The sequence below is a fragment of the Brienomyrus brachyistius genome, chromosome 8 (assembly GCF_023856365.1).
Source record: "Brienomyrus brachyistius isolate T26 chromosome 8, BBRACH_0.4, whole genome shotgun sequence".
NCBI classification, from domain to species: domain Eukaryota; kingdom Metazoa; phylum Chordata; class Actinopteri; order Osteoglossiformes; family Mormyridae; genus Brienomyrus; species Brienomyrus brachyistius.
Window position 1 is genome coordinate 15,983,108 of NC_064540.1, and position 144,179 is coordinate 16,127,286.

At 46.5% G+C, this 144,179-nt stretch overlaps 1 protein-coding gene across 3 annotated transcripts; it reads right to left on the reverse strand.

Moving 5' to 3' along the window:
• Positions 1-7,211: 7,211 nt before the first annotated feature.
• On the reverse strand, positions 7,212-82,068 carry pdzrn3b (PDZ domain containing RING finger 3b). 3 transcript variants are annotated; one of them, XM_049023059.1, is made up of 10 exons: positions 81,235-82,068; positions 77,788-77,877; positions 73,155-73,256; positions 16,128-16,378; positions 14,012-14,099; positions 12,682-12,780; positions 12,187-12,249; positions 11,995-12,096; positions 9,958-10,074; positions 7,212-9,450 (listed from the first exon to the last, which is right to left on the reverse strand). In XM_049023059.1, exons 1-10 carry the CDS (start codon positions 81,946-81,948, stop codon positions 7,972-7,974), a joined length of 3,105 nt encoding a protein of 1,034 aa, XP_048879016.1. In that variant the 5' UTR covers positions 81,949-82,068; the 3' UTR covers positions 7,212-7,971. The 3 variants fall into 3 exon arrangements, with proteins under 3 accessions (XP_048879016.1, XP_048879015.1, XP_048879018.1); XM_049023058.1 differs by having other exon boundaries at positions 7,212-9,453; XM_049023061.1 differs by lacking the exons at positions 73,155-73,256; positions 77,788-77,877; positions 81,235-82,068 and adding an exon at positions 27,125-27,482 and having other exon boundaries at positions 7,212-9,453.
• Positions 82,069-144,179: the final 62,111 nt, after the last annotated feature.

A 144,179-nucleotide genomic window follows, 5' to 3' on the forward strand; every position in this document is an offset into this window, starting at 1 on the left:
CTATTCAGCTGAAAATTTATCAGCAGTAAAGTGATGAGCAGAAATGCTCCTTCTGCCTGTAGAGTAACCTGACGCACATTGTACTCATCAGAATCATAATCGGAATAGAGTTTATTGCCAAGTACGTTGACACACACAAGGAATTTGCTTTGATGGTCGGTGCCAGACATTAAAAGATAAAGATGGGTTTTTATATAAATCCGTGCCTGGCTGTCAAGCAAATGGTGTCTATGTGTTACCAGAAATAACCACAGCCCAGCATCATCCCACCCAAATCCCAGTACGAAAGCCCAGCATCATTCCACCCCAATCCCACCCAAATCCCAGTATGAAAGCCCAGCCTCATCCAGGAAGCAATAAAAAGGCCAATAGGATGTTAGGGTTACATCTCTAGATGTGTGGAGTTGAAAGCAAGGGAGGTGATGCTACGATTATATAATTCCTTGGTAAGACCCCACCTAGAATATTGTGTGCAGGTTTGGTCACCATACCTTAAGAAGGACATTGCTGCCTTGGAAAAGGTGCAACGTAGGGCGACAAGAATGATTCCTGATCTTAGAGGAATGTCTATGAGGAGAGGAGAGCAAAGGAGACTAAGAGGGGACATGATCCAGGTATATAAGATTCTAACAGGTCTAGATGCTGTTCAGCCAAATGGTTACTTCAATATTAGTTTAAATACTAGAACTCGTGGCCATAAGTGGAAGTTAGTGGGAGAATTTGAGAAAACACTTCTTTACACAGCATGTAGTTGGAGTATGGAATAGTCTTCCTGTTAGTGTAGCACAAGCTAAAACCCTGGGTTCCTTTAAATCAGAGCTAGATAAAATTTTAACAGCTCTGAGCTATTAGTTAAATTCTCCCCAAACGAGCTTGATGGGCCGAATGCCCTCCTCTCGTTTGTAAATTTCTTAAAGGTACAAAACAAGGAACTATGTCAAAATACTCCCAATGCACAACAGGAACCAAACATGAGAAAACACAAACATGTTGAGGCTGGGCTCAAACCCATGACAAACACGTGAATTATGACAACACCAGAATACTTGTTAGTCGTGGCTGTCAGTGGTCCAATCAGCCTCCATAAATAATTGATATGAGTTTAAAATGTCTCTGTGATGCAGCCAGTTTAAACGCTTTGTGGCTACTATGTACCACATATCCACTCGATTTCATCAGGTTTGCTGTTACTCATGAAATAATAATGACTGACTCTACTGAGATTTAGATAAAGAAGAAGCAATGAACTTACTGACCTGGGGCTAAAGCCTGTGATTCTGGGCATTATATTAATTTCTCGCAAGAGAAGATCCATCAGTTTGGGGCAAATAACATGCAAGGAGAGGCTGAGAATAAATGTTTACGCTTCGCCATCTGAATATAAAATTCAGGGCAAAATAAATACAGAAACCTTATCAAAAGCAGATTTACATATCGTGGCACAGATATCTGATTGTCACACACTTGGTAATGAGACAAAGGATGATGTTCAGAAGCAGAAGCCTGTAGAGATGCAGGCAGCGCTGAATCTACAGCACATTGTGATTTGTACAAGATGGGGAATCAGACACTGTGTCTCTTTTTTCCATTTCCTGCCATATTTGTTGTCTTATCAGTTCAAATATATTGATCGATCGTATGTGTAATGAGACAGGATGAATAGAATGAATGATACCTTACTGATCCCAGTGGGGGAGTTTCTCTTTTCACCTTCCTCATCCTGCCCTCCTTTAAACAGCGACAGATGAGAGCAGGCTTGGAGAATCAGCAAAGGGCAGCCACCTATGGAAGGCATGAAGCTGAAGGCTAAGTGTTTTTCCCAAGGGCCCACAGACATGTGACTATTCTGCTGAGGCCAGACTCAGACTGGACCCCTTCTGATCACAGGCACAGAGGCTTAGCCTGTTGAGCCACTCAACACTCCTCTTTTTTTACTGTAAATGGGATGATATATCAGCTTTTTACTTTTTTAACAGCGCCACTTGGATCCCAGTTTGGGGCGGCCACCTGGGGAGGCATGTAGGGGTGTTTTGTCTCTGTTACAGGATGACCGTCTCCCTCTTCTGTTGGGGGAGCTTCGTTAATGCCGCTTTACGGTGGCGGCACTCTCTGAGTTGCGCAGACCGGGGATCTCTGTAAGTGGGTATACCTACTTTTGGTCTGGTCGCTCTGACGGCTGCCATACTCAGTGAGTAACTGTTGGAGCGGCAGATTGGCTTCTCCCGATGATGTCTGATGTCACTCGAGCATATTATGGCATTCAGGCTAAGGCACTTCTTGGGTGTCATCTGGTGGCAGGGAAGGCCGCACGGATCTGTGGTATCTGGGGTGAACTTCTCCAGGCTGGTGGTAAGGCTGTCCTCCTGACATTGCAACCAATCAGGCATCGGGCATCATCCTAACTGACTGGAAAATGGGACTTGTAGTCCTTGTCTAGAAAGGGAAGGCGGATCTCCTGTATTGTGGCAACTACAGGGGAATAACACTGCTCTCAGTGCTGGATAAGGTCCTTGCCAGGGTCATCTGTGATTATTACTCACCTACCAGCAACCAGAGCAGTCTGGTTTTACACCTAAGAAGTCTACCATCGACCAAATCCTTGCACTGGAGGTTCTCATCAACCAAAAGTATCGCAGTGGGCAGTGCTGTGCCCGCATGGCGTGTGTGGAGTTGGCATGTTCTTCCTGTGTCTGCGTGGCTTTTGGTGGGTTCGTGAATTTCCTTTCCTTCCCAATGATACTTATAATCAGCTGGTATTTATTATATTATATATAAATGATTACTGGATGAATCATCATCATCGGTTATAGAAAACAAAGATCAGAAAGGTTTGCAATTTTAATGATGTCTCTTTTCAACATTATTTAGTACATATACTGCAGGTCCAAAAACAGTCTAAAGTTTGCCACATTTGCTTGAGCTTCCCATGCGCTCATCATAATCATTGTTCTCCTCCTTCCTGTGCAATTCATAGACATTGCAGCACAATCGTGAAGAATTCAACAAAAACGAGCGAAAAAGAGGAAAGCGAACAGGAACTGATCACAAAAAGACATTCATCTGGCAATGAGAGGTTATTGATCAAAAGCAAATGATTTGTCGAACGTGCTTTGTGTCTGTTGGTACAGCCAACTGCAACACCACCAACTTATTAACAGGCTCTGTCAATAGATAAGTTCTATCTGCCTACATAGATGTAGTTGAACTGTAGTCATTCTGATGTCATTCTGATGTCATACTGATGTCATACTGATTTTTAAGTTCTACTTTGCAATACTGAAAGATGACTGCATTTTCATTCTTTTAATGTGAAGTGCTTCCACACAACTGGTTTCTCTCTTAATTTGAATCCTCATCCATTATGCGCCATCCTCCTTCCGCCGTATAATCCAGAAGGTCATTTTCAATCGATGCTTTTAAATGCCGTACCTTTTCCGTATCGTTTATCCTGTGTAACATTGGTTGGCACAAACTCAGACATTTGATATAAGGTGGGAGTATCTTTTTCTTTGTGCAACATGAATAAATAAAAATTGCTACATTGCATCCTGGGTAAATCTGAGTATCACAGTGCCCAAAACGACTTCAAATAAGACTCAAAATAAGAACATGGTTTGTGAATTCCATCCTGCTGTGTGAAAATGCTTTCCTTCCTATGCTTTTTTCAACACAAAAAGTTGCGCAGGGATGACGAAAACGTGATTGGGCCAGGATCGTTAAGTTGTTAAGACGACTGAAGTGTGAGTCCACCCTAAGATGTAGGTAATTGTTACACTACATAACAAAGTGCTGTATAAATGTTTCCAGCTGTGTCTGGTTTTACATCATTATCAGTGATTTTAAAATGTGAGCTATTTCCCCAAAACCATTCTGTGATTGATCAGATGTGTCCTTGTGGTAACATTAGTGTGATCCATTGCCAGTGAAAAGGGCCATTGCACGAGTGCACGGGGGAATTATGGCCACACTTAGACACTGCATCAGGAACCGTCAGACCTGCCTCATCTGCTTTCATTCGTCTGCCTGAGGAGCATGAAGTTTCCACGGGTGAGTTTGATACAGGGTGATCATCATTTTGATCACTGCTGTTCTATTACTTTGCCGAAATAAATGAAACCCAGCACCAAAAATGAACAAAAAAACGAAACATAAAAAGCACCCAAAGTTGCACAAAACAAATACACATTGTAGGGTCTTTCACAAAAACAGCTATATGTCCCGCAGACTTGTGCTTTATTCCTGGTTTGGGCAATGCTGTTGTTTCCCCGGTGTGAAAGGCTAATGAAGTGAAACCATGGCAACAGAATGCAGGTCTCCGTCGCCCTATGGGAGCCACTCATTTCCTCTGTGTGCTTGGCCATCTATCATGCTGAGAGACTCCTTTCTTTCATCACTTTGGGGACTTTTAAAGGTAGCCGCCTAGATAAAGCACCTCTGTCTCCGTGTTTAATCTCCGTTATTTAACCAGAGTGATTATGCTAATCGGACAAGCTGTGGAAGCAGGGTCGTACTGGGATGTAATTGATTGCTTTTTCAGAAGGCAGCTCGCACCCTCCGTATGAATTATGCTGGGAGAGGATACTGTGTACACACTTGTAAGTGGGAGATAACGACGCGGCACACAAGGGCAAACAAACCGCGAGGGCTTGGCAATCAATGCCTGGGGCTCCACCCTCCCCTTATAATTTTGAGAGATTAGTTTGATCTTTCCCTCTACTTTTGTGGCCCAGTTTTTTTTTTATGTCATCACATGCATCACATAAAGGTTCATTCCTTTAGATGATGGTGTGATGATCTAGTAACCAGTGGGATATGAATGCCTACCTGTAATCCTAAAGCCATCACCGAACCAAAACCTAAAATTAACCCTAAAGTCAATCCTCTCAAACCCTCACACCAATCCTAATAGTAGATTGAACACAAACATAATAATTTAACAGCTAAACCTATTCTTAACTTAAATCAACCCTAACCATAACCTAAAATGTATCGCTAATTCTACCATTAATCCTGATGCTAGCCTCGATTCTAATGCCACCCTGAGCCTTTCCCTAATGGCACCTCCAAACGCAGAATCCCTGGCCCAGTCTCTAATGCTACAATAAGACTTTGCCCTAACCCTGTCTATCAGCCATGCCAGAGATGGGTCAGCTCACTGTGAAAGCCAGGTCAAGGAGCATCCTATAAGAACCTTATAAACGAGAGGAGGCCATTCGGCCCTGCTTGTTTCCCAGCTATCTCTGCCCTACACACTGCTGATTACCTGGATCAGGTGTGTTCTGTCAATCAGAAGCTGAAAGACAGCTGGGACTTGTGTGTGGGGCAGGGATGGCAGGGAAACAATCAGGGCAGTGGGGCCCGAGGACCGAGTTTGAGAACCACTGCTCTAACAACACGCTGTGTAAAGAAGTATTTTCTCAAATCCATTTTAAAATGTTCTCCCGCTAATTTCCACCTATAGCCACAAGTTATGGCATTTAAACTAATATTGAAGTAATAAGAACATAAAATATAAGCAACTTCCATTCAAGCCACCTCCTATATAACACCCCCACTCTCAATCTCAAGTCAAGTGTCTCTCACAAGTTGCTTGTCTGTGGGATCATGGCGCGGATGTTAAGCAGCACTCAGATTTCTATTGGACTACTGACTTAATGCTTGGTGTTTAGGCAATCTATAATAAATTTGTCAATGTGTTTAGAAACGTGCATTTCATTTCTTTGTTCAAATTATTTTCTAAAATGTTCTACAATATGGCAACGTATTCATCATAAGATATACAGTATTATCCATAATATAATTAATGCATTCAGCAAATCAAGCAATTACTCTTGCTTCTTTGCCTCTCATTTATCACAAGCATATTACATGGAAATAAAACAAAGTTGCCCCTACCTCAAAAACCAGAAATAATTATTTGCTTTGTGGTATTTTCCTAGTTAAGCAAATGTGCTGATTTTTTTAATTTAACCAAGTGAACTTTCTGAAGCATGTAAGTGAGCGAATGGGAAACTGCCTGGGTATTATTACCAGATGGTAGGTCCCTGCAAAGACATTCAGAAATGTGTTTCGCTTTACAGTGAATAGCAAAGCCATATGTTCCTGCCTCCCCACCACCCAAATAAGTTTACTGTATGTGCATACTGTGTACATAAACACCCCCAGGATTCATGCTGACAGTATATAGAGGTGACAGTATCCTCACAAGTATATTAAGCAGTAAAATTAATTATGAATCTAGACTTGAGCAATATCTAAAATGCGAAACCGTAAAAATGGAGAAAACCTTTGTGTTGAAGCAAGATTAGCGTGTGTGTGCAGAGAGTGAAAGGACTAAGAAAACGCTTCCTTAACACAGGCAAGTTAGATACGGTGTCGTCACAGCACAAGTATGGCTTTGCTTCCTCCGTTTCGGGGATTTGCTATGCGGTGTGATTGAACGTTGGCTAAGTGTGACTGTCTTTGTACTGTGTATATGTTGTGTAAAATGGAGACAGCTGTGTGTCTTAGATTACGCGGCTTAACAAAGAGAGCAGAGCAGGTTGCTGGTCAGCAGAAACATGCAGGGGATCTCCGTAGATCCGTGTGTCAGGCATGACTGCACACACAGCAGCAGTATTCAGAGTGGGTGCAGACATCCTCAGGGCCACTGCTGAGCTTGCAGAATGACATCAGCTCTCTCATGGGAGGCGTAACAGGAACATGGTCCTCATGCAGCAATCCCACGAGTGCTGATCTTTATGATGGGAAGGGGACGAATTACAGCATATTCTTCAGAAGTAAGCGGAACTGTAATACAGCTGTGCTTTACAGTGTTGTAAATAACTTGGGTTTAGGTCAGATCACACTGGAACCGTGAGATGTGTAATGGGTAAGAACCTCTGTGTCGGATGTTCTACAATGTTGAGGTGCTGGATCATCCGTAACTGAGTGAATACTCACCAGAACTCATTAAAATATCTTAATATTTATACACCGGCCCAGACGAGGTTGCTGATGTCACTGGTGACCTTTCAGTTAAAAACCACTAAAGTTTTATTGCATCATGCAATATATGTTCGTCGGAGAATATTTGAGCTATATTATAGGGAGATAAAATTTCTCTAGCTAAATTAATAATATTCTCCGGATACTGGATGTTTTGCTCAGTACAATCAACCAGTTAGTCACCTTTAAATGCTGTCAATAGTGTTGAAAAAAAGCTAACGACATTTCGACAACATTAAATAATTTATTCTCATTTTACAGGACAACAGATTGTTTTCTAAGTGAAAAATGCTACATGATGTCTAACAGATGCATGGATAAACGTTTGGACTTTAACAGACAGGAGACAGATGTTAGGCCGCCCCTGTCCGTGCACAAATGGTTTATGTTATGTCAGTCGGAGCCGGCTGGAGCAAGCTGCAGAATGAAACAACTTCCTTTATTCTGGAATGTTTCATACAAACCAGAAAGGCTGTTTTATTTTGCAAAATTCAGAAATATTTTTCCAAAAAAGGACTCTGCTTTAACTCCGAAGCTAAATAGCGTTTCATATTCAATAAACAAAACATATGGATAAACAATAAAATACTGATTAATGATGCTTGTTTAAAAAAAAAAAAAAAACAAAAAAAAAAAACGATGTTTTGGTGCTTGTTACTCAGAGCAGATGGCCATTCCACAGTCGCGAAACCTTTCAAAGGCAATAGAAGTTGTAACAGCATTTTTTTGTCTTGTTTTTTTGCTTATACATATCTTTGAGAACAACCGGTACAAAGGTACAAAGATTACTGAAAGCCTGTGAAATCCTTTTGTTGTTGGCATTACCTTCAGCAATGAAAACGCCACATCGCAGCCCTTTCGAGTTCCTTCAGAATACGCTCCTCCTCCCATTTCATATTTACAAGGTTGCCACATTGAACGAGGCAGGAATTTCTACCCCAAGCGGTAGAGTCCTATTTACAGCACACCACTGGGGCTGCCCGCCTAAACGGTCGTGACAGACAGCAGGGAGTTGTAGACTCTTGTTCCGTCCGGAGACTTGGTGCCGTGAGTGAGCAGCTCCTGGATAGTCATCCAGTTATCGAAGATCTTCTTGCTCCTCTTCTTCATCATCTTGCGGTGGCTCAGCTCGATGATGCTCAACTCCTTCTTGTCCTCGGCGGCGCCCGGCTCCCCACCGCGTGGGACGTCCAGCCGGCTTTGCTTCATAAGCTCCCTCCGCTGCCGCTGCTCCTTGGCACGCACGGCATGCTGCTTGCGTTCCTCCTTGCTCCAATAGCGGCCCATCTTCATCTCGCTGGCGGCGTCGTCGTCCGTGGTCATGCCGCTTCGCTCCTCGCGGATGCGCAGGGCCCGTTCACGAAGTAGCCGGTCGCGCACGGGGCGCTTGGTGATGTAGCGCGTCCCATCACTGCGGATCTTCACCTTCCACTCGGCCTTGGGGTCGGACTCCCCAACACCTCCTCCTCCGCCTCCTGCCCCCGCCATGGCGTCCCTGCACGCGCTCAGCAGGCTCACCTGGCTCTGGGCGTACTCCACGGCCGACTTCTGCTGGATCAGTTGCATGTAGCTCTGGTAGTGCTGGGCATGGTCTGGAATGTGGGCGTGTTTGTACGGGGAGTGCGGTGCCACTGGACCCTTGGCCGGTCGGCGCTCTCTAGCCTCTGGTTGCGTGCTAGCCTCAGCTTCTTTAGGCGAGAGGGACTGGCGAACACGGGCTGGACCCGCCTCGCGGACGGGAGACAGCAGCGGCCTGGACGTGCGGCTGCCCGGCCCGCGTGGCTCGGCACCGCGGCGCAGCGAGTTGTCAGGTGACAGCTCTAGTGTGAGTGGTGTGCTGCGGCAACTCTCACCCGTGTTGTAGGCGCTGGAGCTGTCCTTGTCCGACTTCTCGGGCAGCTCGGTGATGTCTGACAGCTCGTGGCGCCGGGCGTCGATGCTGGTGTTGTAGTTGCGGAAGCCACTGTTGTGTAGCATCCAGGGCTCGCGTAACTGCTGCATGCGATGCGACCTGGCGATGCTCAGGCACTCCAGCTCAATGCTGCGCAACTCCTCATTGAGCAGCTCCAGCTCCTTGTCCACACCCTCTGGGTCGGCACCGGGCTGGTACGGACCGGGCTGCCTGCCGCTCCGTGCTCGGCACTTCAGCTCCAGAAGCTCCCGGAAGCGCTCACACTCGTCGGCAGGAATGCCCAGGAAATCAGTATCGGCATAGTCGGCGGAGATGAAGGACTCGTTGCTGAAGGGCGTGTCCCCGCTGCCCAGCGTGTCCTGACTGTAGGCGAGTTGCTTGCGGCTGCCCAGCGTGTTGGATGAGGTGGTCTGGTCGTCAGCCAGGTTCTCCTGCTCCGAGCTCTCATCGTTGCGCGTGCTCTCGTCCGTGCGGCCCAACCCGCTGTCCTTCTCATGCTGATTGGACAGGAGGGTCGCCGTATCTGTGGTCCCACCGTCTTCTTCACGCTTCTTCTGAAAGACAGGAACAAGGGTAGAGCCCATCACAAACTGGGCGAAAGCTCCTCTGGTTACATTGCAGCTGGGTTACAATGAGCCATTAAATTAAAAACTTTTTATTTGATTCCGTGTGGACATTGGGGACAATTTAAAGGAGCATATATGGCTGCATCAGTGGGTTAGGTCTGACCTGTCTGATGGAGCATGCTGGGAATGACATGTCCATGTTACTAAGTTGCTCTGTGATGGATTAGCTTACCTGATGGAGCATGCTGGGAGCAACATGTCCATGTTACTCAGTTGCTCTGTGATGGATTAGCTTACCTGATGGAGCATGCTGGGAGTGACATGTCCATGTTACTCAGTTGCACTGTGATGGATTAGCTTACCTGATGGAGCATACTAGGAGCACCATGTCCATGTTGCTCAGTTATCCTGTGATGGATTAGCTTACCTGGGGGAGCATGCTGGGAGCTACCTGTCCATGTCACTCACTTGCTCTGGGATGGATTAGCTTACCTGATGGAGCATGCTGGCTGTGAACTGCATTGCCTGATGGTGCTGCTGTTCCAACATGTCCATGTGTAAGTCATCCAGGAAATCGTTCCTGTCATCATCCATCCATCCTTCGTCCAGCTGGAAACGGGGTGGAGGGGTGGGTGGGGGGGGGGCAAAGCAGAGAAGATCATTTTCAGCCCACTGGCATCTCATTCCAGACTTTTCACCGTTCACTGATACTTTTCACCAGCCTGTAGAATATATACATTCTTTTTGGCCCTTTGGCGGGCACCACATCTGTCATGCAACACCTGGGTCAGCTATCCACATATGTGACACCCCAGGGCAGGAAACTGGGGGGGATCTTTGATGCTGATCTCAGATTTGACAAGCAGATAAGTCTCAACTGAAACAACAGAGTTTATGTTGAAAATTAAGAACCTCCTTTCTTTTTTCTGACTTATCTATTCCTTAATTTCCTCACGTTTGAAATATTTAACGCCATAACGCCATATATGTAGGCATCTTAAATCTTCACTAGCTCGTCTACAGTTGGTACACAATGCTGAGGCACTAAGAAGAGGGAACAAATTAAACCAGGTTTAGCATCTCTTCATTGGCACCCAGTTCATTTTACCATTACGTTTAAGAGTTTACTTTTTGTTTTTAAAGCACTTAATGGACAGGCCCCTTCATACATTGTAGAACTTCCCCAGTTCCAGTCTACTTCCAGACCCCCCGCGAACCCGGCTGAAATCAAATGGTAACAGGGCTCTGACAGCTATTGCACCCAGTCTGTGGAGCTGCTTGCTGGCGAATATTAGTTGTTCTCCATCTGTTCCGGGTTTTTAAAAAAGGCTTAAAACGCATTTTATTTTTTACTCAGACCTTTGAGTAAGTACAACTGATAAATGCAATTTACTTAGTTCCTCTGGAGTGTAAATCAATCAATCAAATCTATCAATCTATCAATCAATCAAATCAATCAAATCTATCAATCTATCAATCAAATCAATCTATCTATCTATCTATCTATCTATCTATCTATCTATCTATCTATCTATCTATCTATCTATCTATCTATCTATCTATCTATCTATCTATCTATCTATCTATCCTTTCTTTCTTTTTCCTCAGTTCCTGCCCCCTCACTTTCCCGTCTTATTTTTGAGGGTGTGATAATGGTAGAGGGGTGTGTCTAGGTGCGGGGAGTGACAGATTTAAGGGTCTGGAGCACAGATTAGCCATCAGCTTTGTTAGCAATGAATGACTGGGACTAAAGCTGCTATTATCCTTCTTGCTTCTCTACATGTTTCAACGCTCCAGTGTAAAAACTCAATATAGATATAAAAAAGCTCCTAAAACTCCCTATCCCACCTCGTATAGCTGATCGGTGTCTCATGGAGTCATTTAACTAAACTAATTAATGAGCTGAGTTGGTAGTGATATGTAAGACACACATGAAATAGCTGGCTGCCTCTGAGGAGAGGCTTGGGAACCAAAGCAGGGTTCTTCTAGCCCTCCAGCAAGACAACAGGAACTTGTAGAACAGAAGAATTTTTTCTCATGTCACTGTTAATTTGCACATGTTCTAATATTAAATTGAGATTCTTTCCCAGCAAATTTACACTTACTACCCAGATATAGAGTCTTGCGCATTCTCTTTGACTGCTTAAGGCTTTTGCATAGTACTGCACTTGGGATACAATTTAGATGAGGTTCAATCATCAAGGTCAGTAAGAATAATGAAAATTGCATCCAATCATTAAAATCATCTGCAGTCACTGAACTCTACTTCTTAACATCAATTGCAGTATGTTCTCTGATATCGGGTATCAATGACTAGAAATTCCTCCTGCATAATGACTTTCAGTTTATTGTTATACAGACTGGTACAGTGGGCCTCACTGAATATACTAACATAACCTGTGTTTGGTTAGTGATACACAGGCCCACCTCCTGCCTGGCAGACCTCTGTACGCTGCTGAGTGACGTCACTAACACAGAGTCGTGTCTGGCTGCTCTCGGATATCCCGTTACCTTATCCTGAATTCTCACCTGGATCTCTGGCCGGGCCACCAAAAGACACACGTTCTTGTTCTCCTCGCTGGTCAGCAGTGCCACGGCCTCCTCTCGGTTCTGGATCTCCACACCGTTGATCTGGGAGCAGGACAAAAGACCCTCAGTGCAGGTGTTCGAATAACGACACCCTGCCCCGCCACCAGGTGGGGAACCTTGAGCTGGGCATACCTGGATGATGCGGTCTCCTTCCTGGATCCTGCCATCTTTTGCAGCAATGCTGTTTGGATCAATCTAAAGCAAGAAAAAAAAAAAACACACCCACTTATACTCAAGACAATAAAATCACATCAAAGTGGATGATGTTTCCTATAGATGAGGAAATGCTGCAGGACAGATTATGTCGTCACCTAAACTTAGGAAAAAATACGCTATCGCTGTCTGAAAGGACAAACACCCATAGAGGCACTTTCTCATTTCTGGAAGCCGATGCGCGATGAATGACAAAACATGGACTGGATGGGAGGTAAACAAGCCGGATCTCAAAAACAGATTTTATCCCGTTCTTTTTACTTCCTGTCCTTGACCACAATATATCAAGCTTGTGCTGCAGATAATAGGTCAGTCTGTGTCTAACTCCCTTTAACTATATACACTTTAATGGTAAATACATTACTAAACATTTTTCTTTACACTCTGTGAGCTGCTAGCTTTCGGGATGCCTACCTCGCTCACATAGATCCCGGTTTCGTCTTCATCGTCAGTCCTGTAGCAAACGGTCAGTCCCAACTTGTCCTGGCTATTGATTCTGTACAAATCCACTTCCTGAAAGGAGACGGCAGAATAAAATACAAAATATCTCTGTATTATAGTATTTATTTTATGGGGCAAAAGAACTCAGCGATATCAGCAATCTTAGGGGTGAGATAGACAGATATACTTCACGCAGAACTGCCATAGTGTATTGTTGTAAACAATGAGAAGTATGTCCCACAGGACAACTGGAAACGGTGAACAATCGATAGCAGAGCCAACCGAGACAGAATGAAATATGAAAAATTTATTCCGATCTCGGTGAAACATCTGCCAAGCAGCCGTGTCTCACTTTTCACGCTCGACACCTGTAATCTATCAGATGGTGAAACAGATACGACGCTCCCTATGTCCTGGGGGAGGGGCTCATCACATGTTGTTTATCCTCACTCCAGCGCCGTCCGAAATCCTACATAAAAGGCTTGCATTTGGGGGAAATCACATGGCATTACGGTCATTTAGCGGGGCCCGTCTTCGAAAATAAGGCACTTTCTGGCAAAGCCTGCAGAAGGCACTCGAGAAGTTCCATGTAATCAGGAGGGCTGGGACACGCTTTGATGTGAATCCTTATTACCTACACAGCAAACATCTCAGAGAAAGCAACACCCTGCTCCAATTCAGGGCTTCCGCTACAGAAAGCGGACATCATAGGGGTAACACAGAATGTGTATCAAGCCCAACAAAGCATCCATGTGACTTTGAGGTCCTTTTGTTGATCGAACAATTGACCTTTGTCTCCAGAGATCTCTGTGGAGAGGCATCTTGGCCTACTGCCTAGCTGAGGGGAGCTAGTCTTGCATTCAGCTGCCTGGGTGACCTTTCACCTCGCTGCCCTCAGCCGTCTGCCTGTCAAAGCCTAAGCGATTAATATCGCAGACGAATCCCGTTGTAACGGGTGACCTCATCATTTTTTATTTTACTGCGATATTATGACCCAACGTAGGCAGCAGTAATATACATTATGAAAGGCATCAGTCTTCCATTATCCCAGCCGTACCATTATCTTCTTTGTATGATCCGTGTTGAGGAGCAGCCAGTGCAGAGAAAGACATATTAGTCTTTGCCAGTAATAAATAATGATGTTACCGTCTAGCATCTGCTCAGCGTGCAGAACAAACAAGCAATCTGATTGGACCGCAGATCGCAGCCTCCATACAGCGATGAAGGAGCCCGGAACGCTGGGCCTGCATGCCATGCTCTGGATGGTCATATCCGCATCCGCGGCGAGCCTGGGAAACGTTACCTCATACTCCAGCTCCTCTCGATCCATTTCCTGTCGCATGCCTTCCAGGAAGTCACCGGGGTCGAAGAATTCATGCCTCGGCGAGTGTCTGGAAAAACAATGGAACATCACAGGGCATAAATTAGAGACGATATTTAAAGGCTCGTTTAAGACAATGTTACAAGTCCTACATGTAAAGAGTCTTTTATTACCCATAAATCCAGCTGGATAGATGTGGACCTGCCCCTGGTTTACTGTCAGTAATTCCCTCTGCCGTGTGACTTTCAGTACTTAATATGCCAAAGGCCCCCTTCTCGGGGGCTTCGTATTCAAATGCACACAGTCAAAATTTATAATCGCACACATATTCCACGTTTGAAGCACTTTTCCGATATCCACATATCCAATGCTCACAATGCCAGGTTAAGCCTCTGAAACCATAATAGGAAGGTTGCCAGCGTGAGACCGGCTTTGCGAAACGGTCACATGCCCGTGAGCCCGTGAGCGAGACCCTGAACCCCCAGCTCCATGGGCACCGCTGCGGCTTCCTGATTTCGGAAAGAGAAGCCGGATCTGAAGACCGTGATTCATTCATGGCAAACATTGTAGTTTATTGTACCCACCAAAAAGAACAACGACAATAACGATTTAGTGGATATCCAACCAAAAATACCTTGAAGAGAAGAGTCTGTTGTATGTCCAGAAAAGCATGTCACATGGCTTATTTCTCACCTATGTGCTTGGGGATATTTAAAGGGGATATTTATACCCCTGCTGACCCCAAGCAGCCCACGGTGTGAAGCGTTATTCCTCAGTTGAGCTGTGCCATTCCTGCCTGACGGCCTCCTGCCTGTCTAGAGAAGACAGTGCCTGTGGCAGAGCTGGCCGACTGGCAGATGGGCATGGAGCAGCGCTCTCATTAGCACCCGATGGGATGCGACAGAACTGAGTACCGGCACCTCCAAGGCGGCAAGCTGCTAACTGGCACCCAGGAGGGACCCGGGCCAAGCAAGGAGATGGAAGATTCTTTACAATCTAATTCCTACTCATCTATTTCTTATAGTACCCAAGTCTTATTATTACCAACAACTCGATCATTAAGCTAACTATATAAACGTGTATTAGCATAAATTTCAAAATGTCACTCCCTATGCGGACATTTAGCAGTTCTAACATTTCTGGGGACACTCAACTTAAACAGCCACTGGCAAATGATTGCAGATATTCAAATCAGCTACTATGAAATACTATAAAAACTATACAAACTATCAACTACAACATTCACAGCATGCATGGTTCTTCTTCATTTACATATTCTCCCCTGTTTATAACAAGATAATTTTGTCCCTCACTTTCTTCTATTTTGGACATAACAGAGATTATGAATGATAAGCAGTTACTCCACCGCTTTAGTCATGAAGGGTCTGGCTCCCATCCCAGGCAGCACAGGGCAGGGGTACACCCTCAACATGAACACAGTCATACGCTACACAGGCAGCACAGGGAAGGGGTACACCCTCAACATGAACACAGTCATACGCTACACAGGCAGCACAGGGAAGGGGTACACCTTCACCCTGAACACAGTCATACGTTACACAGGCAGCACAGGGCAGGGGTACACCCTCAACATGAACACAGTCATACGCTACACAGGCAGCACAGGGAAGGGGTACACCTTCACCCTGAACACAGTCATACGTTACACAGGCAGCACAGGGAAGGGGTACACCCTCAACATGAACACAGTCATACGTTACACAGGCAGCACAGGCTAGGGGTACACCCTCAACATGAACACAGTCATACGTTACACAGGCAGCACAGGGAAGGGGCACACCCTCACCCTGAACACAGTCATACGCTACACAGGCAGCACAGGCTAGGGGTACACCCTCACCCTGAACACAGTCATACGTTACACAGGCAGCACAGGGCAGGGGTACACCCTCACCCTGAACACAGTCATATGCTACGGGCAGCTCTGAGACACAAATTAAGCTAAATGCATGTCTTTGAACTGCAGGAGAAAATCCTCCAAGAGAACATGCAAACACAGAGGAGATGGGATTTGAACTAACAACCAAAGAGCAGTGCTGTGACTAACTGGACTGTTAATTTGTGAGGAGTTACTCACTCCTCTGGCAGCAGATACTGTTCCAACACCCCCACCGGTGAGGCTGCCGGCTGCTTGCTGAGGGTCATGATGTGCTGGAAGGTGATATCTGTCTGCGTGCTGCTGTCTGCCACCTGGGCGTCCGGGGGCGAGACCATGGTCTTGGGACGTGGAGCGCGACGCAGCACCTGTACCACGATAGGCTCGCTGGCTGTGCGGAAGGCCTCTACTGCCTGCTCATGGGAGGCTTTAGACAGGTCCTTCCCATTGACCTGGAAGGGGAAGAGGAGAAGCAAGTGGTTAGCAGGTGACATGGGTGGGGCCAAGGAGGGGCGCTGGGACCAGGGAGGGACAGGACCAGGGAGGGGCGCTGGGACCAGGGAGGAGCGCTGGGACCAGGGAGGAGCGCTGGGACCAGGGAGGAGCGCTGGGACAAGAGAGGGGAGCTGGGACCAGGGAGGGGTGCTGGGACCAGGGAGGGGTGCTGGGACCAGGGAGGGGTGCTGGGACCAGGGAGGGGCGGGGTAGGTATGAAGAGTTTCCCACATTCAAATAAACCCCTTTGGGATGTGGCCCCACACACACACACATACACCATCAGGCCAGCCATGCTGACACGTTGCATTAAGAGTTTATTGTATGCAGGTTCCTCTGTGAACAAATTATAGTTATACTGTGACGCCTCAGCTGTAGTGTAAGCCCTCAAAAAAAGAAGGACAGGCTGGCAGAGGATTCCATAAAAAGCACATTCTGCTGCTCTGAGCGAGACGGCCATGTTGGAGACGGCCAGTGGAAGGTGTCCTCAAAGCACACAGCCCCCATGCTGACCTCTATAAAACTTTACACTGTTCTTTCCCCCGTTATCGCCGCCTCTGACACTCTACATTTCAAATGGCTGTTCATCACAGGAAGCACATTAATGAAAAGACGGGGGGCAGTGAGCTGCTCGCCACAAAACGCAGAGAAGATGACAGCCTCCCTGTAGCTTTCATTATTCAGGAGGCACGTGGAATTATTCATTAATCCCAGGTGAGACTGTGCATGTAGACGACTGGGTGCCTTTGGAGGACCTTGAGCTGTGACTCCCCTTCAGGATCCCAGATACGATTGAAACGCTGCCCCCGTAAAGCTCGCATAGGGAACAGCACCATGTATATGTATTAACCAAGCAACAAGGGTGAATGCTGTGAGTGGCTCAGCAGACTAAGCCCCTGTGCCTGTGATCAGAAGGGTGCCGGTTCAAACCCCGGCCTTAGCGGAATAATCAGATGTCTGTAGGCCCCTAAGCAAGGCCCATAACCCCCAGCTCCAGGGGCCCTGCATGCTGGCTGACCCTGCGCTGTTACCCCCAAGCATGATCTCACATGTATGTGTGTATATGCATCACAGAGAGCAAGATGGGGTAACCTTACCACAACTTCGAGGAGCCCAAACAGGCACTAAACACCTGTGTACTGTACTGTATTTGTATACAGGACTGCCGTAAAGGGGGGGGGCAGATATGACAATTCAATTCAATGGGCCACCTGGGGCCAAAAAAGTTGGAACTTAATATGAATGGTCTGGGTTGGGGGCCGATATATTATGTTTTCATGGAGTCGCAAATCCTTAACGACACTCCCGTGTGTAGCTATCATGATCCACAGCTCCAGGTGAGCTTCCCAGCTCGGATGAGAGAGGCTTGTAACTGGCTGTTCCACTCCGTAATGGTGCTGAACTAAAACCATCTTTAAACTGGCAAAAAAAGATAAAAATCACAAGACCTCTTGCAGCTGCACTATCCTATTAACTTCTAGCGGACAGGGATATTAAATTCTAGCGGTGATGTATGATAACCTGTAAATGCCTCTCCCTCGTTTACAGGGTCAAAGCAAGGCTAAGCAGAATGGGACGTTAATTAGACTGAGCCTGACTGTGATTAATAAAGGTCGTTAGACAAACCAAAATGAGATGCCCTCATTTAGCTAAGTAATTCGTCGCTGCTGAAATGTGGCTCCCCCTCGGAGATCGTCTGAGTTCTGCGTGTTAACCTGCAAAGATTAATCTGTGGAAGGCCAGACACTATGTTACAGGGAGGAATCTAATTAAGTCACTCGGCTCTTCCATGGGATTCTCTGAGATGCTCAGCACAAGACCAGCTGAACAAAGTGTCCTATTCCAACTTGCAAGCTGTTCAGAAATGCTCTGCTGTGACTCCTGAAGATTAAAATGTCAAGTGCCGTTGACTTTAGTGCAGGGATGCTCATACCTGTTCTACTCATTGAGAACAAGGGATCCCAGTTGATTTACACTTCCTAACCCTAACCCTAATCCTAATCCTAATCCTAACCCTAACCCTAACCTTCCACTTCTTGCTGTCCCGACACAATTTGTTGAATCGGTTCACACACACAGACGCACAACTACACACGCACACACACTCATGCACGCCACACACGGATGAAAGTCAGGAACCCGAAAACAGTGTTATTTCCTTGGACCGTCTCCTCTGGCTGTGTTCCCATCATTTCCGCTGTAGGACCCTCTGAGTGATAATTAAGTTACCCAGCAGGATTTTCAGTGCCACCAACTCAATCATTACATCTGCTGCAGAATTTAGAGTCTGATGCTTATAGTCATTTATATTCATTGCATTTTAAAAATACGGATACAGCTTCGTAAATTAGGGGCAGGACCGAGGGTCTTCTGACTTGGTCACTGGTGTGATTCAGTCTTTGCTGATACAGTATCAACATTAACAGAACATGCTGAAGGAGGAAAGGAAATTGCACTTTGCAGCTTGGAGCAGGTTATATGCTCACTAATAACCAAAAAAGGGATTACAGCTAATCCCAGCCTAAAGGATAATTGGATCATCAAAAATGGGTTCAACTTCAGAAACCTCAAAACTCAACGAATAGGAGAACCAACTTAACACTTGCAGCATAAATTCACATCGCAAAGTGCAAGTCAGCATGAGAACCTGGGGCCGGATGCATCCTCCTTAAGATTTCCTTAAAAATTTCTCTTAAGTATTTAAGTTTTTCTCCTTATCTTGGTCTTATACTTTTAACGGTTGCACAAAAGACCTTAACAACCAAACTAAGGAAAAAAAAAATAAGGTACCTCTAACCGTACCTTAACTGCAACATGGCCGAGTTTATGATAATAAATAACGAAAATGAACGGATCCCAAAAAGAGTGTTCCGCATCTGAGAGAACCCCTTAGATATGCTTAATGATGAACAATTGACTTTATAAATTTGTCCGACCGTCTGCAGTTGGATCGCCCCACAATCCGAACCTGTGCTCCCCAGCTGCGTTGCAGTTAATGTTTGCTCTGCGGGTTTGTGCTACGGCCTCCTTCCAGGCTGTAACAGGCGATGTATTTCATGTCCATAAGTCACTGGTGTGCCGTGTCGTTCATGTCCGCTACCATCGCTGCCTCATTAGAAAGAGGTTCTGGAGGTGGACTTCCACCTTGAAAATGACATTTTGTATAGAATAAAATTATTTATTTTCTAGCACATTAGGTTGCAGTCTAAACGCGAGTGTCATAGCCCATTTAGCCAGTTTCACGTTCAGCCGAGCTTGCTACTTTATATCTATATAAAGTATACTTTAATGAGTAATAATAACTTGTTGAAAGAAAATGAGCAACTTATATACAGAGGTCTATTTCACTGTCAGCAACACAGACTAATCTTAACAGTTCCCTCAAGTCATGTTAATCGTTTAACCTATCTGAAGTTGTAAGTTAATGTTAACTGGTAAGAGTTATCTGACGAGTTTTGTCGCATTCTCTCCTGTAATTAGTGATCTCTTTTTTGGCCAGAACAGATAAGCTGTAATTTTTTAGACCTCTTGGATGGACCTTTTCACCAGACTTTTTGAATTAATTTTCATTGCATTTTCCTTCTGTTTGCTGTTATTTCTGGATCAAATTTACTTTTTAGTATGTTCTTTCTTTTATTGTATTCCTCCAAAAGTATAATCTTTTCCTCCTCTGACCAATTTCGCTTTCTTGTCTTCTTTTCTCAAATTTTTTTTACTTGTGAGGCGATAACGGGAATCACAAGCAGGCGCGAGCGCAAGCGTATGAACGGTGTCCATGGAAACGGGACAGTTTTACTGCTGTAAACTCAACCTTTTAAGGGGTTCTGTGCAACACCCTTAAATAAATCCCTTAGCTAAGGAGAAATTAAACCTTAAGTGTCATACTTAAGGGGAGAACTTAAGGTGTTTTGTGCAACCGGCCCCTGGATCTCAAAATGACACAAGTGAATCCAAAATCCTGACAGCTGTACAAAGAAAGGGAAGGATCAGCTTCTACTGTATATTACACTACAGAGTCAGTCTTTTGCCGCAGCCCAATGGGAGCATTGTGTTAAACCACATTCTGATCTACAAACGGCCCACGGTGACCTGAAAGGACAGAGTCTCAGAGGTGTCGACCACAAAACAGAAGTGCCAGGCTCAAATGGCCACAACGGGGGTGATGCTGACCCTGAGGTTGATCTCCAACACCCCCATGCTGCTGATACAGGAATCACTCACCCCAGCTCCCCCCCCCCGGTCATTCCTGTCAGAATTCACCACACAGCTCACTCTAGTGGTGAAAATTGCAGCCATTGTGCTGGTGGTAATAAGCAGCTCTGAAGTGTTGGGTGTAATCCTGGCCACCCCCAGAATGCAAATGCTGCTGATTGCGGCTCCACCCTGCAGCAGCCCGCGTCCGACCGCTGACTGCCTCCCGAGGAAGGCCGACACGTCAGGCTGGGGAAAGTTCTTCTCACAGCTAAACCGTGAGCCCCTACAGGAGGCTTAACCGCTTATCACAGAGTGCAGAGAACAGCAATGGGATACATGAAACCTGCAAGGAGAAACAAGAGCTTCCAAGCTAAACATACTAAAAATTGCATTTACTTGGAAGTTTCTTTTGTCCAAAGTGATGTACAATTGAGAGAGTGGGGTCAGAAAGTCCCTGGAGTGATTAGGGTTAAAGCACCGGAATATGACATCAATCTGCCAACGGCAGAATGTCAACCTTCTGACCACGAGCACAGAGAGAGTCCTAACCCACCCACCCAGCCAGCTAGGCACAGGCATCTTCGTTTATCTGACACAGGACTATTGTAGAACTGACAGAGTGGCTCTTCTGGTGTGTATGATGGTACCTTCCCATTGTCTGCTCTGTGAGGTAACCTGAGCTTTGGAGCAGAAACTCTTCTCTGACCCACTCCAGAGGCGCCAAGGCTTTGGAAATTCGCTGAGCAGTGATCTCACCAACCGAGGGGGCTTACAAAACTGCCCTTGTGAGAGCGCTGTGGCTCTCGCAAGCCCTCTGTCAAGCGTCCTTTATGGTCCAATACACCACTTAAGCAAGAGCTTCAAAGTCTGCAAAGAGAGAAAGGGACATTGGGGACAGACGGGGAAGAACGCCGCTTGATATGAGGCGTGGAGGCCTGACAGCTTACTTCCCGACGCCTGGATGGCTGCCGTGATTGGTGGACTCTAAACGGCGGTCAGTTCTGCTCAGAACCAAATTTAATCCTTCTTTTATTTCACATTTAACCATTCAAACACAACTGAGCCCCATAAAGAGTGCTCTCCACATAAACGCTTCAGTTCATTCAGACTAAAAGGAAACAGTTTCCCAGCTCGCAAAGCCACTTTACAGAAGGATCCTCGTTCATTGAGAAGTGCTGTCTGAAGATAGGTGCTCCTGTTCTGTTGGGCTAACAAGCGCGGATGGCTGCGAAAAGGATTTCATTATTCGGCAGCTGCTAATCTTGTTCAAGCGTAGGGCACTGCTGTCAGGCACAGGAAATCGATACAAATGCCCCTATTACTTCCCACAGGCTTGCGTCTTCTCAGTAAGAAGTCCTTCAGGTGTTCACTGAAAGAACGCAAGTGTGATAGTCCTCTCAATATACACTGCATGAGCATTAACACCTCCCGCATACGGATCTGGCTAGAATAGAGCTTAAATGTGAGGTGATTAGCAATCACACAGCTACCTGAGTGAAAACGGCAGCTGTTAACAGTGCTCTGCTGCAACAAGGCTGGAATGAGCTTCCTGACCCAATAATCCGGCTCTCACCCTGCTGAACTGGTGAATTTAACAGCTCCAGTCAAAATTAGGGATTGGGCTGTTCCTGCTTGCTTTCGGCGGGTGAGGTACACTTTCTCTGGGGGGGTCGGAGTTTAGATGGACACCAAGACAGACGTTGGGTTGACAAGCTGTAGAGTCTGTAACCCTCCATTTGTGCTGTTACTGTGGTCTCCTGAACTGGGTTGTCTAATCTCCCTCCACCAGTCATAGAGGTACCTCCCCAGGAAAGAATGTCATAATTCAAAACCTTCAGAACCTGTTAACCTCTCTCAACCCCACCCATCCGGTCCTATCGATTGCTTTAAGCGTACCACAAACATAGGGTACTGATACTGTAATTACGTAGGACAAGCCTCAGGCACCACCCATGGGGCCTGTGAGCCCACCTTGGACTGGCACCTTGGGTCATAGTGACAGTATCTGCATGAGCGGCGGCTCCAGGAACAAACAGGTATGGAAGATGTTTTCAAGATGAAACTAAGCCTTTCATAAAAGATTTGCTCTACCATCACAAGCAGGATGCTTTGTGATTTCAGGATTTTTGGAAAAACTCTGGCTTCTTTGTGTTACTTTAGCCACGATCCACTGTTGGCGTCCACACTGGTTTCTAAACAGTGAATGCACAATGTGATTTGCGAACAGTTATGTAACAGTTACATCTGTCTTGCAAGAGTTCGAAATTCATGCTAAACTAGAGGAATTTGAACAGAATTCAGGGTTACTGTCAGATGTAAGCAACTGACTACAGTATACAAATACGGCATAAGAGGTTATGGAAGATGGATGGAGTGTCTGGGGAAGTTCAGGAGCTTCTCTAATTCGGGCTCTGCATGTTTGCCGAAGAAAATTCCAGGGTGGGGAGCAAAGCAGGTGTGAGGGAGGAGCCCCCATCAATGCAGGCTATCCCGTATCAGAGCTGGACTCTCCCCAGACGCTGCCCCTCCATCGGGCTAAAATGTGACGATCCCTCTCTGCCTGCCGATGGCTGCTTCCCGAGGTCAGAAAGCCGCCCATGCCCCACCCACCTGCCGCAGTGTTACGCAGATGTGTTGTCCCACAGGGCAGGGTCCTCGTCCCGCTTGCTGCCCTCCCCAGCACGAGACGCTTTGTCCTCACAGAATGCCTCTGTCAAGCCCCATTAGGTCCTGCCTGCTCCACAGTCAAGTGGGGGCTGCCGGTGCCCCAGTGCTGCCTGCCCTGTTCTGTCCTTTTCCTCATCGTTGCACTGGAGCCTCACACCTTTGGGGTTGTGGGTTTGATTTCCACCTCTGGCTCTGCACATGGGGAGTTTGTGTGGTTTGCTCTGGGTACTCCTGGTTACTCTCACAGTATAAAAACAATCCCTCAGTTGATCTGGTGTCTCTAAATCGCCTGTAGTCTGTGATTGTGTGTCCTCCCATTACAAAGCCCAAACTACCAAAGCATATTTAGCAATGACACTCCAGAAGAGCACACTTTGGTTGAAACTGCTTCTTCTTCTCAGAATGCACACTGACACGTTGTGGGGTGATTAGGAGCACCCCTTGATCTTTCTCTCTGGGGTCTCAAGAGGTTGCCTGTCCAGGGGTGGTTTGGTTAAGAGATGGTGGGGTTTTATCTCTGCATGTGGCCATACCGTCCAGCTGTCAATCTGGGGCACCAACGGAGCTGAACAGAGAGACACCAGGGTCGAGTCCTCCTAACAAAAATCTGAACAGCCTTGTCTTCTCTGGTATTGACAGAACAAATGCCTTCCTGTGATTCACTCTACCATCTGAAACGTATTAATTTAAGTGTAATTCATTCTACCGATCAAGATATAAGATGAAGCCTGTGTTCTGATAAGCCATCTTCTTACCGGAGGGGGAAACATGTTATTCCATGCTATCAGCAAGACTAAGTTGAATTTTTCTGGATGGAAAAAATGACGTAGGGCAGTGTTTCCCAATCCAGACCTCAAAGAGACACAGACATTCTTGCAAAAATGTGGACTGTCTGGCAGGGGGCTTGGAAGGAGAAAAAACCTGGAACGTCTGCAGGTCCTCGAGGACTGGACTGGGTCTCAATAAAAAGTAGGGACCAGGAAGTAGACCAGCTATTCTCCTGACAACAATGTTCAACAACATCTAGTTTTGAGCACGAGCAGGTAGTAAAATGATATGCAGAGGTGTGAGTAGGTCCCCACAGACCTTGCATAATGTAGAACTTTAAGTAAACAACGGCAGGTTACCCTCATGTTTAAAACATCTCTACGTAAATCAGCAGAGCAGTGTGTTTCTGGGACATTGAGCCTAAGCCCAAGAGATGGTCGCATCCCTGACCAGTCGGTGCCATTTTAGTGGTGCCTAGCACCAATGCTGGCAAAGCATTTTCACGGTGCTACCACGGCAAACAACAAAAAGCACAGAGACCTCGTTATCCTCATAACATTGTTATCATCCTAATTTCTAATGGGCAAAGATCAACATTTTGTTCTCGCAACAGATGAAACCCTGCCATACCGTGACCGCTCAAGCTACCTCGATGACCCTAAGGCTTTCAAACAGAGGGACCGATTTCTGCAGAGGGCACACAGAATCTAATCTCATAGTTTTTCAAGGCTACTTCAAATAAACTCATGTTTGCCATTTCAAGGAAAACTGGAATCAGTTTCAATGAAAAACAAATTAATGCTCAACTCTCATTTTGGTCAAAGTATGAAACTTATGATGAATCAAAATCAACCTTCAATTTAAGAAATAGGCAACATAATGACTTTAAGACCAAGAAACAATGACATTCTTGCTTTTGATTCATGATGACACAAGTCAAATCACCATTGTCGTGTCTGTGTCAATCCCATCTGCACCGGTCTGGTCTTAGCAGCAAACAAGAAAGTTTCTATTAACTGAAAGGGAGAGTCTCTCTCTACCCCGACTCCCCCTGCCTGGTCGGGTTAGTGATCCTGGCAGTAGAGCAGAGTCTCTCTACCCCGACTCCCCCTGCCTGGTCGGGTTAGTGATCCTGGCAGTAGAGCAGAGTCTCTCTACCCGACTCCCCCTGCCTGGTCGGGTTAGTGATTCTGGCAGTAGAGCAGAGTCTCTCTACCCCGACTCCTCCTGCCTGGTCGGGTTAGTGATCCTGGCAGTAAAGCAGAGTCTCTCTACCCCGACTCCCCCTGCCTGGTCGGGTTAGTGATTCTGGCAGTAGAGCAGAGTCTCTCTGCCCCGACTCCTCCTGCCTGGTTGGGTTAGCAGCAGGAGAGGGTGGCACAAAGTGGCCAGCGTGCTTCTGTCGGTTAACAGCCCGCCAATCAGCGGTAACTGACAGATAGCGGGAGAGGCAGCAGACAATGGGTCTCGCTCTCCCCTGGCTCCCGTCCAACACTTGTCAAGGAAAGAAAAATGAGAAGAGAGGATGGGATGGGAGCCCTTTGATGCTCTCTTGTCCCTAATCGTGAGTCGGGTGTGGAGAGATGCACAACCCATCTGGCGATACAAAACATGCCCCGGTCAAAAAACAGGGCAGAACTTTTATGTCATTTTGACAGAACACGTGTGATCAGAGCACGGTGCTTTGCCGTGGCAATAATGGACTCCCCACGCCACCGTGGCCATGTGTGAGGAAGGGGGAATGCGGGCTCCCTCTCTGCTGCGCTAATGACTGCACTGTATGCAGTGCCTGCTCATTAAGCCCCTTTAAATTGCCCAGCACAGTAGTGTGACGCCGGGCCCGTAAAGCACAGCAGCTGACATCCACCCTGCTGGAGAGACTCAGCCCTCTGACAGCAGCGGCGAATGAGATCCTGCTGCACACGTGTTACATTCCGTTTTTAGTCTTTAACCCAGAGATGAGGATTTTTTTGTTTCTAATACTAATCAAATGTTACATGCACAAGATAACACACAGATGTCACGCTTCATCTGAGGACACATGGCACATGGCTGTGGACTAGTATGAAGTGAAGTGTCAACTGAAGTATTTCATAATAAAAGTACTTCTCTTTTAATGCTGTCCCTTTAACAAGCAATGCGCACACACAAAGCCACACAGCCACAACCCTAACCCTAACCAAAGTGCACACCCCCAAATGTCATATACTGAAATGAAACTGGAAACCATTCATTTAGCCTAAAGTCCCTTTCATCTTTAACTGCAGTGGATTCTGATAGTCAGTCTGATAGCTGTGGACAATTATCCATGTGATCCCATACGAGATCAAAAAAAATGAAAGCCTGCTACACAAGTGGCCAGATGTGAAACAGAAACCTCAGGACACTGCAGGTACATCTGTATACTTGTCCATAGTACATCTGTATATTTGTCCTTCTGCTTAGCAATACAGAATATCTCTATATCTGTATATTACTAATGCTAATTTATCCCCATGATTTACACCACCCTCATCTGCTCACTTAAATTATTTGTACATAATCTGTACATAACTATTCCCACCTCTGTACATACTCTCTTACATGTATAAATTGTACATACTGCACTTATTGCACTTGCTACTCTCTGCACTTCTGATTAGATGCTAAACTGTACTTTGTTGCCCTGTATTAATACATGCGTAATGACAATAAAGTTGAACCTAATCTAAATACAGGACTGACCCCCTGACCAACTTCCCCATGTGAGGCCGAAGCTACCGCCTGTCTTCTTGTCCTCACAGCATGTGACTCCACTATGACGCCCCATCCAGAGGAACCGTCCTCACCTCACTACAGCTACATGCAAACTCTCACCAAACTGCACCAGGAAAGAAAAGCTTGAGCCCACCCAGCCTGGCAAACTACAGACCGCGGCCCTGCCGATTTTACACCCGTTACCAGAATTTAATTCCATGCAGAAAGTAAGAGGCAGAGCTTCGCGAAAGCCCCCATGCCAGATCTGTCGAAACTCTCTGGTCTGCTCTTCGGAGCGGCATGCGCCCCACTGCGGTCCACGTCCCACGGCCCGTTACCTGACAGACTTCGTAGAGCAGTTTGTACTGCTCATCCGGCTTGCGGAGGGTGCACAGGCTACATCCCATGTCTGAAGAGCGTCGCTGTGCTGTTGCGGTGTTGCCCTCTCCAGGCGTTGAACATGGGGGGAGGGGCACCCCAGAGCACTTGCTTGCTGGGGTTCCCTCGTAGCAGAAATGCACGCCTTTTTTTGGGGGCAGGCTCACATGGAAGCTTCTGGATGTAGCACCCCCAGACCCCACGGACGCGCACACTCAACTGGCCTCTCGCTTACTGCTTTCCCTCTCCCAGCCTCCCGCTCGCTCTCTCTCTTTCTCTCTCTCACTGAGCTCCCCTCTCCGCTTCATTCAAACTCCCGGTGTCACCCAGCCGCTTATATATTCTCGCTCATGCATATTAATGAGCATCTCCCCTCCCTCCCATTGAATATTCATGAAGGGCTGCTCCAAATTGTCCACTGCAGCCAGATGAAGTTTCAGTAATTAGAAATCATCACCTCGCTGGTGCCAGTGGGACATGGGCTTTCTGTGGTCAACACGCTCGCCGACTGTTTGCTGTCATCCTTTGTTCAGGAAAACTTTACATTTGTTGGTCATAAGACCCAGAACGAGAATGGTACTGACATCATAAACAGGCTGCGGATAGCGTTTCATTGAGGACCATGATGAATTAGAAATTAAAATATTACACAGAGAAATAAACATTTCACATGTATTCTCAAGTGTCCCAGCATTTCCTTGTTGGGCAGATCACAGGCTATGTGCACAGAGAGTTCGTAATAAGGAGTGATGTACCCATTTTGTAAGCTGTCCTTTGAGCTTTCCCGGCAATCAGAGGCAATATCCTCGCGCGGCCCAAACTCACAGAGACCAGTCAGCTAAGCTTGTTCTCGTGTGATATCTACTCAGCCCTGGTCTGTCTGGGGACCCCCCCAGCCCCTGCACACATTGGGCGGGAGGGGGGGATCGCTGACCTGATGTCACTCCACGTGTCAATTACGACAGGAGAGGAGATGTACCCTAAGATTATCAACTGACATTTGAGTCATATTGAATTTGACAGAAGCCACGCTTGGATGCTTGGATAACCTGCCTCGGACTCTATGACGTCACCCTGGATATTCACTGCTCACTGATCAGTGAGGTTTCTGCTGTTTCCCTCACAGCATGTCAAACGCATATTCAGTGTAGTCCCTCGCTTTATAGTATAGGGCAGTGATTCCCAACCGGGGGTACGCGTACCCCTAGTGGTACGCGAGCACATTACAGGGGGTACGTGGAAAAAAAATTTATATTTTATTTCCCTGATGATGGGTAAATATTATCAGCCATTCCATTAGCTGTGCCCTGGTATAGAAAGAAAATCTATCTGGGATGTGTTGCTTAATGAATTAAATGTTCAAGTTATGGAGATTTAATAAAATGTTTTAAATTTGATAATCAGTTGTACGTTCTACTTTTATTGAATCATCAACACATTTGACAAAGGGGGTACTTGTGGTATGAGAAAATCTCTCAGGGGGTACACAATTCAAAAAAGGTTGGGAAACACTGGTATAGGGAATCATTTCGTAAATATCATGCATCCTAGCTCAATAGTCACTGACAAGGAAAAACTCGTCTAACAAAAGACCACAAAACTGGAGAGCATGACATAAGTGGGCACCCTCCTGCGTATCCCAGCACCCACCCCCACCACTGCGAAACGGCGGAGAAGGCATCATGAAACCAGAGACAACAAACGAGCAGGACTGAGAATTCCCATTTTTTTTTAATTCATTTCTTGTTTCTGTGCCGACTGAGCATCCTGTCCCAGACAGGTCTGTGACCTCGGAACTTTCTGTAAACAGTCTGATCGGAGGTCCGGAAGAGACGGGCAGAACAGATATGACCAGACGGTGAGGAAGGATGTAAGGTGACCTGTCACAACGGTCCTGCCAGGTCCCACCCCCTATACCTAATGAGCCACAGTGTCAAGCTGCATGCACTGCAGGATCATTCATATTCATGAACCAGACTTCAGGACCCCCCTCCTCCCCACCCCATCCCCCAGCCCCCAGCCGCAGCTGGAGCCTAACAGCAACCAGTCTCAGCTTTTACTGGCTCGACTGGGCGTTCCACACGCCACTAGCACTGAACCGGCCTGCTCTCCCCAGCGCTAGACTCAGGTATACCTGACCTTAAAGGGACACAATGTCCCCACAAGGGGATGGATACTTGTTCTATTCCCTTATGGGGACCACTATGATTTTAATAAAAATCTGTGACTGCAATGAAAAAAATAAAAATGCAAAAACTTGGTTACTTATGGTTATGGTTAGGGCAGGGTGGGGGTTAAGGTTGTCATAGTTAGCGTTAGCATTTTTCCCATAGAAATGAATGAGCGGGCCCCATAAAGATATGTTCACCCAATATGTGTGTGTGTGTGTGTGTGTGTGTGTGTGTGTGTGTGTGTGTGTGTGTGTGTGTGTCTATGAGCGAGAGAAGCCGCCTGCTCAGCCACACAGGGGCTCAGACCCCGTTCTGTTTCTGTCCTTTAAAGACGCCAAATGAATTTCAGAAAGCAGACATACAGATTTAATGTTCTTTAGACGGACACCAACAGCGCAGTTTTATCTCACTGGCTTAGCTGGTATCAAAGAGCTGCCTTCATACAAGGAAGGAATTTAGCACCTCTGAATGGAGGCTGTGTTTCTGCCCCTTAAATCTCCCTGCCAGGCCGGCTGTCATAAGGTGTTAATGAATGGTGACCCCCCCCCCCCCCCCCCCCAGTGGAGAAAATGTCAGGGAGCCGAGTTTTATTATTGTACGGTTTGTAATGTAGGAATGTCTCAGGTTTCACACTCAATGGGGCGGAGCCAATCAAATGACTGCTTGGGGAACCGTGGCAGCAAACCTGAATGAGGCTGAACTGGGACCCCAAGTTCTCCACAAGCTGAGCGCCAGGTGAGTGAGTGATATGGGGTTAGGCTGTGTGATGTGAATCTCTGGCTGCCTCCCCCACCTTCCCTGGTGAGTCACTGTAATCATCCCTGGGTCTCAGATCCCTGCTGTGGGTCACCTTGATCTATGGAGAATGTGGACATGACTGTGTGGGAGATTCACAGGGGAAATCTGTGACGGGACAGAGGTGGAGACTCAGTCCATTCAAACACCATAATGGTCTGATGGGGTCACTGCTGCTACCTCTCTATAGGGAGCAGGCGGGTGGGGGTTCGGCGCTGGGTGGCGGCTGTGGGTCCCGCTTTGCTCATAGTGCACCAGGCAGCTGTCGTGTATGAGCCTTTATTTACACAGAGCGCAACAGACACGCAGGCCATGGGGATTAAGTAAGGGGAGAAAAACGACAACGGCTATAACGGTTTAATTGGGGGGAAGAGACTAATAATGCCGTATCTGTCACTTAAACACATTAACGGGCCCATCAGCAGAAGGGGGAGGGGGGCCCTCGGAGTCCTCGGGAGCTGTCAGGTCCGCATGGGACGGCAGAGCAGAACAGATGTGGGTGCCGGAGAGCGCGACCCAATAAACCCACGGCGGGGCTGCCGGTGTGCTTAGCGGGGAGCCCTCATGTGATTAGGGGAGGATGAAGAAGTGATGCGTGTGGCATGTTAAAGTTCTCACAGACAGACACACACACTCACGGAAGCACATACTGTACCACACACACACACGCATGCACGCATCACACTGCATACACACATACGACCATACACACTCATATGCACACGCATCACACTGCATAGACACAGATGCACACATACCCATGGAAGCATATACTGTACCACACGGGCATACACACACACACACATACACACACACACACACACACACACACACATTCACACATGCACGCATAACACTGCATACACACACATGCAGGAACACATTCACAAACACACGCATACACATGCACACTGAAGACAGATGCATGCACACACACATTTTTAGTTTTTTGATTGCAGCCACAGATCTTTATAAAACTGAGTTTCCCCTTGTGGGGACCAAAAAGGTAGTCCCCACAATATCAAAACAGCAGTCACATTTGGTCCCCACAATGTACCATATGCATCACACACACACGTTTTTACAAAGGACTCTCCTAGCATGGGTGGAGAACAGAAAAATGTGCTTATCTGATCTGTTGCACTGCCGCGGTGGCAGAATGCGATCGATTGCAGCTTAACGCCGTAAATCTGACAATATTACATTCCGGTGTACTGGGTACATCTGTGTTTGAGAAGTAAACTCGGCACTGTGTGCCGTGTGGGAAAACAACGCATTTCGTTCGGAGACTGATGGATAAACGTAACAGACGAATGACTTCCAGACAGACTGTGATGACAGAGGAAGCGAGATGTGACATAAAGCATAAAGATGGATTTAAATATGAATAAATTAGTGGCGACAGTGACCACTAATGAACGTGGCTGCATTAAACAGACGCCAGGGATCTCCTGACAGACTTATTATGTCTTTGGTGTTGGCTGACTGCCAGCCTGTTAATGGCTGAAAGTGGAATTAGGAGACATAATAGGGCAAAGCTAAAGCCCTCACCTAACCTTTGCTACAACACAAGGTAGATAGGTACACATCCAGAAAGCCACAAAAAAATATTTACGGTTCATTATCTAAATGCCACCACATTCCACCTGCAGGTAACTCAATGTCGCTTGTCAACAGAGTTAATAGGCTGGATATTACTGGGGTCAAGTTACATCTGTGCCCACACGTGCCGGCTTGAGGACTGGGCACCCCGCGGTGGCGTCTGCCCCCTAGATCTGTCCTCAGGGGCAGATTCACTCAGGGGCTACAGTCTGGGGTCCCAGCACACACCAGTTCCCCACTTCGGGAGAATTAGAAAAGTCGTTAAATCGGCAACACCTGCGTGTCCATGCTGACTGCAGCCCAGGGCCCCAAGATAAGTTAATCCACCCCTGCTTGTCTTGTCACGACACTCTCGGTACCGAAGATGAGCTCACGGCACTGACGGTGTGCTCACACCACCAGACATTTCGATCCGGAGCGGCTGATGTAATTCAATCACCAGGCTTAAGGCCGAGATTGTCTCAGCCTGAGTTACTGGGGCCCTCCCCATTTACCCAGAATGCACCTCATTACATAACAGCACCTTTGAAAATGAGAGCATTCAGTTGGGGTATTGGTGGCCATTGGTCTAACAGGTGAGTGATTAGGTAGGTGGGTGTGTAGATGGATGGATAGATGAGACTGTCACCTGAAAGGGAATCTAAAGATTGTCCTCTGAAAGTGAATTAGAGAAAATCAACTTTGGGTGGATATTTGGAGGACAATGAAAAATCTACAGCCTAATGCTGCTCATTTTCATTGCAACTGGAAACATGCAATTAGACAATAAAGAGAGAATCACAGGAAGCCAAACACACGATTAAAGATGTAAGCACTGTGCCTATAGTAACCATAGAGTAATAACCAGACCTTCCCTTGCCTTTTGATGTCTATTATACCTTTGACAATCTACAGAATACTCTACAGAGTACTCAAAATACTCTGGTAGAGTACTCAGAATACTCTGGTAGAGTACTCAGAATACTCTGGTAGAGTACTCAGAATACTCTGGCAGAATACTCCGGACTCTTCGACTATGATTACTCATTTATATAAGGTAGAAAATGACTAACAGGCTGTCTCTTGAGGTCTGAGATTCCCTCCGTTTTGCTGGCAATTGAACAGAACCCCTCAGAATTCGTCTTGGGCTCCTGGAGACACCGTGAGTAGAAAAACCCACCATAGAGGCCATGAAGTTCCCCCTGCTAGCCTGAGGGTCTGTCATTCAGGTACCATGACCTGCTTAGGCAAGACACGCCTGTGCCAGCAGAAAGTGGCAACGAGAAGCATTTTTGACTCCCAAGTGAGTGGGCTGTTCGTCTGTGTGTGTGGCAGGGTTCTGGTGACATGGTGGCAGACCCATCAGATCCATCAGACCCATCAGAACCATCCCAGTTGTCTGCTAGCCATCTGCTCCCTCACCTTCACTGAACTCCTACCCAGTACAGATCTGCCTAAGACAGTGCAAAGCTCATTATGGCGATAAGAAACTTCAATAACCATCCTCAGGAGCATCAAAGTCCAATTCATCATGACTTCCCTTCTGCTTGCCCCCGGACTACTGAGAATTGTGGGAAGGAGGCTAATCCGTTTAGCGCCGATGAAAAATAAATTTGTAACAGTCGGTATTATTCAGCTTTGAACGCTGAACTTCCCCATGCTTAAGCACACAAAAAGGGTTACGTGGATGAGGACCCTGACAAACCCCGAATTCACGTTTTCCGAATTTAAAAACACATTCACAGGCTTTGAAGACTGCAAAGACACACATTCAGCCGAGGTGCACATTTCTTACTTTGTATTATTTTTCACATCGATCTCAGAGAGCTATTCTCACAAAGTCCTGATCTCATTCATTTGTAGCATGTGTGTAAATGACAAAGGAACTTAACAGCTGTACTTTGTTAGGAGAACCAGGGTGTGTGTCTATTTTCATGTGATATCTCCGTGTGTGAATAGTTTTAAAAATGTCGGCCAGCTCCCAAAATGAGAAAATGGACACATAGTAAAGGCTTGATGATTAAGATGTGTACAGTACAACGTGAGCCGTATTATTAAGCAAAACACATTAGCCCTTAAGTGCTATTTTCTGCAGCACGGCATCAGCGGAAGACGGCATGTCTGTTTGAAGATAACAAGCCCCACACATCTCGCTCTCAGCCTTTGCAGGAGCTGGCATTTTGGGAGCGAGGGGGATGGAGGCCCTGTAATTTTCCTCCAATTGAAAGTTCATTTGCACGGGACTGTGCCACACATGCTGTCATTACAGAGGATAACGCCGGGCAGCGGATACGGGGGTGGGGTGAGTAATATCAGACAAAAGATGGCTGGGATAAGCGCACATCGACCGCCCCACCCAGACAGAAAGGACAGCCTCTGCCATTGAGGGACAGAGAGAGGAGTTGGCGATGTAGTGACAAGGCAAAGAAGCCAGGCAAGCAAGGACCTTTAAACGGGATGAGTTATGTGATCAAAGAAGGAAAAGGAAAAACAAATAAACTCACAGATGTGTTCCTTTCTCCTAATGGAAGCTGGTTGGGAGCGTGACCCAGATCGGTGTGCCAGTTCATATTGGACGAGTGGAATGCGACATTCAGATGAGAAAATACAGTAAAGTCGCTCAGAACGCACTCATTTTTACCAAGAACATCAGAATACTGAATATTGTGGGTTTTTTGGGTGATATTTTCTTGGGTAACAATTTAAAGTTTTATTGTCGTGCATGAAGGAGACTGATGTGTAGCAGAGTGAGAGAGGAATGTAAGAAAATCTTCACCGTTAAACACTGTCCAGAGTCCCGGAGATAGCTGAGGGCAGGTTACCTTCACGCAGCTGGACAGCGAAGGTCAACCTGAGGTCTTTCTAAATTAGCTTCTGCCCTTTTATCCAGACACATCTTTGACTCTGTTAATGACCCCAAACAGCAATTAGCAAATTAAAGCTGTAAGCCAATCAGACCCACACTCAGAAGGCCTTAAAAGAGTCAGGACCACTGGAAGGTTTTTGCTGTATAATTATATAGATGAATGCCGCTCTCGGCGGGGGCTGTGGGGGGGGGGCTCCTCCTTTATTTATGCTCCAAACAGCTTGAAATGGCCCCTTTGTATTATATTGGTCTCCATTAGCACCAGCGGGGGATGATATGACAACATGAAAGAGTGCGAATGAACGTGCCATGTTCCCTGCTCTACCGCACACAGCCCAGCAGCTCCTGATTAGTATAAGTATCTGGAAGATGGATGGATGGATGGTTGGATGGATGGATGGATGGATGAAAGCCTGTGACTTCACTAGAGATGATGTCTGGAGTTAGTCTAAAGCCAGCAGTCTTGGCTATAATCATCTAATAGTTGGGTTTAAGTCTCATATGAAAGACCACTTCAAACCACAAACTGCATTCTCCCGGTCTCCCTTCCTCCCGGTCTCCCTTCCTCCCGGTCTCCCTTCCTCCCGGTCTCCCTTCCTCAGGGTCATTTCAGTTGGTACTTTGATCGGTTGCTGGTGGTCACCTTACATTCCCCAGAGTGCATTGCTCTGCTTCCTGGCAACCCAAGCTCATTGTGACATGTTTTGAATGTCCCCACGAGGCGTGAAAGGACATCCTCCACTGTAATTCAATAAAGGGACAAAGCAGCAGCATGTTTTGGGTGCCCTCCATTGTCCCGTGGCAGAGGATGAGTGACAGCGGCGATCCTGAAGTGCCTCCTGGGGCCCTGGCGGCCGGGGAGCCGTTACCCTGTACCTGTCACTCAGAGCCGGGGCACAGCGACCTTCCGGCTTCTTCGGAGGCATCTCTGAGACGGACCGGGGTGAGGGGTCCTGCTGGTCACAGGGTCTACCCTTGGGGGCCGGTGTTAAACTCACACAGCAAATAGCACATGATTCTGGGCCAGAGCCTTGGTATGTCCTGCTATTCCAAGGAGGTTTTCCGTAAAGGATTCCACAGGTAGCTTGATAACTTAAACCAACAGGAAAACTGTGTAGTAGGAAAAGAAGTAAGCGACATTCCTATTGGACAACCCATACAAGGTACCTATGTAGTAGAGAAATCCTGTTTTCTGGATCACCCCCTGGACAATCTTTCCGTGAATGCTGAGTACACAAACAGCCCTCAGCTTTAACACAAACTCCGCTTGGAGACACGCATGTGAGCGAAAATACCGACAGGTCCACCACCGGCTGATGGCACACAGTCCCTGGCAAACCCGTGCACTGCGCACGTTTGCCCTCCACTCTCTGCTCACTCGATGTAAGTATTCCGCAATCTCGCTAATGAGAGAAATCCATGATTGTTCCCCACCACTGAAAAAAAATCCATTCTTATTGATCGATGACAAATGTGAGGGACCATTATGCGCCAATCAAGTCCTGCACGGTTTCAGTATCGGTGTGAAAGCTTAAGAACCTTATATCATCCTACAAAAATGTACTTAATTAGTACGTTTCTTCTTCCTGCAGAAAAGTTGCTTACCTAAAACCTCTTCAGAACTGGATCGTTCTTGCAAAAGAGAAGTAAAGGATTTCTATAAAATTGCTGAATACTATTTTATGATTATAATTTTATGATTATTTTTTTTAAATGTGCTTTGAAAGACATGGCAGGGAACTGCCAAGCCATTGACGTGATGCAGACCAACCATTTATTCCCAAACAGGTGAGCCTGACTTGACAGATAGCTTTTTCCACTTTCTGACTCATTTCCCTACTACACCCACTCTCAATGAAGGCTCAGATTAAATAACAGAGCGGCAATCTGCATTAAGCAAGCCGACTGGGGGGGGGGGGGGGGGGGGGGGGGGGGTGAGTCGGGAGGGGCTGCAATTAGCAGACTCTGTGAAGCATAATACCACTTCTGATGTGCAATGATTGTGCAGATCAGGTGCATTAACACTGCTGTTCTGCACATACTCTGATGATGAGATCATCGGGGTCTGTGGAGAGACACCAGCAACTGATGGAGCAGGGTCTGAGGGCCTGAGGGCATGAGGGCCTGAGGGCATGAGGGCATGAGGGCCTGAGGGCATGAGGGCCTGAGGGCATGAGGGCCTGAGGGCATGAGGGCATGAGGGCATGAGGGCCTGAGGGCCTGAGGGCATGAGGGCCTGAGGGCATGAGGGCATGAGGGCCTGAGGGCATGAGGGCCTGAGGGCCTGAGGGCATGAGGGCCTGAGGGCATGAGGGCCTGAGGGCATGAGGGTATAAGGGTCTGTGGGCATGAGAGCCTGGGGGTATGAGGGTCTGTGGGCATGAGAGCCTGAGGGTATGAGGTCCTTAGGGCACGAGGGCCTGGGGGCATGAGAGCCTGGGGGTATGAGGGTCTGTGGGCATGAGAGCCTGGGGGTATGAGGTCCTTAGGGCACGAGGGTCTGTGGGCATGAGAGCCTGGGGGTATGAGGGTCTGTGGGCATGAGAGCCTGGGGGTATGAGGTCCTTAGGGCACGAGGGTCTGTGGGCATGAGAGCCTGGGGGCATGAGCCCTGGCGACAGGAACGGCAGCCTCTCACACCCAAGTGGTGAGAACAAACTGGTGCCCAGTGACAAACTCGGCCTGAACCACAGAGAACATGTGTCACCCGCTGATGTTGCTCATGTGATCTTTGGTTCTTCTCTACAGATGATGAACCATGGTGTAGGAGCGCGGAACATCTCATTTGGGCCTTGGTCACTCCTGAGCTGATTCCCCCCACGGTACGAACGGGCAGATCTCTTCAAAAACGGTTCCGTTGAGAAATGGGGCCGCCGTAATCGGAGGCTTCATAAGCTCCTTGCTAATTGCCTTAGCGTCTGAAGCAGAAGCGTCGCGCGACACTGAGGCCGCAGATCGGCGTGACGGGGCCGCGGTGCGTCCCGTTCCCCCTGACTTCCATTCCGTACCGCTGCCGAAAACACGAGTGCCGCGCACTTTTACCGGAGCGGGAACGACAGCTCGGAGCCGTGGAAGACAGGGCCGGGAAATAAAACAAAAATGTCCCTCCTTCCAAAAAGTGTCTAGCTGTGACAACCTTAACTTAAGCTGGAACGTATGAATGAAAATCTATCCCTACACAAGTGGGCAGGTGTGAAAACAGCTAACTATGGACACATGAACAGGGAGCCTGGGATCAGAGTCTGCGACTTGTCAGAAGCTTCAGCTCATTAAGAACAGCACCGTAGCCTCTAACAATAAAGCTTTAATCTGGGGGAAAAAAAAACACATCCGGACTTTTCCACGTGAAAGTATCCACTGTATCAATTAATTCCATTAAATGTATGCAAAAACGCTCATAAATGAGGAAGCGGCACCGTTGTACAGTGCTGGACCTGAGCATGCAGCCTGGGAAACACCTCCAGCTGTGTGCCACTGGAGGTTATACGTCATCTGCATGTTTGCATTGGTGACTCTAAATCGGCCTCCGTGTGATGGACTGGCTTCCTCTCTAGAGTGGCCTCCTGCTCTGTGCTTCCAGAGACTACAGTGTGAGCCTGTGCTGGATAAATGCTTTAGGAAGATATGATTCAATCTATCAGTTTGCAGGTTAAGAAGCTGGTTAGCGTTTCTGGTATTATACTGCCACCCATTGGCAGATATTATTACCGCAGTTAACAGAATTGAGGCTTAGCAGAAATAACGGATTTCAAATAAGCAATAACAAGTGCGAAAATAATCGGATATAATTTACTTATATATTTAACGTGCTGCTAAATATTTAGTGTGCCATCCTATAATATCCTTCCCACACATCCATAATCATGTCACAAATACACTCTTCCTCAGTTTACACACTTTAATTAACCCATATTCTTTGGCAGCTAAACGTATACTGAGGAAGAGAATATCGATAGGGATGAGATAGGGATTGCTCCCAAAATTCTGACCAAACTGAGAATTCATACAAGTATCTTCAGGAGGTGATATCGCACGAGGTGTTGCTGAATATGCCTACTCGATCGTGTTCTCATGTGCCTGTTTTACCTCATCTTCCATTGCAGAAGACCAGTTCCAATACTCAAGAACAGCAGTACAGGGGATGGTACAGATCCCAGATGACGTTCTTGCCCAGACCCAAATATCAGTGATACTTCAGCTGCATCCTCACCAAAGGAGACCAATCCCATGATTCACTGCCCAAAGTTCCTTCCTGGGAGGCAAGTTAGCCTGACCGCTCTTGCCAAGGCGTTCCTAGTACTGAGAGACACCCATGAGCGCTGGAAAGAGCTGCTCCTCCACCGTTAGCCTCTCTGACTGCCCTACATCTCCCCAGTTGGAGTCACCCTTTCCCTCCTCTCCGTGTCCTGCGCCCGCCTCACTTTCCTCTCTCTCTCTGCCCCTCTTTACCCTCCACCCTGCTTCCCGGCCCCCTCTCTGCCGCCAAGGCTAGCAAATATAGTATAATACATATCAAATTATCTAACATGTAATTTTTATTGCTACGACAATTTCGTTTAGTTAGCGTTCGCCCAAAAGTGACATCTGTGTTGAGGAAAAGATGTTATTTAAAGATGGTGAGTAATAAAGACTGAAAGATGGTTAAGGCCGCGCAAGTGCGGTTATGGGACAGCATCCAGTGCAGCTCCATTGCCCAAACATAAATCACGGGGCCATGGAAGGCTGTGTGGTTTTCTCAGGGAGACCACGAATCTTACTGGGGGAGACAGCACCTTCGCGAGAGGTGGCAGGATCCTGTCCCGGACTCTGCACGCTGGAACTACACCCCCCCCTCATTATAAACAAATTTATAATACACATAAAGTCCACAGTCACAGGCTCCCCCCTCCCCCAGACAGACGGGCTTATGCTACCTGCAGCAATAAGCAGACAACGGCCGGCTTCTGGCGGACGGGATGCCTGTCTGGCACTTTCCAAAAAGCCTGCCAGCTGCCCCAATATGAGAATGTGGTCCAGGGAAGCGCAACCTCGCCCTGTAACCAAGGCAAGGGGGGTGGGGGATTGTCGGGAGAACAGCCCTGGTGTACACGCTTTATTTCCTTTTTTCGAAAAAGCAGTCAGCTGAAGCCAAGTCAACTTCATTTATGTGGCAGTTTAACAACAACCCTTGCCGACCAAAGTGCTTCGCATAGGTCATAAAATCACGGCATGGTATCAAGGCATAAGACCAACATAAAACACAGATACACAGCCTGCTCTGTAGTACATTTAAGTCCCCACAAATGCTGAAAACGGGAGACTTTTAAGTGCAGATTTAAAAGCTAAAACTGAAGAAGAATGTCTAATATGCAGTGATAAGCTACTCTAAACTGAGCACGGTGACGGACTGGCACACGATTATGTCAGCCAGCCCCCCGTCCCCTTCTGGTATTAACAATAAATACCAATGGGCTCCATTAAGTGCATGAAAAAACACTAAATACTAAAGGACAAGCAAAGCTCAAGAAAGGCGTGACATAACACCAAACTAACACGAAGCTAATATTCTTCACAAAATACTTATTTTCCAGCCATTTACGTTAATGTTTATCGAATCCAGGAAATCATTTATAAGGACTGTAAAACCAAGCTAAAACAAGCATTACAGCCCAAAAAAAGACAGCAATTAAATTTAGCCACTAGGAGGCTCCATGTCCCCAGATTGCAGTATTTTAAACACTAGATTTTCGGCTTTGATTGCACAGTATGCAGGCCATCCTGTGACTTTCCCTTAGATGAAGTTATACCCTCTAAACCTTCCAGTATTAAAACATCAAGGGGGGAATTTAAAGTGGAAATAGCTTCAGTGACACATAAAATGATTTTTTTTTTCAGAACCCATATAAATATTTGACGGTGTTGCCAGGGCGCGTGCCTTGCAGACCTCCCCCGGTACATATATACACAGGGTATGGAAACATAAAGCCTTCAGTCTTCTCTTTTTCGTTTCAAAAGGTGGCAGGATGTGATAACGGCTGGTCCCTCTGCTCTTTAGCAGGAGACACTGGGTATTTCTCAACATGCGTACTTGACTCTTCTTCTGCTCTCGCATGACCGAGTTGCGTCATCATCCAAAGCTGAAGACCATTTTCAATATTCAAGAACAGAAGTACAGAGGATGATAAACCCCCCCTGATCTCGTTCCTGCCCCAAATATCAAGGATACATTTACTGCATTTGGCAGACGCCTTCAGTCAGAGCGACTTACATAACTGCTTAGAACTTTCATCAGTGAATCCATTCTGATACTGGTTCAGTAAAACCAGGCTATGAATACCATCACTCTAAAAACTCTGTTGGCAAGTAATACAGTTTTTTTTTTATAATAAAGAGTATAATCCTGGAAGTGCTAATCCAAGTCAGTTGCAGTTCCTTCCTGGCCAAACGAGACCAATCCTATGATTCACTGTGCCCCACGTTCGTTCTTGGGAGGCAAGTTAGCAAGACCGCTCTTGCCAAGAACACAAGTAGGATCTTTGCGTTCTTGGTGTTGATAAACACCCCCTGTCTTATCCTGAAATGAGAAGCAGGGCCCATTACAGAGCCTAAACGACGTGCATCCGTTGTGTCGGGTTTGAGCTTCTTACCAGCATATTGGGCCACAATCTGCCTGCAGTGAAATAACAATTCAAACAAAGAAAGACAAACAAATTTATAATACACAGCTAAGCTAGTAACCAAGCAAATGAATGAGCAGAAGATTTCTTAGGCTTATGCAGAATGCTTGTGACCAATCTTTCGTTTACAGTCTGCGAATAAAAGAAAAAAAGAGAGCGATCGACTGAGGGAGAGAAAAGCAGGCCCTTCGCTATGCTCTCTGGGGAGACGGAACAGCAGCAGCATTTAACTTGCGGGTCAGTGAGTGTATCATGGAGGCAGCGAGGCCTTCCACAGCGACTGACAGGAAGCACCTGAGCCTGGGGGCCAGCAATGCAACGCCTAACCCCAACTGGAACAAATATCCACCTCCTTGTTGTCCAACATCCCAGCTTCCTGCCTGTAAACAAACACATCCCCCCCCTAGAAACCCCCCAAACCCCTCTGCCAAGTGGTAGTGGATTTCTGGAGTGGTTCAGCCATTCACTGATTTCCATTCAGCAAGGAGCCTTGACACACACAGATGGTTTGGCCATCAAACTGGGAGTTAAGGCTGCATTTTACTGGCTAGTGTGTTCAATAAAACATGGGTGTGTGTCAGCAGCAAAATAAATGGGTCGGTTTTTCTCTCCGACTCCCCCCAAGTGGTGAGTGGTGGTACAGCCCTGGGAGTGTGTGGGGGAGTGGCGGCCCCCAGGATTAAGCCCAGCAGAGCCTCATGACAGAGGCCAAATGCAGAGGGCCGAAAGCAAACAGCTCATGTCGGATGATGGCTATAAGGCTGCAGTCACGTGATCGCTCTGTCAGCTTGTGCAAGTCAAGAATCAACCACTCGAATAACCTCATCTGCAGCACATGCATGCATGCGGTTTCCTTTCAATCAAATGGTCTCGCAAAGTAAAATTAGACGTCGGCAAAATATTCCAAGTTGGTTGAGTCAGGTTTTTGCTTTGTGCTTCTACCAGCACGAGTAACTGAGATCTGGATCTCACACTCCATCAAATAATCAAGGAGACCACTGCAATCGCCTGGCAATCCCAACATATCCTGACACTGCATCAAATCCTCCATTTCTTAATGGAGGCTTATTCAACAAATGCAGCAGACAGACTACATAGATGCAGCGGATAGCCCATCCCACAGCTGACGTCCGGGAGAGCTTTCAGAGCAAGGCAAATTTGCCAGGCTATATGGGTAACGTAGATGCAAGGAACACACATCAGCCAAGAAGTCCTTCAACTGATTATCCCACTTCGGGACATATCTGCTGAAAAGATTTTAAAGCTTGATGATTGGTGACTCTCTACTTAAAACCGGCAAACAGCACCCAGATGCATCAGAGAAGACAGAGTGACCGACCCTAAATGAAATCTGAACGTAGTTGAAGGTTTATAAGGCTTTATACATAACTGTGATGTATTGTTGGTCTTCTGAACTGACGGTGTCCATCTTTCATGGTATTCTGCTTCACAAGCTAGGAATTTCAAGCCTCACAGCAAATTTACGGTCGTCTATAGACATCTGGCAGCGTTCGTTGACTGGGTATCACAGAGACAGTGTGTCCTTGACAAAGCAGAAACAGTCAAATTACAAGACAACATTTTGGTAACTGGAAGAGTATATTAATACATACCCAGCCCTGTTCTTCTGAAGGTCTCCCTTATGACAAATAATCTTACAAGGAGCAAAATACTACAGCAACTAAAACTGAGGAATTAAGTAATGAATGTGTAACCAATCTTCAGTGACCATCTTGGCACTCATAAGGTAAACTGTAATAACGTCCCACTTGGTAAAATTACCATACTTCACGACAAACGCAATGCAATTGACACACCCTTAAATTAGAAGCATTTAATCTGCCCTGGAAAGAGACTATTAAGGCGTATAAAGTGCTCAGGACTAAGTCCAAAGACTTATCCAATTTAGTTCAGAGTAATATGGATGACTCGTTAAAAAATTCTAACAGCTAAGCGCTAATTACACAGTAAATAATGATTAAACACTATATAAAAGTGATGACTTCATGGATTTCATTGACAGCAAGTTTGAATATCAGAGAGAAGGTCCAAGGTTTGTTGGCAGATTTACATCACAACTGGCAATTACTTCTACACACACTCACACATTTGCTCTTCACACACCACATCAGTAACATATTCTACATCATCTACTTATGTCCAGAACTAATATTGGGGTGAAACCCCTCCATTAGACATTATAAAGATATCATTATCGTTGGGATATATTACCACGTCTTTAAGGTCAACTACAAAGAAGCCTCACTGAAGAGTTCTAAGCCAAGCTGTGCTTGATGACGGATCCAGTTTCATGCTGATAGCTATGATGGGTTTTTGTCTGGTTCCAGAGAGAATCTTAAGACTGAAACAGCCTTTGTCAGAATCATGAATGACTTGCTTCTCCTGTCTGACTGTGGACCATGTCCATGACACACATGACACTACAAATGACTGGATTCTCTTTGGTAAGACTCAGACTTACGGTCTCTGCAGATACGCAGTCATTGGCTTTGCCACTGTGAGCCTGGTCTCGGTGTGTGCTGAGAGGAGCAGAGTGATCAGTCCATGAATCTTCCCCGTAAATAAGTTTTGGCTTCAGGATACCAGGGGCTTGTTTCCATGGCCACCCCAATGCAGGGACGGATTATGGGTTGTGTGGGCCCCTGGGCAAAACGTTTGCGAGGGCCCCCCCCACCACCACCACCACCACCACCACAACCACCACAATTCAAGGGCCCTTGGCAGCCAAACGCCCTTCCTATAGGGTCAGGGGCCCTTGTAGGCAGACGATCAAAGAATTTAGGCCCTCTAAAATAGACAAATGAAAATACACTGTTGATAAGCGATAAATTGTTTTGGGCTAGTGGCCCCATGGGCCCCCTGCACCCCAAGGGCCCCTGGGTCCGTAATCCATCCCTGCGCCAATGGCATCGCACATTTTGGATCTGTCAGGCTCAGAAGTAACGATGTAACCTTGAAAGTTGAATAAAAGACTTTCTCTAGCTGAACTCTGGTGTTATCCCGGTAACATTTTTGGCCGTATCGCCCCGGCTGTAGACCGTATTTTCCAAAAGTACCACTCCATCCCCATGTTTAACAGCCCCGGGAATAATTTCGTACCGTTAGAATAGTAGAGTTTCTTTGTTTGTTAATCAATCAATCAATCAATCAATCAATTAAACCCTTCTTTACAAAATTACTGTATATCACCACAGAGCACTTTTTGTAACGTATGTGTGACAATATCTATTCTATTCATCCATCTATCATCCAATCCTGGTCAGTCACAGTGGGACCAGAAGTTTACCCCAGGAAACACAGGGGCTCAAAACAAGGGCACAGTCTGTCAGAGGCCACTTAAGGCAATTTATAGAAGCCAGTCAGCTTAAGATTTTATGTTTTAATTGATATACTAAATTGAGTGTATAGTCTGATAAATTGAAATGCAAACATGTCCAGAAAGTATGGCAAGGACGTCCCAGCAAGAACATGTTTTTTCTTAAAAGAACTACTTCTGGAAAAACGTAACACTCACAGAAAGGTTATGTTTGCTATCAGCTTACCTCTGTTTCTGAGCTTGGGTGGCTTGGGGTTCAGGTTAGACAATTACATGAAAGGGGGATCAGTGGGACACCTCCACAAAGAGGGCAGTGCGCAAGTCACACGTGTCTGTGCAAGTTTGTGAATGTGACCTAAGAAGTAAGTGTGGACGCCCCCATAAAGAAGACTGTATGGAAGTTGCGAATGTCTGCATGTATCTGTGAGTGTCTGCAAATATCTACGGATGGCTGCACATATCTGGTCATGTCTGCATGTGTCTGCACATATCTGCGCGTGTGACCAGGAGAGGGGGTGGCAGTGTGTGTGTTGTGATGGCTCATAGTAGCTACTGCTGTAAATAATTGAGTGTTAGGAGCAACTGCCGCAGTGGGGTCTGTGCCCTGCCCCCATTGTTCAAGCTTCTCCAGAGCATGACCTCATCTGTCTGAAAGAACACAGGGATATACGGGGAATACCTGACTTTCCTAATATATGGGTTAGTCTGATACACAGGGAATACTTTACTCTCCTTATATAGAGGTCAGTCTGATACACAGGGAATACCTGACTCTCATTATATACGGGTCAGTCTGCTACACAGGGAATACCTGAGTCTGCTTATATACGGGTCAGTCTGATACACAGGGAATACCTGAGTCTGCTTATATACGGGTCAGTCTGCTACACAGGGAATACCTGACTCTCCTTATATACGGGTCAGTCTGCTACACAGGGAATACCTGAGTCTGCTTATATACGGGTCAGTCTGCTACACAGGAAATACCAGACTCTCCTTATATACGGGTCAGTCTGCTACACAGGGAATACCTGAGTCTGCTTATATACGGGTCAGTCTGCTACACAGGGAATACCAGACTCTCCTTATATACGGGTCAGTCTGCTACACAGGGAATACCTGAGTCTGCTTATATACGGGTCAGTCTGATACACAGGGAATACCAGACTCTCCTTATATACGGGTCAGTCTGCTACACAGGGAATACCTGAGTCTGCTTATATACGGGTCAGTCTGCTACACAGGGAATACCAGACTCTCCTTATATACGGGTCAGTCTGCTACACAGGGAATACCTGAGTCTGCTTATATACGGGTCAGTCTGATACACAGGGAATACCTGAGTCTGCTTATATACGGGTCAGTCTGCTACACAGGGAATACCTGAGTCTGCTTATATACGGGTCAGTCTGATACACAGGGAATACCTGAGTCTGCTTATATACGGGTCAGTCTGATACACAGGGAATACCTGAGTCTGCTTATATACAGTCTGATTTATCTGACACACAGACAGATATATACAGAATACAGAATGACAACTGTGATGATAACAGAAACAGGTACATCACTGGAGCCACCCGAAATAAATGTACACTTGGTGTTTTTATTTATTTGCCATAAAATCAGAGCCCCCCCCCCCCCCCCCCCCCGCCAACACTGAGCATGTCGCTGATTCATCTCCGAATTACTATCCTCTCAGGTACCCTCCTGATATTTGCTTCCCCGTCTTTCCAGAATGAAAGCCTGGGGGTGTGTCTCACGCGGCCGGGACCCTCCCAACGTGGGCTGGTGCCCACAGAGCGTCTTTAATCTCCTCCAATGGCAAACGGCTTCATCACGCAGAGGCCCCCTGTTTAGCAAGTCATGCCCCCCCACCCCCTGTCCCGCTTAGAGAATGACTCTAAGAAGCTGTGGATGCTCATGTGTGCCAAACCGGGGAGGGGTGGGGGGTAGAGCAAAGGCAGCCTGCATTTTAATCACTCCGTACTCTACGTGCTCTTCTGACAGACCTCAGGGAAGAACAGATGCGCAGGGAGACGTTCCAGGTACAAACACCACCTCAGACATTCACAGCATGTCGACCCCCTGCTTCCCGATATGCAGCTATCTACCTCTGATTACATGCACCTGCAGTAAGTTGGACAGCCATACTGCTTCTGCATGGTCACCTATTAATAAACTGCAGCAGCGATTACAGACAAGCAGCTCAAAAAAGGCAGCACAGTCAGAGATAAATCCTAGTTTCTTAAAACAGACCTTCAGCCAGTTTGCTACCTACTGGTCTCCGTGCCCTGCTGTTAGGCTGCTGGCGGATCTGTGACCATCTCCCTTTGGTTCTTTGTGCCCCCGTCTGAACGCTGCTCTAATTAACCAATTAAAAGGTCCGTGTAACACGTGAGGACTAAGAAATGCGTGAAAGCCAGCGCCCCCCCATGGTGAGGATTAGACTGACTTCATGCACTGATTACACAAAACATTCAGCTGTGGGGGGGTTGGGGGGTCAGGTGTTCCCTGGCAGATTAGGCCTGATCTCTTATTAATGGAAGGGAGAACAGCCCTCTTCCCCTTTCCTTTGAAGTGAGATGAGTCAACCTGACAGGGGCAGAATTCCCTCAAAGAACACCCAGGATAGATGGGGTCAGAGCCCAGTTACGGGCCGGGAATATGAGACGTTGGGAAGGACTGGCACCTCTGGGCCGATAAGCCAATCCACACCCTCTTCTGGCCCTAATTCAATTCAATGTATGAAGCCTTCCTGTGCGGGGGGGCAAGATGCCTGTAATTTTACTTAACCTGTTATTCTGGAAGCCATCCAGGTCCTTTGAAGGGTCAGGCCCCGTCAAGAGTGTGCACACTGGGCCAGCCAGAAGGGGGCAGCAGTGAGGGCCGGCTCACACAGAGCTGGCACGGGATGAAGGTCAGGTGTGTGACGGGATACGGGTTTTAATCAAACTGGCGCTGAAAGGACCCGGAGCGCATGGACAGGAAACCCAGAAGTGCAGAGAGACAGCTTCAAAGGCCGCAGAGCCGACGCCGAACCCCTAATAGGGGGCTTCAATTAACAGCGGAATACCGGCCTGGGAAACTCTGTAGGACTTGGAGATGTAAACAAGATGAAGAGTCAGCAGTAGAATCCCAAGGGAAGCGTTTTCCACAGGGGGGTGGCAGAGGGACTGAAGACTACACTTAACAGTCATGTTAGGGGGAGCCATTTTTGGCCCTTTTTTGATGAGGGGGCTCAATTTCCTCCCCCTAATTTTGGGGATGAAGCCTCAATGAGAAGCCGTCTGAGTTCTGCACGGAGTGCTGTGTTTCTTATGGAGACAGCGTGGATTTAATCCAAACCCCCCCTTCAATCCCCTGCCCCACCCCCAACTAAAACATATTTGTCTGTGAGTCATGAGTACTCTAGGGGTTAGAATGTTCCAGAATTTATTTATTTCTCTAACACTCTTCCCAGCTGTGTGGCAGCAGTTATTAAAGGAACAACAGAGGTAGAGAGAGAGAGAGAGAGAGAGAGAGAGAGATGGGGGGAGCAGGGTGGGAGAAAGCTACACAGGATATTATTCTTTTCCAAAGCTGCCTTTGTTTTATGTCCAGAAACTTTTTTTTTTCTTTTTATCCCAGTGAATGTTTACATCATTCATCTCAAACTAATTCCCCGCAAAACACCACTCTCTACACATGTGATTAGTAATAGAACAATTTAACAATAAACAATATAACACTCCTTTTTCACTTTTTACGGAGAATCGAGCTGCTTCCCGAATCACACTGAGCAATCACACCGCACTGGTCACACGCAGGAGAGCAACAAACGGCTCACCCTTCCACGAGGAGGCTATTCTTGCCTAAATCTGGGGCAGAGCCACACACGCTCAGCCCGAAATCCCTGTCTGAGAGCGGGCCTTTCCGGAATCCCACCCTGTATACAGGCGTACTTTTCTGTGTGAAGTTTCCATACAACAGAAACTCCACACTGGCGGGAGCAGGCTGGACGGCGTTATCCGCGAGAAGGCGGCCCCAGGACATGCTTCCTGTGCGGGATTCTGGGATTTGTCGAGGATAAAATCACGCCACCAGGGGCCACCGCTGGCTAATTACTGTCACTATCTGCGTGACTTGGCACTTCCAGACGAGCTGATAAGAGGCCGCCAACACCACTCAGGTCTTTAGTTACACTGCGGCTGCCTGATGTTGTGGCATTTCACAACCTCTCCTAGTGGGGAGAAAAGACAATTAAGGATTCAGCTGCTGCACAGAGCAATGCCAAAATGTTACTTATTGAATTGGGGGAAAAACCTGCTTCTGATCAATTTTAGAAGCCACAGACTGTAATTTTCTCCCAGAATTCCTAACAGAGCCGCTCTCCTCTCGGCTGACGTCCTTACCTCCTTCGTTCACCCCAAAACAGAAACAGGACTAACCATGTAGGAATCCTGTTTATCAGATTCTGTTTAAAAACTCAGCCCTGGTCCCTGGCTTTCAAGGAGCCCTGTGACCTGTACGCAGACCTTGGCAGGGGAAGAACAGAAAGCAGATCCATGAACTGAGCATGATGTTCTAGTAGGATGGGCGAGTGAGTGAACACTCACACACACACTCACACACACACACTCACAGGCCCAGGCCAGGCCCCCGGTTGCATCATCCTTTGTCTATACTAGGTGCCAAAGGATTCGGTATTAATGTGGGCACCGTACCCATAATCCTTTGCATCAACTTTGCAGCCAGCTCTGCATAAACAGAAATTATGTCAGCAGCCATTCAATAAATTTTATTTGTTCAACATGGCTGTTTATGTACACATTGCAGAAATCACTAATTTCTCAACATTCAGCTAAAACAAACATAGTTGGACATGTTTATAAATAGTGAAGGAATCTCAGTTGCATGCTGTTTTTTTTTAAAACAATAAATTTATGGAGTGACTGCTGAATAACCGTGTAGCTGATGTGTAATTAGCTGCCCATATATCTTGGGCTGTCTGTGCAAATCAATTAGGAAACAAAGGAAAAGAGCAGCACGATTTGCAGCTTGGGTCCACTGAAGAGCAGCCTGGGAAAGAGCATGGTGACCTTCAGAACACAAAAGCGTCTTCTGAAGGGCGGGAGGCCTCCGAGGGCTCATGTATAACCGCAGTGAGGTGTGTAATGTGTGAGCTTCAAACGAGATATCAGCACGCAGGGGATGGACCAGGCCTGAACTGGCTCAGTCCGGTTCCCGAGTCGAACAGCCGGTCGTGTCCGGCCGTGTTCCCGCTGCTCCAAGTGTCAGTCAAGATTCCCTGCTGCTCTTCAGAACCACGATGGTGAGAATCCCCCCCCCCCGACCCGCCCTCCCCCTTATGTGTCTGTTGTCTTGAAGGACAGCTCTGGACCTGCAGGGCTGGCTTTATCAGCTGCTGCCAATTACCGCCTGCACGTCTGGCCGTAATCCCCGGAAACGGCCCTGGCTGCGGGGGTGGGGGTGCGAGCGAGCCCTGGGAACTTTCCAGAAGTCGGACAGCGGCGTCTGCTTCCCACCTGGAGAACCTGAAAGGGCTGACCTCCCCCTGTAGGCCTTGTCGGGACACATTGCCACAGGACAGTCTTTCAGTGTGGCGCCCCCTATTGACAAAGGTGCCCCCGATATCCTTCCTCCGTGTAGGATTATGTAAATGAGCATTTAACCGAGCCTCCTTCACTGGGAAGGCAAACAGGCCGTATGCAGTGAGTGCCCCCTTTCTCCCCTTAGCAAAGCTGGCTAAAGAGAGCCATCGCTGTGTGCCGCTGACCGGACTAGCAAGGTGGATCAGGGTGTCATGCCGCTGCGGGGGCCATCCGCAAGATCACGCTTTCAGGGGACTGTCACAACACCTCCCCGGGGGATCTTGTTCAGCGCATACACAGAGCCAGCGGTGAACAAAGCCAGGTGGCAATTTAGGACTATCCACATGCTCCCGAAACAAAACAAACAAAAACACAAATGAACTCAGGTCTCTTTCACGGACCTGTCCCAACACAGGCCCCTACAGGGGAGATGTCATACACAGCATGTGAGAGGAGGGGCCTTGGGAATCATTCTGTACTTACACAGCAGCTCACACAGGCTTTAGAGGCGCGTTCAGAGTCTTACCTGGAAAGAAAGAAAGACAAAGTAAGCGTTAAAATCATGTGCGGGGCTCGCATCCACGGGGCGTACTACCAGGCTGTGTGTCTATGTGCTGCATGGACTCGGTTCCTAAGATAAAGCCCTACACCGGCACACCACCTGCTGGCTGCATAGGGAATTTTCTCCTCAATGGCTCAGAAGGTGGCGCTAAAGGCAAAGCCACAGCGGCGGCCTGAGTGGCGTTGACAAGGCCGCAGTGGCAGTGTGGAGGCCGCCAGCGAGGGAGACGCACACCCATCCGCGGCTGTAAGAGTGCGTCAGTGAACGGCGCGCAGGTGCGTGTAAACTAAGAGGCGGCATCCGAGCCAAAATTGCACTACCGAGAACGCCACAGGGCGCGGGGTGCCAGGTTACAGCAGCTCTCGTGGCCTTTGCTGCAACGTGTCTTACACAGGCTGAGTCATCTCGCAATCAATTTGGGACAAATGACAAATGATTTTAAGCCAGACGCATGTGTAGTTTATTTTAAGAACTCAGGCACGCACTCGGTAACACGGCCTCATAACAGCAGAAGCAAGGCATACAAATACAAATAATTAACTAGATTTTTACTTTTGTCCATAATGTTGCTATTTAACTTGCTGCTCTCAGAATTGGTTAAGATACAGTGCGTCTATTAATAAACTACGCCTGATTCTCATCCATCCATCCATCCATCCATCCATCCACCCATCCGTCAGTGAGCCTGGAAGTTCATCTAGGAAACCCAGGGGACAGGGCAGGGGACCCCGGAGGGATTACTAGGCCTTATTCGCCATCAGCTGATTTAGTGTCATCCCGGTGACATGATGGCAATGAGGCTGCATGAAATACATTGCTGCAGAACCCTGAGGTGTGACTGATCTCAGATCAACTACTAACAGCAGGCATTAGCAGCGAGAGATGGCTGCGAGGGTTAGCAGTGAGGGTTAGTGGAGAGGGTTAGCGGGAAAGGTTAGCTGCAAGGGTTAGCAGCAAAGGTTAGTGACAAGAAATAGTGGAGAGGGTTAGCGGAGAGGGTCAGCAGTGACTGATAGCTGAGAGAGTTAGCAGTGAGGGTTATTAGCAAGAGATAGTGGTGAGGAATCACGGAGAGAGTTAGCAACGAGAGTTAGCGGGAAAGATTAGTAGCGAGGGTTAGCAGTGTAGCATCTTCTAGGTGAATTTCGGACGCCATAACCTCATGAGGCCTACATTCTCCTTGCAGTCACACAGCTTCTGAAGGCCTCCCTCCATACAGAGCTCTGAACGTCCCTTTAAATATGTCATAAGTTACCACAGCCTACGTAACACATTTACAATTTACTGCGCCCACTTCTGTCCCACTGTGGTTTTACTGGCCTTTCATCACCAGTGGGGATCCTGGGGGACCAGGTTTAAAAAAAATAATTAATCTCCTCTGACAGCCTCTGATCACAAGGCAACAACTGGCCAGCTTTAAGGAAGACGTGAGACTCGCATGCTGGATTTGATTAAAGATAAAACTGGGGAAGCCATTGTGTGCTCAGCCAACTAATGGGGGCCGTCAGGCCGCAAGGCGAGCGAAGGCAGACCTGCAGGGGAAGCGTGCTTTGATCCACAGGGGCCTTCTCACAAGGCCCGTCTGTTCAGAAACAGGGGTAAGTACTCACGGACAGTAACAGCGCACTGCACACCTACAGAAATGAGAACCCTCAAGCAGCACCAACTTGGCATGGAGTCTCGGTGGAGCACCGCTGTAGGTAAGCAGCGAAAACAAACAGCTTCAGAGGGCCCAAAATGTCGACTCTGCGCGGTGAAGGTTTCCAAAATCAGTCGTCCAGATGCCTCTGGATCGCCGCTGAAATGTGCGGCCTGTGCCTCCTTCCCTCCGCGCCGTGGGACTCGTTCGGGGTTACGCATGATCTCAGTCCGCCTGCACGCCCATTTCCCTCCCCCACAGAGGCACACTGCGCATTTCACAGGGACGGCGCACGAGTACATTGAGCTCGTTTATTAAATGTATACGCTTCACTGCCAATTAACACCTGCATTCCTGGCTGATTCACACCACTGCAGCGTCTGCAAGTGCTTCAGACTGCGGGGATTTAGCCTATGCTACGGACGCGGCTCCTCTGACGATCACGGACACATTAGGAACAGCTGGGCTGCACACACAGCAGCTGATTCACTGAGTCACCCTGAGCAACAGCGATCCTTCCAGGGGGAACTGGGCTTGGGTTTAACAGCAACACTGCCTATTTTCACAGGTTCTGGATTATCACCAGGAGGCTGACTATGTGACTATCATCCACAGACGTCATCAGCACAGTGAGAACATTATCGAGTCCAACAGGACTGACTTTAGTCTGCAATCCAGAAAAACAGACTTACTACAAATTTTTTCCCCCAAATGTTCAGTGGACCATACAAAAAGAAGGGATACTTTGGAGGATGAAATTAAAAAGTAATGTGCTATTAGGAGAATATGGGTTAGAAAGGAAGGAATGAGTCCCTGGACTATCCTGTAAAGATTTCCTGTTGCTCTTTATTTAAAATGCATCTGCAGATGCCTCACTGACAGTAAAATATACGGCGAGGGAGACGGTGGCCTGAGATCAGTGCCAAGAGCAGCTGATGGATTAAGAATCCGTGAGTTTTCCTATGTGACACCAGTTTGCTAAGAGGCCATCGGCCAAACACCCCTCGAATGCTCGGTGAAGGACTCTTACCTTTTGGTACAACAGAAGGGCTGTTATGAGGCTCGGGAGGTGGGGGTCTATTCACAAGCGTATGAGAAGATGGAGGGAAACTGGGGGGTGGACAGGCACCTCTGTGAGCGTCTGTGCTCTACTGCTGCCAAGAACAACAGGGCCTAGTCAGCACCAGGGTCTGGTCTCTACAGTGGAGCAGCTAGGATATGGGGTTCCTCCCAGGGAGGGGAAGCGGGCAGGGACATGCAGGGGTGTGTAAGAGTTCTGGTGAGGGGGCGGGACCTTATGGGCATGGGTGGGGCCTCACAGGAAGGGCATGGTGAGGCTGGCACTCGAAGCACACAACTACACAGGCTCGACAACATAAACCGTAGTGGGCGGGACCTTACATAGAGGGGCGTGGCATATCTGAGGGTATGGCCCAAATATGACCAAATCCATTGAGCTGTAAATAGCTCATGTCATGTAATGCCAGTCTGCCAAAATGTGTAAGCCCAACACAGATGTGATGCCACAACCGTGAGCATCAGGTGACTCCCACAGGCAGCCAATGGGTGCCGAGGGCCTCGTCTGTGCGTCTCCTTGGGGCCGCATCAGCGGCATGCGTGTCCTGGGGCACGTTCAGAAATGTGCTCAGCAACTTTAGGGTGGTGGGAACATTCTTATGTGTGGGGAGAGGCGGGGGTGGGGGGTGACGTCCATAGCCCGATCATGGAATATGGAGCGTTTATATCGAGGACGGCCCCCGCAGCTCCCAGACCAACGGCCCCCTTCACATTTCCAGTCTCTCTGGAAAAAAGAAACTTCCCTAGCAGAAATGCCCTCCCCCCATGCCTGGGTATGATGAAAACCCGTGCTGTGCGCTGGAGGTTTGGGGCCGGGGGTGGGGGGGTGGCAGAATGTAGCCACGGAGTGTCCACAGGCACATGGCCCCAGGTGGCCTAAGTGCTCCCAGCCCCCCCTTTAGAAATTCTTCCTACTTAGAAAGTCTCAGCAGAAATGGCCTTTGGTAAAAAAACCTACTGCTAGTCTATACTGCAAATATCCACTAATATCCATGCATTCATATATAACCAGAGTAGGAATTCTCATTTTTTTACATTTCTGATATTCTCTTTTATAATACTGTTTGTGCAGAGCTACTTGACTGCCCAGTACAGACACTGCCAGCCCGGATTCAGAGGTGCTGTCTGTGTGTGTGACAGCGCTCAGTCCCATGTGGCCATTTTAATGACCCACGAAGACCGTAAGCTCTCATAGTATACCAAGGAGTAGGGGGGGGGAAGAGATTTAGGGCGGCAGGGAGGGGGGGGAGTTAGGCCTCACTGAAACATGAACAACGAGGTGAAAGAGCCATCAGTGTGAGCCGGTTACACAAGCGTCCAGTGACAACACTGCAGTAATAAGACACTGGAGTGGGAAAACTGGAGGTGCTATGTGGCAAAGGGCCCCGGATACCATGAAGGACGAAATCAGAAAGCAAAGGCTCCCAAACGGAGGCATGACAATGAGCAGGCGGGACGGCGAAGTGCCAATGAGAAGCCGGGATGTGGGCTTAGAGTGATGCTGCCTCGCTATTTTAAACACGCTAACGGTGGCTAATGCTAAGAGCCAGGAGGGCCCGTCGGTGTTCTCGGCATCGAGGACAAGAGCCGGCATGTTAAAACACAAACACACACACGCAAGCATGTAAACAGGGGGCTCAAGTGCGATTTCACGGATAACCTGGCAGAGAAAACAACGGTGGATCATTTCAGCGCCGACGCTAAGCTCACAGAGAGCCAAGATTTAAGGGCACATCCTCAAAACGGTGGAGGGTAAATCGAGCGTAGTCTAGACCCCCCCCCCCCCCCTCCCCCAACTGCGATGATGAGAACTCGCTGGAGGAATGCACATGCTCGCCTAAATCTAACGCGCGCCTGTGGACGGACCCCCATGGAGGGAGGCTGCTTTCCCCATTAGCCGAGAGGCGATCCAGCAAAGGACGGCGCAGTTCCAGCTGGGGGCAGGACAGCAGCCCGGACCATAAGTCACTCCTCCAGCAAGCCAAGCGCATCCATTTCTCATGAGGAGTCCAATCAGCAAATCGGTAAATCAGCCGGTCGGGACGTAAAATGAAGAAAAAACTAAAATCTATTTCGTACACCATAAATACATTCAAAACCATAATTACGACTATCAGAACTTGAGTAAAAGATGTGCCTCTTTTTCAAGTAATAAAACGGAAGGTTCCCTCTCTGTAGATGGGATGGCACAGCACGTACTGGCAAATCGCCGTGGCTGCGACTAACACGACAGATTTACGAATTCCGGGAGAAAATGGATGACCCTCTTTGAGGAGGGCGCCGCCTTCAGGGATCACCGTTATCTCCGCTCATGTATCCTGGAAGCACAGACCACTATCCCAGCTCGGAGACGCCTAGGCATTTATCTGAAGGAACTTACAAGGCTTACAGACTAAGGTCTGCTTTTAAATGGCCGATGGCCCTGCGGTTGTGGCAGGGTGAAACAAACCCCTGGGCCAAGCTGGGGAGGACAGTCTGACGCAAGACTCTGCTAAATGAAGACTGTCAGGGAGTCTGACGTCAGCAGACAGACAACCCCCCCAGACAGACAACATTTTTCCGTCGCCCAGAGTCCATAGAAAATAAATCTAGCCTGGACTGCAACAGCCAGCCGCTGGACGACCGGAGCAGATCAAGCATGGCGACGGAAGCTCGGTTTTGCGAGGTCACCTTACGGTAGGTAGGGCTTTTCAGAGGTGATCCTCCACCTCGCGGACCGCAGTGAGGAGCATGCAGACGCTCGCGGCTCGCAGGCAGTCGACTCGGATTAAGGCTGCCATTTGAGGCCCAGCTGTGCCGAGTGCAAAGGAGCACAGCCGAATATGGCTGGGGAGCGCGGGACCCCCTGACGACGACCGGGTCGGCTAATAGATACAGAGACACCACACGATGCTCCCTCATCACGCCACCCGCAGGCGGCTTACATATCAACACACATGCACCACGTTTGTCAATTTAAGTGACTTTAACAAAAGTTTGCTTGTTTGATTAAACACTAGAAATGTAACATGACACCGGACAGTAAAGCCTCCCATTAGCCGCCTGTTTCTCATTCTCAGGATAAGCAGGCAGATATGAGGCTGAACTACATACAAGCTTTAAACAAACCTGAATCTCAGAGAACTGAGAGCTGAATTTTACATGAATGCTTACGAAACGATTACTCACGGATTCTAAAACTGGCAAAAAGAAGGGTCTCCAGTTTGATCATTCCTGTCATCCAGGGGTCACATTACCATCACCATTACAGATATACTATGGTGACATTGCACGAGTGTGTGCGTGTGTGTATGTACGTGGATCATTGTGATATTCCATTGTGGGGACCAAATGTCCTCTCAGGGGGAAATTCAATTTTGTAAAAATCTGTGGCTGCAATCAGAAAAGTAAAAATGCATATAGTGCCGTATTTTGTTTGGATACTCATGGTGAAGGTTAGGGCTGGGTGGGGGTCAAGGCCGTCATGTTGGGATTAGGGTTATGACCATAGAAATGAACAGACAGTCCCCACAAAGATATGAATGCAGACGTGTGTGTGTGTGTGTGCTTAGTGATGGGATGGCGTGAAGTGGCTTCATGTAGACAGTCATGTGACCAGAGGAGGACCCCTCCGCCCCCGCTGCCTTGCACCTGACTCCCCCCATGAAGCCCCGCCCCTCCCCAGGTGATTCGCACGTAGCCCCGCCTTCCCGGCTCAGCCCACCATCTCCTATCTCCTACTGCCTTTCAGGCGACGTCGGCATGCTTTCAAAACAGTCCCCCCCCGGACCCAAGTGTGGCGCACTCCTGAACCCCCCCGCCCCCCCCGCCTTGGTTTCTCCCTCTCAGTCACTGATTAAGAGATAATATGTAAGACCATCAAAGGACGTGAAACTGCCAAAAAAGACTGGGGTGGGGGGCAGGAATGACACTTTCTCAAGACATTCAGATTACAGCGTTAAAATGAGTCACCGTGCCAGCGGAGCGTCTGACGTCTGCGGTTAAGCAGCTCGGAGACTGACGTACTTACAAGCCCCGCTAACAGCAGCTGGGATGTCCGTCTGCGTGCGGGACAGAACCGGGCCCTGCCGCCAATCGCGGCCCGTCCTGTCGCCCCCTCCTCCTTTATGTGGCAAATTATTGCAATTATAAACCAAGCATGCCGACAGGAAGCCAATTTGCAGGCCAGGTCTTTAAAGGGCCGCTTGCAAATCAAACAAGACCCGCATCTCGACTCATTTAAGTCAAAGAGGAAACAAACTTAAGGCTCCAGGCCCCCCCCCCCCCCCAAAAGGCACTCCCTGTGCAGTTTGCAGAATGAAGACTGTTCATTTATATACTCCATGTATAACAAACATGCGTACACGATCATACATAACAATCATGGCGCATTCAGAAATGCTGCTTTGATCTCCATCACAGCACAGAATAATTAACAGCCGGATGGAATCTGTCTGAAGTAAGACAGAGAGCGTCGCAATACGAACGCGCCGCAGCGTGGGAGGAGAGGACAGAATACAGTCTGTTCAACATGCGCTTAGCCATGCGAGCTGCGGCGGAGAAGGGAGACAAAAAAGAGCAGCGCAATCATACTGCGTTACGTGGGTGCAGCAAACAGCCAGACATACATAGAAATACAGAATAAACACAGCCTAGACAGGACAGTGACGGAATGCTGGGAAACAGAAATTCCACGCTTCAGTAAGGAGAGATAGAAAGGCCTTGTGTAGAGATAAAATAGAACAAGGGATGATTCAGAAGTACTGTGCAGAGGTAACTCACACAGTTGTGTATGGCAACCTACAGGGGAATATAGAAATCGCAAAAAGTATAGAGGATAGAGTGTATAGAAATACCAAAGTAAGGCAGATTAAATAGCGGTGTGATGGCGCTATATGGGCCTGACTCTGTATGGGAACTTGTCTGAAAAGGCAGAACTGGGAGCCAGCACAGAAGGCAGGGGCCCCATTGGGACCAGAACCTAGAACCATCTGTGTACAGCAGGCAGGAGGATGACGCAGACTGGAATCAAGGGGAATCCATGTGCAAAAGGTGGAGGGCGTCTGAGCCTGGAACCCAAAAACATCTGTGCAGAGAAGGCTTGGGGGTGACCAGGCTTGGAACCCAAAAACATCTGTGCAGAGAAGGCTGGGGGGTGACCAGGCTTGGAACCCAAAACAACTGTACAGAGAAGGTTGGGGGCTGACCAGGCCTAGAGCCCAAAAACATCTGTGCATTACCCAAGGCCATGGGACAGAAGAGCTTTGCACCCTGAATGTCACCCAAAGCTTTGCTGTGTTTATGATCATAACGCACCCAATACATCTAGATTACGGCGGATAAATCCTAAACACACACCACAGAAACGTATTCTGTGTAGTTTCACAATGATGTAACACAGCTATTCACTGTATGCAATTATGCACGAAATTACAGCATAATGACTGGACAGAAATGTGCATTGAGGTTTTTATGCAAAACTTTGATGCTACATGTTTAAGCACAACATCCAATCATTGTCCAAAGAGGGAGGCCACGTCCTTACTTCCCATCTGAGTCTCCGCTCTCGAAAACCTTTTCTTACAGTCACTATAAAGGGTCAATCTCAACATGTAATCAACATGAGCGCCATCCACGTGCTGATGCTACAGCTGGAGAGGACGAGGAAATGGTTAAATGTGGCTTCATCTTTCCTGCTTGCTGATTTGCAGGCTGACCATTTACCTTCTGGGTGGAACTTCAAAGTTAAGCTGGAGTCCTGAGAAAATATAAAGTGCTCCATAAATAAATATGGCAGCTTGGATCGCTGGCCGAATGCAGATGGAAATGAGGAGAGCAGACGCCAGGAGAGCAGAAGAGGATAGAGGAGGAAAGGAGAAGAGGAGGATAGAGCAGGAGAAGAGAGAAGAGTAGAGGAGAAGAGGCAGAAGGAAGCATAAGGAAGGATAGAAGATGAGAGGAATGATGATCACATGAGAGGATAGTGGAGGCAAGAGCAAGGAGGGCAGAGGAGAGGAGAGCAGACTTATGGAGAGGATTCCATATGTGAGGAGACTGGAGGAGAGGACAGCAGAGGGACAGAGTGCAGTGGGGAGGAGTGCAGGTCAGTGCTGTTGCCAGGAGAGGAGAAGAAAGAGGTTTAGCACTGATGCTCGGTACAAATGCCCCTGAAAGTGGCTCCCCGGGGCCAATCTCTGCTTCGTACTGGAAACATGCTGAGATGTGTTAATCTAGCGGCCTGTCGCCCTCGGTAACAGCAGCGGCCCCCATCACTGACTGGCTGCGGGTCTCTTGCCGGGTTTACAGCATGTGCCCAGACGTTAGCTCATGCCAGCCTAGCACCCGAACGCGGGGGTGTCCTCAGCGAAACACCTTTGACGTGATTCCCCACGGGGAGTATCGCCATCATGCCGAAGTCTAATCTCAGCGCTGTCCGGCTTCCAGCTGGGACGCCACTACACTGCCGCTAGAGCTAAATCTCAGGAATGCGCTGTTACAGGGAGGGGGCACTTTCGGAAGATATAAACAGCGGCCCCCAAACAAAAAGAGGCTAATTGAGTTAGAGAGTCACGTGGCTCCCTGCTCCCAGCTAAGCGTGGTGTGTGTGTGTGTGTGTGTGTGTGTGTGTGTGGGGGGGGGGGGTCAGCAAGGGGGTAGGATCAGTCAGCTGTGAAAGGTAAAGCAACCTGGCTTCTGAAAGAGGCCACGGAGGGCATGGGATCAGAGATGCCGGTGTGGCCGCTAATTCGAGAGCGCTCCTGTCCTGCAAGACAGAGCAGCCAATCAGGGGCCCCAGCAGGAGTCTGTTCCCGGCTCCCGGCTCCCAATGACCCCGTACAAGGCTGATTTATAATCACTAAGTAGAGTGCAGCCGTGGACATATGACCGAAGCCTGACGTGCTCCCCCCAGACACGTCACAGCGACGCAAACCGCAAGAAATATGATCGATCTACTTTTTTTTTTATTTGAGCGAAGAAAGTGCACATTCCACGTGTTTTTGTTGTATATCACTGTAGCACTATTAATACCTCACAGTAAATAATCCACCGAAACAACAGGCCTAAAAAACACAGAGCATCAAATTCACTTACCACTTAAGTTTATTCGTACATCATAAGACTAAAAAAAGGAGAAATCGTACAGATACTAACGTTAGAAGAGAAAATGGTTACAAAAGTGACTTTGTAGCTTGAGATTTTTCCAAATACGTTTACGGGATGTTTGGAGCAGCACAGATATAACAAGGACTTGATAAATGGATACTTTGTTAAATGTTTGTTTTTTTCCTGTTTCAGTTTCTCGATTCAACAGCTGAATATATCACAGGGTGGGAAGACAATAAATGCAACATTCTACACTATGTATCTCCTAGCATTTTGACTGAGTGATTGCTGAGCGACACAGACACACCAGCACACAAGTATAACTGTTCACAACAGCGCAGCGCACTAGTGATTTGGCGATTGGAAGAAGACTGGCTTGTCACCCTCCCTGCTCTCCAGTTATTTCTCAAATCTTATGATTGGGACAGTGTGACTTGGCACTTAACCATCTCTGGCACTTAACCATCTCTCCTATTTGACTCTCTCTGCCGGCCCCTGGAGGATGGGCTCCCCCTTTGAGTCTGGTCCCTCCCAAGGTTTCTTCCTTCTTGGGAGTTTTTCCTTGCCACTGTCGCCTTTGGCTTGCTCACTGGGGGCTTTGGGTGCAGATGCTGTAAAGCTCTTTGAGACGATGTAATGTTGTGATAATGCGCTATACAAAAATAAATTTGTTGTTGTTGTTGTAGTGTAGGTCAAATTGCAATACAGCCTTTAGCGCAACGCATCTCTGCCTTCATTAGTGGGCTAGAATCTGCGTCTGGGGAAAAATCTCAATGTTCGCACACCATCCTGCAGAAACATCTGCTCTCTGAGAAGAACCACATTCAGAAGCTCTGAAGAACACCTCACTGAAACCTTCAAAATGCGTTATCAGGGCAGTAATCTGCACCTAATTAAATATATTTAATGAAGTATGGTCTTTGTAACAGGTAGGGTAATACAGTTTCACGGTCTTTTCACAATCACGCAAACAAATCTCTGCATGACACCAACAATTCAGAGGAAAATAGGAAAGACTCTGAGAAACTTCTCTGTCAATACACACGTTGCAGTCCGGAAACACGGTTTTAGCAACACTGAACTCCCTAAACTCACAGCTGCAGAAGGAGATCAGGAATATGAGAGCTTAAGTGGAGCCGTTACGTAAAAAGTGAAGTGTCCTGTTTCAGAGCATTTCATTGTGAAATCTCAGGATCCGGAGGAGTCGGTCAGAATAGGAAAGCAGTAGGGCTTATTTCACAAATGAACACGGTAAACATGCTAATCCGCTATGGTAATGCCAGAGAATAAGGCTCATTCAGCTTATCTGCTGAGAGAGTTCACACTCAGTTACTGAAACACGCGCCACGTGAAATGTAGATCTGATAATCTGAGGAAACTCACGGACTTCGGAGAGTTTGATTCACCTCCCAGTATGCAAATGCTTAATACACAGCAAATGTTTTGTTATTTTTAAATTTATGTGTAAATGCAGAACTAAAAACGCAGCAGATCTGGTCTCCGAGCGTGCAGGGCCCCCACGCAAGGATTCACATCAACGCTAATAGGGAAATCAGCAAAAACACAGGTGACACTGACTCCCTACTCTCCACAGACTTCCAAAACAAAGCCTGACATCAGACGGTGACATTTTTCATGAAACAAAGAGCTGCTTCTCTTCTCTGTACTGTAATACGGTTTCCGTTGGGTGTGTACGAAACCCCCTGGTGATGAGAAAAAAAAAATCTAATAAAAAGATTTAGGGAGAGTTCCCTTATAAATCTGAGTTAAGCAATTACTGAAGTGTAGGCACACAGACCGCAGTCACGCCCCAAACCTCAGCAGGGGGGGGCAGGAGAGGAACAGCAGGGGGCGATGCTGTGCTCGACGGGGGACCTTATCAAAGCCCAGGTGCCGGGTGGCTTTCTGTTACTGACACTGCAGCCCCACTATCACATCCTGTTATTTTTCTGACGATATACACGTGGTTTGAAAGCGACCCTGGGATGAGATGGGTCACTCGGGAAAGATGGAAAGGATTCTTCAAAACTGGGACCCGGAAGACAGCCTTCACTTGGTGATGTGTTTGTATGTCACTCCCCCAGGCCAGCCTGGCCCCCACGCAGGCTGCAGAATTCTCGGTGGCACCTCTCAGGCTCGCTGTCTGCACGTACCACCTACTGTTCAGTCCAGCACGCTGGTTTTACAGGCGAGTGAATCTGCCTTCTGCGCTTTACATTTCATTCAGCTGCACATTACTGTTCATGCCAGTCTACTCTATGATTTCTTTCGGGTTTGGAAACTGCTGATTGTAAAAAAGAAACCATTTAAAAATTGATTATTAAAACAGACATTTATTTTAATTGTAGATAAACTTAATAAAAATCATTCCAAATTTTTTCAATCTCTTAGATGACATCACAAGAGAATGATTTCAAACCGGTTACCACAATGGGAGCATCGTAAGTGGGTGGAGCTAAACCGGCCTCAGGTATATGAACTTTTCAGCTTTTAAGCTCTTCTGTCCAGCATGGCACACTGTGGGTTTATTGGAGAAAGGGGGAGGGCGGACAGCAGATTCGAGGATGGCGCCCCCCGCTGTCAGCACCCGGTATCACATCCTTCTTCCAGCTCCTGACAGTGGGGTCAGAGAGGGGTCAGACCTAAGCAGCTCTTTGGACAGGAGGCCTGCTGGCCCTCAGAAGATATACAGGCTTGTATAAATATTGACTGAAGCCCACGGCTGCGTGACTGATAGTGCTTGGGAGCAAACGTCCCGAGGGGGGTCACGGGACGTGTGGACGCCATCAGTCAGCCGGCGATGGGTGTCCCTCTGAAGATATTCCAACAGAAAGAGCATTGGCTGGGTTTGCTTTGCGTTAAAGCACCACAGCCAGATAGCCGGCCGCTGCTTGACCTCTGAGACGCAGCCAAACATCGCAGAGGGGGCGGTGAAGTCAGGCTAACGAGGTCATGTGATCACGGGTCTGACATGCAAATGGATGACAGCTAGGGTCCCAGCAGGCCAATCCTCCATAGGTATATTGGGGAAGGCACCGTAACACAGGAAAACACTGGTTTCTAACAACAGTCGCTACGAACAGGTAACAACAAAGCCTTACAATTGCTTTGAGACAAATTCATGTCTGATGTCTGCGGTTATAGAGCAAATGAGAATTTAAATAAAGAAATACACAAAATCATAAGCCTGCTGCCGGTAAGGTCGAGGAAACCTCGCTGTTCTCTAGAAGTACCAGGGAATGAAAAAAAAAAAGAAAAGCTGAGAAAATTCCTGGAATGTGGAATTATCGGCCGCCCGGAACATTCCCTACGGATGGCATTGCCGACTGCAGCACGATCCGTTTTCCCCAGATGAAAGAGGCGTGTGTTTTTCGGAGGACGGGGGGTTTTGGCGTGTCGGCCTGGGAGGGGAGGGTGTGTCCGGGGGGCCGCGATCCCAGAGCATACGGGCGCCGAGGTGAAGCCGGGCGACAGGGGGCCCATCCCCCCCCCCGCATACCTCGCAGTCGCGGACGCAGGCGAACATGTGCTTCACATTTCCGTGGCTTCACACAAAGCAAGGAGCTCCGAAAATATTCCGCTGGGGCAAAAATATTCAGATTTATTGGAACTGAAAGTAATTTAACAGAATGAATTAGCATAATATACGTAAAAGGATTAATCCAACTATGGAAATATGCTGATAAAAAATACATTCGCCTCTTTGTAAAGCCTCCTCATCGCTCCTCTTTAAACCCGAGGAGGGCAGAATCGGGCCCCTCCGCCGACGCCTCAGACACTGCCTGGGTCCGGAGCAGGCCAGCCGTCTCCACGGGCCTCCTGAATCAGATAAAAACGCGTCTGGATGTTTGGGTGGGACAGCTGTGGGGGGGCTCAGGTTACACTGCCCCCTGTCAGGGAATTTGGGGGACGGGCACACGACACTGGGGACTCCAGCCAGCTGCCGCAGCGCGAGAGACACCAGGTCACGTGTGGGGGCCGTGCTCAGCTCCACGGCACCATTGTTTCACTGGGAAGTCGGGGGGGGGGGGCGGGGGGGGGGGTCAGCACACAGTCAGGAAGCACTTATTCATTCACTTTTTCTTTTCCATTGAAGAAAAAAAAAAAACGTTAAATAAACTCCTGTCTGAGCTGAAAGGGGGACTGAGGACCGAAAATACAGGCTTTGTGTTCGGCGGGTCGAGCCCCAAAGCAAAGGCCGGCATCCCAGCATGCCTTGGTAGCGAGAGAGCAGCTGCTGGCCTGATATAGCGCAGCAGGCCTTGGTGACTGTGACCCACCCCCACCTTTTCAGGGTCCCAGGTTCGGGTGTGAGACAGGGAGGGTGCAGTCACAGGGGAAACCGCCCGAGCCCTGCTGTTACCTCCCAGTGCCGCTCGGGCAGGTGTGTGGGGTCCGTGCTGCTCACACTCAGAGGTCATGGGTTCCTGCCCCCGGCCTCCACCCCTGAGTGTGGTGATACAGTCTGGTACACACACATTAGTCTGACTGTAGTCTGATGCAGGCATCAGACCGGGTGACACTGGAATGACGGTGACATTGTGAGGCACCTGAGGGAGGACAGGAGCATGGGAGGGGGGCAGGGGGTCCCTAAACACTCCATAAAGGAGCAGCTGTTGTCCGGCCAGTCGGTTCGGTAACCTGACGCCGGCCGCAGATGTGAGGAGGTTTATTTAATGTTGCCTGTCAGGCCCGACACGTGACGCGCTCGGCCGCGGAGGTCGGCCCCGCTCCCGGAAGCTTCCAGCGTCACCGGTGACCCCGTGGTCCAGGGGGCTGCTAGAGTGTGTGAACGCTGCCCTTTCCGTGCAGTGCGGAGGCATTGGCAACTTTGCCAAACTGACTGACGGCTTGTCGTCAGCCAGGTTAGTAATATACACACTGCTATTGATATTGGCTTTACCTGGTTCTTAACAGAGATCAAGCAAATTGACTATACTGTTACACAAGGGTGTGTGTGTGAATATTATACAGCTGGTTGAAATCCCTGGGTAGGCAGAGTGATTTCACCGCTGGACGTGGCCCTTAAGCCCAACGGCTTCAGGGACTGAACCTGCTCTCTGAACTGTAGGTTACTTTGGACAAAAGCATCTGTTAGACAAATAAATTGTAAATTTAGTATATAAGAGGGTAACATTTCAGGCACCATTACAGTCTTTGAGTAGGTCAGCTTGGTATGTCGTCACAGTTCGGTGGCTAATGGTGAAATTTTTTGAAGCAACTTCAGGGGTCTGAACAATCAGCTTCTGTTACCCCGGAGATACAGCCAAGCTGACATTTTTACAGCAGGGAAGGTAGCAACCCCAGCACAATAGCCTTAGTGAGAATTAATTCCGTTAACTAGCCCTCATATCTTCCAGATGCCATCCACTTTGATCAGCTTTCCCTGAAAAGCATGTCAACATTGTCTGGCTCACTGAAGGTGGCGGTCACGTGGCAGCCCGCAGCGGCCCGGCCAATCAAAGGAGCCGCAGCCCGGCAGCCAACAGCGGCTCGGCCAATCAAAGGAGCTGCAGCACTGCAGCCCGCAGCAGCTGAGCCAATCAAACGAGCCGCAGCCCGGCAGCGGCTCGGCCAATCAAACAAGCCGCAGCCTGGTGGCCCGCAGCGGCTCGGCCAATCAAACAAGCCGCAGCCCGGCAGGCTGTTCAGCTATATTGGCCTCACCTCAGCGGGCCGATGCGGGCCCCCTTTGAAGCTCCCAGCAGTGGACCAAGGCGGTGACGAGGCCGGCGGTTCGGGGCAATTCGCGGGAAGCCAGAGCTCGGCCTATCAGGTTTCATGATTTGTTTTCGCTCCGCTGGCTGCATGAGTCTCCATGAGTGCTTCGCATATATCTGATCTCCATTCCACTGTCGCAGCTGAGGGTAGTGTGCTCCTCATCCCAAAAATGCGTCCAAAATGTCGAGAGCAGTAACAAAAATCCTACAGCGTAACCAAAAAGCACATTATCAGCTGCTAATAAAGCACACTAATGACCGAGCTGCTTTCTGAATGAAATGACATGGGACTAAATGCCTTCTAATAAACGTATAATATATAGCGGTTGCTATTACTTTTTTAAAGATCTTTAAGACTCTGACCAATGTTCCGGCTAAAAACTGGATTTATTGTGTACTGCTTCACACTGAAGACAACAAGCCTTGGGGCTAAACCATTTCCTGGTTGCTCATGACAGCAATAACTCCAGCCAGCCCCACTTAAATGACTGGCTGGGACAGAAGGGGTTAATCCACTCAGATTAATTAGGTAGCCGGCAAGAGAAGCAGAGGATTGTGGGAATAATTCCTCCTCGATGTTGGCGAGGATCGCAGCCAAGCTATTCCGTCAAAAATGCTGGAAGCACATTCCCTGCCGGAACATCACAGCACCCCGATTCCACAGCAAGACGGAGGAGAACGTGGCAGAACCAAGGGCCTTAATCATGACGGGGGGGGGGGGGGGGGGGGGTGGGGGGGCACTCTAGTCAGTGGGTTAAAGCATCTTCACTGCCATTCTCACAGTGACCTCCCCCCCCACAACCCCCCAGCTGGTGGTCTCACCCTTGTCGGCCAATCTTATCCTTTGAGTCAGCTGTACCCTGAGTCATAATGTTAACGGGAACATGTTTGCACAACCTTTTTAAACTGCGGATTAAAATACACACACTGCCTGATGTCCACTGGGCTGCCCGACCGTAACCCATGTTTAAGGGAATGACCATCAGACTGGGAGATTAAAGTGGAATTTTAGGACAGTGACGTGAATCAGTTTGCATGACTGCAGCCTCATGCATCCAGGGTTGAGGAAGCAAATGCTGCTGTCACTGTGAGAGGAGTTTGCATGTCCTCAGCTTCTACTCTGCAGAAGCTGCCCCGGCCTGCATGTGCCGACGCATGCTGACGGGCCAAAAGGAGCCATTTCCCCTCCTAATGCTGAGCTGCAGGCAACAACAGCAGAAGTACAGCAACCAGGACAGTCTGTTACACTCCATAAAATATCACTAAACAAGATGCTTCCTGGCCAGATTTGCTTAAAGGTGACCCCAAAAGGAAATGACTGCAACCACAGACTCCAGGCAAATTAGCAGCAACGAGCTAATTAAAGCCGGATGTGCCTCAGTTTGTCGCACACGTGTAATATCTTCATAAAAATCCCAATGAAATTAACTTAAGTTCCTACTTTAATCACAGGGAAGTCAGTTCCACAAATAGCGCACTAATAAAAACATGTAATAACTGTTACAAAACCACATGCATAAACTCTCTCTCAGTACATACACATATACACAGAGGGGCGCGTGCGCGTGTGTGTGTGTGTGTGTGTGTGCGTGTGTATGTATGTATGTCTATAAATATATATAGCTTTGCGACAAACGACCTTTCAGCAAACAAGTGGCCCCTGCACAATTAAAAGGCTACACCTTGACGTAATTAGCTAATTCATAATACCAAGATTGTACTGCATGCTCTTGCCTCCTGTAATTGATTTCACATCTATAAACTGCGTCTCTTATTAATAATAAATAAACAAAAGACAGCGATAGCCTGGGAATTCGTGGCCTGCCTGAGACTGAGCGTGGCGGCGGTGGGTGGGACTGCGCCGTCATACCGGGGTGGGGGGTGGCGAAGTGATTAATGGCTGGATACATTACCGAGGCGGGTGGGGGAAGGAGGGGCCAGGAAACGGCAGGTCATTATATATCACAGCCAAGGGTCCGTTAATCAGCCTATTAGTGCTTAATTGAGAGAGTTAATTAAGGGGACACAGGGGGCATGAAACCTGAGAGTCTGTGGCCCGATCGCCTCACTGGACGGTACCTGTCTGCGACAGGCTTTGACGATGGGGTGTCAATGAGAATGCGTCACACGTGGGGGCTAAGGCGAGGCTGTGACACCCCCCGACAAAGTCACCGCTACTGAAATCCAGCTCACCCGCTCGAGTCCATGTCGCCCAAGTGATTCCGGAATGTTCCGTGCGGCCAAGCCCAAGGAGGCCATCCTGCATGCAGGATGAAATCCAATAAAGCCGCTCACAATGGGCCAATTTCCCCCACCGGCGATTTCATCAGCATGTGATCCTCGTGCAGGAATCGCTGCCAAATCTGTCCTTGCAGAGCTGGGAAGCAGAGTCACATGAGCGGCCGGAAGCAGCGTGCCCGGTGACACGTAATAAAATGGGGAATAGGGGTCGGCACGGGATCTCAGAACGGGACACAGAGATCCCTTCCGGCAGCACCTGAGAACAACAAAAAGCAAAGCCAACCGCTTGGATGAGGCAGAAGGTGAAACCCAGCAGGGGACACAGGCAGGAGCGTGTGTCCTGCTAGCCACCGCGTAAAAGACACTCTGACGCTCTAATGAGCCGCCATCGGGGTCCAGCCCGACCCCAACACCAGCATGTTGCACCATAGAGAAGCCTAGAGACGGCCTAGTGTGATGAAGCTGCTTATTTGGAAACGCATCTTATTTTAGCAGGAATCCTTGTCCGACGAATCTAAGAAGAAAAGCTGGCGGGGGGGGGGGCAGCAATCCACATAATAAAAGAACGCAGCAGATCATTATTCAGGGGCCCCTCAAGGAGGAGGCGGCGGTGAGGGGCGACGCAGCTAGGCTCACTTCAAAAGGAATTAGCGCTTGTCAACATGCAAGCCCGTAGCCTGCCTCCTTCCCTCCCACTATCAGCGCCCATCCACAGCCTCCAGCTGGGGGGCCGGGGGTTTGGGCCGCTAGGCCGGCACGCTGGGAGTCCCGTACTTGCGGTAGGATGAGGTTGCGGCCTTGGGAACTGCAGTCACAGATACATGGTGCACTAACCTTTACTTCAGCATGCAAGCTGCCCCGTCTTGGCAGTTTGCCGGGATTTACCAAGATTTCACAACAACGGCATCATTTCCCGGTGACTGTCCTGACTCTCCAGACGGCCTGGGGTGACACCCTGGCCTTCTCTCACGAGCAGCGGCGCTGTGTTAGATTTATATCTAAACAATCAAGGTGACAGGCATTCCTTAAACTTGTTCATTTTACATCTCTCGACACACCTTTCTCCATTTGTGTTTTAATTTTAAAATTTTTTTTTTTAGCTTTTACACAGTGTACATGCCAGAATTCATTGCAGTCGGTCTACAGATTAGTGTTGGTCTGATTTCAGTCACTGTGAATTTGTCGATCACGCGGTCTTAATTTCTGAATAGACGCCATTATAAGACTAAAAAGTTCCTGCGATTTATAACATCTTCCACTCTTACCCCCGGGAAACGAGCAATAATTAACCTAATAAAAGGAACCTAATTAAGTATTATGGTCAATATTTTCAGCAGCTTGCTAATGGCATCATAAACCGCTTCCGTCATTCTCGTAACATGTAGCTACTTCTAATCCTCAGCCTCCTTTTCCCTTCCGTGCTCCTCCTGCTCCCTTTCTTCACCCCTTCACTCTCAGGCCCCAGATCACGCTGTTCCTTCGCTTTGCCTCAGCATTAAATCGGCGATACTAAGGAAATCATCTTTTCGTCAATCGTCTGCCGCTAGCTGTACACAGAGGACGTCCTGACATAAAATTATAGTGGTTAACATCTCAGCAGAGTGAACTTTAATGATAGGTTACGTTTGCTGATGTTATGTTACGAATCAAACATGGGAGTCCCTATGGCGCTTAACTCTCCATTTGTGTATTAAAACAGCTGTTAAGGAAAGGTAACCGCTCAGGCATCGCAAGGCGAATGTTACATCGGTTTCATCGGTTTGTCGAGACGGAAAAACCCACCGCAGCCTCATCACTGATGCTCAGCTCTGTCACCATGGCAGAAGCACAGGTGTCAGGCTATGGGGGAGTGGTTATTCTGACCTACGTGGGGGGGGTAGTGCTCGTCACTCATACCTGAAAGGTTGGGGGTTCGAATCCCGTAAGTGCGCCAGTTCTCTGCGTGTGGCAGTGGGGTTTTCTGAATGGTTACAGTGAGGTGCAGTTAGGCCAGCTGATGTCTTTAAATTGCATTTTTTGTGTGTTTATATGTGGCATCCACCAGCCTTGTACCCCCCACACCCCACAGTACGAAAATCACTTAAATGCTCTCTGTTGTCTGTGATAAATGGCAGCACCGGTGAAACGTTAAGTAGCCGAACAGTTAAGGCTCCCAAAGAAGTTGATTTTGTAGATCCCTACATTAGTACAGCTGTTCTTCTTTAAAAACAAACACGCAGAGCCTGAGGTAAAATAAACTTTCCTTTGATTCCACACGCGAAGGTCACCCAGAGCGTATGTGTAAACACGCCCAAGGATTTCGAGCTCTGAAGAAAAAAAAAATCATCAGGTTTTCGGTGAGTGGAAATCCAAACGCCTCCTTGGGTTTAATGAGGGACTCTCTCTAGAGGACAAAGAGCCATTCATTCCCTCACTCATCGATTTAGCCCAAATCGCAACACCGCAGAAGTGAAGCAGCCAGAACCCTGTGGTTCTGTTCTGCTGAGGTAGTGTACGGGTCTGTATGTAGGCCTGTGCTGACGCAGAACAGCCCTGCAGGACCCTTTCAGCCCAGAAACACACTCAAGACAAGTTCCTCCAAAGGAACTTTTGAAGATTCCTTTTTGCTTTCTGGTTTTCCAGCTTTTATATGTTATCTGTAAAGCATGAACTTTGGAGAAACCTAATCTATTAAAAGATAGGTTACGGTCTTGCTAAAGGCTATGACAACGGTTTGTGTGTGATCCGAATCTCCCACACCTGCAGTACCAGATCTGATCCTTCGTCAGTTTCTTGTTATACATACGTGACTCATTTGCAAAGCAGGGACTGTATGAAGTAAAGCATGCAGCAGAAATTAACCAATCACAGGCAGGAGGGCGGCACGCTGACCATCTGATACACAGCACTTTCTCCTACTTGACCTCACTCGATGAGGCATGGCACCTATGCAGACACATGGTCTGGTCCCCTCCCTCGGGACTTAGGAAGCCTCCCAACGCCGGGAATGTGACAGAAAAGGCCAGCAGGTCTGGAGAACCTGCTGACTGAACACAGTACAGAACACAGGGACAAGCCGGGGGCATCGACTTGAGAAGCCCCCCCCCCCCCCTCGCTACACTTTCCGCCTGAAACCAGAAACAGACAGGAAGACGCCGCAGGCAAATTGCCGGTGGCTGCATGGCACACTGAGTCACACTTTTTCATACCTTTTTTTTTTATTGAAAATTATTCCTTAAGTAGAGCGGTTAGGAACTGCCCGGCCACCCAGGCAACCAGCAGAACTGAATAAATATTTTAGTTCGGGGGTCATAGCCCCTCCCTTAACAAACCTTTATTCTTCATTTGGACAGCAAATGGAAAAGGTAATCTTTTTGGAGAATTCTTTCCATCTACTTTCTTGTACAGGATTGTGGGGTGGGGTGGGGTGGGGTGGGGGGGTTGAGATATGCAGCACAACAGGGCTCTCTCTCTCACAAACACACACACACACACACACACACACACACACACACACACACACACACACACACACACACACACACATACATACATACATACATGCAAACACACACAACTTCAAGTTCTTTCTTATAATGATCTTCAACTTAACACTCAATTCTGGCTTTATAATAAACTAGTATAATAGTATAATAAACTAGTATAATAGTATAATAAACTATTGACTATATGAGGTCAAACGTTTCCGGGACCAAGGCTGGCCCAATACTCCGCATCCCTCTCGGATCGGATGCCCCTGGTGCGTGAGTCTCCATGAGTCGAGGCTACAGAGCCTTTGCTGGAACTGAAGCAAGCCTGTAACCACGGCAACGTGGAGTCGAACCTAACAGCACTGGGGACGAGGCAGGCGACAACCTGGCAGGGATACCAGCTGGGTACAGGGTCACGCTCAGAGACCCCGATTCGCCTAAACCACGGTACACCCCCCCCCATCCCACACACACAGCTCGGACTCGCTGAACCAGCACACTGGCCCACTGACCACATAAACGACATACGATATACGACTCCTCACAGCTAATTATTAATGGCGCACAGGACTGTTATTATTTTATTTACATTCACCCTTCAAGCCCATCCGTTCCTGACCGTTACCTCACTCATAGATATTTTTAGAAGAACATTCAATGGAAACCAGAGGGAAGAAATCCGTGCCGCGTGCTGCAGCATTTTCACTGCTGGCCTGTCCCCGATTCATCCTGAACGCCGACGTAAGCGACATCCCTGGCATTTAACGACAGTGTGGTTCCACCTTAACAAGCGTGACATATTCAGACAGCCAATTCATTAAGACTCGGAATTACTAAAATAGCTTCGTGCACCTCAGAAGCCATTTGACAGGCTGCAGTGGTGCACAGGGCCCAGTTTCTGAAACAGCTACAATATGAAAACAGCTGAAGTCAAACAACAAGGGGCGGATGCTTTAATTGGGAGTAATGCAGTTTGCCGAGAGACCTGTGACCTCATTTCCTGTCTCAAGCAAAACTAAGGCACTCATTTAGCTGAGCAGTATAACCAGATTTAATTCCTTCAATAAACAAACATCTCTGCCAGAAACATTCCTCAGAGGGTGACGGCAAAGCTGACAGAGGGTTTTGGTTGTAACTGCAAATTTATGGCGCGACCCCCACCTAATGGGGCGCAAGCCAGAAATGACTGCCTCTGTACCTCCATGATCCGGTCGTGGATCTGAAGTCCTCCATCTTTGTCCACGGGGCCATTTTCCACAATCTTGGACACGAAGATGCCCTCGCTGGAGCCGCCCTCCTCCTACACGGGAGAAGGAAGCCAATGAGATTTTAAAAATTAGAACAATCGCTTAAAAACACAGAGCTCAGCGGAACAAGCCTAGACGTGTCTGACGGGACCGTGAACGAGTGGAACAGCACGGCCCCACTCGGCGCTTCTGCACATGAATGATGACGCCGTCTTCATCTCCTGATTGGAGCGGCTCAGCACCTAAAAATCACGGCGGGTCGGCCACAGGTGCACATTAAATACAGTTAATGTAGCTTCACTGCCAGGCGAAGCATTTGTCAGGTCTCCAGGAAGGACATGGCCGAGCGGCTAACCTCAGCCAGACGTGGGGGAGGGGGAGGGGCACAATTGTTGCATGTCTGTCACCCTCCAGTCCCAGAACTCACTCTCTCCAGCCGGCCTGCCCTACCGGGGCCCTCTCAGCACCCTCCAGTCCCAGAACTCACTCTCTCCAGCCGGCCTGCCCTACCGGGGCCCTCTCAGCACCCTCCAGTCCCAGAACTCACTCTCTCCAGCCGGCCTGCCCTAACGGGGCCCTCTCAGCACCCTCCAGTCCCAGAACTCACTCTCTCCAGCCGGCCTGCCCTACCGGGGCCCTCTCAGCACCCTCCAGTCCCAGAACTCACTCCCTCCAGCCGGCCTGCCCTACCGGGGCCCTCTCAGCTGGCATCCCCCCCTCCACCCCGACCCCTAAAACACGGCTCTTTTCCAAACATGCCTTCAGTGCATCAGGAATGTCACAACATGGTCTGGCGAGGGCCTTAAAGGCTGCCGACAACTTGTCCGACACCCGGTCCAGCCGATCAGCAGAAAGCAGGGCGGCAGCCACCCAGTGTCACTCTCTGTAATTCTGATAATTCTCTTTGCTTTTATGTCAGGAGGAACATCTGCTTACAAAGTCATGAAATGCTAGAAAGAACCCCCCAAAAATATCAGATCTGCAGATCCAACCTGGTAAACAAGTCTGTAAAAAGAACTGGAATGATCGCAAATCCACAACGACAGGAATTAAAATTTATAAGCTTAAAAAGCTGTGGTTATTTGGTAGTTTTGCTCTTGTAAAAGTTTCATGTGCCTCTGCCTGTGTCAAAGGAGAAAACGGCAAATTACACCCCGACACCCCAGCGGTCGCTCCCTCCCAATGAGGTAAACACCGCAGATGAATTTTAGAAGGACGTGAGATGATCGGCTGATTGTGATTGGAGGACATCTCATGCCTCCGTGCACCGTTTCTGAACCTAGGTACTGCAAAGCATCAAAGTCAGAAGTCCCTTCAGCCTCACAAGGTTTGGGGTTCGGTCAGTTACTGAGGTACGCAGCTCTCACTGGGAGAAGCGGGAAAAGGGGCGGCTTCTCACAGGGAAAGTAACACCAAGAAAACATCGGCTTCACACAGATCCCTGCTGATACCAAGGAGCTCCCTCCAAGGCACTGGGATGGGCTGTGGCCAGAGTTGTAATCTTTAATTCAACACCATAGAAGATAATTATAGCCTTTAATCTGAAAAAACCAAATCCACTAAGCCAAAGCTAAGTGCCAGGACAATAAAGTCTTGATTTATGCTGTCTATATATAAGACTGGGTACAGGTCTGGCGAGAACATTGCTCTGATTAGGCTATGAGAATGACCATAACCCAACCCTATGAGAATAACCCTAACACAACCCCATGAGAATAACCATAACCCAACACTCTGAGAATAACCATAACCCAACACTCTGAGAATAACCATAACCCAACACTCTGAGAATAACCCTAACACAACACTCTGAGAATAACCCTAACACAACCCCATGAGAACAACCATAACCCAACCCTATGAGAATAACCCTAACACAACCCCATGAGAACAACCATAACCCAACCCTATGAGAATAACCCTAACACAACCCCATGAGAACAACCATAACCCAACCTTTTGAGAATAACATTTCATCATTTTCGAATTGTACTCACTATTTAAAACTGAAGTGTCTGCAGTAACAAAGAAATTTGAAGATGACTTCAATACAAATTTGATATGCTTTGTTCTATTTTCAATTAAATATAAGTTTATATAATTTGCAAATCATTGCATTTTGTACTTATTTACATTATATTTTCTAAGGCACAACATTTAGAAACTAATAGTGAAGAAAATATGAACACAAATAAGAACACAGCTCACGTGGTGTGAGGAGCAAACAACCCAAACGCTCTCAAGGCTCATGGGAATTATACTTACACAAAAATGTTCTGAGGGCAGAAGGAAAAATGATTGGTTCAGAGAGTTAACCATTCAGGTGGTAGAGGAGGAGGGTCCAAGCAACTAGAGGAGGCGGGGCCAAAGAATCAGATATCTTGGTCCCGCCTCCTCCAATTGCTCCAATTTCTCTTTATCCAGCTGCTGAGAAAAGTCAGATAGAGAGAGATGCTGATGTCGGCTGCGCAGCTTGTTGTGGCAGCAGGTCAATCAGCTCCAGCGACAGCTGATATGGAGCATTACTGGGATTCATAGAGAAGAGAGGCGATAGAGGCAGCTTACGGAGCGCAATGAAACCTTTAAAACGCCCATTAAACTCAGCAGAGGGTGATGAGAGGTGCTGCATGTTTCTAACCTGCCCACCTACGTTCTGTAGATAATACATTACTTCTCACAGTGCATGGAAATGGGAGGCTCTGGGCTCATATTCTGAGAGGTGATTCCATGGCAGCCATGGAGCTGGGGGTTAGGGGCCGTGCTCAAGGGCCCACAGACCTGTGAGTTACGGAGGCTGGGCTCCAACTAGCCACCTTCCGATCACAGGCACAGAGGCTTAGCCTGCCGAGCCACATGCCCAAGTGCGTATAGCTGACTCACTGCTACATCCTTCCATTGCATGCCGACATTTATCACATTCAGACGCTTAGCCATGTCTACAAAAATTGCCAACTCTGCCAGCCAGGCAGGTTCTCACCGTACTTGACCATTTTCAGCCAAAAAGTGCCCTCTCTGTTTGAGGAAAACACGTGCAGTGCAGTCCCCAGGCTGAGCCATCTAACGTCACTGTGGTAAATTACACCTCCAGACTCAGCCTCTATATCAGAAAGAAGCTGTCGAAGCTGGCAGTGGTACTGGGCTTCTGCGGAAATTAAATTACTGGTCTTCATCACCGGTGTCACAACGTGATCGCATTGCGCACAGGACTTGGTGAATCAAGCTGCGGATGTTAACAGTATCCCCCCCCCGAATAGCAGAAGATACGCACTGAAATAAATCCACGACTCTTATGTGGCCCTTAAGATTTTTGAGGTTAATTAGTCCCTCTGTCATTTTCATGTTATCATCAATTCCGCTCAGAAAAATTAACACCTGAGCACTTCCTGCTTTCATCACAGGCCAAATAAAAGTCACACCCTCTTCCCCTCACTTGTCTTCTGATGTCTGAAGACATTTGCTCAGATCTCCGTGTAATAGTGTTACAAGCGAGGAAAACATTTGTAAACTCTTGCTTCTTTTCGGGGCAGATGTTTCCAGCCGTCTCCGTCACACAATCGCTAATAAACACACCCTCGCATAAGGGTTTTGCATGTTCAGCGATTAGTTTTGCTACATCATTTTTCTTCTGACTCCTTGGCTCATCGCTACGAGGTTAGAAGAGTTTCGAGTTGTTTCACTTTGCCAACTCATTGGCTGTCGGAGAATCTCGGATAACACTGCATGCTAAGTTTCGTAACGTTGTTTCACCTTAAATTCTTTCATGACTGCGACAATCTCTTGGCAGATCAGACAAACAATTCTTTTGGTGAAAAAAACAATCAAATTTCCACAAGTGACGACCCTCACTATCCACTTCACATAGCTTCTGTACTAAAGCCATAATAAGTCATTAATGTTACTCACTGACAGCTTGTAAAAAAGTAATATTAGAGAAGCGCGTGCGATCCTGCACGTCTGCTGATTTCATTAATGAGCACATTAGTTCAGCTTTGTTATACATTTTCATTTGGCGGTTCGAATATAATACAGTCAAAGAGACAAACTGTGGGCTGTAATTGGTTGGGAGCTGGACTTGGGACACCCCTGCCCTTACACACGCCTAGGAGAATAACCCTAACCCAGTGGTGTTCAGACTTGTTTTTTGACACATCCCCCCCAGGGCTGATATATCAGTTCTGATCCGTCCCACCCACACACACACACGCACACACACACACACGCGCACACACACGCACACACACACTGACCTGGCACCTGTCATTTCAATTATTTTAATGTATCATATAATATGCACAGGCACATAATGTCCTCATATTATTTTTAATATTTTTAAAGTTTGACATTTCAAAACAGGTCAACCCCCACCTCAAACCTCTTTCCCTGTTTTTCTTTTCCCTCTGACCGGCACTCCCTCGCCCTCAACGATTCCTTCATTTCCCACCTGGGGGGTGTGCCCCACAGTTTGAATACCACTGCCCTAACCCAACCATACGAGAATAACCCTAACCCCGCTGGCAGTGACCCTAACCCTCTCTGATGGAGATTACAAAGCCGTTGCTGAGCACGTTCACACCGTTCACCTACCCCACAGGGTCTGCCACCGCCGACGATATTGAATCCCAGGGACCCCGACTCCCGATGCAGGACGGCTTTGATGCTGATGGTTTCTCCCACCTGCAAACAGAAAGAGGGCAAATGGTAAGAGGGGCAGGGGCAGCAATACTGTGACGGGGTCAGAGGGGATGCCCTGCGCTCACAGCCAATCACAGCAGAGAAGAGCACGGCGCAGACGGCTGGCGTGAGGCTGGCAGGAAAGCAGGGAGCAGCAAAGGCCGCAGAAGAGGCTGCTGTAAGCGGTCTGTCTCCATTCTCCCTATGTGGGGGGGGGGCATGTCAGCTGTCACTCTATGTAAGTCATACTGTACCATGACTATATATAAAAATGGCATCAGTGGTATGCTGAAGTGCATGCTGGCCAGCTCATCTGACTGAGTGTAGAGGCCGTCGCTGCCTGTTAGAGCACCAACAGACAACATCGGGAATGAAATAACAAATATATAGTTCTGGTGGAAACTGGAAACAGAGATCCATCCTGCTTTTTATCCCCAGTTAGGGACCAGAATACCAGCTGGAGTCTGACATGGGGGAGAGCCCCTTAAATAACGTAGCTACTTTGTGTAAACTATTCCAAGAAGTAACTTTGTATCTTAAGCCTTTCCTGTGTAGCACACACTCATTTCTTTGTTACTCATCTGTATCCGTACTGTAATCATCTCTGAAGGCACAGCGAAACATTTTGTTTGCTTTGGTCCTTTTGAAACGTGCAGCTTAAATTCGAGACCCAACATCTTCAAACGTCTCTGTCCTCTTCAATCGCAAGTTGAAAACAAAAATGATTCGCTGTTTCACAACAACATAGAAGATATTTTAAGGAAATGTTTGCAGCATGCCAAGTTGGCGGAGGGTGAAACGAATACTGCAGATCTCACTAGCCAATAAAATACAGATTTTTAAAAGTGAAGTAATAAGCAACCAATGAATATCAGGCAACAAAATGGGGCCCCTCATATCACGGTCAGTCACACCCTTCGGTGATAACAAGTGACACAAGGCAATGAAACTGAGGCTAGGAGCTTTCTCATACCCACAATACCCTGCTTCCAGCAGCGATGGTGATGAGGGAACGTGACACCAATTCAATGGCGGCTTTAACTGTTTTTGACACGTGGGCAGGAGTGCAGAAGGACATAACCGCCCAAGCGTATATTCACACATGACCCGGCTGCCCTGAGTGTGGGGGACCTGCGTTTAACCGCATCAGGACCCCGTGGTGGCCGGTGGCTCGCCTGTCTCTAAGCGTTAATTCCACTTGTATCTTTCAATCTGACTCTGCCACATGCTCACTAAAGGTCCCACCAAACAAATCCTATTCATACTGCTTGACTAAATTTGAAAAAGAAAAAAAAAAAAACCTTGAAAACTCCTCCCACTAGGCAAATACACCATCTACATAACGATTATTTTTTTGGCTGTTGACTCCTTTCTTTACAGGCTAATTTAAGAAATCATTCCCTCATAAATGCTTTCCAGGAAAACAAAGACATGTATAAGGACTGCTACGTTCTTCCGTACACCACGTTTCATTTTGGAAAATGTGCCCCACCCTAATTAGACTGAAACGCAGCTTGTCCTGTTATGGGTCAAATGGTCATTCAGCCAAACCATTTAAATAAGGTCTCTCTGAGAAACCACCGAGTTCAGTACGAAATGCATAGCAAGCAGGGTAATTGTTCCGCTTGCTGGCTACAGTGTGGTCACGAGATTCGGGATTCAACAAGTTTTACTGGCTATATACAACAAGTGCAGTGGAGTGCTCACCCACTGGGCCATTACCGGTATAACAGTGCATAATGAATAAAGAGCCAAAGGACAATTAAATATGCAACAGAAAAACAGCCTAAAACAGTATGGTAGATGGTAACTACCAGAAGATAACTATCATACATGTCAGTCTATCACCTGTATCTTACAAAGACGAGGACCCTGCAGACAAAGGATTCACATAAACCAACCCACACAGCTGTTCCTAAATAATCAGGTTTAAACATCTAAATGAGAGCAGAGCTCAAAACAGAACCCTTCACTGGCGAGGTACGTTTGTGATGAAAGGAGACTTTGTGCCGTATCTTGTGACAGGGGATGGTTTCCATGAGAATTATCTGAGGGGAGGGTGTGTGTGTGTGCGGGTAAACAGCAAATGTGATAAACCGGTCAGGGATTCTCAGAGACGCTCCCCGCCATTAAGGTAGAACTTCAAGCCGCTCTCGTTCAGCAGCTCAAGTGAAGCATTGCATCCTGGGAGACATTAAGGCAGCAGGTCCTGCCTGCTATTACTTTAATTCATCGGCGTGTTAAAGAGTTACTTCTAAGAGTTAAAAAGTTACCCAGATACCCTAACGGCGCCGGGGGTCCCTTCTGTCCTCAAGTTCACAGCCACAGTCCAGTAACAGTCACGCAGATGCTTTCCAGTAACCATTTATGGTGTCACAGAAATCCGCTTCATCACATACAGCTAAAGCTTCGCTCAGCAGGAGAATGAGGCTACACTGAGTTTCACAGAAACACACACATACCCCATTGTAGTCTGTGTAAAGCTCCTGAGCTTGAGGACGTTTCTACCAATGGCTCCCTAGGTGATTATTACTAGAATATTTGCTGCCTCACTTTCAGCCCACTGCAACAAAACAGACTAAATGCTCTAAATGTGCAAACAACAGAACGATGGAGGGAAGAACAGAACATGACGTGAATCACACACTGAAATGTCATTATAGTCTTCTGGGACATTCCGGCCAGACTTTGGAGAACAGCAGTCTATCAGATCAGAATCTGCTCAGACGGTGTATTTATATATTAAATAAAACGTTCCCGTCTAGCCCCATTTTATTCTTGTATTTAATTTTGTATAGGAGTAATATCTTATGGTGATGCATAGTTAAATGTCAAAGTGGGGTAAGATGGTGATGTAGCGTCACATGAGTGTGAGAAAGTGGCAGAGTTTTGGTGAGGAAAGGTGAATAGAGTCCGGGTGCTGGTGTGTGCAGAGGAGCGGTAAATATTTGGCCCACCCCTCCCCCCCCCCTCCCCAAAAGTGCCAGCTGGCCCAAACTGCAGCTGACAGACATGCCTCCAGAAAAGATGAGGAGTGGAGGAGAAACAGGAAAAAAAATCTCCTGACCACCCAACAGCCCTTCCAGAACCTTCCAGCATTGGAAATCCCATTAAACAACTTAAGTAACGACCACAGGAGACTTCAAGTCTGGTTAAAGAAAAAGTCCGCGTTGAGGTTACTTAGTAAGCATCTTTAAAAGAGAAAAAATCGTGGCGGGGGGCGACTCGGGGTTTCCAGTGTGCTAAGTACACTGTCAATAAATTTTTTAAAAAGTTTAAATGCGATTTTTTTTTACTTTAACGCCGGGTTTAAAAGGGGGTGCTAAACATCCATCTTTAATGGCTGGGGCTCCCTCTCACCTTATAGGGGGGAGACAGGCTCTTGGTGAGGGAGGCGATCCTGGCACTGTACTCGGTGAACTTCTTCTGGTACTTGAGCGCTGTCATCTGCAGTTCGTTGTGCACGGCGGAGAGCTGTGCCACTAGCGCCTTCTCCCTCTTGCTGGACCTCAGCGCCTGCTTCTTCACCTCCTTGTCCAGACTCAGCACTTTGGCCTGAAGCGCCCCGTTGCTGACTTTAAGCGCTTTGAGGCAGCAGTGGCCGTCCGATCGCTGTTCCCTGTGGGTCAGCATCAAGCCGCAGCCCTTCTCGCAGATGCCCACGGCTCTGTAGTCGCAGCTCTCCCGCATGTGGGAGTCCATGTCCTTTAGGTTCAGCACTTCGCTGCATCCCTTATTCCTGCACTTAGCGGGCGAGTAATCGCACATCTCGGCGTGCTCCGCAAGATGTTGCAGCTTCACCACTTTCTCGCAGCCCCTGGCATGGTTGTCACACTTTATGTCCAGCTTGAGAATGAGGTTCCGCAGCGGCAGGACGTGGTTCAGCTCCTTGGTGGAGATCCTTTGGCACTTGACGGGGCAGCTGCTCTGCTGAACGACCCAAGGCAGCACGCAGGCGGCGCAGAAGACGTGACCGCACGGAGTAGTCAGCGGATCCTCCAAAACTTTGTTGCACAAGTTGCATTTAAAATCTGGGTCCACCGCACCCTTGAAGCGATCCAGCTCAAATCCCATGTTTGTAACAGTCGCAGATGGCAGAGGAATCGCCACAGACGAGAGCAGGACTTATCTTAGCGTGTCATTGGGAGGACGCGCACCGTCCGACTCTTTACTCACTCCACTAATTGCCGGAGACTTCCTTTAAAAACGCAGTGGAATTCGCTACCGTACTACCCGTAAGAGAAGAGCAACACGTTTTGCGCTCTTCCATTTCGTAGCGAATATTCGTAAAAATACGAATAACACGTGTTCTAGCAAAACCTCTGGGTATTTTTTATGATTTATGCAGACTTTTGCTGTAATTCACAATCATATTGTATGTGGCTGTATTTCCATAAAACAGATTATAGCTGTTGTTACTCACAGAAACCATGAAAACTCATCACTTTCTTAGTCTGAAAAAATAAAACCCACCCTGTTGCTTTCACCCGTACAGAACAGAACGTGAAAGCCTAAGAATCGTCCTTCGATCTGAGTTTGTATGGTTTATGTGTGTGTGGTGCTGCAGGGGGTAGATGTTAAATCCATGAGGGGATCATTATACAGTTTAAAAATGTGTTTGGTTTCCTGCTATAAGAACCTTGAATACCTCCATCAACGGACACTGCTGGCACTCGTGTATACCAGACCATGTTGGTGGAGTCTGAGGTTTCTGGGATGTTCTGTCGAAGGGGTATTGCTTTGCTCAAAGCGCAAGCTGAAGCTACAGCAGGGATGGGTGAGATGGTGGCGTTCTGGCTATCACTGACACTGACAGCTCTCATCTCACTGCCTCTCTGCAGCGTGGCCGACCTTCACGATCTGCTTCGTCTGTCACCGAAGACGGCGCCTGGATGCTACCTGCTGGATGCTGTGTGACTCGGCACGGAGCCACTGGGTGTGTCTGTGTCCTACGTCCGTCTCCATATGCCCCGGGGATATTATGGGATGGGTTCTCATTGTGCAAACTTACCCGAAGGAATAAAACATGGAATGAAAAATGTACACAGTAAAACACGGACACCAAATGGACATATACTTGTATTTTGAGCAATATTCCGGCCCAGCATATTAAACATCAACAGCCCAGCCTTGCGCCCCGTGTTTCCCAGCATAATCTCACTGGGATCCTGCACTGAACGTTCAGCTATGCTCCTTGTTTCATATCGTGGTGAAAAATAGCAAAATGCCTAAATTAATAAGTGCCACGTCAATACTGTTGCCTTTATCAGAAAATGATAATGACACCACGCCACAAAAGCAGGAGCTCTCCAACGAGCAGAGATTCCCACACGGCCCACATGTCTCTCTGACGTATCTTAACTGGAAGCGGGTGGCGATGATTACAGGATGGCAGGAGTCCAGAGCACAGCAGGGCCTCATCACACATCGCGAGGTAAAATTTATGATGTCAAATACGAAAAGAAAAAAGTAGATGCTGATGGTGATTTTTAAAAATTTTGCCATGTGAAATACGTTTAACATATGATAAAAGTTATTTAGCACTGGGATAGTCTTCATGGAGCACAGTAAGTTATTCCAGGATTGTATCATACTCTTTTCAGGACATCCAACCATAATTGCTAATAAGGCAGGACATTCATTGGATGGGGCACCCATCCAACCGGGTATTCACTGGACGTAGGGCTGGTCCTAGCCAATGTGGCGGTCTAGGCAAGCATCATGGCCGGTGCCCCTATTTATGGCAAAGTGAAAGTCTGCACCCTCTTAGAAACTGGCACCCTTGTGGCCACCCTATACCACTTGCAGGATTGACTGGCCGAGACACCAGTCAGGCAGGGTATTCACTGGATGGGACACCAGTCAGGGAGGGTATTCACTGGATGGGACACCAGTCAGGCAGGGTATTCACTGGATGGGACACCAGTCAGGGAGGGTATTCACTGGATGGGACACCAGTCAGGGAGGGTATTCACTGGATGGGACACCAGTCAGGGAGGGTATTCACTGGATGGGACACCAGTCAGGGAGGGTATTTCCTGGATGGGACACCAGTCAGGCAGGATATTCACTGGATGGGACACCAGTCAGGGAGGGTATTCACTGAATGGGATACCAGTTAAGGAGGGTATTCACTGGATGGGACACCAGTCAGGGAGGGTATTCACTGAATGGGATACCAGTTAAGGAGGGTGTCCCCCAGCCGTGTGCCCTGGGATAGACTGGCATCCCACGCAGGGTGTCCCCCGGCTCCGTGCCCTGGGATAGACCGGCATCCCACGCAGGGTGTCCCCCGGCTCCGTGCCCTGGGATAGACTGGCATCCCATGCAGGGTGTCCCCCAGTCATGTGCCCTTGCTGCCTGGGACAGACTCCAGGCCCCAGGGGTCCTGAGCAGGATAAGCAGCGGGAAGATGGATGCACCTCATTTAAACTCTGAACAAATGTAATATTTATCATCTGGAAAGACCAAACAAACAAGCAAACGGTTTTCTGTGAAATATGTAAGAATGAACCATAATAAGATGATTTCTCTGATTTTAATGACAGTGGAACTGAGATTGTTTCCCTGCACTGTCAGTAATTATCATCTGTGCACAATGGCTCTCACTAAGCTATCGGTGCAAAATGCATAATCTTCACAGCTTTATTGCTGATTCTAGTTAATTAAAAATGTTAAAACTCATAAAAACAACTCCGAAATACCTAATCACTGACGCAAAATATTATTAAACTATTTGAAAATGTTATGGCATCCGAGAGATCAGATTACAAAGTTTCATGTTGTGATGAGTGAATTGTCAGAGCAGCCGAATTATGGCCTGGTCACCGCCCCCATTGAGATGCATCTTTAATAGCTCGCCTGTGAATTTAATTCTGCCAGGGTGCCTGGAGACCCAGCGTCCTTCGGCACAGACAGTGTGCGTGAGCGTGTCGCCCGTGTGCAGCGGTGAGGCCCAGGCTGCACACAAAGACCGGCTGTGCGGGTGGCTGGCTGCCTGTTCACAAAGCACGCCTGCAGCTCCCTGAGAAACGACGCGCTGTGTGTCATTTACAATTCAAATGCCTTTATGACATGGCGTTGTGTGTCCTACCGTGGCAGAAAATGCCACAAAATACGGGAGGTGCCCTTACAATCAAACCTTTCCAGGTCCTGCATGTCCCGCCATCCACATCTTGTCAAAAAACTTTTTGAATCTGTAGTTTTATTCCTGCTTAATACACTGAAGCTTCCTGGTGTTTTACCAACATACACATGCTAAGCATTTTCTCGTTCCTGTGTTTTATTTTTAAATAGAAATTGATGTTATTTCTATCTCTCCTCCATATCGACGATCAACAGAAATTCAAAATGGTCTTTCATCAGGGTTAGAAAATGGTTTTTCCAGAGCGGATAGTATTCTCATGATCTGAGGACGCGGCTGTGTGTTTGTTTTTGAAAGACAAATGCGATGAGGGGCTCAAACAGCAACAGATCGTGGCAGAGATACGTCCGCAGCGATAAGCTCCGACTCTCTCCTGGATGAGACACTGAAATGAGTGGTGGGTCACCTCAGGCCACGTGCAGGACCCCCCCGCCCTGCCTCTCTGCTGCTCAGTCTCACACCCCACGCAGTTCAGGTTACTGTAGCTAAATCAGAAAACCGTCAAGCGTGAGTCTCTCTCCCGTGGGTCCTTGTTTTGGGACTAAGGCAGCCCTCATGTATCCAGGGGAGCCCCGATGACAGACGGTGCGAATCGAAGTCCTGCCCTACACCTTTTTAACCCCCCTCCCCCGCAAACCACACTCTGACCCGTGTGCCAGTAATCACGGAGGCGTACAATAAACCAGCTGATAACACTGTGCTTTGACACGTCTTTGGAAAACACAGGACAAGTGCTGTTCACATAAAGAGGTTTCCCGTACGCGGCGTAGGGCGGATGAAAATCAACAGCTATCGACCAGTCAAGCCTCATGTTCTGTGCATGCATGAGCTACACTTTGATACGGATGCTACGAGCCAGAAATTTTGCTCACTAAGCGAGAGGGGAACAGAAAAACTGAGGCCCATGTATAGGGGCAAAGGTTTGATGCAGGATGATGCCAGAATAAAAATGTTCAGGGAACTAATCTCAGTTCCTTGATCAAAAGGGGAACCCTGACCTATTTCTCAAACTGCATGCAAAGCAAACATTTACAGCTACATACTAATGAGATTTGTAGCTGTATGGGTATGCAGTCAAGAAAAACAGTTCAGACTTTCCCACTAATTAAAAGAGCTTCAACTACGAACGAAGGCGTTTCTTACTATTTATCTACGGGAATGAAGCATCGCAAAAATGCTTGCTTGCTTCTCATTTTTGATGGTATTTTTGATATTTAGTTTTCAAATCCCTTGCTCTGGACTGTCTGATTTCACACAGGAACAATGCACGCATTTGCCAATGCAGTCCTTGCTGACATGTTAAGGCGTTTAAATGAATGGACTCAGTTGAGCTGAAGAAAACTGGTTAATATGGAGGCGAGGTCAAGAATGGCTGTATCTACACCTCCTGGAGTCCCGGCATCCGGCATGTTTGCTGTGTGCGCCGCACAATGCTGCCAGTATCTCGGTGAGATGAATAATTGAGTGCATTAGTTACAGGGCTTTCCATGGGAATAGGCTGCGAGATTAGAAACAGATGATTCTTTCTGAGAGGGACACTCGAGCTGTGTGAGTGAAGAAGAGAAAAGACGCGAAAGGTCTGAACTGGCATGCCAGTATATCACATAAAGTCCCCCCTGACGCCATTTAAAGGGGCCAGACCGAAACGCACTTTAACAGAACAGTTAAACAACTGGCTCTGACGTGAACTTAAGACGCGCCCTTATGAAAGCCTGTATGTAATATTCCCAGCAATTGGCCTTATGAGGTCTCTCATCGCTTTACTGATATGACTCAAGCATTTTTAAATTAATTAGAAATCAATCCCCTTATCCTTGCTATGTGTACGTAAGGAAAACACACATTCACATTCAGAATTACACTCGGACCTATAATAACGCATCAGCTAATGAATGTACCATACACTGCTAATCTGTGTCCTTAATACTGGTGGGTAGTGACTGGAACCTGCAGTTTAAGTAACTGCCCACTTGTCCTTTGATCTAGCATATAAAGCTGCCAAGAGCACCAGCAGACAGGTGACTGTGAGATGTAGTATTTCAGTTCCCTGAAAGAGGTTAAAACAATGGATAGAATTTAAATGAATATATACTGATCCTGCTTCAGACAGTGCGCGATGGCAACTGTAATTTACAATAAACAAGTCATGTGGCTAAGAATATTCATAAGAAAGGGCACCCCTAACCATAACCATAAACCCAATCCTTAACGCTAAGCCTAACTCTAACCCTAACCTAACCATAACCCTAAACACAATCCATACCGCTGAGCCCTAACTCTAACCCTAACCATAACCTTAAATCCAATCCATAATGCTGAGCCCTAACTCTAACCCTAACCATAACCCTAACCCTAAACCCAATCCATAACACTGAGCCCTAACTCTAACCCTAAGCCTAACCATAACCCTAAACGCAATCCATAACTATGAGCCCAAACTCTAACCCTAACCATAACCCTAAACCCAATCCATACCGCTAAGCCCTAACTCAAACCCTAACCATAACCCTAAACCCAATCCATAACGATGAGCCCAAACTCTAACCCTAACCATAACCCTTTCAAAATTCAGAAGGCAGTAGGGAGGCCCTCTACATTGAGCTGCACTAAATAAGTAATGATGAAGTTTTGCTCAGCGTTAAGTGTCACTGAGTTCACTGAGTACGTATTTTTAACTCGGCATGTAGAGGAGGGCCATAGTGAGCAGAGCTGTGGCCTGCTGGCTGGTCTCTGGGTGCTCAGGAACATCTGCTGCTAGGGAAGAGGGGAGGTGTAACAAGCAGGGGCCAGTGCCAACATGCCTTAGCAACATGCTGTCTGACACTGGTGGTCAGGAGTGCAGAGGAGGCGAGGAGGCGTAAGAAGGGAATGAGGAGGGGTTGAGGATGGGGTGAGAAGGGGAAGAAGAGGGGGCAAGGAAGGGGTGAAGAGGAGATGATTAGGGATGAGGAAGGGATGAAGAGCGGTGAGGAGGAGGTGAGTAGGGGATGAGGAGGGGGTGAAGAGGGGACGAGGAGGGATGAGGAGGGGTGACACGTGTATTGGAGGGATGAGGAGGGGATGCGGAGGGGGCCAAGCGGGGAGGGCTCATTCACAACACTGCTGAAAGAAGGCTGATAGGGAGGCAATGTGACAATAAGCGCACCACAGTGATGGCATATCAGGCTAAGTTTGGCACTCGACTGATACAGCCAATCTCCCTTTGGGAGGAGTGACATCATCGCTGCGGTATGTCGGACAACTGTGCGACTTTCTGATTGTCAAACTGCAGAAACAAATGTAGTCAAAATGCACAAGATATGACAAACTTCTGTCTTTGAACTTGATTTTATATTATATTATTACAAAGATGTTAGATTCTGTGGCAGATTAAACCAGGAAATCCGAAACCAGTGGGTCACATGTGAGGATCTCTCTACTCAGGTTCTTCTCAGCTAAGATCTCCTGTGCAACAGCCTATCAGCTGTACTGTGCTCCACAGGATGTGCAGAGGAAATACTGGGCTGGGATCCCATAAGAGAGACGAAGCTTTTCACCACGTTTGGGATGCTGTAGACCCCATGGGGTTTATCGTATGTTATCAAAGATACAGGCACACAGATCTAGCTGTAGCTCCGCAAGGCCCCACAGAGTGACTGAAGTAGGCAGTGTTTGTGAGTAATTCAGGTCCAGAGAGTGAAAGTCCAGACCAAGATTTTGTTTCAGCCAACCAGTTGAATATAAAGAGTCACAGTCACAGAATACTCAGCTGGCTGGACTTTTACCCTCTAGACCTGAATTTCCCACCTCTAGTGAAAGTGTACATCTGCTTCTCGTGTTCACAGACTGATTTATATCTCACAATCATGCAGAGGTGGGTAAGCCAGATCCAGAGAGTAAAAGTCCAGAACAAGATTTTCTTCCAACCATCCAGTTGAGTATAGAGAGTCACAGTCACAGAGTACTCAACTGTTTGGATGAAACAAAATCTTGGTCTGGACTTTGGACCTGAATTACCCACCTCTGCCCTCATCTCCCTCCAATATCACGCATACTGGACACGCACACAGCAGTTCACTTTCTCACACGCACAGACACATTTCTACCTCTGGTGGGTTGGGCATGTTTTGCTTGGCGGTTAATAAATGAAGAGAGAATCTCATAGGATGGGCGTCACTGAAGCGTTTGAAGTTAGTCAGCGAGTCCCGTGTTTCTGCTTCTCATAATAGCCAGACTGTGGATAAAAGCGAATCTCCGGAGCGAAGGGCTGAGGGAGAACATCGACAGGGAGGCCCGGCTCGCCACCTCTGCTTCTCGAGCTGTGGTAAAACATACAAGCTCATAGTCTGCATCCCAGCTGACGAGTCCTGGACTGAGAACGGCTCATGATATGCATTTAATACACACAAGAATGACGGCCTTGGCCTACTGAGGTGGACCCAAAGGCCTAAATAACCTCCTCTATTACTTAGTCCTCAGTCATGGCTGTTCCTGCTGTGGCATGCATCCCTATGATAACCAAAATAATAAAAAAGAATAAAATGTAACTATTAAGTATCCAATACTGAAGGCTCTCTCCATAACAATTTGTTTGATTATGTCCAGCTGTATAGATAGATGAGTGGCCTAATGGATAAGGCCCTGGTTTCCTAAGTCAGGGGTTGTGGGTTCAAGTCTCATCTGGGGTGGCACTTTTCCTTCAGGGGTGGGGTGGCTTGAATCCCATGCTCAGCAGATTAGCCTGTTCACCCCTAGGCATTCAGGCTAGGTCTTCAAAGTAAAATAAGTGCTCAGGGTGCGGTATAAATGACTGACCATGTGCTCAGAGCCCGGGTGTCACTTTCATATCTGTATGTATGTGTATCTCTTCAAAGAAGAGCCAGATGAGATACATGGAGAAAAACACAAGGTAATGTACTTGTACACCTGGGTATATGAAGCTTCATTTGAAAGATGCTTTTATTATATAGAGGATTCAAGTAGCTCAGTTCAGCGTCATAGTGACCCCAGGGCTCAGGGTGTCTGTTGGCAGCTCTTCATTCCTGGTGCCCCCCATCCTACTTTAGACGACGAGAGTTTATAAATGGCTCCTATCCATGCTTGTTTATGCACTCCCCCTCCAGCAGGACGGGGGAGGGTCTCTCCTCTGACCTCATCGGCAGACGAAACAGCCAGGGAGGGTGGTTCCCGTCTTGCGGTAGACTGCGTGGCTGCTTAGCGGTGCTCCGCGTGATTTCCTGTGGCTTCCCGGTCACGTTGTCATCAAAGAGAGATTCCCCTTCCTGAAAATGCCCATGATCTGCACACATGCCGCGGCCTTGGGGGGGGGGGGGGGGGGGGGGGGTTCACTTAACAGCAATTTCGTATGCTGCCTGGCCGTCTAAGATTACCGCACTTGCACCAAGCCGCAGAAATTAGCTGCAGGAAAATACGGCCTCCAGTCATGGGAACCCAGGCTGATATATATATATATATATATATATATATATATATTACACCTAATTGATAGTTAAAGATGCTTAAGTCCAACCTAATATGGCTTCATCTCCATTCTGCCTGCACACAGATAAGAACCCAGACTCATGGATGAATGAGCTTTTGGGCTCAGGTTGCATGTTTGATTCTCTGGTCCCACAACACAGACAATACGCAGTTGTTTATAAAGACGATTGGTCAACACACTGAGCCGCGTGCAACCAGGCGGCAGACTGCAGCGTAAGAAAAGGTGAAAGGGGAGAAAGGACCCCAGATGATGAGCTTGCGTAACGTAATGGTGCCTCAGGCTTTGCCGTCCGCATTGTGTTAACTTCAAGCCTTCTTTATAATGGATCACGGGAAAACTGAGAACTTGGCTTGGTTGCGATTACAAGCTAAGTGACAACTGCGGAGGTGTAGAAAAATAAATTATTGATCATGGGAACAAAAGGTGTCTTTTACTGAAGCTTTTGCTTTCTCACACACCCACACGTTCAGCTCACATGCACAGGCACGGACGGCAGCGCGTCCCAAGACGCGATCTGTATCTAATGTGTGTGTGTGTGTGTGTGTGCGCGAATGTGTGGGTTATGAATATATTACATTGTATTAAATGTCCCCAGAATATGATAGAAACCTGCCATTTCCCACAGGGGGGGGAAACAAAATGTTATAAAACATTTGTGACTGCAATCGAAACAAAAACATGCTAAAGTCTTGTCTTTTGTTTGGTTACTAATGGTTCAGGTTAGGGCTGGGTGGGGGTTAAGGGTGTCATTGCTTGGATTAGGGTTATGCCCATAGAATTGAATGGGCGGTCCCTACAAACGTGTGTGTGTGTGTGTGTGTGTGTGTGTGTGTGTGTGAAAGCAGCTGTACAGAATGATGCCTCTCCAAAATGAAAGGCTGCCTGTCTGGGTCCAAATATGGAAAAAATCAACACCTTCCTGTTAGTGAATACATACAAGTATAAACAATCCACTTCAAATGGCCTTAAATCTGTACTCAGGATTATTTAAGAAGTCATAATTTGTCAAAATCAGCAGCTTGAGTGTTTTCCTATGTAGTCCCTCTACACCCTGAAAGGTGGGACCTCAACCCAGGTTGGGGCTATGATGCACTCTCCCCCCCCCACACACTTTAAGCAGCGAGAAGATTCTCATGCAAATACCAGTCTTACATCATTGCTTGCGGGGGCTATACTGAACCTCATGGATCCCCGCATCTCCAGTCGGTGATGAGATCCAAGCCCAGATAGCAGCTCTGCATTTTCCCTGCAGGTCAGGTGGAAAAGTAAACAAAGGATGGTGGGGCAAAGGCGGCCAGCCGTCCCTCCCCAGTGCAGAGGATGGCCGCTGCTCAGGAAATCCTTTCACTCGCTCTATTACACATCCTCTCCGTCTCGCGTGTGGAAAGAGCCGCCCAGCGCTGCCCGGGGGGCCTGATGCCCGCGAGGCCGACGCCCACAGGGGCACCATTGTCGCTTGCCAACTTTGCTCAAACTAGCGTGGTAATGCCGTGTCGACTGTGAAAGAATGAAATCATCACCTGTAAGTGCATAATGTGTGTGCAGTCAATGGAAGCAAACAATACAGCAGAAATTGAAGTCATTTCATATTTTAATGGGGTTATTATATCATTAGTATCATTAGTATATAGAATTTGCAGTATTTAATTCCATATGAATTCTATATAAAATTTGCTAAATCCAGCCCAGAATCCAGTTCCCCAGTTCATGTTACCTGGTGTAGATGTGGTTGTCCTGTATGGCCACACCGACCTCTAGGTGCTTCATATATATAATTACTCACACCTGCAATCACCTTATCAGTGTATGCTCACTCGGGCTAATGCTTCTTTGCTCTATCGTGGCTTTTGGGGTCCTGGCCCTGGCCCTAATCCTGTCTCTGGTTCTGGTGTTGGCCCTGGTCCTGTCTCTGGTCCTGGTGTTGGCCCTGGTCCTGTCTCTCATCCTGTCCATGACCCTGGTCGTGGCTCTGGTTCTGTCTCTGGCCCTGGTACTGGTTCTGTCTCTTGCCCTGGTCCAGGCCCTGATGCTGTCTCTAGTCCTAGCTATGGTCCTGGCCAATTCTTGATCCTGTGCCTGTCCCTGGTCCTGATCCTGGCCCTGGTTCTGGTCATGGTCGAGTCCTGATCTTGTCTGTGGTCCTGGTACTGGCCCTGGTCTTGACCCAGCCCTGCTGTCTCGCCTGCATTTCTCCATACCATACCATACCATACCATACCATACCATACCATACCATACCATACCATACCATACCATAGACAGTGTTCATTTTTCTGGAACTTTGAAAAGCTGTATTCCCAGTCCAGGTGTCTGTGACTCCCCCCTCCCCCCCCCCCAACTGCATCACGAATGTTGATCTGACCTAAACATGGCAGCTTGTAGTGAATGAGCTCAGGGCCAAATGCACTGACGTGCTTAGCTCTATTTTGATTTATTTGTTTTCCCTTCCACAATAACATGAGAACACACCACAGCAATCCTACAGATTCAACAGGCACAGATAAAGACAAACTTTAGACCTACTTCACTATCACTGATGAGTAGAAATATGAAGCCAGCAGTTCTGGAGCCCGTTTAACTCCAAACAAATTTCTTTACAGAAATGGCAGTTTAGAGTAAGCTTACTACTACTATAGATAAAGTTAATAAAAGTCACAAATAGACACAATTTTACCTCAAACAAGTAAGATGGACTGAATATTATTGAACCCAAATCTTTTAAGTTCAATCAGTTTAGCAAAACTACCACAGCCCTGAAATTAAATCCTCATCATCTGTGGAAAAGTTTGCCCCCCCATCCTGGTAATATCCCAACACGAAACCAGATGGTGAATGAATTGGACCATGTCATCTGCTGAGGACTCAAATGAGGTCAAATGAGGTCAGACAACTGGAGTGAGGATGATAATGATTAAACATGTCTTATTAAGAGATGAAAGATATTCTTCCAGTTAGAAGTAATTAAACTTCAAATAATGGCAGTAATTAATGCGAGAGACATGCCAGGCTCTGTAGTCTAGGCGAAGGAGGGCATCTCGGAGCAGTCATTGTTTTGGTAACCAGAGACATACAGTTAGCTGCTACTTCAACCCTCCAGTGATTTGTGAAAAGGAGTAGACAGGAAGGGTGATTAATGACTTAGCTTGACAGAAACCTATGGAAATATTCCACTTTGCTTCCAGATTGCTTGAAAGGTGTAAAATCATTGATACAGAGAAGATCACAGCTAACGCTGCAGACTCACAAGTCGCCTGAAAGGAAACAAATCCCATCTTGTACCATCATTGTTCCTGGCTAACAGCTGTTTTATGGGTAAGTTAACTTTGTGAACAAGAATACACAAGCCAGGTTGTTCCAATTAGCTTCAATTATGTAGCCTGAGCGTCCGGCCCTCCTCTTTGCGAAAACAACTGCCCTAGCGCCCCTCAGCTTCGCCTGTCTGTTGACAGAGCTCTAAAGGCATGTGTAAGACTGTTGCAATTTTACAATGTCAATGTTGACTGTAGCATTAGCTGGTCTTTCTCGTTTCAGCAGCTATATAAATTCTACACACCATTTCTACCTGCTTGCATTAAGTCATTGCTTAGTATAATCCTGCGGCACGCAAACGTAATGTTGTTATACAGCAGGTCGACTTTTATCGAAACATTCAACCGATATCTATGCTAGTGAAGGAAAATAAGAAAAATGTCATGACCGAGCAACACCGGGCAGCAGACATTTATGTTCGATCACTGTCAATAGGCCTGAACGAGATTAAACCTGCTTCATGGGAATTATGCACACAATTCATATATATATATTCATATATATATATATAATTTTTTCTGGTAACTCTAATTAAAAACATAAGCAGATCCTACAGTGTTTTAACATCCGAAAGTAAGTATTAAAGCTCCCAGTGTTTGTTTCTTTAATAGTAAGTAAATGTTATGCTACTTTTATGCACTGTAGTGATTTTGTGGCTTTGGGTTTATTTATGCTAAAACCCTTTGATTATCTTTTTCAAATTAGAAGATTGCTGACTTGTGGTAAAATACTGCTACTTGGTATAATTTAGGACATAAAATATTCATACTAATGAAAGCCAATGTTCATCGTAAGCTTCTTAGGGCAAGCTGATTATAAAAATGATATTTATTAATTTAATCTTGACTTAAATCCATTCCACTTTCCCATGAACCTAAATACTGTATGTAGGATATTTACGTGATTCAACACCGCAAAAAGGACTTTTCTTTAGCCTATTTAAATATGTGCCCCTTTGACTGGATTTGATTTTCCTTTTTTACTTTTAACTTTCGTTTTTTTTTCAGTTACATTGTGGAAAATACACATTTTATAAATTGCAGTTTACAGAAATGCATGTAAAGTGGCCCTCGTTATATTTTACTGGAAAGAATCAGAAAGGGTTAGAGGCTCATATGAAGAGCAGCATTTTTTAAACCGTGCGGTTTTCAAAAATATATGTGATTATAATCAGTAGTAAGAATTATTTTCAAATTAACAGCACATTTCCTAATTTTGTCCTGTGTGGTTAAGGCCTGACATCATAGATATATGATTGGGCATTTGTTTCAAATAAACTGCGGTAAATAGTAAAATTGTCCACAGAACCTTGCAATAGGGCCCCCTGATATAGAACCAGGCTGCCTTTTCCTCCCAAATGTGCCGCTGTAGGTGAGGAGAGCAGGGGCCCCTGGCAATCAAACTGGAGAGCGAGCCGGCACCTCCCCAGAAGTGGACATTTTTAATGCGCCCTGCCGCTCTTTAGACAGTTATAGATATGCCATACTTAAAATGACAGAGATGTTCTTTTCATAACAAATTTCTCTTGACATTTTCATTTTTTTCGTAAATGACCTCCCAGGATTACTGTAATAAGCCATTTAATACTGCAATAGTGCATGTCCAGCAAACCCATTTCAGCCATGCAGTTTCTCTGTTCCACCAGCAGGGGCTCTGCTCTGTAGTTACCTCAACACAGATACTTGTTTGTTTTTGTTATTGTATTGGTATTTTTTTTTGTATTGGTATAGATAACAGTTAATGACACAGCCATCAGTTACCCAGGTAGACAGACACTGATATTAGCAGTACAGATGCATAGGGCTCTTGCGTGTGAGAGTGGTACAGTCTGGGGGGGTGAGAGGATAATCAAGAGGTCCCACGCACATGTCACTGCTGATAACTGAGGAGGGGGCAGGGCTTGGCAGAGTGCTCAGCTCTGTAAAAATAGACTAATAACGGGAAAACAGCGGGGGCCCCTCACTCCATGACTAGAGCAGAGCCTCCTGTTTTCCTGCCCCCCACCCCGGGCGGAAAGCACCCGTCCTCAGGACAGAGACCTCTGCACATGTATTTCATTAGATCCATTTCAAACGTTTTTTTTTTCCTCCAGTCCCGCCGCTTCACAGTCCGTCTCAGCTGAGATTTGGCCCTCAAAATTGATTCATGTCTCTGCAATGAATTTTTATTAAATATAATTGTCCCTCAAAGTTGTCAGAAAGGAGCTAAAATAAGAGCAGGCCGCTGCTGACGGCGGAAACGCGCCTTTGAAAGGCGGCTATTCATCCCTAGGACTGGGCCTTCAAGCCCTGGTCTCCTGTTTCAACCGCACCTCTATCTGTAAGCCTCTGTCAGCGTTCGGCGTGCAGCTCGCCGTCGAGGTCATGACAGGGCTGCCACTGTGCACCATTCCAAGCAGCATGGTAACTCTGTCACAGGACACATCTCCACGACATACATGTAGTGACAGAAACAGTGTCGCTACCTAGATTTGTCTTGTGATTTTGACAAGAGGTTGTATTAAGCCTGACTATGTGTAAGTGTGTGTGTGTGTGTGAGCAGGTATACCGTACCTTAAGGGGACACAATGTCCCCACAACGTGATGAATACCCATTTTTTTTCCCTTATGGGGGTCAGTTTCCTGGACCATTTTTCAGGTTCCCACAAAGATCTCTGAATTAAATCAAAAAAGTAAAAATTCTAGAAGCCTTATATTTTGTTTGGATACTTATGGTTGAGGTTAGGGCTGGGTAGAGGTTAAGGTCATCATGTTGTGATTATAGCTTTTCCCATACAAGACAATGGAGACTCCCCACAAAGATATACTTACAAATCTGTTTGTATATGTGTTTGTGTGTGTGTGTATTTTTAAAGGTATGCGTGAGATATCATCTGAGGTACTGAAGAACATTGAGTGGAAGCCTGTGCTCTGCATTACATTCTCATTCACTGATTACTTTCTAAAGCCCTTGTCAAACTTGACATCTCTTTTCAACAAACGGACATTTCAGAAGAAAGCACAAAGACGACAGCGACCGGCCGGGTTCGCAGAAGTCCGGCCGCTCAGTCTGAGGTCGGAGATGTGAGGCGTATCAACAAACAGAGCACGTTGGTCGCGGGTGGTCTCATTTTCATTATTTGTGTCTCTAACGGACCCGATGTGCCTGGAATACTTTAAGCTAACCGCAGATGCCCGGCTGCACGTGAAGGGTATTAGGTTATGGAGCCGCGCTGTGCTCTCACGCAGCTCAGAGATGAGTCCGCCATTTCCTCCTGTGGGTCCTGCCTGATGAATCACTCGTCCTGATTTAGAGAGGTCCTCCATTTAGAAAGTATGGCTGGACCACAACAACGTGCTTTTCACTGTGACGAAGCGAATCGCATTTTCCAAGTTGAAGTCAGTCTGAAGGCAGTTAAAAAAAATTTGTGAACAGTAGAAGGAGAGTGATGCAATCTAGAGAAAATGGGTAATAATTAATGCATTTCATATCTGAATCCTAAAACATTTAGGAATTTTATGTAAAGTGCATTATTGCTGCCACGGAGACGAACATCTCACTTAAACTGCTGTGATTTATTTTTGATGGGAACTTCAAACGTGACTGCAGAGTGGTGCAAAAAGGCATCGGCCGTATCGGCGAGCTGCAGTTATCCGCGTCATCTGGAGTAACCATGGAAACTGTTATCACACGAAGCTAAGCTTTGGCGAAACAGATGAAGTGACAGAGGAAAAGGGCCAGTGAGCCAGACAGGGAGAAAGAAAGAGAGGGTGAGAGGGTGAAGGAGTGTAAGTTGAGATCTTGAGGGTGAGATGCTCCTCTGATACTTCGGGACTTCTGGCCCAATGTCCTGGCAACAGCCTGCGGTATGTGAGCTCGAGGGGCGGGGCCATCTCATTCTGCGTGTCATGCAGGCCAGTGGGCGTCTCCCCAGTGACCTCCTCAGGCCCCGGCTGCCGGCACGGCGCTCCCTTCACTGTCGCGTCCCAGGACTCGGGGGGTAGGACCTGCCCGGGGGGGCGTGAGGCTTTAACAGGGCCTCTCAGCTGCCTCAGTGACAGCTCACTAATAACAGCCGGTAGTTTATATAAGCGAGGTGGCCTCGTGGCACCTGGAGTCAGCTGTAAGCGGAGCGTGTGCACGTCATCCCGACATATTAGCTGCCAAAGCTGACTGGTGGAGCAGGGGGCGGGGGGCTGATATTCTTCCTTATCAGCCACATCGCGGCTATTTTTAACAAAGAGTGCAGGCTGGCAAATAGTACTTTTAGGGCTGATATTACGTGGTGGGGTGGCATGGTGGTGCGGTGGTTAGCACTGTTGCCTCACACCTCTGGGACCCGGGTTCGAGTCTCTGCCTGCGTTACATGTGTGTGGAGTTTGCATGTTCTCCCCATGTCGTCGTGGGGTTTCCTCCGGGTACTCCGGTTTCCCCCCTCAGTCTAAAGACATGCTGAGGCTAATTGGACTTACTAAATTGCCCATAGGTGTGCATGTGTGAGTGAATGGTGTGTGTGTGTGTGTGCCCTGCGATTGGCTGGCCCCCCCGTCCTGGGTTTTTCCCCACCTTGTGCCCGTAGCTTCCGGGATAGGCTCCGGACTCCCCATGACCCAATAGGATAAGTGGTTTGGAAAATGGATGGATGGATGGGTTAGTTTTTGAAACAGTTTTAAAGAATCAGAGAATGTCCGTTGACATTCCAGAACAGAACTTTTATCCTGTGCAAATGATTAATCTGTATTTATGTTAGTAACATGTATACGTTGCTAAGGTTGCACAGTGAGATGTCACTCATTAACCTCATGCCAGCACCCTTCAACCTTAACTTAAAGACTAACCTCTTGCTAATCTTTCCCCTCAGATCCACTTCACGGTTGAAGTAGACAAATCATATTGGAAACTTATTGGGAAGTACCGTACCTTGGTGCCTGTGACTTTCCTGTTTCAGCATTTTATTAGGTTTATGCCTGAAGTTCCCATGCTTTTCCGACTGTAGTTTCTGATTGTTGCCTGTCGTCAGGTAGGGTTTCCAAATTCAGGAGCTTCTCTGCACAGCCTAACTTCACAGGTACCAGAGTCCCAAGAAATGCGGAGATAGCAGCACAGCCTGATCTGATACATCGGCCGGATTGACCTCCCTCTGCGGGACTGGATTTACTTCCCCAATAGTGGCAATTACATGAGCCTTGATTAAAGATGGCTGCTTATTGATCGCTTAGCCCTCACCAGAAGAGGCTAAATCGTAAGCCCCAATCCGTTATACACTCCAGGCGCAGGTCATTCTTTCTCATGTTCCCCTGTAGAGTTGGAAAGTGATTTATTTCTGGATGTTTTCTGAAACCGAGGGTGGGAGTCTCGCTGGGGTAGATCCTCATGTGCGGGGCGGTTGGCCTGGCAGCACGCTTCCACCACAGGGAGCTGGTCTACCTGCCAACCGCTTCCCGATTTCCCTCCGCTGGGCAGACGTGCCCTCCTGGGTAATAAACTGAAATTAAAAACGGAACCCCATCGCCAGTCAAGGCAGGAGCAGGGGGCGGGGGGGGGAGATGTTGGTGGAAGAGCTTCAGGCTGCCAATCGGAGCAGAGCAAGTCTTACGCTCATCCTCGTCGCTCTGGGAGGTGCAGCACCACCGGTTACCGGTTGTCCCCAATCCAGAAATCTGCTGGTTTATCTCCCTTCTTCGGCGGTGACTAGGGCTCGCCGCCTCTTCCCTCTGGAGAAAGCTTTAATTGGCGTGTGATATCTCGAAGAGAGAGGAAAACATCTTCTGGCTTTAACTCCCCTGCCAAAAAGGGGCCGGTGGCAGAGATTGCGTCAGTGTGGAACAGAGACGAATTTCACTCAGATCTGTCCTTAAAATATGAAGGCATGTGACCTATATCTGAACAGGATAGACGTGAATGTAAATCTGAGGCATGTAGACCACTGCCTCCCGCCTGTCTAGCGTGACGATGAACCCGTTTGTCATTATCACGTACCCTCTGAGCAAAGCCGTGACGTTACTCACACGCTATGACACATTTGCACACTCTGCTCTGTAAACAGACAGACTTAAACGGCTCAGCACACGGAATTAGCTCAGCGTGATGCTCTACCGGAAGTGAGGTCACGCACCTCACCCAAGGGCAGAACAGGACCGCCCTCTGTGGGACACAAACCAACAACCTTCACATTATAAGATTCCGTTCATAATCACTCAAGATCCTAATGGCCTATGGTTATACCTCAATATAAGCCTTACATACAGTACATGTATGATGTACATGCATCACAGTTATTACAGGTAAGAATGTGTGATCCAACAAAATAATGATGTATTTTTAATAATAATAATAATAATAAAGTAACATGTGACTGCTTATGTAAATGCATGAGGTTTTTTCCAACCTGTTATGACTGGATGGTATGTAAGCTATATTCTAAGACATCATTTTTCTTTTAAGTATTAGATATTTGATTTTGAAAGTGCTGTGCACACTTTGTGCATCTCATCACGCAATGTGAAATCTTGCTGTTAAAAATGGCATGAAGATTAGCACTGTGTCTGAAATGGTGGAAGCGTGGTGTTTAATTCCTCCGTGTTTCATTACATGTCATCCAAAGTTTACCATTATGAAAGAGAGATATTTATATAATATGATAGAACACGGGATTTTGGTCCACTGTGTGTTAATTCTTTTTTTTTTTTAATGATCAGTTTTGCACAGAGCAGAAGTAAAGAAAGAGCTTTCATGACGTGCTGTGATCCCTCTAGGTTCCTGCCACGGCTTTAACATGCACACCTTTGGATAGCATCACAATGCAGCCCCGGCAGACCCCCAGCGTTCATGTTTCGTAACTATTAAAACCTCCTTTATCTTAAAAACAAGCCATTTGTCACTACACATTATGGCCTCTTAAACGCGCCATAAATCAGAGTAATTAGCCTGAGTTTTCATGGCTAAACGCAGGCACATTGAACCTCAATAAATTAATTACTCGCGAAGAAAAAAATGTGCGCTGTCAGGCTGAGGGCCTGAAGCTTCCATCACGCGTCGTCTCCTTTCATGTTCCGGCTCTGCCACGCGGGTTAAGGACCATTTTCCATTTCAGATCTTTTTAAACAGAGCTGCTTTTGCCATGTATAAATACAAAGGGAGCAAACGGAGGTAAGAGGGACACTTTCAGCGCGTCGGAGAAGGAGCGAAGCGCACGAGAAAGACTGATAAAGAACATCTGTGTAACTCTCATGTCACCTCAGATGTGTTTGATCACATGCTAGATCCACAAAATGCCATTTATGATCCACAACCGGCAGGTTTGATGTTTCACAGGAGGCTTTGAGGCCTCCTTATATGGACACTTTGCATTTAAGCTAATATAAATGGTCCCAACTTTAGGGGTGAGTCCAGAAAAGGAAAAATTAAATTGTTTTTATTTACACATTTTATTGTCCCGAGTGCTGAGATATCCACCATCTATTCCTGATTCAAAAAGCTCAGTCTGCACTTTCTGTATCTGCTCTGTGTTACCAGCAAATGGGCTAGTTTGGTTAGCTAGCCAGTTAGTTTTAAGGGATCGTAAGAGATGTGATTATGGATGTTATTGCCTTGAATATAATTTATGATAAATGCATCACAAAAATAAGCAAACATTTGTAATATGGGTGACATTTTTAAGAGTGGGCTACAACACACCTCTCCTTATTCCCTCTGCCTCTGTGTTTAGGATTGGGCTACAACACAGCTCTCCTTATGCCCTCTGCCTCTGTGTTTAGGATTGGGCTACAACACACCTCTCCTTATGCCCACTGTCTCTGTGTTTAGGATTGGGCTACAACACACCTCTCCTTATGCCCTCTGCCTCTGTGTTTAGGATTGGGCTACAACACACCTCTCCTTATGCCCTCTGCCTCTGTGTTTAGGATTGGGCTACAACACACCTCTCCTTATGCCCTCTGCCTCTGTGTTTAGGATTGGGCTACAACACACCTCTTCTTATGCCCACTGCCTCTGTGTTTAGGATTGGGCTACAACACACCTCTCCTTATGCCCACTGCCTCTGTGTTTAGGATTGGGCTACAACACACCTCTCCTTATTCCCTCTGCCTCTGTGTTTAGGATTGGGCTACAACACACCTCTCCTTATGCCCTCTGCCTCTGTGTTTAAGCTTCTTGGAACTTCACCTGTCCGGATGCACATTCTTCCTGCACTGTATGAGCTTCACAAACGTCAGTACAGGAAATAGACCACATGATCCCATTCCTGCTTATGGAACCTTTTCCTTGCTGTTTCGCCTCTACTTTCCCTTGTTAAAGGAATGCAGATTTACTGTCGAGCTGAAATGTTAAAGCTGTTGAAATCTTCACACTGTATACATAACTGACAATAACTACCTCCAACAAACCCTCCCGTGGTTAATTAAAATTAAATAAAAATTCCCATGTATAATGACGTAAAACTTGTGAAATCTTGTAATTATGCCCTCATGAATAATATCCTGCTAGACTCTCTTCCACACTTAAGCAGCTGCAGTTTATATGGTGCTGGGTTGGTATTTACGTTGAAAATGTCTCTCTGTCAGCGAATCCTTGGCTGCTGTGCCTAGCGGCTGTTAGGGAGCATGTACCTGCATAGACTGAACGTCAGCCTAACAAAGGATATTAATGTTGATCTAATGGCTTCCTCATTAGGGAAATATGATCCCATGTTTCCCATGAGTCTGTGCGGCAGAAACAAACATGTAAAACACTCTCCAAAACTTTCTTTGTACTGTTTAAACTGAGAGGGAATAATTCATTACATTGTTACATTATTTATGCATTCAGCAGACCGTTGTCTCAAAAGTGAATTACAAAAGTTCTGCGTCTTTATTGGAGGTTTGGTTTAGCCGCACTTACGCCCAGCCGAATCCTCGACAGCGATACATTTCCAATGTGCCGTTTGCTTCACCTGCTAAATAAAGTAAAGCTTTGGTAGATGCTCTTGTATGTTGGGACACAAAAGCAGTTCACTTTCTGTCTATACCCTACTGCGAACTCTTTCATGTGGCTGGCTGGATTTTCGTGAGCCATTGGACCTTGGCAAAGATTGGCTTTCTCTTATGGCTCGGGCAGAAAGTCGCAGATCAGGGCCCAGTTAATTAGCGGTGGTGCAGCTCGTCGGGCTGCTGAGGAATGTGGTGCTGATGGACTAGATGGGATATCCGCAGTGCGGCTCCTGGGGTCCGACCCAAACAACACGTTAGACCCAAAGTATAAAATGATCAAAGGCACGTCCCAGGGAAGCAGCATCTTTTCCCCTTTCCACACCTATGCAGGTAGGGGGCTCCACTTGCCGGTTTGGGGCTGTCCGTCTGACTCACCGTCCTTGGCGATGCCTGATAAGCAAGGTCAGGAGTCAGACGGAGAGCTCAGAATCAGCCTTATCTTTAATTTAGGGAACGGTTCAGCTTCTCCTGCTGGGCACCGAACAAAATAAACACTTATTGACGTAAAGACAGTACTTTAAAGCAGATATCAGATAACATGGTCCATCAATCCACAAACCACAAAATTACATAGTTAATACTGCCCCAGTGGAGTCGTCGACCGTATCTGAAACTAAGACTCAGCAGAATGCAGAGGGAGAGACATCCAGGCACCAAATAATTGAACGTTTGCTTCAATTGAAAGTCCAAGACCTTTCAGTGGGGTTAAGACTGCAACAACAATGAAGTCAAATCCCAATAATGATGCACATCTGGGAGAGTTGCGTCCCCTTCGATTTTTTCAGATATCTGACATCCCCAGACAACTATGCTCCCGATACACTGATATTGTAATTTTCAGCTCTTTGTGAAAATAGTTTTATTGCTATGAAGTTAATGATCTCTATCAGTTTTGTAACATGATCAGATCAGCAAGGATGCTGATATCACTGCTGGGAGGAGGGGGGTTATATAAACAGGTTACTCAGGGGTACAGGGGCTGGGGCATTGCTGTTTTACCATTGAGAAAACAATTGCACAGTTTCCATAAGACATTGTAAGGTAACACTGAATTTCTTTGGAATATAATGAGGAACAAAAGAAGTACCCAAGAGTTTGGTCAATACTAAATGAAATTAGGGTCTGAAAATAACATCACCTCTATTCCATTTTTTGGTGTTTAATTCGAAGAAAAAAAAGAAAGAGGTGGATGAATCTAAGAAATGAACGTGACGGAAAGCGACTCATTCCAGGGAATGGCGGCGTGTCACAAGAGCTGGAGCGGCAGGAATGCTGCAAATGCGGGGATAACGATCAGATACAGGAGCGTGAACAAGTCCGGGCAGATGCGAGAGGAAGCGTCTGTCAGCGTAACGTGCGGTTCGGCTGACGCGGGCTTCGCCACGGGGCTCCTCTCTAACCATATAATTGATGTGCGGAGTAGGACAAGTGGGAAAAAAACTGGGTGGGGAACAGTTCCATCATGGAACATTCCCGGGAAAAGAACTGGACTGTCCTCTCGGGGAAGCCCACGCTGTTACTACACAGTCAGCTGAACGTTACACGATGCTGTCAGGTCCAAAGAGCCGGGACCTGCACAGAAGGTCACAGCTGTAAGTCCTGGTCGCTGCTCCTCACTGACACTGCAGTGTAGCACACAGACAAAGTCAAGTCAAAGTCTCCTTTATTGTCAACTTCAAGTATATGACGCATGGGACACTCTTGTTGGTCGCAGTGCAAATGAAACGGCAACAAACGGAACATTAATATTGGAAATATAAACAAAAAATTTTTTTAGTTTTAGTCCTTTCAACAGACCAGGACTCCGACCGGGAGGGACAAGAATGTTTGAGTGGCGCTCCATAGTGGCGGCGATGGAAGTAGCGCTGTGGGGGGTACAGGGCCCCCTACTGGGCTGCTTTAGTGAGGAGCTCTGTGGTGGGAGGGCCCACCTCTGACAGACACTCTGTGAAAGGCCCTCTGTGTACGGAGAGGAGACTGGAAGAGGGGCAGAGACTCCAGAGATGGATTCCCATGGACCGTTTGCAGCAGCTGGGGCCTTGGAATAAAGAGACCTGGATCAAATTAGGGTCAAACGAACTGGAAAGTCCACTCTGGTAGATTAACTGTATTAGTCCCTGTTTGTCTTTTGTGACTTTGACCGTAGATGAGTGAGTCAGTTGCAGTCCAGGATGAATCATGGAAACCTGGTTTGTCTTTGACTGTGTCCCGAATGCAAACGGGAGAGATGCGTGTCAAGAAAAGCACATGGCGGCTGCAAATCCAAATGCTGAATTCATCTATCTCAGCTGTGAGCCAGAGTGTTACTGCACTTCAAGGGGGTCTTCCAGGCGCAGAAGCAAGCGAGAGTCAGTGAGGGAGGGGGGTGGTCACGTAACTGGAAGATAAAAAACAAAACAAAACACGTTACCCATCTGCACAGCGTCTGCCAGGGTGACTAGAACATTCTGGAGTCTATTAACTGCTGCCTCTCCGGGGAGCGTGCAGCGGAGGAGCAGTTCGCGTTCGCTGCATAAACATGCCGCTGAGTGCCCGGTGTGGCCGGTGTTCAGGCTGTGTTAAGTGCACTCTCTGCCGACTCCTCTTCGCAGACTTCACAACATGTTCAGGCTCCTGTTTAACATCTGTCTGTATTTGCAGGAACTACTGCAGGTTTTTCAAAATCAAAGGCTTTTGGAAAAACGAGAGAATAATAATAAAATAAAAAGAGCAGGGCTGCTTTATATTTGAGATGCTTTCTATGGGGCTGTTCTCAATTTAATCTAAGTTTCTTTTTCTTGCTTTTGTGCGAGTTGAAAAACACATCTTATCGAGAATCTGGGCCCTCTGTGAGCTGCCTGGCTGTACAGCCCGCTGATAAGGTTCCCCCTTGCTGGGGCAGGTAACCCCCGGGTCCAGCTGATCCACACAAACACTCCTTAATGGGTCGGCTATGCGGAGGGGGTGGGGGGGGGTGTTTTGGTTTCCACCAAGCGTGTTTTTCCATTCCTGCGATGCAGGTTTTCTCGGTGCTCTGACATTTATCTCCTTTGATCTGGGAAGGCAGCAAAGCCTGACAGTGCACCCCCCCCTGTTATATGTGTCTGTGGGGGGTGAGGGGGAGCGTGCTTGCACCCCCCGTGATGTGTGTCTGCGGGGGGGTGGGGGCGTGCTTCCATGATGTTGACAATGACACGCTTGTTGGGGCACACTCCCCACCGCTGCTTCCCCCTCGACATTTCCCCTGACGTTACTTTTCTGCACCTCCCCATCTTCTCTGACAGATGTCGCATTTAAGCTCGTCTGCAGGTCTGAGTGAAAGCCTGAATAGATGTCAGGCTGAGTGGATCCTCGGTCGCAGATGTCTTGCTGTACGCTCCTTGGGCCTTTGCTGCTGCGGCTGTAGCTGATCAGGTCCAACTGGAAACAGCTTTAAAATATCTAAGGTATGGCAACTGGAGACAGGAAAACTCAAATCTCAAACATTTACAGAGCAGTTTTGGACTAGCCCAGCTATTCAAAGCAAGGTCTGAAGTTTGAAATCCTCTAATTATGGCTATTCTCCACCAAACAATAACCTTCGGTGTAAGCCAGACATCTCAAATTCTGTTAAGTTACAGTGTCAGCTAATTATATAGCACAAAAAAAAATCAATGGTATAGAAATCAGGTGAAATATAGAAGCTCTAAATTTTGGTCTTATGTATAAAATATGAGTATATCTGACAATTTTTTAAACATCATTTTGTTCACAAATCCTTCATTTTTGGTGCATGTAATATGTTCCCTCACCTCGTCTAAGTCTTTGTTCTGGACACGCAAACGTACGTGTGTGTACATGTTCCCTGACAGACACGCGCACGGTGCCAAATGAAATGAAAAGACTGACCCAGTGGCAGGCAGTGCATTCTGGGCCAGAGGCGCACACCTGCCGGCAGAGAATGGAGGACGAGTGCAGCGTGGCGTGAAGCGGCCGTCAGCTTCCCTGCCCACAGCCGTAGATAAGAGCCCTGACTTACTGAGCCGGTTTGTCCTGACGAGATGCACAGGCTCCCCAGCTGGTGACTGACAATCTCTCCCACCACGGTACGTCCGACAACCCGTCTCTCAGACTCCTCCAGTGAAACATCAGGTGGATCTGTCTCTGTCCTGCTTGGCACCGATGCTGCTTCTATCTGCTGCCTGACATGCCTGCTCGTACCTTCAGGTTTCCCCTTGCCTGTCACTTCCTGAACACTAAGCCTCACCCCTCACCTCGTTCCCCCTGTACAAGCCAGGGTTCGCATTGTGTCACTGGCCTGCAGGCTAGTCCAGGGAACTGCGCTGTCTTGCATTACAAACTTAAACTACACATCGCCACCCCCTACTGTACGGCACGCTTTACTGATTTGCCAACAGCTGGATGCCTGCCTGTTCTTCCTACAGAAACCTTGGAATGACAGACCTGTCTCTCCTCAGGCCCTCAAGTGTGGAGGCCTACAGAATGTCCTCCACAATTAAAGATCATTAGCCCACAAACACGGGAGGCTTCTGGGTTGTCTTCTAGTGTTTAAATATCAGCACTATGTTCTGAAGATTCCTGTACATGGTATGTAAGCTTTAAGAACCTTGTATTACGTTATATATTGCAAACTGAGCCGGTATTTGTGTTAATATTGTTAGTTTTATTATGCAAGGGGTGTTTCTCTTCCTAAGCAAGATGTTTTGAAATATGTCATGAAAAAACATTAATGAATAAAATGACCTAGCATTGCCACCTTCGGGAATTATGGGTAAATAATTAAAGTTGAAATCACTGGGCAATGAATCTGTACCCAGATAAACCTTCACTGGCAAAGAACATTTGACTCGCTTTATATTATATTGTGTTCATAACCACCCCGATTTATGGAAACTGGGAATGCAGCTGTAGGTAAAGATGGTTCGCATTAGACAGTAGTCAGGAGACTGTACTCAGCAACATTCTGTACTGACTTCGTGTCTGTTTTGTTTCCAGAGAGATTTTTAACGCCGAAACATGGGGCAAATTCAAGCGGCTGATGGAGTTTGGATGTGAACTGAGAGCGAGAGAAACTTCCAGACAATGGCAGCCGTCCCTGCTCTGTTAATAACTCGGTGGTGTTACTTTCATTCTGGCGTGAGATCTGATTGGCTGTAGTCGAGCAGTGTGCGAGACGTTGAACTTGGCCTGCGAAGCAGACTGAAGGGGAGGCTTTTCCAGCCTGTTGTCTGTCTGGTCACCATGGGAATGCTGCCCCCTGTTGGCAGACATGTGTGTACTCTTATACCATAGGTGTGAATGACTGAAGGGGTCAGCTCTTCTCGACAGTAACCTTAGAAAATTCCCTTGAAGCCCTTCATTGCCGAATAATTTCCTTCCATTATGATGCGCACAAATTTCAAATTTAGAAACGATGGCTTGGCCAATTAGCAAATCAAATAGCATCAAACTTAGCAGAAAATGAAATTTAATTGTAAATTATGGATGTAAATAGTCATTTGTGTTCAGTATGGTTAAGCATTCATATCGAATGGTCTATACAGAGTTGCGTGATAAAAAGTACAATAGTACAGAATGCAACAATGATCAGGCTGCAATAATAATACATAAAACAAACACATCTACCATAATAATATATTAATAAACTGTATGTGTGTTGAACTGGCACCATGTTGGACACACATACACACTCGCACACACACACACACTTGCACACGCACACACACGCACACAAACACACACACTCACACACACACACACTCACACACACTCTCGCACACACTTGCACACACACACACTCGCACACACACTCGCACACACACACACATTTGTATTCATATCTTTGTGAGGACCACCCATTCATTTCTATGGGAAAAAAACATAATTCAAACTATAACAACCTTAGCCCCTACCCGACCCTAACCTTTACCATAAGTAACCAAACAAAATACAAAATATGAGACTTTTTACTTTTTTGATTGTATCCACAGATGTCAGGATCTGAAAATGCCCCCCCCAAGGTAAAAAAAAAATTATATAAAAAGAATGTAATATATTATGTAATAATATGTAATATAAAACTATTCCACACACACATACACACACACACACACACACACAGATTGAGTAACCATATCTTTATGGGGACTGCTCATTTACTTCTATGGAAAAAATGCTAACGCTAACTAAGTAATCAAGCAAAATACAAGAGGTTTTGCATTTTTAGTTTTTTCATTGCAGTCACAGATTGTTGTGGGGATAATGTGTCCCCATAAGGTAAGGTATACCCACTCACACAAACACACACACACACACACACACACATACACACACACACACACATATATTTATATAACAATAAGCCACTTGAGGGCAGTGAGTGATCAGCTTATATGATATATAATTTGAAATCTCTGAAGTACTATGTAACTTTTTTGGTTTAAATAAATGATGAGAAGGTTCGGATGTCAGAAACACAGACAAACAAACTGAGGGAATCGGTCTCTCTCCCTGCGTCTCTCTCTCCCTGCATCTCTCTCTCCCTCTCTGTCTCTCTCTCCCTGCGTCTCACTCTCCCTGCGTCTCTCTCTCCCTGCGTCTCTCTCTCCCTCTCTGTCTCTCTCTCCCTGCATCTCTCTCTCCCTGCGTCTCACTCTCCCTGCGTCTCTCTCTCTCTCCCTGCATCTCTCTCTCCCTCTCTGTCTCTCTCTCCCTGCGTCTCACTCTCCCTGCGTCTCTCTCTCCCTGTGTCTCTCTCTCCCTCTCTGTCTCTCTCTCCCTGCGTCTCACTCTCCCTCTCTGTCTCTCTCTCCCTGTGTCTCCCTCTCTGTCTCTCTCTCCCTGTGTCTCTCTCTCCCTCTCTGTCTCTCTCTCCCTGCGTCTCACTCTCCCTCCGTCTCTCTCTCTCTCCCTGCATCTCTTTCTCTCCCTGTCTGTCTCTCTCTCCATGCGTCTCTCTCTCCCTCTCTGTCTCTCTCTCCCTGTGTCTCTCTCTCTCCCTGTCTGTCTCTCTCTCCCTGTGTCTCTCTCTCTCCCTGTCTGTCTCTCTCTCCCTGCATCTCTCTCTCTCCCTGTTTGTCTCTCTCCCCCTTCGTCTCTCTCTCTCTCTGCGTCTTTCACTCCTGCAGGCCTGTCGCTACTCCTTCCCACTCTGAAGGCACGGAGACTCCGTCATGCCACACAGCCCCTACATGTCAGCTGTTGAGCCCTCCGCAGGTTCACCCGGACCCCAGCTGTGCTGAAAGAGCCGACGGCCTCGGCTTTATAATGGTAATAACCAGCCCTCTTGTCTGGCCCAGATCCACCTCCTTACACAAGGATGATAAGGTGGCTTCCAGCCAGACTGAGCTCCGTCAATTATGTTCTTCCTGCTAAAAGCATGACAGCATCTCTGCGTGAAACTTTCAAGGGGTCCGGAATGAAACGCCAGTCAAAGTGTGAGGAGCTAACGGGGGGCAGATGGCAGCCGTTTAAAACCGACAGTGTGAGGTAATCCGGCCCCTCTGAGTGTTTGGTTACCTGCTGGAGGAGGTGGCTGAAATCCTCACCTGGATGTTAGAGAGAAGAGCAGCACATCAGACCCAGTCTTTCTCTCTATCGACAGCCATTAAGCTGCTGTCCGTGAGTGTGGGCCGGCACCTCTAACGCGTCATACACAGCTGGCTGAGGGAATGAGTGCTTTACATTCAGGTTATATTTACTGATGCACAGACATACTCGTACACACACTACAATATGTAGCTTAGCCCACACCTGCAGGATTGTGGGTTCGATTCCCACCCCCTGTGTGTGTTGAGTTTGGATATTCTCATGTCACACAGGTATCCTCCAGCAATCCAATAACACACAGTTAGTTATGTGTGTGTGTGTGTGTGTGAGAGAGAGAGAGAGAGTGTGTGTGTGTGTGCGTGCGTGTGTGTGTGTGCTTTGATGGACTCCAAGAGCATAGATTTGCGTATGGACAGTAGGGACTAGAGCTGCACATCGATGTCATTATCTATATCTATATCTGTATCAACCAAGAAAATTATCTGTCTCTGTACTGGAAGTTAAAATTGTAAAATTGTATTTTCTAATCTAATATTCGCTTCCAATCGTTGGGCCTTAAGAAATCTGCACACGACAAAGCCCTCCCCCCTCCACCAGAGTGACATCCGGCCAGAAAAGGTCAGCTGTCAGCCTGCTGCCTCTTGTGTGTTAGCTTGGGGGGTCGACTACAGAACACAGCAACCGCTTTTAAATAATTGGTAGTAAGTGAAATGACTAGTCAGTGAATTCAGTCCTGTGTTCAAACAGAACTGAGACTTTATATCTGCTGTCTCTCCACAATGACGTGAATCGATTAGATGAAACACAGGCATGTCAGTCATCGGAGACTTTTTCTGAATAATAGCACAAAAGTTCAGGCCAAAAAAAACCTGCTTACACTGCATTATCAGTGTACTGCATCGGTGTGCTGGTGTATCCCTAGTAGGAACATTTACTACCAATATTGTGGGACCACCGTGTTTAAAGGGTGGGGGATTTGGTCCCTAACGATGATGATACCAAAACCGAGGCCCCTGCCAGACTGGAACCCAGCCCAAAATACCCTGTGCATCCTGGGATGGAGCCCAGACTGGGACCCTGCACTGGATTAGCAGTTATGGACGAAGGATTGATGGCTACATAAGGTGTAAATCGGCGGAAGGAGAAGAAAGACGCTCCCAAAACATTTATTGACTCCCTCCGATGTTTATTTCCACCACTTGGTGCTTTGATGAATGAGTGCAATTCTGTGAGATCCTTTGCTAATACAGGTTCAGTCAAGGCTGAGCACTCGTATGTGGACTTTATCTGCATTCAGGGCCTGACGGTTTAGCAGAAACCAGACACGATTACTCTAGCTGTGTAGAAGTGCATAAAGGCTCTCGTTTCAGCCATTATTCAGCTGCAAAGAAGATTCCTCACGCTGTTAATGTTAACCCTCCAATTAAAATGATAGATTCCTTAGCGTCATTAATGAGGCATAGCTTATCATGTAGAATTATACCCTCCTGTTTTCTGTGCAGAGCCTGCAGTATGGAGCACAGTGCCGATCTCCCGCGGAATTCAGCGCAGCTGAAGGGAAAATGTATTAAGTATATATTAAATTGGAGTATGCACAGAATAATTTATTTTGAAGTCTCTTTAAGTCGGCTGAATGCACAGGGATGATTTATGATTTTTTCATAAGCTCAGGTTGGATATTTCTCTAGGTAACGAGTGAGCTGAAAACTAGCATGCATAAATCACAGTTAGCTGCAAGCCAGATGCGTGGCTCACATGGATATTTTAACCCATCCTGTCAGAAAATTAATGACCACTTTCCCCCACCTGTGCTGTGTCAGCAAGCGGCATGGGAGACAGGAACTGTGATAGAGAGGTGACATGGAACTTCAGCCTGGTTTGACTGGTTTGGGCTCAGTCCCAACAACATTCTGTATTTTCCTCGTCAGGTTTGATTGTTCCTTTTCTTTGAGCTCCGACCGAGAGGCGGGGCGCACGGATCACTACATTTAACGAAATACAATAAGTTTATTCTTCAATTTCAATCACAAAAATACAGGAACTATGCATTGTGTTTCTGCGACCTTTTTAAAATTTCAGTAGTTTATTTGCACGGATATGAATATGAAGACCTCTTTTGTGAGTCTAGTGCCACAGGAGTGTAAACAAAGCCAAGATATAATGGATTTTTATATGGTATATGGCTGTCTGGGCTGCCTTCAAATAAAACCACAGGGCTTCTATAAAAGAATTCAAATCCACTGGCTGAAAGAGGGAAGCCTTGTATGTGGTTTGCCGTTTCCGTAAGGATGTCGGTGAGCTTGGGGTGCAGCCACTGCAGTTCAGCCCCCATTCATTTGTTTATTTTGTGAGTTTCATTTGCTTTTTCTCAGGGTGATTTGCATGAACATGTTCCTCTGTGAAACAAGAAGCCAAGGCTACGGAATAATCCGGCAAGGCTGAACATAAGCAAGGGGAATTTTAATACAGATTATACGCTTATTTTGATTTTATTTCTAAGAAGCTTTCTCCATTCCTCTGCTTATCCTGTGAGGGTCACCTGGAGTCTATCCCAGCATGCACAGTGGGTCGCCCTGAATGGAGTACCAGTATATCACACACGCACACACACACACACGCACACACACACACACGCACACACACACACACAAGCAGATTTGTAATTATATCTTTGTGGGGACTCTCTATTCATTTCTATGGGAAAAATTCTTAACACAACACGGAGACCCTTACCCCTACCCAGCCCTAACTTTAGCCTTATGGTATGAAATAAATACGAGACTTTTGGCATTTTTACTTTTTCATTGCATTCACAGATCTTTGTGGGGACCCAAAAATGGTCCCCACAACATGAAAAAAAACATCTTTCATCTGACATCTGGTCCCCACAAAGTAATATAAACCTAATCCACACACACACACACACACACACACACACACACACACACACACACACACACACACACACACACAATGACGCCCTTAACCCCCTACCCAGGTAAACAAACAAATTACAAGACTTTCTACATTTTTATATTTTTGATTGTAGTCACAGATTTTTATAAAATTAAATTTTCCTTTTTGGGGACCGAAAAAATGGTCCCCACAACGTCAAAACGACTTTTTTTAAACCACATTGTAGGGTCATCTGGTCTCCATAACCTAATATACACATACTGTAACACTCCCAAACACGAAGGAAGATTTGAAGACATGTATTAGCCTAACTGCATGAGGTATGTTGAAGAAACACATTCAACATGGGGAGAACATGCAACATGGGGAGAACATGCAACATGGGGAGAACATACAGTACACACAGAGAGCAGAGGCTGGACCTGAAGGCCCAACTTGAGAGGTGGGAAATAGCAGTGCGGCCCACTGAGCCACCAAGTCACCTTAAGAAGCTTTTGCAGACTCAATAAAATAAACATCTATGTTTTCGATTTTTTTTTTTTTTTAAAGAAAATCCTTTTCTCGGTGAAATTGAGGATAACGACATAGTTTACGCCCAATATTACTTGTTTTACACGCTCCTCTTTATCCACAGTGATAATCATAAACAGTACATTATATATTTTATTTTGAGTACATATATTTGTCGGGTAGCGTAGCACATTAAAGGGTGCACCCTGTAAACTTTCAACCACTCAGCGTAGTGGGTTTATTGTAATCTTTATTACTGACAAGCCTAGAGTGCAGCCCTGTCACGGGATTGAATCGGTATCTCGCAAGAACAGAAGCGCGCTGCGGTGCAGAATTTTAAGTGGGTAAGGCGCAGCGCGGAGATTATCACAGCACCTTCAGGACGGCCCCGTGGGCGTATCTGACGGGCGAAAGGCACCAGATCCAGGACAAGAACAGCAGATTATTCCAGATAAAGTGCTGACGAGCAGCAGTGCTGCAATCGATATTTTCCGTCCGTCTCTGCTAGGCATAACCAAGCATTCATACAGTGGTTTGAGGAACAGCACCACTCAATGAACAGCATGTATGTTATTTCTCCCTGCCACTGTGAAACATATGGTGCTTATAAAACCATCCAATGAGAAGGGAATCCTCTGACTTCATGGATAAGATCCCAGCTCTGGTATGCCAGTCTGGGTCGTGGATCTAGATTGCTTCTGTTCATTCATCTACTGATTAATTTGCAGCTGCGAATATCTGGAGCGTCCGAGTCGCTCCCCCAGAATCCTAATGAGCCATCTGAGCGAGCTTTAGCTCTGGGGCTCCTCTGACATTTTGGAGACAGTTTCTCAGTCAAGGATGGAAATATTAAACTCTTTATTACTACACTGCTCTTCTAGTGGACTTTCCAGTCCACAGAGATGTGTAAACCTTGTAAGGCTCATTCATACAGCTGGATGAACCAGTTTTATTCGATTTCATCTGGCTTGGGAGTCGAACCCGCGACGTACAAAATGTTTCTGAGCCAGTATTCTTCTCCACTACCCCGAGTCACACTGTACATCTATGAGTTTATTTAACTGCAGTCCCATTGTTAATCCTAACCCTAAACCTAACCCTAAGCCTAAACCTAGCCCTAACCCTTAAAAAAAGGCACATCCTCTGAGTGGTTCCAGTAAAATTTCAAGCCAGATGCATGAATATCTGAATGCCTGAATATCTTGCTGGCTTTGTCTCCATCTTCTTCACGCCACTTTATCAGGTGAGGCCAGCACACCATGCATGACAGACCACACCGCTCTCGTCGACACCATGGACTCTGCCTCCACCCCAGATGTTCCCAAGCTGGCTGAGGGACGCTGGATCCACCCTAGGGGCCTCTGTCCTTCAGCATGTGTCCAGAACATGTCAGCTGGGGTAGCCCGAAATGCCCGAAACCCCTCAGCTCTCGATCTGAAGGAATGGCAGCACTATTTTGAGGTCCCTCAGGATCTTTGACCCCCTCACCCTGTCACGGAGACTGAGTCCGGTAGCCCTGCGGACAGACCTCATTTCGGCCGCTCGTGCTCACGACCTTGTTCTCTCGGTCATTAGCTGCAGCTCCCGGCGATGAGGACGGGAACGTGGGTGGGCCAGTAAGCAACCAGCTTTCCCCTCACCACCTTCACGGAAACGTCCGGCGCACTCCAAACCACAGCCCCTGAAGTGACCGTGTCGTGACCCTCGGGGTCGCGCTCCTACCATCGTCCAGCAGTTACACCACTGCAGGCGACCTCTGGCTCACACAATGCGCAGACTTACACAGAGAACATCCCAGGCATACAGCTCACTGACACACTAATGCAAAAAGACGCCACGCACCTGAAAATATATTTCAACATTGTCTTCTCATTTTCTTGCCATGTTCTTTGGTACAAATTGCTAGCATATTTTTAGCTTAACTGCCTTTTGCTGTATGACTTCTTCAGTGGTATGGGAAGGTACACTTTGACTTAAAATTTAACTAACATAAGGTTTTGTGGAACAGATTACTTACGTCATCGTCGGAGGATTTCCTGTATAAATTCCATGAACCCTGACACGGTGAGAAGGGCGAGTCAAAGGGATAAGCGCTTCTGACTGGATTGGTATGTCACTGGTACTTAAGCACTTTAGTAATAATCTTTATTATTATTGTTGTTATTATCGTCATTACAGCTGTTTGGTCTGGCCACTGGAAGCTGGCATCGCCCTTACAGTTTCTGACGTACCATCCATAGGCTGCATGGCTCATTAACACTCATCCGTATTCAAGGTCACACACAGATGTTAGACACAGGCAGTGCAGCGTAATTCCTCTTTATTGGGAGTGGTGGGTCCCAGCACCCCCCTGCCCCCCCAGGCATTTTAAAACACATTTCAGATTCCCTCCCTACTGCCGAGAGACAGTAATTCATAAGGGGGGGGGGGGGGGGGGGGGGGTTATCCCCCATCCTCAGGGAAACAAGATTACTGTCAAACTTTCTTTCGTTTCAGATTAAAATGGTCCATTCGCTCATTTCTCTATTTTCCTTGATAAGGGGATTATCACTGATTGTAACATCCTCCTGTTTTGTGCGACGACAGTTTCAAATGTTTTTGCCTTTCGGGGGGGTTGGCAGAAAGATTTAGATGCCATTATGGCAGTGGAATGAACCGGGGATATCTTCATCGGTTCCCCTGATCCGAAGCCGCGCCCCCCCCCCCCCCCCCCCCCCATCCATTGCTGTGGCAGCCTGTGGCTGCAGAGTGAAATGGAACAGCTGGTCAAGCCCCCCCTCCCTCCCCCCACCGCTCCTGTACCACTGACCCAGAGTCCCTGGCTTAGCACTCCTGGCATGCCCCCTGAGCCGATCCAAAACTTTCATCTCCTGACAGTAGACAGCCAGCCACCGCAGATGTTAGTTTTCACGAGCGATAAATCATTCATAATGACTGGGGCCTGCTGTCATTTGGGCTAGCTGATCTTTTCCGAGATGATCTTTTACATAAACTCCTCCTGGATTGCGCCCTGGCTCATTAGTGCCAGAAACAGGGTGTTTGGCGAGCCGTCGCTCTTCCTATTGGCTGGAATGCAGATATGGCCGGCCACTCATGTGCCTGATAGACGGCGGAGCGCCCAGCCGCCTGGCGCGATTGCCTGCTGCGGCAAGGACCTTCGGAGGTTTACACTTGATTAAACTGCTCAATAGTCGTTTTAATTCAAAACCGAAAAAAAAAGTAATGAGAAAATAAAATGCATAGATGCAATGTAATTGAGTTTGCTGATCATCCAGAAATCAAAGTGAGTTTGATTAGCAGGTTCTAATCATCCTCTAATGACCAGATTAAAAACAATCGCTTCTGTCCGCCCGGAAGGACTGGCGTCTGAGCTCTGACCAGCAGAGGGCAGTCTGGTGATCCTGTTCAAAAAACAGTAATAATAAGAATAGTAAAATCCTGTCAGCTTGTGTCACTTTTAAATTGCTTTGCACATTATATTTTGCCGCAATAAAAACAGCAAATTTCATATTAAGTGTTTTTTTTAAGCTGGGAAAGCCTAAAAGTTCACAGAATCATGTAAACATTTTTATCGCTGCATGATGAAAAAAAATGTGCCAAAATATCTAACATCCATACACAGACGGCTCTCTTGACATCCATTAGTCTTTAAGAAATGTGCTGCTTATAAATTATGGTCAAAATAAATCGGTAGGACTCTTAGTTTTGATCCCGAAAAAGCCATCAGTGAGAAGCCAAACGCAGGCATCATGTAGAATTTATAATGAGTTTAATACTGTCTGCGCTGGTGTGAAATACCCCTCAATGCTGCGGAGGGAAGACTACAGTGCAATCTGCAGAAACATCTCCGCTCCGTAATGATATGTGGCACATTCAGTTCAGATGCTGCTTTCAGCTCTTCCTCCTGCAAGGAAGCTGAGACTCCAGCAGTTTTGAAACTGACTCCCGCACAGTTAAACATTGTCCCTGCCTGTAATTCAGGTAATCAAAAGGCCAAAGATGCAATGCTGATATTCGCCATTGCTCTCTAAACAAGGTTTTACTTGATCTAGAAAGTAAATTTGTTGATGTTGTTGATGTCAGATGAATTACTGACTAATGGCTGTTTATACTCACAGCAAGCAGCCAAATATCACATATCTCTGTGTATAACAAGCAAGTATACATCCCTCAAACCCTGACAGGTCGGGGTCTGATGGCCCAACAAAAAAGGCTGTTTTATCAACAGCCCAACCCCGGGTCCATTCAGTCTCACTCAAACCATCGAGCCACACTCAACCTTCCAGCACCTTCCGCATAGACATTTCAGGAAAAGGAAAGGCTTGATTATGCAGAACAAAAAGTAACAATATTTCTCATTTATGTTCCTCCAATAAACCATGACAGGCTTTAATTATCGGCTGAACCAAGGAAGCCATCGCAAAATAATGACTCCAGTGTCCTTCTCTTATTTTGCTCGGGCTTCTTCTAGGCCTCACTGTATTACTTCCCCTGCAATACAAGCAAGACTGACGTCCTCTGACAAGAGAAATGAATTCTGTGGCCCAGCGTGATCCCATCACAAACTGCAGCATATAGGCTGCACAGATATACCAGCTGCTGCTTTAGATATATGATATGTGCTTCCATGTGATTTTCGAGGTGAGACTCATTAATGGGAATCCGGAAACTCACTAATAAATGCCGTGCGTATACATTCATATACCGGGGATCTTCAGCCTGCACTGAACACCATCACATCCTCTCTAAAGGGTTGTGCATTTATCGCGTTCCCGGTTCTGGAGTTTGCCCCGTAATCCTGTGGGTTCCAGACCCTCCTGTTTTACCCCATACCTCTGCATTATCAGACAGCAAATTTTATACTACGGTATCTATATGAGGCTAGCCTGGGGGGTATAAATGTTACCTCACTCCTCCTGCGGTGGGGATTTGAGCACCACCCCTCCCCCCGCCTAGATTTTGCACGCACTCCCAATGCTGTGTGGGTCCCCTCCTGCCATCCAGAGACGTGCAGTTAGGCTAATTGGTTTCTGTAACTCGGCTGTAGTGCATGTGCCCTGTGATGGACAGGCTGTGCCGCAGCCTTGCTGCCTGGGATAGGCTCCAGAGCTCCCTCTGTGATTGCGACCATGACCAGGGTAAGCGCTTAGGAGATGGATGGACGTGTTATTTGTTTATCTGCTCTCCAGAACTGCTAATCCAAAGCCGAGTCATGGTCAACTTTGCTCCCGGAAAAGCAGAGGACACGAGACACGCCGGACCGGCCGCCAGTCACACTTTACCTACATTGTGTGATGAGCTCTAACGAAAAGGTCATATTAGAGAAAAAATCATGGGGACATTTACTGTAAAGGGGGCAGCAAAAATAAGATATGCATCTTTTATATTCATTTTTACTTTGCTCAGAAATATATAAACTACGTCGAATCTTATGTAGGATTCCTGTGAATCTAGAGTTATCGATAAAATCATTATGAACATTTATGAACCACTTATGAAGAGGTTATAAAATGTGCCCTTTATGTAAAATATTACCTAATTCCAGGAGACCGAGTGAAAAGCTTTTAGATTAATGGCTAAACCCAGCAAGTAACCGCACTGCTTAATGCTGTAAATGGAAATACAATGTCGCGTTTGGTAAAACTTAATCTGTCATTGCAGCCATCAGCAACTTCACTTTACATATTTAAATATACATCAACTGTAACTATGGGTTTTCAAAAGTTTAATAATCTTTTCTCATGACATATTATGGAATTGTGACAATGTGGTACATAAAATGATAACAGGGTTTAGAGAGCAAAGACAAGATAAGGTACAGAGCATTTAACCAAATAAAAGGTGTAGGATTACATCTGTTCACGCGATAATCAGACACAGGTGTGATGTCCGATCAGTACAAGGGTGATCCTGTATTTGCACATTAATAGCTGGTAATTAAGAGGAATGCATTTTTAATAAGTTTGAAGTGTTATCTTTACACAGTGCCCCTGAGGGCAAAAGCTGCATTTTGTACATACAGTGATAATCATGGACCTCGACACAGTTAGAATTTTCCAGTTTCCTCCGCTGCTCGATCGGCCGCCCGCTCGCTGACACATTCAAAGGCGTGTGCTGAAATATTAATGTTTTCAAAATTTCATAACGATTTTCTTTGAACAAAAAAATGTCGGAAGGCATGCAGGCTTTTGCTGGTTGAAGTGAATCTTCTTCAATTACTGCGTTTTGAACAAAGGAAAGGAAGAAGATGTTTGCGTATGGAGAATGCAGATGTAATATTGTGACTGATTTAGACAGTTGTTTTATATTTAATACAGTACCTGGTGAGATAGTGCTAGAAGGTAATCACTATTTAGAATTATCAGGGTAACATTTGTTTTAATTATTCATTGATTATTTACTGATTATTATTCAGTAGCATAAAGATATAAATGCTAAATTACTCATGCTGCTCATTAACATTTAACATTTTCTTTCAGTGACAGAAATTACATATCATTAAATTACGTGAACTAGAAACACAGGTTTATGACACCAATAGATTGTATCACAGAAACATGTGACCTTTACACCTCTATCAGCAGTCACATGATTATTAATCACATGATGAAGCGTCAGGAATTTCACAGCCTCGCTGGGGTGGGCTGTTCAGACCTTTATCCAGGGTTCAATGCAATATGACACATCGAGGGCGGCCCCTGCTGAATGGATCCACCACCCAGGAGATATAATCTATCCTTACGCACTTTTTTATATACGCATTAATTAATAATCAATGTAGAAAACATTTCAATAATTCATTATCATAAATCATTTCACATAATTTGTACGACAGCGATATTGCATAGTGACATCATTGATTTGCCATTTCCACAAAGATCAATACATAAATTGTTGGACATTAAATAGTCAAATTGAAATCCCACTCAGCTAAGACCTTGTGAGGACCACAATGTGTGGCCCGCTAGACTCACCCTGTTCATAAGTAATGTCTGAAGACTGCCTTTCCCCGACATTTAAGCATAATAAAATGCACATCTATGGTGCATTAGAATGCATTTAAAGCGGCATTGAAAAACACCAAAAACAACTGAAGGTAACAACGGCATTAAGCACATTGAAATCCTCAAGCGTCCATATGATTTGTCTGTGTTCAGCTCCGTTTAAATCCTACACGAAATGTCAACAGCGTCATCGCTGAAATGACTGAGAAGTGCTCTAGTGCTCTTTAGGAAACAGGTTATTTTTTTCACCGTTAAAGTGTCCCTTTTTTCAGAGGCATCAATAAAAATCTCGAGCAAACCTTTGAGTGTTACGTGATGCAGCTCTAACTGTGATGCATCTCCAGACGGTGACATGAATAGGTGCACCTGATGGTATCTTCATGACCTCAGTTTTCGCCGCCATGTATCTGAATGGGCCATATATTCCATACCGTCGTGAGTTCGAGGCTGACTGTGAGGCCAGCCTCACTCACCTTTTTTGAGGTTGTTCTGTGGCTCAGTGGGCGAAGACTCTGTTCCCCGGCCTTGGCAGAATCGTCACGTGTCTGTGGGCCCTTGAGCAAGGCCCTTAACCCCCAGCTCCATGGCGGTCATAGATGGCTGCCCTTTAGTGTGATTCCCAAACTTGTTCTTGTGTGTTTCTTCATGGAGAGCAGGATGGGGTAGATGAAGAGACAGGTTCCCCACAGGGATCAATAAAGTAGCCTTAGATCCTATTCTCCCCCACGTGACTCATCTGTTATTGCTGTTTATTCTGGTATTTAATCCGACTCTGACGTCAACCTGCCTTTCCGCCATGATGGCTGTGTCTATTGCAAGCGGGAGCATCTTACCCCAGTAACAGGGGGTCCAGTTTTCAAAGAAAAGAAGAGTAAAAATGCTTCACGGTCTGCACCTCACGTATTATTACCATTTTGACATTTACCTCTGAAGAGGAGACATCTGAGATAAAATACTTATATACAGAAAATAAAATATGTCACCATACTAATTAGGTTCAACAGATACCTTTTTGGACTATAATAGAGAGTTTTTAAGGGCATCTCCTCCCATTCGGAACCTCTTAACACATGTTCTATACCTCTGACATCTCTGCAGTCTTTGCTTTATATTTATCTGGCTCTCAGTCTGCAGTATGCTGGGGCACTGCGTGCAGTGGCTCTCTCTGAGTCAGGATCTGCTAAATCCACTGTGATGTCAACTGCGGTATGCTGCAGCACTGCGTGCAGTGGCTTTCTCTGAGTCAGGATCTACTAAATCCACCATGCTGTCATCTTCGGTATGCTGTGACAATGCGTGCTGTGACTCTCTCTGAATCAGAATCTGCTAAATCCATCATAATTTCATCTGTGGTACGCTGTGACACTGCATGCAGTGGCTCTCTCTGAATCAGAATCTGCTAAATCCATGTGCTGTCATCTGCGGTACGCTGCGACACTGCCTGCAGTGGCTCTCTCTGAGTCAGAATCTGCTATATCCATCGTAATGTCATCTGCGGTATGCTGGGGCACTGCGTGCAGTGGATCTCTTCGAGTCAGGATCTGGTAAATCCACTTTGATGTCCCTTTCCCTCTCCCTGGTGCAGATAGGCTTCTATACCATTATAGACCCTTTAATGGAGTTTACACAGGCAGTAAAGAATGATCCCCAGCTGCACTTTCTGCTTCACCTTTTCTAGAGGAGGTCAGTTTTGCAGCAATATCCCGGGTAACACTAGAGCATGCAAATAATGCGGCATTGAGCAATTAAGTGTTAGTTACATACTGATCTCATGTTCGATCATCATTAATGAATTGTGAGGCATGTTTTTTTCAAACACTATATTTGTTTCTATATCTGTTAATTCTGTGAATCTTTGAAAACTACTGAAGGAACAAGTAATGAATAACACCAGTGAAATACTGGTCTCATGTTTGTTCATCATTAATGAATCGTGAAGCATTGTTTGTCTCCGGCAGCTACTCTATTAGGTCATACTTTACTTGAGGGGACACATAATGTGTTAGTACAGCAGGGGTGGGCAGTATTATCCACAAAGGCCGGTGTGTATGCGGCTTTTTGGGGTAACCTTTAGGTCAGCTGTTCAAACCCAGGCGTGAGAACTCTTCATCCAATCAGTCCTCTAATTAGTAATATAATTAGTGAGCTGCAGTGAAAACCTGCACACACAGCGGCCCTTTCTGAACAAGCTTGGCCACCCCTGTAGTACTTTTACTTAAATTAATTAACCAGTAACTAAGTGTTACTTATGTACTGATCCCATTGTTATTCATCACTTAAATCAACAAAGATGGTTCATGCATTCCATTCAGGAACTATATTAGTTAACAGTTAACTAATTATAGTTAATAATTATCTATTATAGTTCCCGCATGGAATACATCAACTGTCTTAATTAATGACGAGCTAACACTTAGTCAATGCATTAAGTAGAAACTACTGCAATATCTGTGTCCCCTCAAGTGAAGTGTTACCATATTCTGAATTAAAAACAAATAAGTGATTGCAGCCGGTTAATCTGAACGAGAGTTAAACCAACCATATCTCACACATCACTTCCTGGGATAGGATCAGCAGCTACGATGCCAAAGCACCTGGAAGGGAAGTCGACAGATTCACCCGAGTCCTTTTTATGAAGCTTTTAATGAAGCTGCTCTTAATCTTAAATCAAGGAATCCCAGATTTATTCTTATAAAGCAGAATACTGAAGGAATCTTTAATACTTAAAAAACAACTGGATATTCAATAGATAAATAGTTACTGAAATGCTATAGCTAACTTTAAGGGTGATGTCAGTTGGCAGATTTTATGACTTTTGTATTATTCTTACAGGTCTGTGCATATTTTCCAGTGTCATACTTGCAGAGATATTTTCAGCATGACCTTTTTAGGAGATTTAAAGGGGAGCAGTTTTATTATAATATGTCATAATTTTGGACTGCCATTTCTCGCATCTATAACCAGCACTCACTCCCTACAAGAATGCCATCAAAGAGGTCACAGTATCCCTTGGAAACGTAGGTCAGAACGAACTAAATTTTAATGCAATTTCATTTTAATGAAAGTAACTAATCGCTGGGCTTAATTCCCTCCTTGCCCAAAACAAGCAACAATCAATCCTGTTGTTGGATGTTGGCCAGCAGACGTTCAGTCCTAATACCACTGCAACACCTGCAGCTCAATTAGTTAGATAAATTACTTACTGCTCAAAGGTTAAAGACCAAAAGCACATGGGTCAAATCACTGAATGGATAGTCATGTTTAAGACTGTTGTCATAATAACTTATCAAAGTACTAATGTTGTCTGCCAATAAATGTGATTGGTCAAATTACTGTAACCACATGAGCGGAACAAATGTCACTGAGTCGTTTTTCATTCCAGTTGTATCACTGGTATACTGAACACTTGAGAGTTTTTTGATGTTTCTATTAATTATAGTGATTAATGGCAGCCTAAACCGATTTCACGTTGAATGGAATTCTCTACCCATATTGCTGAATTCTTTAAATACTTTCTCAAAACCAGAGGGTCCCTTTAGTAATTAGCGGCCCGGTGTGAACTAACATAACAGATAATCACTAGATGTTTGCCAGTGCAATCACAGCACAGAGAAGTAGACACACAAGATCGCAGGCAGCTGGACTCACAGAGGACTGTGCACCAATAAAGGAGGAGGCTGCTTCTGGCAATCATCCCACCAAGGAAATAGATGACAGGGCGTGAACTTCCTGGCTGAGACTGAAGGCACATAACTTGACAGCGGTTTGCGGGGAACATGTGTGACCTCACTCATGGATCGAAAGATCTCTACTGCAACTTATAATAATGCTACTGTTACTAATACTACTGCTACTAGTAGTACTCTTACTAATACTACTTTTAAATTAGAAGTATTGCAACAATAATACTACTAATTGAATGATATAATAAAATTAAAATAATAATAGCACAACATAATAATAATAATAATAATAAGGTGTGTGTCCCCCTGCAAGAGTATCCCCGTCATTAAGATCTTGTTGTTTAAATTAATCCTGTAGTATCTTCTGTATCGTTAGCCTTCAACAATCAGGAAAAATATACTTCATTAATCCCCAACCACAAGCCTCGCCGTACCCATGAATCTCCCAACATAAGTGCAGCGAATTTGTTAGAGATCTGCAAGCATCATCAATACAGTATAAATGTACTTAACAGTCACATTATTGTAGTCAAGCTGGTATTTATGAGCTGACCGTGTGCTTCCTGCTATACTCTCACTATACTCTATATGAAGCAAGCACGCCTTTGAAAAACTACCTTAATTTGTATAAGAGCAGAAGGCATTGCATGCGAGTGAGTCTTTGAGCAGCTTCATGAAGAATTATACTTGAACAGACATTTTGTAAAACACAGCCCTGCATTTACTTAATGCAAAACTTCTAGTGTTAAAAAGAAATGTATCCAGATGAAATAGAAAGAGGTCAATGCATTATTTCATTATTTCCAAAGCATATGAACCAATTTTAACATGCAATTATAAGGGAAATGACAAATTTCCACAGTGCTGTGTGCTGTTTTAACTACTCTGTGAATTTAAATGCTTGTGCATTAGAGGGGTGAAAATGGTTTACAGTACAGAGTCTTCCTTGATAAACGAAAGGCGGAAAATGAAATTATAATATTTATTAAATTGAGGGTAGCATGTGTATTTGTGATGTATACACTGTGTCATTGGGGAAACACATTATCTCTGAAAATACACATTTTGACCTAAATTGTGTATCCTAAGCATTTTACTCTTTATTTGCTCTCCTGTGGTGGTCCTCAATTGGGGACGCCCTCATCTTATCTACGCATTGAACATACTTGATCTGATCACAGTGAAGGTTTCTCACACAGAACCACCCCATTCTCTCTCTATACTTTTCCCTAAATCAGCCCACTTACAAACATTCAAGATCATTCCTGTCTGATGCCTATATTTAATAGACACTTTTATCCAAAGTGATTTTTTTCTGAAAGCAGGACCGGGGTGTCACTGAGGGACAACAACAGCGCAACAATTCTGCTGAACTGAGGATTCAAGCAAGCAACCTTCTGGTCACAAACATAGGATCCTGACCCAGCGAGCCACACGCATAGCGGGCAGCAGAGCATACACACATATAAAGATCAGTGAGCTGAAGAACTTAAACAGAATAAACACATGCAAACCCACACAGCAGCTGGTGTGATTGGAGAGCATCACACAAAAGGTAGGATATGTATAACGGGTTGGTGGTATAACGGGTTGGTGAGAACTGGCATCTAGGCTGCCCCCCCTCCCCCCCCCCCCACCCTGTGCTGCATGATTCCTGGAATAGCCTGCCGATTCAGAGTAAGCCTGCAGTGGATGTGTTAGCATGTGCAGAGATGCCCGGTAAGAACCCTGTTGGACATCAGCAAAAGCTCTGACAGGATTTACCAGTAGGGCACCAACATTCATCATTTAGTAGGGAGAAAGTGTGTCGGATTTTCGAAAATGATTAAAAACATCATCATCTGAAATACCCCTAATATCTGGTATTCCTTATTGCGATGAGAAGGGACTGATGAGAAAATGCTTTACACTTGATTTCAGATGTTGTTGAGTCGTACATGTTTTTACAGCTTGGGAGTGATGACATTTCTTGCCAGTGAAGCGGAGATTAGAGGAGCAGACTGGGAGAGGAAAGGTTGCTGGGATTTAGCCCATGAAGGGCATTAGCGTATTTGTTTACTGGCCATTGAATCCAGAAGTCGGAAGGACAGAGGGCAGCACAGACCTTCAGTTTCCACTGGCTTTCTTACAATTTTCCTGTCATTTCGCTACAATGCGCAGACTGTGTCGTCTGTGAAAGCACCCCGACACTTGAATTTGCAGATTTAATGCATAATTGAAAATGATTATTTTTGATGGTATTTTAATTCTGACAGGGACTAAATGACACACTGGGCTTAGCGGCATTTACTCACGGCTTTCCGGAGTCATCTGCGATAATCTTCAAAGACTGAGAAGAAGGGGACCTGATGTTGGTAAGACCAGGTAAAGCTGGATTCCCAAGTTTGAAGCCAGTGATCCACCTTCACCAGGTTCCCTGAGATACAGCATCTAACCCATTTATTCCCAGTTTGGCCCAGATTAAATTTACAAATAATTGATATGATTGGTAAAAAGGATATTCTGTTTTATCTATATGATATGACTCAGGCAAATTACAATTCTGCCATTTTCTAGCCACAAGGAATAAAATTGTTACAGCTGTCTTAAAAGTGTTTTCTGAATACGCTGCCTTTTAAAACTTTTTCTAAAAGTCGTAAATATTTTCTGTAAATAATTTCTCAGTTCATATATTCATTTATGTAATTCAGAGTCAGATCCAAGGAGACTTAGATGGGAAACACAGAAAAACTGAGTAACAAATAAATTACATGGTTACATTCTGTCTTTAATCTGCATTTTCCCATCGTTCTGACCCTCCGCTGGCATGTATATCATGGCAGATTTATCCTCTGCAGTCTGCCCGCACTTCTCCTCTGTCGCTCCGTGTTCTTGCCCCCCTCCCACACTGCCCACCGCACCTCCGGTGAGAAGGTCTCTGTCTACTGGGTTAGGGGTAGCTGCTTCTTCAAAAACAAAACTCAGTGTCTCATTAGGAGGGATGTGATTTGATGTGTCGTGTCAAACCGCGACCCCAGACACAAATGAAACCTGAACGCGCTGCGTCAGCGTCACAGCTGAAGGGGAACTCTGTGCCCATGCCAGGGCGGCCACATGCTCGCATCAATGTATAGTCAGTGGACTTTCGGAGTGTTTTTTTTCCTACCTTTTTTGTGAAGACCACGGGATTAACTAGATTGCTTTTTATAAAATGTCAAAGGTACATATTTCAGTGACACGCATGGAAATGTCAGCCAAAACCACAGGGAAATATATAAATATATATAATCAATTTAAAAAAAAAAAAAAAGAGGAGAGGGGGAATTTGTAAAAAAAAAAAAAAATAAAAAATCAGACGACTCAAAATTACAGAGAAGGTCAAACAGTAAGTTCTCTGGCTTGCTATGTTAGTATACGTTAAATATTACTCTGCTTTTGCTACTGTAAGTGAAAAATCTACTTAACACAGAGCCGGGTAGAGGCACCCCTCATAGATAGTGTATCAGCAGGCAGAGTGAAAGCACCATTCTGACATTATATATCACCAGGAAAGTTTTAATCTGCCCTCTATCCTGTATTAACTGGCAAAAAAAGGAAGGATTAGGAAATACAGGCCCTGCCACAGGAAGTCCGCAGCGCCTACAGCAGCTCCGTATGCATCCCTCAGGTGGGGGGGGGGAGGTGGGTGTGTGGATTCTCTGCTTTAGTAGGCATGGGCCCCCCCTCCCACACTCTTCAGCTCCAAATTTATAGAGGAGTCAGAGACATACTGAGCTTACAATGTGTTGTGAGAACTCAGGAAGAAATGGGGGGCGGGGGGGGGGGCATGTGTAAAAATGCGATGGTGAAGCCACGCCTCCCGTTTGGGCAATGCGCCACATCAACGGCGCTTCACACGTCCCCGAGTGACAGAGCAGCCCTAAATATAGCCGCTCATCTGAGGACGAGCGCGAGGCTCTGGGTCGCAATCATTTCAGTTATTTTCCTCCTAGATTGAACATCTGTTCGCTAATTTCACAGGAATCGGGAGGACTGATTATTTATGAGCTGACAGGGAAATAACGAGTCAGATAAAGAAAAACGACACAGCCAGGAACTCACCTTGAAAAGGCCCATTTTGGAGGCAACTTCGGAAAAGAAAGACGAGGCGAGTACTAAAGGAAAGGAAGGACTGACAGCGGCTCGTGGAAAAAGTCTCTCGGAGTGCTTTTCCCCATAATTGTTACCTTGCACTGTAACATAAGGCGACATTTCTTGGAGTGAAACAAAGGGAGGTTGATTGTTCCATAACTATGATGCTCACAGCTACAGTGCTTGTATCAGAAATGGCTGGAACTCTTCAATAACATTTGCCTAGATGGCATGCTTCTGTCACTGCTCCTCTTTCTGTCTGTCATTCCGCACTTCCTCCATCGGGGCATCGTTATTTGGTGACAAGGCGTAAAAGAGTCCTCACAGAGTGGATGTGACAGCCTGAAACCTCTCTTTCCAACACAAGGCCCAACATCCCCTGCACTTGTCACAGTATACGAGTATAAATGGAGCCACTAGGTCTATAAACACAAACCACTGCTCTGATTTTTTTTTTTTTTAAAAGCCAGTTATCATGTTATATACGGCAGTAAACAAGCCCTTAGCACTACTTTGCCAGACAAATATGTCTCAGTGTATTTGACACAGTGATTCAACATTATACCAATGGGGAACTTCCTGCATCTCAGAAATCTGTAAGGTGAACACTGATGAACAGGAAGAAATGACCGCTTTTAAGTGCGTTGGCGGTGACTGTCGCTAAATCCCAGCGTTTAACAAGTGCGAGAGTCTTAAGCTGGGATCGGTAAGAGAAGGTCAGTGGAATAAAGAGAATTCAAATTAAAGCCGAAATTAGTACACGCAAATTAAAAAAGATGTAGTAAATAGAGCAAATTGAAGTATGAACTTCACAATAATTGGTAAGAAAATGTAATTAGTTCTTGCATATAGGCAGCCTTTGTAAATGCAAATGCTGCACATGATCTTGAAAAATGACCCAGACATTCGATTTACATATTTGATATTTATGTAGCAACATACTTAATTGTTTTTAATTACGCAAAATGAGGTTTTATACTTCAACTGTTATTTGTCTTCATTGCATGTAACTATACATTAATACGATTCTAACCTACGTATTCCAAATCGATTTCCGTAGCATGAAATGTCACACTTTTTTATAAATGTGGACACAGAGAAGCAGCCTCCGTTATCGTATATCTGCCGTCTTTCCGGGCTCGGCGGAGGCGTGCGGGACTCGCAGCGGGATGTGAAGCCGGGGATCGCGGCTGCACGTGTTATCTGATCACCGGCTTCAGCTCGGCTCCGGAGTGCAGCAGGAATCAAAGTCGTGAGTCGGCCCCAGCTGGGGAAGAAACACGGAAAAGACTGCAGTTTCTCAGTGCCGCGCTGCTGTAATTAAAGAGGAGCACATATAGCATGGCAAAGCAAACAGTGTTGGATCTGCATGGCAAAGCACCTCCCGGTTAGCTGTAATGGATAAAAAGCTTCAGGAACAACCAGAAAGTGAGAACACTGTTAAAATCACAGTACAACAAAACTAGGAGGGACCTGCAGTCCCTCTGTACCTTCTGCCATTTCCCCCCAAGGAATCGTGGGTATAAGTCAGGTGGCCAGGAGACACACCCACAAGCTCCTCATTGGCTCAGGTTAGTATTCCATAGAGGCCGGATTTCACAGGTTCTGCTGTAGCTGGTGATATGATTGACAGCGCTGCTCTTTTGATATGGGGCCAGCGTGTGGGTTACCTAGTGACAAGGGAGCCTGCCAGTCTATTCCACCTTCAGGTGAACAAGGGTTATGTAAGTAATATGACGCCCACTGCAATCTTTCAAAGGGGCTGCCATTTGAGTGGGATGTCTGTATAGTGTGCCTCTGCTGTAATACAGGGAGAAGCACAGAGGATGATGTATGCTTGTACCAGTGGGAGAATAGACATCACTCACACCCTCTGAAGACTCTTGAGACCACCCTCACGCAGCATCCCTATAGTCAGATAACTACCCTGGTTAACAGGTCGGGCTAACAGTCACTATTCCAACAGGCTCAGCCAACAGAACTTCAATTCAATTTTATTTATATAGTGCATTTTCATAATATTACGTTGTCTCAAGCCCTTTACATTATTCTTGACCTCAGTGTACAAGCCAGAGGCGACTATGAAGAGGAAAAACTCCCTAGTATGAAGAAACCTTCAGAGAAACCAGACCCAAAGGGGAACCCAATCCCCTACAGGCCGGCAGAGGAAGCCCCAACCCTAACCAGACCCAAAGGGGGAGCCCATCCTCCAGGGGGCAGCAGAGGAAGCCCTAACCCTAACCAGACCCAAAGGGGGAGCCCATCCTCCAGGGGGCAGCAGAGGAAGCCCTAACCCTAACCAGACCCAAAGGGGAGCCCATCCTCCAGGGGGCAGCAGAGGAAGCCCTAACCCTAACCAGACCCAAAGGGGAGCCCACCCTCCAGGGGGCAGCAGAGGAAGCCCTAACCCAAACCAGACCCAAAGGGGAGCCCATCCTCCAGGGGGCAGCAGAGGAAGCCCTAACCCTAACCAGACCCAAAGGGGAGCCCATCCTCCAGGGGGCAGCAGAGGAAGTCAAACTTGAGCAAGGTTTGACATGAGGATTTCTCTCAGTGATCGGAGTCTCCGGGTTAGAGTGTCTCTGGGCCTCAGGCCTATACCTGGATTCTTACTGTGCACCACGGCAGCAGGTCCAGCAGGAGAAGCAGGGGAAGGATATCCCTGAGTGATTCCCTGAGTGATGAGGCTTCGTGTCATGCTGACCACTCTGACAAAGCCACGGGTCACAAGTGCTAGGAATGGGATTATTCCTAATGTGCCAGTGTGCCGTGTGTGTGCCTGTATGTGAGAGAGATAAAACAGAAGCAGTACACTATCTCAAGGTTATAACTGATTGACTAGTGCAGCGTTTCACAGTCCAGTCCCCAGGGATCCCCAGAAAGTCCATATTTTGGCTCCCTGCCAAATTGTCCACATTTTTGCTTCCTCCCAGGCAAAAATGTGGACTGCCTGTAATCCCTAAGCACCGTTTTGAAACACTGCTGTAAACACTCAACAAGACTTTTTTTTGGTATGTCTTTTACAAACTAACAGGTTCCTGATGGCAGAAGTCTGAAGGCAGCTCAGGTTTTTATAAAGTCGATTGTTTTTATTAGTCTCATTAGTGCTTTTGTGGAATTTAGGGGACTGTGTGACTGTTGCATGTCTTTAGTGTATGATATGACATTAAGGTGACGGGATTCTACCCTAGATTGCCTTCAACATGCCTCTAAGTTATGCTGTGTTTATTTTTCACATTCGTCTTCTGTGTAATCATTTTCAAAGTTGGCTCATTATTTGTTGGTGTGCCGGTGCCTTTCAACAAACCCGCAAACTGCTTTTCAGACAGGAAAGCAGACAGGATATGCAGGCACGATGACATGAGAGAGGTGTGACTCTCTGATCATTTCAGTGCCCGTCCAGCAGAACAACTGAGACAACAGAGAAATTAATGTAACTACATGCTTCTACTGAAAACATGCTTTGTCAAAGCTTTGTCAAATTAACCTCAAAGTTGCATCTACGACACTCCCTATTTACTGAGCAAAATTATTTTTTTCATTCAGGTTCATTCAGGTTTCTTGAGGTACTAAATATTTTCTGCTCAAAATGTATTTGTTTCTGCACTTTGATTTAGTTCGGTCTCGAGGAAAAATATTTAAGTCTCGACACGGGCATTTAGGCATGACATATGAAATAGGTTGGAGTAACCCACAGTACAACCAAAAATTACCTTTAAGGGAAGTTTAGGTCATCTGGTTTATGGCAAAGGCAGATTTGACCTTGGGCAAACACACATCTCCCTGGCAAAACGTGAGAAGAGGCCAAAAAATGGATTGTTTCCACATGTGTCTGACCTATTTACCTTTCAGGACCTTAGCGTTCCCTGGGGGCAGAATCACTGACACTAGACTAACATTAATTATCGAAATGAGAAGCTGAATGACTTACAGCATATGTCATTGTAAATGAAATGAACGGCAAAAGATAACGGTTCAGTCTAGACTAGAATCTGCCATTTTAAATTAAGTGCTTCTACCAGAATAATCCATATGACTGTAATGTATGTATGTTCAAGTGTTGATTTATTTAGTAATTCTTCTTTGACCATTGCCAATGTGTTCTTCCCCATACATATTAACCCAGAAATTAATTTTAATTTAATTCAGTTGCATGCAGAAAACAGACATTCTTAACAAATTAGATGAGCAGGGAATGTTGATGAAAATGTACAGCTTTGAGGGAGGATGTTACGACATACATATAGGTGACCCTTGCAGGAAAACTAAATGATGCTGAAAATTATTACAAGCTTTGGCTGCCCAAAGTCATCCTGGCCTGTAAAAGAAGTATTAAGCAGATCTCTTGTAGTTGTGAGTGCCGAGCTAACTAAACCATACATATTACAAATGATTCATGCTCACACAAAGTGCGGATTGACAGCGACATAGCCTCAATGTGTCACTTCACAGTGCTGAGAATGGTGACAGTCCTCAGTGAAGCAGACACATTCCCCAGCCCCGAACAGAAGAGAATGTTTACATCCTCACCTGAATGCAGGCCCCAGCGCACAGCAATTATTTCTGTCAGATGACAAGAAGGGTTCTCGTGCTGGCTTGTGACCCACTTCCAAAATGGGATTTGAGAGAGCGCATGTGGGCTATGCAGTCAAGGTTAGGGGACATCTTAGGGATTCCACAAAAGCAAACTGTGGTCACTTTTTCTACTTAACGTTAACGTCACTGCTCAGGTTCAGGCAAAGGGGACCAGGTTATCTCATAGATTGCAGATTCTATCATCAAATGTCCAAAGCGCTGGGATTTGAAATGATTGTACGCAGCTCCAAAGCCCCTGTTTCTGTGGTGAAAATATCTCTCATTCAAATAGCAAGAGTAAATTACATGTATTTATTTCATAGGTGTGTTTATTTAAAGTGATGCACCATTGAGAACGCAGACGGTCCTTGGAGCAATTGGGGTTAGTGGCCTCGCGCAGGGGCCCAGTGATGAAACCACTCTGCCGACCCCAGGATTTGAACCAATGACCTTCTCATCATGGGCAGAGTTTCTCAGAGTAAATAAAGCTAATAATGAGGTTATTCATTTTTGTATTTCTGAGATGTGTCATAAATTGATTTTTATTTCTGAAAAGGTATTTATCTTAATTTGTATTATTTTGGGGGGGGGGCATGGATGTAATTTATAAATGATTAAGAGACAGCAAAAATGTGATTTATGAAATGAAAACATTGTTGAAAGCGTGAGAAAAACCATATCTGCTGTAAACCCAAGGGCTATTCTGCTTTTTAACCTATAATTTAAACTATCTATGTGAAAAACCTTGCATGGTAAGTAATCCCTTTGGACCTGAGTAAGGGACCAAACAAATAAAAATCTGCCTTTTATCTCCGGGGGGAGTCATCCCTGCACCTCCTGGCTGAACGAGAAGGATATTTGGGAAATTCAGAAAGTAGACAAATACCCAAAGGAGAGAGTGGGGAATCCTGAAGGGACATTCAAGCTTATTTAACATCTGAATCAAAGAATCCCTCGTGTGTATCTGAAGGGGGGGCCACGGTGCACGCGACTGAGCCAACTAGCGAACATTGGGGGTTGGGGGTACGGAATAATTATGGGTAAATGCAGGCAATCAGTTAGCAGTGGTTCTTCTGTAGAGGAGGATCTGCAGGCAATGTGTACAATGTGCAGTGTTTTAAGCAGGGGTGCAATCTTAACCCAGTAGATAGACCTTTGTATATATATTGTTAACTTGTGTCCCCTGGATTGGATGCCATTAGTTTTCTCAGTGGGCTCTCAGTCAGTCACGATGGTGGTGAGTGTAGGTCTGTCGTTGTGAGACTATTAGGCAGGTTGTGACAGAGCATGCAGATGGGGACTGCTTGGTCTTTCGACTGTTTGATGTTATGGAAAGTTTCTAGGATTACCTCCTATTATGAGCTGAGTAGATAATTAATGATCTTGACAGTGTTTGTTGGGGAAGATGGCTCCCCAGAAAGGTGAGAGTGGACCATGCTAATTTAAAGTTCTTGCCTGAGAGAACAATGCTTCTGCATTTCATTTCTCTAATCTGACGTTTCTTGAAGGTGTGGACATATGAGCGGATGAAAAAAGAAAATGCTGGAATACGCCACGTGTTTGGGATCCACCGAAACTCACAGTTGATTAAGGGTGAAGCAGTAAATTATCAAAATAACAATGTTCAAAGTCTATGGTACAATCTATAACAGCGAAACATGCAACTATCTCCTCAATTATGAATCGGCCAGAATGTTAAAAACAACAAGGAAAATGGAGGGTGGTGTGTAATTGTTTCCGCACATATGTGTGAGGCGGGGACAACAGCGGATGCTCGAGCGCCGTGAAGAGGGCAGGTGGTCGGACTCAGCCAGGAGGCTCCTCATCAGCCGGCTGTCTAGACGCGGCACCCCCTGGGTCACGGTGGGCGTGAGCCCGTCTCCCGAAGAGGCTCTGGTGACAGCGAGGCTGTGCTCTCTCTGCGCTTCGGGCACAGATCCCTCTAAAACACAGCAAGGGATAACAAAAAAGTGTGCGCTTGTCATAAAACTAATGTTTTTTAACTGCCAGTGTTTTAATCCTGTAAGAGAAATACGGTGTTTGCTATGCGTGTGAAGCCAGGAGAGGCAGCTTCCACCGAGTGAAGATATGAAAGAAACCTTAGTGATAACTTTAGGGAACCCAGGGTGAAATTCTTGTGCATACAGCAGCAAGGTACATAAAGCTGAAAGACCGGCACACGTCGTTCAGACAAGTAAAGACACAAACAGAACATCCTGAAAGGAACATTAATAAGAAATTAATAAATATAAATAAATGAATAAATGAATTCCACATGTTGCCTTTCCACTCGTACGGGAATGCTGCTACTTCTATGGAATGCTAATAGGGTCATGAACACTGCAACTTACGCGTTGTCTTAAGCATACTTTAAGCATATAAAAATGCATCAAACACACATATTTTATGCCTTAAGTATGAAGAAATGACGTGTCGTCAAGGCTCTTTGAGCATATCGAAAACATGCATAAAAAATGCATCAATGAGATGGCGCTTATGTGTCAACATGACAAGCAAAGAAAACGTGTCGACAAAGACGTCGATCGTGTGTCGAAAGGACACACAAAAAACGTCTCAAGCGCATTTGCAGAAAACTGCTAAAACATGCGTATGTTATGGCGTAAGTATATGGAAATTACGTGACATCAAGGCGCTTTTAGTGTGTCAAGAACAACAGGTGTAAGACAAAATGCGTCAATAAGGAGCTTAAGACAACGTATAAGTTGAGGCGTTCCTGACCCTTTTGACGTTCCATAGGTTTCCGCAGGATAACTCACCTCTACGTGGTACAAGTGGAGACAGAATGAGCAGCCAAAGGTCCTGCACTCTCTGCATGGATGTGCGTTATCCGCATACATGTGTGTCATCGGCATACACTTGTGCTATCTGCCTGTATCACAATGATAGGCTTCTCACAAATACTCTTTACTGCGCTAAGCTGGAAAGAGAATAAGGAGAGGAGGTAGAAAAACGATGCTCTTCAGAAATGTAAAAATAAGTAGATCTGTGTATCCGAAATACTTTTGAATTACCTGCATCAATAGATGCTTTCTGAGGGACAGGCGTACGTTTGATATGCATGCAAACTGGGAATCAAGCTGCTTAAAACACCCTGGAAATGCGGAATAGGTGGATTTTGCGAGATACTCTAAAAGGGAGTTGGCGTAAAGCGACACGATCAGATCAATGTCAATCCTATTGTGTTGTGAAACAAAAGGAATATTTGGGGCAGAGGGGAAAAAAAATGAGACCAACCCCGGTTATTAATGTGAATGATGGCAGCGCTTGACGGTTTGCTGCACCTGATACCGACTTTGCGCTCTGCAGGGTGACTCAGCAGCTGCGGTCTCCTGGGTAATGCGCTGGGAGGAGCTTGGCGGAATAAGTTTGATAAGCAAATGCGCTTTAATAACAGAAGTGCTATTAATGTGTGGATGGGTCCACCCGAGCGCCTGCACCGAGATGCTTAAAGCACCAAGGTCAAAGCTGATTACTCCGTCAGCGAGCAGGAGGAGGGACTCGCTGCTGAAGCCTCTGGGGACTGGGTTTACGTTACAAAGCCTTTCCAAGCTGGCCTTGAACCAGTTTTCCAGTTTGACCTACACTTCCGTGATATGCATCCAGCCATGGAGCAGGAGGACTCGGCACCACCTTCCTTTTCGCCTACTTGTATCCGTTTCAGAGGATAATTTACGTGCACGGAGACGTGAGTCGGCCATAATATACGCTGATGCCATTCTAGACACCAACAAGAAGGTTTTAGGACAGAAATGGGGCAGCGTTATCCCAAAGGGGAGGGAATTTTTTTTTTGCAGTTCCTTCAATATTAGTATATTTGTCCACACATTTTAAAAATGAATAATACATTTCTTTACCTCCTGACAATTGTGTGTTTTCCATCAGTCATCCACATGCTGCATGAAGTCTCTGCCCTCCATCCGAGGAGCTGCATTCCGGCCACAGCCGCCCAACATCGTATTTCTGAGAATCTGCCACAGCCTGCTTTGGGATCGGCCCCTCCGCACTCTTACAGAGCATGTCCATCACATGGTTAGAATATGCCACATTTTAGTCACATTTATTACAGCCAACTCATTTATTAGGAATATTACAAATTTCTCATATGTATATTATTTTGAACTTTCGAGAATTTTTATTGATTTAAAACCCTGAAAGACTTATGGGTGAATCTGAGCCACATCACTACGTATTTACTCTAATACAACTTCAATTAATTTCATTGTAATTCACAGTCATGTGGCTGTAATCAAGAGATATCGTACTAGAAATTTATACTAGAGATGCTGAACCATTTGCTATAAAGCGTCCAGTACACACAGAGACACATTCATGCAGAGACTAAAGAGTTACTCTGCAGTCCAAGCTGTCTACTGCTTAATGGAAGAGAGTTCTGGTTACTTTTTGACTCTAATGTCAATTGGGTGGCAGACAGGAAAAGGCACACAGGGGCAAGAGCCCTGTTAGGATTCTGGGTACTTTGGTCTGGCTGGGGTGACGGTGCTGTCCTGGTCCTGGACGATTTGCTGCCTGGTAGGAGGGAACGGAGTTTTTACATCCCATTTTACTGTGATGGGTGGCCAGTAAAGAGCGAGCCAGCGTGGAGGTTACATGTGTAAGGCCAGGACAGCTGTGACATGGATGTCACATCGGCCCCGTTCTGGACAGGCTGAAGTGGAGCGGTCACCCAGCAGGAGGGGCCAGGCCAGCCGGGACGGACCTACGGTGTTCTGGCGAGGCGCAAGTGGCACCTGAACAGCTGACAGAACACAGGGCCATCTATGGATGTTACTGCTTAAGAGAAATTGGGGTCTGATCATTTAATGCAGTGATGTAAAGTTGTAAATATTCTCATGTCAATGACGTACCAAACAATTTCTAACACCAATGCTTTGCAAACAAGAAAAAAATATACATACGCAGAAATGAAATGGACTGTGAAAGATTAAAATATTGGGAAGAAAATGAGCATGTCCCTTTAAGGAGCGGCTACTAGATTGCAGGGGGTCTGGCTACGGCAGGGCTGCACTGGAGAATAGTGTCAATCGGCACAAAAAGGGTCAGCTGTGTCTGCTTCTGATGGGAGGGTCCAGCCAAGCTGCTGAAGGCAAGTCAGCTAGCCTGGCCTCACACCTGCACCAAGGGCTCACTGCCTCTGCTTTGAGAAGACTCTCCGGCTTTAGTCTGCCTTAGTATGTGCTGGCGAATGGATACTGGAATGTGATTGGACAGAGGGACTGACTGACTGGCCCTGGGATGAATCAACTGACAGGTAGATCAGCTGGGCGGGCTTCCTGTAGTCTGGTGTAACACCCTGGTATAATAAGTAAAATATAAACCACTACGAGGTGTATGGTTATTGCGAAATAATCAACGGCAAGTTGGTGTTGGGGCTGGTTATTTTCATATAACTGCACACCTCAAAGTGATTTTACCCGCTTATTCCACGGCTAGCGAATGGAAAACAATAATAGAAAAAACTAGTTGCTGTTAATTTTTTGGAAGAAAATGATTCCAATTCACATTTAATAATGTTCCAATGTGCTCTAAAAAATATAGGATGTCAGGTCAGTGTACTCACTGGAAGCGGCAAGTCTGTCACGTTACCACAAAAAAGAAAAGCTACAGGCTTGGACCGGGAAAATTATGCTGATAAGAATGACGGCTTATTTATGGATAAAATGTCATACTGGATTATATATTGACATGTTGAATAAATCATTAAAATGCATTAATATAGAACTGATATTAGGCTGTTGGAACTACACGTGCCGTTACAGTATGAAAATAATCAACACCCACATGACATCTCTGGACCAATAAGAAAACAGCATTTACCAAAGCGATGGTATAAATCTGCTTATATGAGTGTATATATGTTTTGTTTTTGGTGGGGTTCCTGACCTGGCAGGTAATGGGAGGTATGACCTGAACACGGTGTGTCCTCCTAAATCACTCTTTTGTTGGCCTAATTTTAAGATGGGCTTGAAGGAGCAGCTCTGGGACCTTCATCCATCTGCCAGCCTCTCATCCAGCACACGGTCATAGGGGAGGCTGGAGGCCTGTCCTGGGGGCTTTGGGAACGCCCTGCCCAGGATGCCAGTCCATCGCAGGGCACACAGACACACACAGACACACACACACATGGATACACGCAGACGCACACACAGACACAAGCACACACTATTTAGAAATATAGAAATAAATGCAATTCAACCACCAACCCTGAGGAACGAGCCCACAGTGTTCCCTGCTGGCATATAGATTCTGGTAATTGAATATCATGATTATTAAAATGTCAATAGCAAATATTTTAATAAGTCTGTTTTGTAAGCAGCTCCCAGTTAATCAAAATTAAATGTTGCTCCTGGTCCAGAAAGGTTGGTCTCTTTACACTGTTCCTGTTGCTGCACAGTTGTAAATGAGAGGTAAGTAGCTCTTTGTTTGGAGCCACCGCTGTTCGTTATGTTCTATTTGCTGGCAGATGCTTCAGTCCGGAGTGGATTACAAAGCCTGCGTGACACAGCGGCCATGAATGACGTCCCTAGTAAGCAGCATTAATGCAAAACTGATTATGTACAACACAGGATCCGGCTGGGATGCCCAGATTTTAATTATGTTGCTTTGGATTTAAAATTTGCTTGACAAGTGTTGGACTTTGTCGAGTGAGTATGAAGCTGACATCAACACGACGCAGACAGCAATCCAATAACGCCTTTGTGCATTTATAGAATCTCTGCTGTGGCGTAGGAGGCTTAGTCGCTGTTGGTCCTTCCTTACATCATCTTTTTACTCTAGTTCCCATAACCAGAGAGGTCATAAGTAGCACATTTATGGGAATTGGTTGAGAAAAGATGACCTCTCTCACGTGCTTAGAAGGCAGATTCAAGGCAATCTCTGATTGGCTCATCAGATGTTTTTAATATGAGCTGTTACTGCACATTCCACACACCAATCGTGTAACTGCAGTATTATCAGTTATCCTCCTGCTACCTTCATCACTTTTAAATATGGAATTAAGATTCTTAGCTGCATGATAGAAGCCAGTCCTCCTGCCAGTAGTGCTGAAGGTGTTATCAAAATATTTACTGGGCGAGCTTTACCTTTTTTCAAAGTGGTGAAATCCTTTTCCAACCCTGTAAAAAAGCAATTTTAAAACAAATGTTTTAAAACTGTACCATCACACTGTAGGCGTTCTGGAAACAGTGTTTGCTGGACTGCATGATCCCAACCTCTCACGGTATGGCGTGCGGATATCTTGAAGCATTTTGAGTCCCTGCAAATATTTTTTTTCTAGCATTTTATTCTATACAGTAGTTACACCCCCCCCCCCCAACTGAAGGATTCCACTGAAGGAAATATTTAGTTTTGAATGCAGAAGAAGCAGCATTCATTAAGCTCATGCTGATTTTCCTGTCCTTATATATTTTGTCTTTTCGTCGACTGGAATAAGAAACATATTTATTTTTAAGGCAGAGTGATGCTTCATAAGCGTGAATGTGGTGCAGTGATGTAATGTGAAAATGTCAGGTAGTCAACTGTATCTTTTCCTGAATAGCAACATTATCAAACAGGAGCATGTACTGTACTGTAAATATGTATAAACTGTATTTTCATTGTATGTATTGTTGGAAGTGTCAGTAATGACTGACTCATTTCTAATCACAAACACTATCATTTATCATTCATTTTCAGTGTGGTCATGTTAATTTTGACTGACAAGCAGCCTGGAGAATGATAAATGAATTATATCGTCTCTGTTTCCTAAATGAAAAACAAATATGATAATAAGAATCATTTTAGAAAATAATACTAGGTAATGATGCACACTCTGAAAAATCATTACTTTATCTAGCTGTTGGAGTATAACCATTATTTTGGTTTTTAATTATGATGCATTTTTTGCTATTTCAGTTAACCTGGTTATTTGCTTGTGATGTTTTAATTCGTAACGTATACTAATTTCCACTACCTTTGTGCTACCCTTATCTTTGTGCTACCCTTATCTTTGACCACTTTAATTATTTGGAAAGTGAGTTTTGTCATCTTCGGTTGAAATGTCAAAAAAGTGCTAATTAAAATATGGTCTCTGGGTTGTGGCTTTTGAGAAGCTGAGCTGCTCTGGGCAGCAGGAGGGCAGTAACATCAGTACAGTTATAGAAGGTGGAGGCTGTGACAGAAATGGAGCCATTAACACCCCAACAGCTCAGCTTGCTTGACCATGATTGCTAGCGAATAATGAAGAATGTTGGCTTTTTTCTTACGTCTGGTTTTATTCAAGCAATTTAGAATTGAAGCTTGTGTCAGTCGTTTTTTTTCCAAGCATGTAGACACCATTGTAAGGTTAGCTACTTAAATACAGTGGTGGGCAGAGTGGTGGGGAAAACTGCATTTTCTTATTATGCACCACAGACATTGAATAATGGAACAGCTAGCTTTGCTAATTAGCGGTTAGCGGATTAGCAGAGCACTGCCCACTGCTGCCTGAATCGTATGGGGTGCTGGGTGACGCACGTCCCGGAGATGAACGGATGATGACGCCATTCGCTTGCATGAACATTAGCATGCAGTTCTGTAGAATTCCCTGTCATACATCCCGCAAATCCAAATCACACTTCGGTGTCTCTGCACAGAGCAGTAATAGAACTGCTGCACGGGGCCACGTGGCTCGTGGGCGCAGGTGGGCAGACCAGGCAGGACAGTAATAAAGCATCCAGTGTGGGGTTAATGAGATCTCCTCGCCACCGTTTGGTGGCTTCCTTTGGCGATGGCATATCCTCTGGGCCCAAGTGCTTGTCCCACTGAGCTCGCGAGCGTCATTTATCCCGCACGCCGTCTGCATTTAATGAACCCGTCGCAGTCTCGTGTCTACGAGAGGCAGCCCGACGTGCTGGAAATAGCTACTGAGCGGACAGAGAGAGAGACAGAGATAGAGAGATAGAGAGCGGGAAAGACGAGGCGCCCGGACTGCTGCGGGAACGCGGGCCAGCAGGTCGCCGATTTTCAGTCGGTAGATTAGCAGGCAAATGGCCAGAATCTTTGGTCTTTAATTTGTCTTTAATTTCACCCGACATCGGTAGGTGTCCAGCCTCTGCTGAGTTCTATTATTCTGATACTGACCATTGGAATTATAACGCAATAACTATAGTTAATTGATAAGAAAATTTGTGTTGAAGCCTCATATACCTCAATATATTATAAACACATAATGCAAACCCTAAACCCTAACATTTTTTTTATTTTTTACAAAAATGGTTAAACCTGGAATGCCTGGAATGTACCCCAGTCCTGTGCCCTGTGACGGACCGGCATCCCATCCAGGATGCACCCCAGCCCTGTTCCCTGTGATGGACTGGCTACCTACATAGAGGTACCCGAGCCATGTGCCCTATCCTACCTGGGACAAGTTCCAGGCTCGTCTGTAACCCAGGCCATGATTCACGCTGGATATCTCTTCCTAGAGCATTAATACATGTTACTACTTTTTTGCTAAAACTGGGCAATGTGCCACAGATCTTCATTATTAACTTCTCCAGCATAAGTATGTTAATGACCAGGCCTTGTGCTCCTGCCTGACTTTCAGTTTGTAAACCGAGCACTGCTGGCTCCTGCATGATTAAACAAGCTTCATGCATTTTTAATGTCTGCTGCTGCTGTGTTAACCCTCAGCCCCTCTACGGAGAGTTACCATGAAGCTCTTCGAGTTGAAGAGGTTGGATCATGGTGCACAGCTTCAGGCCAATGTCACGCACAATGAAAACAGCGGGACCCTGTGTTTCTCCTCAACGTCACTATCACTTTTATTATTTATTATCACTTTTCTAAAAGTGTCCGCCTCTTGCTCATATTTGATTATTTCCTTAAGGGTTAGTGCAAGATGATCTTTCCTGGAACGGAACTGTAGTGCAGTGCTGTGGACTCCACAGAGTGAACAATTTCAACCCAAACCAAATGATATCTTTCGGGGTGGGGGCGGATGTTTTTCTTCTTCAGTATTGCTTCTTTTCTATGCTAATGCATACAGATATTTTACTGAGTCACTTTGCTAGTTTATTTTTTCCCTCATGCAAATATAAGAAAAGGCCACCAGAATACTAATACTTTTTTCCTTTCTTTCCCATCTCCAACCCAGATCCCTCTTCCTCCTCCACCTTGAACAAAATAAACATTTTAATAAAATGTTCTTTAAAGAAAGAAGATCATTTCAGCTTGCGATTCGGTTTCCTTCGCCTTTTTGCGATCACAGAATGCATCCTACACTGGCTCTCTGCTAATCGATAGCAGCTTCTGCTTTGCTGCATTTGTGGGGAGCATATGGAGAATTGCTCCAGTCTTTTTCATGAACTGGACCCTGTGATCCATGGACTGGATAGAGCACGGAGACAGCCTTTTATTAAAATGGGACTTGCCCTCTCTGGGTGAGAGGGACGTGAGGAGAAGGGGTCATCACAATACAGAGGGCACACTCGAAAAACAAAGAGTGCCAAGAAGGAAGAGTAAAATTAGAATTGGGCTTGTGCGTCAGGGAATAATTCGACAGGACAGAGGCAGAGTCCCAAACGGCCTCCCAGTAGTGCAGGTTTACAGGGAGCAAAAGAATAGAACAGACCAATTTATACTGGTAGACATTAACGAGGGATGGGTGTATAGATTCAACACAAACAGCAACAGTAACCTGACTCTCGTTCTCAAGATGAGCCCCCCCCTCCAAACTCACCCACCATCTTGCTGATACATTAAGTGGGGCTTATTTTTGAACTGTGATGCAGGCGTGTGTTGGCTGGTGCCGACTGGACCTGCCTCACGCCACTGCCTCTGCTAATGTACGCATGACAGAGATGACTGTGCCTGCATTGATGCTTCATCATGACCCACTTCAGAGGGGGGAGACGAGTCTGGCCCCCCTGACCTCAGTTTCGCACACAGTTTTCTGTTATACAATTTGTGTAAAAAAAAGTGATTTTTACTATTTTTATTTTTCTACAATTTTTATTATTCTTATAATCACATTAATATTCAAAAATATGAATAAATGTTGAAGGGCAGCATTATGAAGTCGGTCAGTGGGACTCCAGGTGA

Coding starts and splice junctions, on each gene's coding strand:
- pdzrn3b (XM_049023058.1), bottom strand. CDS start 81,948: ATGGGATTTGAGCTGGATCGCTTCAAGGGTGCGGTGGACCCAGATTTT. Junction 12,250..12,681: donor CCGGGATCTATGTGAGCGAG/GTAGGCATCCCG, acceptor TTCTTGCTTTAG/ATTGATCCAAACAGCATTGC. Junction 9,454..9,957: donor CAGCCAGCATGCTCCATCAG/GTAAGCTAATCC, acceptor CCTGTCTTTCAG/AAGAAGCGTGAAGAAGACGG.